Source organism: Cryptomeria japonica, chromosome 9, assembly GCF_030272615.1.
Source record: "Cryptomeria japonica chromosome 9, Sugi_1.0, whole genome shotgun sequence".
Classification (NCBI taxonomy): Eukaryota; Viridiplantae; Streptophyta; class Pinopsida; order Cupressales; family Cupressaceae; genus Cryptomeria; species Cryptomeria japonica.
In genome coordinates, this window is record NC_081413.1 from 163709655 (window position 1) to 163853833 (window position 144179).

Genomic DNA, 144179 nt, shown 5'->3' on the forward strand with positions numbered 1-144179 from the left:
CATTGACAAGTTGAATGCTCCTATCACAGTCACCCACTAGAGTTATTTCCTTAGAAATTCATCGGTTCACACCACAAACAATAAACAAATAGAAAGATAATGCCCATCATGGCTCCTGTAGTCACTTGTGGACATCCTTGAGTAGCATAGGAACACAATCTGTCACCAAATGATAAAAGATAAAGAGTAACCTAGATAAAAGGACCTAGCTAGTTAGGTTCAAACTTCACTGGCTTTTCTCGTTCCATTAGGTTCCTTTGGTTCTCGTTGATAACTAGATCTCCCACTTCAAAATTCCTTGGGTGTACTCATTTATTGTAATTCCTTCTCAATCTGTTCTGATAACCTTGGAAATGATTTAAAGAAGTTTGTCTCTTTTCATCAAGCATTTCAAGCTCTTTTAATCTTGCAACTTGATAGTCTTCCTCTGATATGATGTTTTCTAAGGAGACACCTAAAGATGGTAGTTCTATTTCAATAGGTAGTCTTGCTTCTATACCATAGACCAATGAATATGGTGTTTCTCCTGTAGGGGTGCGTACTCCTATTCTATAAGCCGAAAGAGTCGGATTTAACTAGAGATGCCAGTCTCATCCTGCATCAGTGACAACTTTATTTAGGATCTTTAATATTGTCTTGTTTGTTACCTCTTCTTGTCCATTGCTTTGCAGATAATATGGTGTTGAAAATCTATGTTGTATTTAAAATTTTGCACACAATTCTCTCATTTGTTGATTTTTGAATGAACATCCATTGTTTGTCACTATGTACATCGGAATCCCATCTTGGCAGATAATGTAATTAAGCACGAATTTTTCTATTTTCTTACCAGTGGTGTAGGTAAGGGGGATTGCCTCTACCCATTTAGTAAAATATTCAGTAGTTGTTAAGATGAATTTGTGCCCATTGGAAGAAGTAGGATTTACTTTACCAACTAGATCTAACCCCCATTGTGAAAATGGCCATGGTGATGTAATAGGTTGAAGATCCTGTGCTGGTGCATGAATGAGATCTCCATGCATTTGACATTGTTTACATTTTTATACATATTTATTGGCATCCTTTTCCATAGTTGGCCAATAGTATCCAGTTCTTAATAACTTCTTCAATAGTGGTGGGCCACTTTGATGTGCCCCACAAATTCCATAATGCACCTCCTTTAGGGAAAGTTGTGCTTCTTCTTCATCAAGACATCAGAGAAGGGTTCCATCAAATCCCTTTCTATACAATGTGTCAGCAATAATAGTATGTTTGAACACCTAACGAATAAGAGTTTTCTTTTGATTTCTAGACAAATCAAGAGACATATACTAAGTATGTAAGTATGCATATATCTCATTATACCATGGGGATTCATGACCCACAATTACACATACATATTCTGATGAGAGAATCTCATATGTCGGTATCATCAATTATTCTATGATAAACTCAAATTGAGTTTCATTATTAGGCATATTTAGTAGAGACCCTACTATAGCCATGGCGTTGGATGTCTTGTTCTATATCCTTAGAATCTATTCTAAAGTGATGTTACTAAAATGTTCTTTGTAATCTTCTACCATTTATTTGTAAGGCAACAATTTATCATCTTCTGTGTTAAAGTCATCATTGACTTGATTTACAATCAGTTGTGAGTCACTATAGACTTATTATTATTTTATCCTCTATTATACAACGGTATGAAGTCCTATGATGAGAGCTTCATACTCAACAATATTGTTCATACAAGGAAAATTTATTTAGAATGACTTAGAGATATAATCACCTTGAGGGGCGATGAAAAGAATTCCAGCTCCAACTCAATGATTTGTATAGGACCCATCAAAGTATAATTTACACATGGTAGATGTTGTCAATGTAAACACAGATTCATCAGGAAAGTCTATTAGTAGCAGGTGACTATCTTGCAAGGGAGCCTCTGCTAACTAATCTGCTATAATCTGCCCTTTGATTGCATTTTTGTCCACATACTCTATTTCAAACTCACTTAAAATCATGACCCACTTAGCCAATCTTCTAATCAATGTTTCTTTGCTTAACAAATATTTGAGTGGATCAAAATGTGTGATGAGTTAGACTTTGTGACTCAACATATAATGTCTAAGTTTATGAGATGCGGAGATCACTAGTAGACATGCTCGTTCTATAGGAGTGTAATTAAGCTCATATCCAATTAGGGTTCTACTTGTTAGAATCAATGATAGTCTCAAAGAAACTGAGAGGGGGGGGGGGTGAATCAGTGTCTAACCGGTTATCGAAATATTTGAACTTATTTATAACTTTGTAATCCAAATTAGTATACTGGTACACAAGAAATAACGCAGTAAAGAGAAATAATAGAGACAACATAAATGCACATCATAACACAAAATATTTTGGCGAGGAAAAAACCTCGGTGGGATTTGTGACCCATAATATTTACTCACTGGCCAATATGAATAAATATTACTTACAATATGGGCTTGCACATGTAGGAAGGCCAACAACCTAGAGCTCACTACTCAATAGAAGAGTCACACTGACTACAAAATGGATAATTAAATCCAATACAATGTATTGCTCAAAATAGCATCTCTAATGCCTGTTCAGTACCAGTTTAAGCTCAGTCAGATACCCTAACCAAAAACCTTTCATTGTTTAACAATAATAATCACCTATCCTTCTCTCATTTTAAAAATGATCTATAAGATCTCATACATATATGTCTTTTACAATATACCAAGTCAGCTTACAAATAATTAATTACATTTACAAAACAATTCATATAAACAAAACTATGTCTCATTTCGGCCTGAGTGCCGATATACTTCATTTCCTGTGTAATCTGGATGCCAATGGATGTGCCTGTCGATGTCGGTGTTTTCCGGTGTATGATGTCTACAATGCTAGTGCCTGTGTAGAAATCCATTACCGGTTGGTTGCCATCAATGAAAACATCAACCATATTCTCATAGAGTGTAGAATGCCAACAATCTCCCCCTTTGGCATTGATGGCAACACTCATGAGAAAAATCCAAAATTGTTATCCAAAAATGAAGTCCAAAATTTGATCCCAAAAGGAGTGTGCTCCTTGTGAGCAAGTGATCTTCTCACATCCTCTGTGCATATATTTTTCCCCATACTACTCCCCCTTTGACATTAATGGCAAAGGATGTAAAAAAGAATCAAAGAATACAAAAATGCTACATCATAGCCTGTAACCGGTTCTGTACAAGTTGAAAAATGTCTGCTAATATTAGATTCAAGCTCTGCTTGAATTTGTTATTGTTAGAAAGAATGGTCTCTGTTTGCTAGGTCAAGCCGGTGAGATAGTGCAACTACTGCTTCGGTGATCGTTCTTCTTGAATTGATTCCTTTGATAGCTCAACCCGCTAAGTGATAAGACTGTCCAATCTTGGACCAAGTTCACTTTTCAGTTCATGAGCCTTTAACCTTATTCTTGCTTTCCCTTTCTCCAGTTTGTCCAACTTCTCATCAAAAAGTGTGAGATAAGTCCTGAAGAACCTATCATATTATCCATAATATCATCTATCTCTTTCCTTGTCTTCTTAATCTCCTCATCAATATCTTTAGTTAGGTGGTGAGGCTTGCAAGCTTCTCTATACAATTCCTTATATTCCAAAATTGTTGAGTTTAGTACCGGTAATAGTGAATCCATATGCTCAGTACAATTTTTGATGGTTTTCTTAAAGAATTCACCTTTCTCTTTATCAACTCTTTCCTTTATAGTATCCTCATTCACCTTATCTATAGTTAGAAAATTTTCAACAATAAATTTGGACAATGTGCCCAATTTACCTAATGAATCCTTAATGTGATCTATCTTACATGTTGGTGTAATCATCCTCAAGATAGGTAGTGTGTCATCAATAGCCTTAAATGCTAAGGCATTGCAATTTGTTATTCTCTTAATAGAATCCAATAGAATATTTGTTACATTGGTGGGTCTGAATTCTCCAGTAGATGTGCTTGGTTTTTCAATAGATTTCCTTTCAACAAATACTTGCCTAATTACCTTCACTATTTCTTCCTTAATTTTGTTGATTGCCTCCTCTTTATTTACATTTTCAACTAGTTTCTCTGTCTCTATAATTACCTCTGCTTCTTTTGGCTTTTCAGTCTATATAAGAACCTCTTCAACTGTCAGTTTCTATGACTCCAGTTTCTCTATGTTAGTTACCTTATTCTCTGTTGGTTTCTCAGTCTCTGGTTGCTTAGCTTGTGTTGGTATCTCATTATTTTGAGAGTCAATAGTGTGTGCTAGTGACTCGGAGATCTTACTATCTTAACCATCATCTACCTTAACCTCTATAGTTTCTTTATCCACAACAATGTTAATATCTTGTGTATCTACATTCATGGTGAAAAGAATTTCAGAATCAAGGTTAGTGTCATCATGAGTAGCTTCTTTAGTTGTCCTATCCGGTTGATTATTTGTATGTACCAGTGTCTTAAAAGTTATTAGTGGAGTATCCTGTGCTAGTGGAGGAATATTATCTGTTACCTTTATAACAGGTATACTACCAATTTTTCTTTTCCCTTTGTCCTTCTGGTATACCTTAGCAAAAGATTTATCTATTTTTTGTCTTTTCCTTTCCTCTTTCTTTTCTTTTTCCACAAAGAATATGTCCCATTTGTCTACAATTTCATCAATGATCTCTTTCACTCTCCCAACCATTAGGCTCACTTGCTGGTTTCCACTGACAAAAACTAACTAGTTTTCTTCAGCAATTAGTTCATCGATTTCCTCTTTAGAATTCACAGGATGTACATCCAATAATGCTTCAACCTTTAACTTTTTTTCTAGTTCCATCACTGACATTCTTTTAGCTTCTAATCTTAAATACAAGTCATTCAGAAGATCATCTACAACTTCAATTAGAACCTTCTTATAGATATCTAAATGCAAAATTATACTAGCCTCTATAGTGTCCTTGTCAGAATCTTTTAATGAATGATAATATTTATTTACATTGCAGAGATTACCATCTTGTGTTATTTCATGTACCAGTTCCTCTGATGTAAGGGTATTCAGTGTCTATTTCTTCTTCAGTGTAAGCTTCTTCTTAGTTCCCTAACTGCCTGCTACTTCTTCCTTAGTGTTTTGGTTCTTTTGGGAGAAGGAGAAAGTACTAGTGAGGGTTTTGTCTTCTTCCTCTCTACTCTCTTGAATTCAGTTGTCTTTCCACTGTTAGTATCAAAAGAAGTGACAACCAGTGAAACATGTGCTTCCGGTTTTAGTCCTTCTAGTTCATTAGAAGATATACCACTTAAGTTCATTACATTTTCTTTAACCTCCTTTGCCATCTTGGATGCATCTCTAATAAAATTTTCTCTCCTTTTTCTCTGCTTTTGCATCAAAACAACACTCTCAATGGTCTCAGCATTACCCAAAATTTCTTCAGATGGTTCTTTAAGTGCATCAAGGAGTGTCTTAGCATGTGCTTCAAGAATGTTTAGATCAACCTCATAACCCATTTCTGTTATCCAAATAGTTCTAAGAGTAACAACTTCCATCCATGTTTCATCACGTTTACTAACAAAGCAGATTTGCTTATCATACTTATCTACTATGCTTTGTGGTAACCTTTCTCTAGCTCTCATCTTAGTTTGGAAGTTTTTGAAGTAGTCAGCTATAATGTTGTCACTATTAGAGCCCATGCTAGTGATAGCTTCCATGATTTGTTTTCCTACATGGATTTCATATCCAAATTCCTTATGACCAATGTTGGGTATCTCTTTGGTGAAGTAGATCGTCAAACACACAAGTAAGTTGCCAAAATGAAATATCCCCTTCTTGTCACCTTTAATCTTTTTCAGGTTATTAATTAGTTCATCCTTAAGCCATTCACAAATATCAATCCTAGCATTGTTCTTAACCATCTCATATGCACTATGAATACATAAGCTGGAAACAAAGTTTAATCTAATTGTATGAGTTACTCTATAGCCAAGTACCATACTCAAATATCTCACATTTGCATCAATAATGTCATTAACCCTAAGAGATCTATTGTGGGATGTTGCTCCAGTTAAATCCATAAAACCCTTTCTAGTTATCTTCTTAGTTTTGCCAGGCCTATATCGGTTGAGGGTAAATTAGTAACTGCCTTAATTGCTTCCTTGGCTATTTTGCAAACTGACTCTAACGACATAAATTTTCCATGGACTCTGCTCAACACAAGACAAACTACCTCCTTTGAAAATTTAGGTATGTTCAGTATTTCAACAAATCCTAAGTCTCCTACAATCTTGTGCTCCAGTTTAACCAAAACTTGCTCATCAATAATAACATCATTGTACATGTTTTTCAAATCATCAGTCCCTAAATTTTCTATGTTGCAGTGAATGTAGATTCTAGGGTCTTTGACAAAAGCGACTTCCTTCAGAATTTTCAAAAAAGCTCTGATCAAATCATCTTGCTTGGCAATTTTAGGGATGATATTAAACATAGGCCTAGGGAGCTTAATGTTTTCTACCACAGTAGGGTTTGTAATAAACTCAGGTGCAGAAGACAAAGATTCCATTTTGAAAGATAAATACCTCTTGCTTGAAATCTTGAATGCCTAAAAATGCTTTTGTTGCTTCACCTTTAGAATGCCCTTGCTCAATTTCGGGCTCTCTAAATTCTTGAATGATTGGTGGATTGAAATGAGGGTTTTATGGTGCTTTATAACCAAAAAGTTCTTCAAAAACCACATTTAATGCTTGTCGATTAATTGAAATCTTAACATATCTATCGGTAAAGAAGAAATGTGTCTTCTTACCATCAACTGAGGGTAGAATGCATAATTTTCAACTTGCTGCCATACCTCCTAAGGATTATTCCTTAGTTAGATGAAGAATCTCCTACCGATAGAGGGTTACTCCATCGTACCGATGTAGAGATAGATTCATCAACTCTTTGATCTCTCTTCTTAATCCATTATTTTGAAAATTCTTGCTTTATTTCATTTACCTTTTCTGTTCCCTTTTCATTAGATCCATTATTGTTCACCGGTATAGTCTTGCTTCTATAGAATTTTGCAATATGCCCAATCTTGTTACATGCATAATGAGTTACATTATTCCTCTGAATAGCTTTTCCATATCCTTGACCAGTTTGTGTTCTACATTGATTAGATAAATTTCCAAATCTACCACAAACATAGTATTTCACATTCATTCTACAATTTTCTGAATTGTGTCCAACTTTGTTGCATTTGGAACATTGACTAGTGGGTAAGTTTGTATTCTGATTATTTCTAAATTTGCACTAATTTTCTCTATGACCAAACTTGTTGCAATTGAAACATTTCCCATTAAATTTATAAGCATTAGGTTGTCTTACTGGTTTACTATGATCTTGATTATTTGTAGTCCTGGAACTTTCTCCATGTTCAAATCCAAGTTGAATTGTATCTCCATGAGGTTTTTTTCTTTTTCAGCATGTCATCAAGTCTTTCTGAACTTTTCTTGAATATGTCTTTATGTTCATTTATAGTGATCAACTCATTTTCCAGAATGCCAATTTGTCTCATAAGCTCATCTTTATCATGTTGCATGTGAACCCGATCTGTCTTTAGCATATCATTCTCATGACAAAGTCTCAGATTTTCATTTGCTCCATCATTAAGTCTTCTAGTCAAGTCTTCTTCATTCTTTTTTCTATCTTCAAGATCCTTACATAGCCTCATGGTTAAATCTTGTATTTTATTTCTCATGTTAGTGTTCTCTTGTCTCAACTTGTCTGCAATATCACTAAGAGTTTCCTTTTCATCATCATGTTTTTGCATTTTCTCATGAAGTTCTTTCCTCTTATTTTGTACTATAACTAGGTTCTCTTGAAGTCCTTTAACGAATTCCTTAGCAGTCCTCAAATCATCTTCAAGTTTGATATTCTTCAATTTTTCTGCATCAAAATCTTCAAGAGCTCTTTCCAACTGTTTTCTCAAACTCTCCATCTCTACCGGTTTCAGAATCTTCCTCAAGCTGTTAAGCTTTTGCAAATAGAGGACTAAGCTCTGATACCAATTGTTAGATTCAATGATAGTCCCAAAGACATTGTGAGGGGGGGGGGGTGAATCAGTGTCTAACCGGTTAGTGGAATATTTAAACTTATTTATAACTTTGCAATCCAAATTAGTGTATCGATAAACAAGAAATAATGCAGTAAATAGAAATAATAGAGACATCATAAATGCAAACCATAACACAAAATATTTTGGTGAGGAAACCTGGTGTGGGAAAAACCTCAGTGGGATTTGTGACCGATAATACTTACTCACTGGCCAATATGAATAAATATCACTTACAATATGGACCTGCACATGCAGGAAGGCCAACAACCTAGAGCTCACTGCTCAATAGAAGAGTCACACTAACTACAAAATGGATAATTAAATCCAATACAATGTACTACTCAAAATAATCACCTATCCTTCTCTCATTTCAAAAATGATCTATAAGATCTCATACATATATGAGTCTTTTACAATATAACAAGTCGGCTTACAAATAATTAATTACATTTACAAAATAATTCATATAAACAAAACTATGTCTCATGTCGGCTTGAGTGTCGACATACTTCATTGCCGGTGTAATCTGGATGCCGATGAATGTGCCTGCCAGTGTCGGTGCCTATCGATGTATGATGTCTGTGATGCCGGTGCCTATGTAAAAATCTGTTATTGGTTGGTTGCCATAAATGACAACATCAACCATATTCTCATAGAGTGTAGAATGCCAACACTACTTATATAGTAGATTGCTCTGTCTTTTCTTTGATCATTATGATATGCCAACAAGGCTCCTAAAGATGAGTTTGTTATTAATATATATAGTAATAGGGGCTTTCCTTGAGTAGGTGAAACTAATACTAGAGTATTCATAAGATAATCTTGTAAAGCTTGAAAAGCTTCTTGGCACTGTTCTATCCATTTGAAGGTAACTCCTTTTTTGAGTAAATACTAAAATGGATGAAATTTATCAGTTAGCTATGCTATGAACCTTCTTATAGACTATATTCTTCCTTGTAACCCTCTTAGCTACTTAAGTGTTGATGGAGGTTGCATATCCATGATTTCTTTGACCTTTGCAGGATCTACTTCAATTCCTCTATTAGACACAGTAAATCCTAAAAGTTTGCTTGCTCTTACACCAAACACACTTTTTTGGGTTTAACTTGACATTGTACCAACTTCAAATATCTTTACAAGGACTTCAAGGTGACCTTCTCTTGTCCGTGATTTATCTAGTAGATCATCCACATAGTCTTCCATGATATTGTGGATCATGTCATGAAATAGTGTCATCATAGCGCTTTGATATGTTGCTCCTTCATTCTTAAGACCAAACGACATGATGTTCTAGCAGTATGTTCCCCATGGATAGGTAAATATCATCTTGTGTTGATCTTTTGGTGAAATCCTGATCTGGTTATATCCTGAGAAACCATCCATTAATGAAAGCATTTCATTCCCAGTAGTCAAGTCAACTATCATGTCTATATTGGGTAATGGGAAATCATCCTTAGGATATGATTTGTTTGGATCTCAGAAGTTGGTACAGATTATTATGCCCCTAGTGGGCTTAGTCATAGGTATTAGGTTTGATATCCATTCTGCATAATCAATAGGTCGAATGAAGCCCACATCCAGAAGCTTTTGGAGTTCTATTTTGACCAGTAATGCAATATGTGGATGCATATTTCTTAGATTTTGTTTGTACGGTTTAATTCTTTGTAGTAATGGTAAATGATGTAACACCAATTATGGATCTAGGCCTAGTATATCCTCATAGGACCAAGTGAAATTGAGTGAACGTTGTTTGAAAAACTATATGAATTTGTCCTTTTCTTCCTAGTTTAATGATTTTGCTAAGTGGAAATTATGTACAACTTCTCCTTCTGCTATATTGACTTCTTCAGTTTCTTCCATGAGTAATGTTGAATTCTCTTTTTCAATAGGGAGATTGTCTAACTCACTCTTGCCATTGTGATCACTTGGATCCATATCTTTTGTCAAGAAGGCAATTACCTCTCCAAAGTATGTTGTTCTATCCAGGTCTACAACAAATCCTACCTTGTGATCACCCTATGGAAACCCTTCTCTGACACCAAGGAATTCTATAATAGCTTCATCATTCTCAAACCAATCTAGAGTTGGTTTTCCTTCTCATCCCCAATCAATCAAATGTGAGTGTACAAGGGGTAATCATTGCTCCCTTCTATTGTAACAAATTCTGATAGCATGCATACCTGGTTATTTGAGTGACCTAATATATTTTCATCATCGATAGGTGATTTGTGGTCCTCTATCGTGTCTATTGTTCGTGGGCTAGAATCATGATCAGATAGGAATTCATAATCATGAGAATATGTCTCACTTTCTATGTATGTTTCATCTTCTAAGGTTGTATCACTTATCTCCTCTTATTCTTGCATCTGATTTTGTTGTAGATTTGTAGGCCTCCTTTGTATGGGGGTCACCCTTCTTAAGCCTGGTATAAGTCATTGTAGTCTTTCTTCGTCTGATTCATTGGGTGTAGCTTGAGTTGTTTCTTTTGGCAAAAGTATTGACAACAACCAAGGATTAGGCTCATTTACTGGTGCTAAGCCCATGTCTATTACCATATTTGCTTGTGTGTATGTTTTAGATATTGTATTGCTGGGTGACTCAGTGCTAGGTTCTTGTAGAAGTTGTCTCATATCTTCACCATCTGATTCCGTACTAGGAGATGTTGGTACTTTCTTGCTTGTCTGATATGAAGAAGAAAATGCTCATGTTGACAACTAACTTTGAGATATATACTTTGATGGTAGCCTTGGTTTGTTCAATATATCTAGTGTACGTTGTCTTGCTTCTATTATATTTGGTACATGTTTATATCCTAACCCTTGATTCTTTAGATTTTTGTTTGGTACAATGGGTTCTAATCTTCTTTGCTTTTGTAATCCCAAGCATGTGGTACCTTCATACCCATGTTTTTGTAGCATCTTGAATTCGTTGCCATATTGATCTAAAGGTAACCTGGGTATTGTCATGTCATCTTCTTCTTTGTATATCTAGTGATTAACATCTTCATTTAGAGATTCATTTTGTAAATCTCCCCACCTAAGGAAATAGCATGAGCCTGAGTATCTTACTATTTCTTTTCCTTTGTCTTGTTTCATTACTATGTTTTGAGGCTTCCCAAAAGACCTAGGAGAAAGAGATAACTATTTTCCATTTGAGGTATTTGAAATAGAGTATTTCCCACAAACAACATCCTTAATCTACAAAGAAAATGTTGTAGGTGCATTCTTCTTTATTTCTGTGATTGTTATTGACTCCATTTGTGTAGTGAGGGGTGTTGCTTGATTAATGGGTACCTAGTTATCTACACTTGCCTTTAAGTGATTGCAGTGTTGGAATGGATTTGGATCACCCTTTATGGTGATTTCAATGCTATTGTATAAGAATTTAACACATCGGTGAAATGTTGATGGTACAACTTGCATGGTATGAATCCATGGGTGGTCGAATAACATGTTGTACCCTAGTTCTTTGTCCAAAACTTGGAAAGTAACATCTATTGTTATAGGTCCTATTTGCACTAGTAGTGTAACTATACCTTTTGAATGATTCTATTCATCATCATATGCTTTGATGTTTATTATTTTTGAAGGATCAATGTGAAGCTTAGAATATCCCAATGCCTTAACCAACTTTAATGTATAGATGTTGAGACCAGCTCCTGCATCTATAAGTACTCTTCTAACTCCTCTTACATATGTAATCTTCTAGATGTAGAGGGTCATTATGGAGAATTCTATCACTGGGAATATCCTATTGTGTGAATGCAATACGGGTACCATTTTCCAAATTCCACACCATGGATTAAAAGGCATTTTCATTTATATCTCTGTCAACTACTGAATCTTGAAGTGTTTTTTTCCAGGATAGCTTTATGAGTCAGTGATATATGCAATAGTTCAAAGAGTGATATCTGCGCTGGGGTTTTGTTGAGCTGCTCCACAACATTATAGGTCTCGACTGCTAGTGGTGGATTTGATGGTACCCCTTTTAAAGTTACTTTATATCTGCGAGTAACTACTGCACAGTCTCTGTCTTTGGGAGTTATCATGTTTGTGCGACTGTATCATCTCTTGTGAGGGAACTGTCTGCAATATATGTTGTGTTATCAAGGTTCATTTCACATCCCTTCCTATAGTCATTATGTGCAAGTCTAACATCCATGATATGTGCTATAAATTCATCTGCAAACCATCTCGAATGAAACGGTTCTTCATGCCCCCATTCCATAAGACAAAGATTCTTGTATTCATCATATTTTTGTTCTTCTAACAACATGCAGATTTGGTTATCATAGTTGTAAGTCTCTTGATATTGCTCATCATTATCAAGTGCTTCTTGTGAATCATCATTTACTACATCCCCTGAGCTAATGGTATGAATAGTATAGTCATATGAGACTTTTGTGTCATTAGTTGTGTTGTCTTGTGTTCTCGGTGTAGATGCCTTCCCTTTATCATGTTTGACAAATGGATCCTTAAAGATGGTATTATTCATGTTTGCTGAATTTTTGTTGGTGTCAATTGTGATGTCACCTTGATCGATCATGTCTTGGATTAAGTTTTTCAATTTATAGCAACTTGCAGTTTTGTGACCTTTAGTATGATGATATTCATATAAATCACTATCAATCCACCATGTAGGTTTGAAAGGACCTGGTTCATATACTCTTACTTCTAGCAGAGTGATCATGTTTGTCTGTATCAACTTTTTTAACACTGATTCAATAGGTTCCCCTAGAGGTGTGTAATTACTTTTTGGAGCATTTACCCTTGGTAATTTTGTGTTCATAGTTTGTGCAATGTTTACATTGGTCGATACAATGTTATTCTGTATATGTGGACTAAATGATTGATCTGGGCCTTGTAAAGACAAAATCGGTTGAGTTTTGTTCACTGTACAAGCATCTACAACAATATCATTGGTGACATTTTTGTTTGTTGACCAAAATTTGGATTTATCATTGTTGTTGTTATTGCCATATTTTATGAGACCTTGTTCGACTAGTCCTTTTTCACACTTTAAGGCTTTTTTAGAGATTTGTTTAAATATGGTCAAACATTGCATTTGTATTGGGTACTTGATTTTAGGGATTAAGTTTTATGTGAACATGTCAACTTGCTCTGTTTCAGGAATAATAGTCTTGCATTTCCTATAGAGATCTCTCCATCTTTGTATGAAGGATGCGAATGTTTCATTTGCATATTGTTTTGCAACACAAAAGTCCATCAAAGTGACTGGGGTTTCAATGATATGCAAGAATTAACAATGAAATGTTCAGCTAATTCACCCCATGATGTGGTAGTTGTTGGTAGATGTGAAAACCACTCCAAGGTTGAGCCTCCTAGACTTTTAGGAAACAATCTCATTAGATAAGTGTCTTCAGTTGCAACCTTTATACATGCCATAAAAAATTCTTTAATGTGGTCTCTAGGATCACCTTTCCCTCGGTATCTGTCAAATTTTGGTGTTTCAAAATATGGCGATAAAGGCAGCATGTATAATGTGTGATCAAAAGGATAAGGATGTAAGTCCTACATTGTGTATCTCTTTTTATCATTACTAGTTTGCATAGTTGCCATTTTTTGTTGCAGATTCTGTACTTGTTGGGACAAAATATCTTTTTGAGTTAGGGGTACACTTTGCACATGTATATTTCTCACAAAAGGATTCGTGCTAGTATAACTAAGAGGTTATTGAAAGGTACTATAATTATAATTCTGTGTTATGGGTTCTGCTAGGTACTATGAAATAAGCGACACGTGAACCCATGTTTGATTGGGTTGTACTCATTGTATTAGTGGAACCTGGATTTGTATTTTGATGACTGTATGTAGATCCTATGGAATAGGAAACCGAAGGTTGAGCCACACTTTTTGTATGAGGAACTTGTATTTGAATAGGTACTGAGACACTTGACATTATCAATATTGTGTGAGAGGCTAGGATAGCTCGCGTTGGTGCACTAACATTTATTGTTGAGAATGATGCACTTGATTGAGAAGTCATGTTTGAAATGACATTTGTTTGTATAGATGATGTTGGTGCATTCTAAGGAAAAGTTGAGGTCATCGCTCGTGTTTGTGTCATATGTGGTATTTGACTGCTATTTGGACCTAAAGTATTTCCTAGTGGTAAGATTATTGTGATATCAAAATCTTTAGGTAATTTGGCCCCATTTTGTAATAACAACAAGAGATATTTGTCCCTATCATTATGTATAAGAGCATCTAAGATCATAAGGACACACGGTTCCTGTTGAGCGGACTCAATCTCTTCACGTGTTAAATTTTATTGTAGTTCATGTATTGTGGACATTTCCCAAGGATTTGACTATTGACTACTTGATATGTCCATGTTCTAAATTGGATTTATTGACAAGTCACTGTTTGGGTCCATCTTAGTTTTTGCCTTTTGTAACCTTGTGATGGGCATTTAAGACTTCTACATGAGGATGGTTTAGAACCTAATGCAAGATGACAATAATATAAGAATCTAGACCTAAATATGGAATATGCAACACTAGACCAAACTCTCTATTGAGGATTTTGACATGAGACTTGTTGAGTATTTCAAGATTTTTGCAATGCAAGTTTTTCAAGCTCTTCTCTTCGAAGTTCTGCAACAATTTCTCTATCAATTCTACGAGAAATTTTATACTCTCTATTTAGGTCATACTTGACTCCTATATAATGAGATACATTTCTCTTTAATCGCCAGGCTAAGTTACCTAAACCATCAATGATTTTTCGTTGACCATCATTTGACACTAGATTAGGTTGCTCAAAGGGGAGCAAACCATCACCTGAGAGACCCATTAAGATGCATGCTATTACTTTCTAGGATAATTATGCAAATGATGATGGATTAAGACAAATGTATATGAAATCTAATAAGGACCAAATCTAAGGATGTATATGAGGATGATAATAAGGACATAAATGAGGACTATGCAAGTTCTAAGGGCGATAATAAGGATGTAAATGAGGACTTATGAGGAATTCTAAGGATGATAATAAGGATGTAAATGAGGATTATGCAACTTCTTAGGATGATAATAAGGACATAAATGAGGACTATGCAAGTTCTAAGGATGATAATAAGGATGTAAATGAGGACTTATGAAGACTTCTAAGGATGATAATAAGGACGTAAATGAGGACTATGCAACTTCTAAGGATGATAATAAGGACGTAAATGAGGACTATGGAACTTCTAAGGACAATAATAAGGATGTAAATGAGGACTATGCAACTTCTAAGGATGATAATAAGGACGTAAATGAGGACTGCCTATGGTCACAAGTATGTAAAATTTTGAGTTTGAAGAATTGTTTGATGTTTCAAGATGAACTTTGTTTCCAATAATTTTTTTTGTAGGACAAGTTTGTTGTTTTCCAAATATGAGAATGGTTGTTTGAAGGTAGGTATAGTTGATTGAACTGTGTTTTGACCAACTCTGAGAATTCAGAGATACACAAGATAGGGCCTAAAATAGCCTAAATACTAACTCAATACTGGTCTGGTACAATGATACATATAAAAACATATAATACAATCTTAGGCTAGAAAGTAGACACCATTCAATGAGGCCCCCGCAACAAAATATCAAAACAAGATGAATAGATAGAGAGTCTGGTAGCATTGGCTCCACATCATGACACACACTTCTCGGGCATGCTAGTCTCTCTTACCCCAAAGATCCAAAGATCTTATCACTAAAGGATTTCTATCTCATAATGCAAGGTACATTAGGGGTATCTATGGGGTACGATCCGCACTCCCAAAATCACTGAATGTAGAATTTGGGCTACTAAGTTGATTCTTATTGTAAGATTTTGAGGGGTCTCGATCCAACGATGGATTCTCAAAGAAAGGCACTTAAGAATTTAGTTGAGCTTATCGGTATAGGGAAGGCTCCCACATATGTTGAATTCACTCAACATTCTAGCCGCTTGACTAGTATATTTATATAGCGGCTTGAAAACACGCTTGAGTGTATGTTGGTAGATATGATATCCCCAATGCATCCCAATTGAAAGTACCTGTATGGGGTGATCAAATCCCTAGACAAAGATACCCCTCACTACTAAAATAAAAAATTTGGGTGTTGTTATCACCTTCTCCCTTTCTCCCAAGACCCCGAAGGCTGGTGGAAAGGTATTTGATGCAACAATAAGTCCACCCCAAACACAATAAAAAATAATTTCCCTTAAATAAAATGAAGTGTGAGTTATGCTATTGATAAGCTTGATTCACGTTCATTTTAAAACCCAAATTTAGGTGTGAGATACGCATGTGCATGTCAATTTTAAAACACCAAATTGAAGTGTGATAACATGCATGCCAATTTTAACCAGGTTTATTTTAAGCCCAAAACTGAAGTGTGATAACATGCATGCCCATTTTAAATAGGTTTATTTTAAGCCCAAAATGGAAGTGTGATATCATGAGTGTTTATGATTCAGTAATAATCTGATCCTCTCTGTAAATTCGCCACATGTTGCAGACAGGTAATTAGTAACCCAAGAAAATCTACAGAAAACAAAAGCTTAGCAATAAAAAAAATGAATGCATAATCATACCTGAGCAATTGCACGATTCTATATAACTGATTGCATAATTCTAATAGAGTGATTGCGTAATTTTGACAAAGTGAATGTGTGATACTGACAGAATGATTGCGTTATTTTATCTAGGTGAATGAGTGATACATAGACATACCAAACAACAATAAAAAAAGGAAGCTAATTCTGATCTAGAACCTACAAAATAAATTGTGATTCCCTAGCAAGATCTCTCATCATCCACTCTATGCTAAGAAAATTGTATTTTACTCTATACAAGAGAACTAGGTTGTTTTATTTGTCAATGGCTGGTTGGTCATCTAGATCTCATACCTTCTTTTATGCCTTTAGGATTCGCTGATAGCATCTAGCTTGTCTTCTTTGTTTGTTCATCCTCCTTACACCTGAAATCCTGAATTGTACCTTATCTTCCATAAGATGTCATAATTAAAGCATGTAATTAGTGTAAACCATAGTCAGATTTACCCAATTTCATATAGAATTTAACAAAACAAAAATAAGGAAACAAGTGATTACAGATAAATAAACACCAAAACAACTCTGACAAATGCATGACAATATATGAGCGAATGCGTGACAAAGTAAAGGGTTTTGTGTGATGGGGTCCGCACTCATGCGTGACCCTATATGCTTGATTGTGTGAGAATGTCAATGTGAATGTGTGATTTTTTAAATGTGATTTCATGATTTCAAATCTGTTGAGCAATCCATACAAACCTGCAAAAAAAACAAAACCGTACGATCTGCAAAATCATAGAGAAAACATAGAAGGTTAAATTGTTGTTAGTTCACGTCGGTTTCACCAAAATGTCATATGTAAAATTCATCATTAAACTCAATAAAAAATAAAGGGAAATCAAAAATCCCTAACTAATCAAAGAATTCTAAATAAACCAATCAATCAATAGGAATGTAAAATCGTAATAATTAACCCTTTTCTCGCTCTGTTGGTGGTGATGGATAACAAGAAGCGAAATTTGGTAGAAAAAAAATATGGCAAAACCCTTTGCTGAGCTCTCCTACTTACAGGTTTCAAGAGAACAAATTTTAAAGTTTGGGTCATCTTCCTCCCCCTGCTATAGGTAGAGAACTTGTTGCTTACCCTACTTTGGTTTACCATGGGAGGGAGCGGTGGCCTTAGAAACAATACCTAGAAAAAATATCCAATGGTAACAATGCAAATGAGTGGAATGATGGCTTAAGTAGGATATCTCGTAGGCAAATGTAGGACCGAATTGATGAGACCTAGGGCATGTCCTCTGGTAATTTTAATCACAAAAGTCTTGGAGAAAAGGTGTGGATTGCCCTCATATCCTCATTCATATCGAGTTTTTCTACATGATCCAATGTGATTCCCCTGGGTGGGAGAAGAACCCCTATCCTTGATGCTTCATCTCCCCCGTTTCATTTACCTCTGTAGGATTTTGCCAAGATCAAGGGCACAATGAAAAGCATAAAAAGAGAGATAATAGAATGACAAGAACAAATTGTATTCTCATCAATATGCAAATGATCAATTGGATTAACCAATACAATGAATATAGGCCTGCTTATATAGGCAAGTCCATATGGATGTACGAGCACACAATCATGACATGTCGCTCAATGAGAAACAAGGGTAGGTAAGAAATACTAGGGGTAGGTAGGAGAAATAATATAATATTCCACAAGAGGTGGATGACCCACCGAATGTGGAGTGTAACAACAAAACAAGACCACAAAAGGTGGAATTTCTCCTACAAGCTCTATCCCTATGTGTACACTTCCCTAAGTGTCTCAAATCCAAACTACGAAGAGATGCATTATCCTAGGTTAACTTAAGTAAAGTGTAATAATATCCATAATGAATATTTATTTACACCAACACTCCCCCTTAAGTGCAACTTAGGGGAATGAAGACTCAAGTCAATAATGCAAGACGAGTCTCGGCTACTAGGCCATGATAGGTACCCATGTACAATATGCAAATACAAGCAAAACTATGCAATGCAATCTCTCACAAACAGAGAAAGGGAGAAAACCTAGTGGGAAAAAACTCCCCCTAAAAGAGAGATGAAAGTACAAAAGACTCTCAAAGAAGAAGGACAAAAACTCAAAGAGGAAAAAGTCCCTCCCATAAGAGAGGAAGGAGAAGTCAGCTGACCCCCCCTAATGACACATCCCGCACCCCCAAGAGAGCTCACAATTGCTGGAACTTACTTTCAGTGAAAGGTTTGGTGAATATGTGAGCAACCTGCTCTGTTGTAGGACAATACTACAAATCAATGACCTGCTCCTAAATAAGCTCTCAGATATAGTACATATGTATCTCGATGTGTTTGGTTTGCTGGTGTTGGACTGGGTTCTTCGAGATTGTAATAGCACTCTGATTGTCACAATGTAGAATTGTCAGCCGTGGAGTGGTGAACCCAAACTCTGTGAGAATCTGCTGGAGCCAAATGGTCTTAGTTGATGCATTAACAACACCTTGATACTTAGCCTTAGTTGAAGAGAGAGCAATAGCATGTTGCTTCTTGCTCTACCAACAAATGGGGCCTAAACCAACGTGAAAATTGTAACCAGAAGTAGACTTACAATCATCAAGATTGCCAGCCCAATTGGAGTCTGTGTAACCAACCAAGTGAAGGCCTGTGCCTGCTACATAGTGAATCCCATACTGATGTGTACCCTGGATGTAATGAAGGATGCATTTGGTGGCTTTCCAATGAAGCTCATGTGGTTCCTGCATGAAGCGGGAAACCATTCCAATTGCAAATGAAATATCAGGGCGTGTATGGGTCAAGTAGATGAGACTACCCACAAGCTGACAATACAAAGTGGCATCAACTGGTGGAGAAGAACACTGAGCCTCAAGCTTGACTCCTGAAAGAAAGGGAGTCGGTGTAGGTTAACAATCAGCCATATGAAATTGTGCAAGTAGATCAAGACCATACTTGGGCTGTTATAGTGTAATCTTGGAAGGTGACTGTGAAATCTCTATCCCGAGAAAGTAGTGCAAAAGACCCAAGTCAATCATAGAAAATTTGTCATGCAAAGCAGATTTGACCCTACTAATGATGGATGTGGTACTCCCTGTAATGATCAAATCATCAACATAGAGCACAAGTATGTCATGCAAAGAGAAGAAAGGAATCCATCTTGCAATACCAAGCCCTCGGGGCCTGCTTAAGGCCATAGAGAGATTTCCTTAGTCTGTAAACCAAGGAAGTATCCTAGATGAAACCCTGTGGCTGCTCCATATAAATCTCCTCATCAAGGTCACCATGAAGAAAATCACTCTTCACATCCATTTGATGTACAACCCAACCATGAGTTGCAGCAATAGCAAGTGTTAAGCGAATGGAGTTCATCTTGGCTACAGGCGCAAAGGTCTCAGTATAGTCAACACTTGCTACCTGGGGGAAACCTTTCACAACAAGTTGAGCCTTGTACTTATCCACACTACCATCGGCTACAAACTTGGTCCAATAGATCCACTTACATCAAACCATCTTTCTCCCCTTAGGAAGATGGACTAAATCCCAAGTGTTGTTCCTCATCAAGGAACTATACTCTTCCTCCATAGCTTGGTCCCACTCAAGAACCCCTGATGCTTCCCAAAATATCTGTGGATCGGAAGCGGTAGAAATGAATGCATGTGGAAGATCCTGAAGTTGTGATCAAGTTCTCCATGTATCTAAAGTATCCCCAACAAGAGAACCTGCGGACTCAAGTGTCTATCAAGCCCAATGAGGTCTAGGTGGAGGTGGAGAACAAGGCTCCTCAACTACAAGTGGACCCTGTGGAGGTGTAACCCTGCGAGTTGGAGTTGAAGGAGTCTCATCATCTGAATCACTAACATCACTATCCATAATGGAGTAAGGTGGAGGAGGTAGAGAGGATAAGCTAGGAGGGCTTTCCTCAAAGTGAACACTCCTCTCAATGAACACCTCATGTGTCTCAGTATCCATCAATCTATATGCCTTAACACCCTCAAGATATCCGACAAATATGCAAGGTCGACTCTATGGTTCCAATGCCTTGCGTTTCTGTAGAGGTATGTGAGCCGATGTTGGACACCCAAAGACTCTCAAATGTCTCACAATCGGTTTCCTACCAGCCCAAGCTTCAAAAGGAGTAATACCTTGCAAAGCTTTGTGAGGAACCCAATTCTAGATGTGTGTGGCACAACTGATAGCCTCTGCCCAAAAGGCGGGATCAAGAGAACGAGCATGAATCATACAGCTAGCCATCTCTTTGAGAGTTCTATTCTTGCAATCTACACCTTCGTTCTACTGTATAGTGTATGCAACAGAATGCTAAAGATCAATTTCCTCAAGTATACAAAAATCCTCAAGTCTTTTGTTTACATATTCCTTTCCATTATCTGTGTGAAGAATCTTGACCACTTTCTCAGATTGCTTCTCCACATGAGTCTTGAAGTCCTGAAACCTATCAAATACTTCACTCTTACGAATGAGAAAGTAGACCCAAGTGAAGCAAGAGTAGTCATCAATGAAGGTGAGGACATAGCGGGCCTTGCTAAATGAAGGTGCTAGAAATGGACCTGCTACATCGCTGTGAACAAGTTGAGGAACTTCCAAAGCTCTCCAAGCTTTCCCTTTATCAAACTTCTCCTCGGGATGCTTACCCATGGAACGACTTGAACATATACCCTCTGAAAAACTGATTTGAGGAAGACCTGTAAACATGTCTTTAGTGCTTAGCTGCTGAAGATAGCGGTAGTTGAGGTGACCAAACTGCTCATGCCATAGCTTACTTATGGAATTTGAATGACTAAGCAAGGCCCTAGAAGGTGAACTTGGCACAAAGTGGGAGAATGAATAAATCCTTGAGTTGTCATTGACTTGTCCCACTGCTACCAAGGCATCATCATCAAGTTCCTTTACCACAATTGAATCAGGTGTAAACTCAACCTTTTTCCCATTCCCATAGTGAGTGATTTGGTAGATAGAGAGAAGGTTGGTAGACAAGTTAGGAACATATAGAACATTCTCAAATGTTCCATCATCCATGTCAACTGAACCTTTCCCTTTAACCTCTACTTGTGTATCATCACCTATGTAAATGTGAGGTACCTTAGATGGCTCCAATGAAGAAAATTGCTCCTTTGTAGAACCCTTGTGATATGAGGCACTTGAGTCAAGTATCCACTATTGTGAAGAACTTGTTGTAGCCACAAATGCTTTGCTTTTTCCCTTTGAATGTGAGGAAGAGGAAGGAGATGAATCCTTCTTTGTGTAGGCGGATGGCAAGTTGATGTTGTTTTTCTTAAGAAGTTTAGTTAACTCATCAACTTGCTTTGTATGGCATCAATGCTCATCATGACCATACTTCTTGCAATATGCACAAGTTGGCTTATCCTTCTTAGGTGGTGTCCCCTTCTTGGAAGAGGATGAAAAATTGCCTTGTGATGGAGAGGATGATTGTCCTTTTTCCTGTTGTGGCTGTGACTTAGATTGCTCCTTCTTCTTGTTGGAATCTTTGCCTTGACTTCCTTGATTCCCTTGATTAGCCACCAAAGTCTTGGACTTTGAAGACTTGAGAAGTCCCATGTTCAACAACTTAGATTGTTCCAATATAAACATTTTAGTGAAAGCATCAAATGAAGGCAAAACATAGGAACTCCCCACTGTCAAACGATGAGTTTGGAAGCTAGACACAAATGCTGCATATTTTGGTGCAAGCTTGTCCAACAAGTTGAATATCAACTGAGCATCCTTTTTATCAATTCCACAATCCTTAAGCTTTGCTCTTAGCTCATTTGCTTTTGTGACATAATCTTGGATTGTATCAAAACTCTTGGGATCCAAGTTGGTGAACTCATTGTCAATTTTGTAACCTCTGATTTCATCAACTTGACCATACAATTTCTGAAACATAACCCAAGCCTTTTTGATTGTTGTACACTTCTCAATGTGAAAAATGAGGTCATCTAATACATACTTGCACAAAGTTCCAAGAGCCATGCAATTATTAGTGAGCCATTCTAACTGAGCATTAGGACCAGCCTTAGGATCAGGTGGTGCTACTATTGTTCCATCTATGTAATGAGTGAGACCTTTTTCCATTAATTTGCTCCATACTTTAATTTTCCATGATGCATAATTATGTGGAGTTAAAGGTGGAAATTTATGAGTACTCATTGCAATCAAAATGAAAGAGCACAAGGAAAGAGAGGCACAATCACACAAGACACCCCCCCAAATTCACTCAATCAAAGAACCACCCCAAAAGTGATGATTTGATACTTTATACTTAGTGTGTATACAATGGGCCACTTGCAAAAAATGGCAAACTGGGCTTCTGATTTCAATTTGACAACTGTCTCAATGAGGCAAAAAGAGACTCAAACTAATAATGCAAGAGATCTAAACTAAGATCCAAGCACTTTACAAGTACCTAATAGGCCAAATAAGACCAATATCTGAAAGTAAAACTTCCACTCAAAATATCTGAAATCTGATCATAGCTTATGAAAGTAGATGAAAAAAATGCACTTTCAAAAAAAATGGCACCTGAAAAGGAGGTTGTATGAGCTCAAACGAGGCCTTTGAAGTCATAGAATTGAGGATTGGATAGGTACAACTGAGAGAATCCAAAAATTCTATAAAACCTATGCACCAATACTAGAAAATAACCATACCACTACGAAGAGCACAAAAAATTAGCCCAAATAAAACAAAATTGCACCCAAAAAGGGGCAAAATTGAGCAAGTTATGAGCCTCCAAAGTTGGCCCAAAAAACCAAACAGCTCAATGGAGAGGGGTCTGTGAATTTCCACAAAATTGACTGGGCACTGACGGGGCACTGACTATGCAAAAAAACCAGGTGGTGCTGAGTGGGTGCTGACTGTGCAAAAAAATAGGTGGTGCTGACTGTTGGTGGTCGCCGAAAATCTGCCAGTTTGTTTTTGGAAAAGTTTTACGGTGGCTGGTAAATTTTGGTAGCAGTTGGAAAAGATTGGTGGTGACAAGAATGAGGTGGCTGGAAGGACTGCTTGAGGCTCAGCGGTGGCTGCCAGAGGCCTGGCGGGAGGCGTCGGCTGCTAGGTTGGTGGTTGCCGGAAGGCGACGTGCGACGACCAGTGGACTACGCGGGCGGCTAGCGAAGCTAGGCCTGTGCGGGTGGCGGCGGAGCTGGGTTTGCGCGGGCGGCAAAGCTGGGTTTGTGCGGGCGGTGCTCTGTCTATGTGGGCGGCGGCGGAGTTGGGTCTGCATGGGCGGCACTCGGTCTACGCGGGCGACGGCGGTGCAGAGCCTACAGACTGCGGAGCTGGTGGCCAGGACTGCCAAAGCCTGTAGACCCTGCAGGGTTGTACGGAGGTGCATGGGGGGGTCTACAGACCCCCCCAAATTTTCTTTTTTTTTCTTTTGAAAAAAAAATCCCCTTCGTCTTTTTTGAAATATTTTTTTTTAATTTTTTTTTTCAAAAAGAACTTTTCAAAAACTGGAAAAATTTTCAGAGAAAAAAATATATATATTTTTTTTAGATCCGAAAATTCCGTACCATACTGCCCAAATTGGGTAAAAGATTCCTCCACCCCCAAAAATTGATTTTCGCCAAAAATGGTTGAATTTATACTCAATTTTTATGGAAATGGCCTCTTGGAAGCGATGGTGAGGTTGAAAATGCTCCAAGATGCTTCCAAAAAGTGTAGTTCCTCAGATCCAAAAATAGAAGCCTTCCACGATGTCTCCAAAAGCCAATCAATGTAGCCTCAATGGCTCTGATACCATGTAGGATTTTGCCAAGATCAAGGGCAGAATGAAAAACATAAAAAGAGAGATAACAGAATGACAAGAACAAACTGTATTCTCATCAATATGCAAATGATCAACTGGATTAACCAATATAATGAATATAGGCCTGCTTAAATAGGCAAGACCATCTGGATGTACGAGCACACAATCATGACATGTGGCTCAATGAGAAACAAGGGTAGGTAAGAATTACTAGGGGTAGGTAGGAGAAATAATATAATATTCCACAAGAGGTGGATGACGCACCGAATGTGGAGTGTAACTGCAAAACAAGACCACAAAAGGTGAAATTTCTCCTACAAGCTCTATCCCTATGTGCACACTTCCCTAAGTGTCTCAAATCCAAACTACGAAGAGATGCATTATCCTAAGTTAACTTAAGTAAAGTGTAGTAATATCCATAATGAATATTTATTTACACCAACAACCTCAAACAAGATCAAGGAATGGTGTCGTTATTCATAAAAAGATAAACAAACCAGAAACTGCAAACCCCAGACTGCAGGATGATTTGCTATATGTCTCTGAAGAAAAATTCGTAAAAGGTTTGAGGGAACATTGCAGAATTATGGTTTGTTTTCTAAATGGTGTGGGAAAGGGGAATCGGTGGAATTTATTGCCCATTTGTTGGAAGATACTTATGCGGGTCAGGTAAGTATTACTATCCTCCCTAATGACTTTCTATTTATCGATTGTACAAGGAAATCTTTGAAATGGAGTTGTTAATTGGTAAATTTGTATTTTATCATAGCTATAATTTTAATTTCATAGATTGGTAGTTGAACTTCTGCCCTAGCACATATAAGTTACAGAAAATTTCAAAATGGGTTAGATTTAAATACATCCCAATAGAACTTATGCATGCACAAATCTTGTTTAATATTGGGGATAGCCTTGTAGGTTTTATTGGCCTTGAAAGGAACTGGTGTCATTGTTTGGATATCAAAATGCCTATCAATTTGGAGTCTTGCTCACCTCAGCTTAAAACAATTATCTTCACTACTGCTAACTGTAAATACCATTTAGAAGTTGAACTTTATGAAGGTCCAGTAATGAACCACTTAGCCTTTAAGTTATCACCCTCCTCTCTTGTGATTAAAAATCCCAAAACCTCGCTATAAAGCTCCTGAATTTAGCTAATTTAAATCTAATGCAAGAGGGCTCTAAGGGCATTAGGTGTCTATCCAGGCTGAATAAGGTGGCCTCTGTGCCAAACCCTCCCTCCGAAATTGAATAAGGAGAATTAGTGTCAAATAAGGAACTTCTCTTTTCTTCCCCACTAGCACTTGATAAGCCCCTAGAAAATAACGAGTCTGTAATTTTTTATGGGAATTGTCTTTTGTCAAGAAATGCCCAGCCAGGTTTGGTAAATCCTTCGCATGATAGTATATCAACACCATCATCTCATAAGGGAAATCATAATCATGAGTTGGGAAGAACTGAGGGGGAGATTATGAGTGGTCTCAGTAAAGGATTAGAAACCAAGAAAGGGGTAGGTGGGAGTCATGTGCCCTTTTCTGAGAACCCACGAGGGTTGTAGAGATAATCAATATCACTGAAAGCGTGTCTTGTGCTGACAAGTTGGTAAATGGGTACCCTAAGATGCTGGAGGGTGGGGATAATATGTCACCAAGTGACAAGGATGTATCAGTTGAAGAGAGGAAGGAGGAATCAATAAACCAAGCCTGTAATGAAGTCATTAATGATCTTATGGATATATTTATAGAGGAAATTGTAGACAAAGATGAACTAGCTCTCCAAAAACAAGCCTTAATTGCAGAGATTATGGAGTTAGAAGATGTGGCAAGGGAGGAAAGAAATTTGAATTAGATGGGGGGAGGGTTGGGCAGTGAAGATGAAGAGGTAAGGTAATTCTAGATGGAAGTTTTGGGGATTGATCAGAATAAGTGGGGCATGGTAACCCCAGATTGTGCAAAACAATGTAAAAGAAGGGGTAGGAAATATCTATTAGAACTGAGAAATCTGGATGGGTCTGCAGAAGGCTAGGTAAAACTAACTTCTATGTTTGATATAGGGAAGGGGAAGTACCTTCCTAAGGAGCTATGAAACTCATCTCATGGAATGTTAGGGGCGTGAAGAAGTAGATCATAAAATGTTGCATTACATCCACTAGTTATGAGATAGTTATGTAATAGTAAACTAAGCTTAACTCAGATGATATTGGGACCTTTAAAAAAAAAAAGGCATTAGGGAAGTGGTAGGACATCTGTCTACTGGAGCCTCGGGTGGCCTGGTGATAATCTGGGATCCTATAATGGTCTCCTTGGAGATGGTTAATAGCCAGACACATTAGATGAGTGGTTGGGTTAAAAGTATCAAAAACAACTTTCATTTCATGCTTATAAATGTACATGGTCCAACACAAAATGAGGATAAGAGAAGGATGTGGAGGGACGTAGATCTATTCCTAAAAAATATCCTTAACTAGACTTGTATCATTGGGGGAGACTTCAATGTCATCTTGGACCCAAAAGAAAAATGGGGTGGGATTGGAACAAGATCACAATTAGAGAAGAATTTTAATGATTGGGTACAGAGAACCAATCTTATGGAGATTAAGAAAGCGAAGGAAACTTATAATTGGAACAATATAAGGTTAGGCTTTAGCTTCATAGTGGAAAAATTGGATAGGTTTTTTATCTGGGGAAGTTTGATTGACTTCCTAATTCACTTAATGTAGAAGTCCTTCTCATCTCTGGCTTTGATCATTACCCCATTTAGTTATCAATTACAGAGGAATGCAAACCTAGAAGGTGCCCTTTTAAATTTGAATTAATGTGGTTGAAAGATGACAAGATCTTGGGACTGATTGAGCAAGGGTGGAAAGAGTCAGAGACCATAGGGTCTAGACTTTTTAATGTTGTTAGTAGGATGAAGGTGGTTAAGACTAACTTGTTGAGGTGGAATAAAAAGCACTTTTGTAATATTTTTGAAACAAAGGCCAAAATAAAGGGTGAGATCAGTGCAATCCATAGGATAGTTATGGATAATGGTATGGATCAGACTCTTTTCATGGAAGAAAAAGGGTTACTAGTGAATTATGAGGATATATTGGCTAAGGAGGAAGTCTTCTGGTGCCAAAAGTTGAGAGAGTTATGGTTAAGTTATGGAGATAGGAATATCGTGCCCAAACTTTAGGGCACAAAAACAGAACAACAAAATTTTTTTTTGACATCAAGAATTCGCAACCTATCCTACAATATAATGACTTTATTTGAGTTTTGTCTTATCTAGGATGTAAATAAATTCACTTACTAAGGTTAAGTTAATTAACCAACTCGATCGAGCAACTTAATGGGTGGAGATTAATTAGTGCCACGGATTAGTTAGCTAGCTCAATTTCCTTAACTAAGTTGTCGCTAATTAAAACAAGGGTTAATCGGATAATTTGACGTATTAAATCATTCTCAATCATATAATGATAATGTTATTAATTAATTGATGCACATGCAAATTTATTATTTACATCCCACCGTTATGGTTTAAATTTTTATAACACCATTTGCCCACTAAAGCCGATATTAGGCTAAAGCCAATTCTAATTTTTCTAACCCCTTAATTATGATGATTTAATTAAATTCGGCCCAAACTGGTCACCAAGGGCTTATGGTCCATAAAATTAGTTCTACAATTTCTCCTTTTAAATTTTCCTAACGTCCAAAAATATTGGGAAAAATCTATTGATTAATTAAATAATTTAATCAATTTAATGTATGGTGTATCCAACTATAATAATCCTTTATTGTTAATCCCCTTGAATTAACTATATTAAAATTTAAATTTTCTAAAGAATAAAAATATATAAAAATTCAATTATAAAAATAACCCTATTTATTAATTAAAACTAAACTCTAAAACTCCCAAATTAAATTTCCCAACTCTAATTTAAAATTCTTTTAATTAAAGAATTCCTTTATTCCTAAAATGCTAACCCTAACCCGAAATTGGGTTAGGGTTGCATTTCTATATATTTCCACTTTGTTTCATTTTTTTATCATTTTATGCCCTAACCCGAAATGGGTTAGGGTTTATTAAACCATTTCTTTTATATATTTTTTTTGTTAGGACTGTGATTGCAGGTACAGCGGAAGGACGGTGAATAGGGTTTTCAACGAGGCGGAGGGTTTCTGGGCGCCGCTGTGCTTACACACAGTGGCGGCAGCGCCGCCCACTATGTGTACACACAGTGGCGGACGGCATAGCCGCCGCCCACTGTGTATACAAACAGTGGCGGACACCGCTCACTGTGCGTAGCACAGTGGGGGCCGCGACCGCTCCACTGTGTTACACACAGTGCGGCACCCTTCGGCGCCGCCCACTGTGTGTAGCACAGTGGCTCGGCCGTGGCCGTCCACTGTGTTACACACAGTGGCCTGCGTTTTCCCATCTCCTTTTTTTTTAAAAAACATTTTAATATGTTTCGTGGTTTATATGATGCATTTTTTTTTTTTTTTTAAATCGAATATGTATTTATATATATGTATATATATATATATAAATATATATGGAGCACAATATCTTATATGAATATGTAAATATATATATATATATATATATATATATATATATATTTGTATATATATATTTATATATACATATAACATTGCTATGATCAGACATACATATATGTCTATATTTCTTTTTTTTTTTACAAGCATCCACAGAGTATGTTTTCAGATGCAGAAGTATATATATATATATATATATATATATATATATATATATATATATATATAAAGAAGTTTATTCTGCAATACATATCTTTTTTTTTCTTTAACACAGCAGCATGCAATACTTTTATATATTCTGTAACAGGGATACACTGGGGCAAAATATGTCTCCCTTTTTTTGTTGTTGCAGGAATAAACACATAAAGGAATTTATATATATATATATATATATAAGTGTATATATATTTTCAATATATATATATATACCTATATATTTACAGATGTATTCAATGAATGATAAGACAATAGGGCTGAATACCCTTATATTGTTTGAGATTTTAACATCTAAACATTCTGATTTTTGTCTTTTAACAGCATTATGAATAACTTATTTTTCTTCTTTTTTTTTTTTTTTTATAGTCATACGTCATACTTTCTACAGCAATGTAAATATACTAGTTCTTTTTCAACTATGTCTAAACAGAGTAAAAAGTCACAATTTAATAGTAAATAAAGATTTGCAAGAAACTACTCAACATAATGCATGCTCTTTTTTTTTTTTTTTTTCCTTAACTTACATTTACAGAAATAAACATGACAACAGAATCCTTTTCTTTTTGAGACAGAATTTGATACAATTTACAACAATCTAATAAATGCTCAGAATTTAAATAAAAGGTATTTTGCATACAAAATATTTGAATACTAGGGTACACATTTACAATGGGTGAAAGCAACCCCAACTAGTCACTTATTCTTAGTGATGAGGACTTGAATAAAAGAATACATTTCTTAAAACAGAAATAAAAGAATCAACTTAAGCCCAATTTTTACATATACATTTTCCTTTTCTTTTTGCTACAGATCATAAAATTACATTTCCTTTCTTTGCTTTTATGCATTTAAATAAAAATCTGAGTCTAAAACAATTGCAACCAAACAAACTGCAACTCTTAGTCTTTTTCCCAAGCCACCTGCATGTAAGATTTAGGACTGTGACCATGGGATGCCCACCTCCCAGCCTAGGCTTACCAGAAGCCACCCTCGAGCTAGGAGAATCAAGTTCTAGGCAGGTTACAAACAAGCATACAACACAAAATAGGGCAAATACTCAAACATACACCTTCCCATCCCAAGCTACACTTTCACCACATTTTGTGATGATCAATCTACGGGTGGAAGTGGACCAAGTACCATTGGGGAGACTACAGCCAAAATACAACCCAAGCCACCTCATGGCAACACAAAATACACAACAGATTCATCCCACACACCTTATGCCCCACAAAGGCTCAAAGCCATATTCTCTCCCCTTATGAACCCCAAATGCATACACAAGGCTATGCAGCAAGGGTCACAAAGGACACCCTTGAGATCACTCTCCTTAAGGAGAGCCTCTCACCCAAGGCTGTCATGCTTCTTCCACCCCAAGATCATCCTACTCTCCCAAGAGTAGGAGATCTTGGACACTCCCAAAAAACAAGGACACAAACAAAAAACATAGAAATGAAACTTCACATTCTTTTCTTCAACAACAATTTACATAACACTTTCTTTACAAGCATTTCTTTCCTTCAACAAAACAGCATAAACTAACATAAACAACATAAACAAGAGGAGATAAAAACCAACCTTATTCTGCCAATAGGTATGCTAAATTTAGTTGGAGATGAGCTGCCCAATCCACACAACTTTCTGCAATCTCTTGGCCCCCCAAATTCCTCTATCCTAAAATTGGTTTTTTTTTTTTTTCTTCCAACTTTTTCCAACAATCTCCAAGGATGGAGAATGGGTGATTAGCTCACTAAGCTTCCATTCTTAGCCTAAGAAGGCCTCTCTCACTCCTTCCAACCTCTTGGATAGAGTGAGGGATCCCCCATTGGGTTGGTCTTCCCTAGGTCTTACACACTCCCTAACCTAGGTGTCTAGAGAAGGGAAATGGAATGGGGAAGAGGGATTACTATCTCCAAGAAGGTTATCCTACCAAGGATGGCACTCCTATAGATGGAATTCGTCCATCTTGGGAAACCCACTTTTTTGGGTGGTTAAACAAGTCCTAAGGGAAAGACACATGGCCAATTTTCGCCTTCACCCATAGGTACCCCATGAGGCCTAATAGAAAAGCTCTAAAATTGACTCTAGGAGTTCATTTGACCCTCAGAAAGTCCACCTGAAGTTAACCTACGGGTCAACTCTGAGTTGACCTTCCTTGTGGCTCTCTAACCTAGATTTCTTGGTTCCTTCAAGGATAATTAGGAGAAATAACAATTAACAAAAAATAAAACTCTCAAAAAGGTGACATGACAATTGCCAACACAACATACTACATAGGTGTCAAGTGACACTACAAAATAATTCCACATCACAATATACACATGGCAGTTGTCCCTTAAACAATTTAAACAATCCAATATATACAAATTACACTCATGCAACATTTTACATTTACGAATAAAATACAGTACATACGGGGTGTTGTCTCTCCAAATAGACAACCCCTGGTTTTACTAATGCACATTGGCCTAGGCTTGATTCTCCATAATATTTCCATGGTCACATGGATAATTTCCTGCACATCTCAATAAAAGCATTAGTACTTCCCAAATAACCTGATATAATATATAACACATAATCAGAATACAATACATTCATTCTGCAAAGGCTCGTCATTATAAAATACGATTTATCACAAATCAAAGCAATTTATTATAATCCTCAAATTTTGATCCATCTACAAGATATGCAAACATTTTTCTAACATTATAACAAATTCTGAAATTCAAGTAATAACCTGCATCATCACAATATTACCCTAATCTAGAATCATATAATATTCTATAATCCACAAGGCATAGAAATGAAGCATCCATATATATCAATGTTGCCAAAATCATGGGACCATGTAAAGTTCTCTATCCATAGTGTGTCAAAACTAGCATCTAAAATAGTTCCAAAATGAAAATAGCTGAAGAGATAGGATGGATCGGGGTAGGGCCTCACAAGGAATTCGATTTTTTTTTACAATAGAACTAAATAGAGGAGATCAATTAACAGAATAACCAAAATTAGATTGAGGGGTGGCCATTATACTGAGGACCCTAACCTAATTGTAGTAGAGGTAGTCAAGTATTTTGCGAATATCATAAATAACTGGGAAGGTTCTAACCTTAGCTCCCGAGATACTATCCTGGCCAACATCCCAAAAATTATTACTGATGCGCAAAACAAGAGTCTAGGTGCTAGTTTTACGGAAGAAGTGGAAGTAGCCCTTAGATAGATGAACCCTGACAAGGCTCCAGGGCTTGATGGCTACCCAACGACCTTTTTTCAGAAGTGTTGGCATTTTATTGGGGATGATGTAACGAGGGCACTGGAGAGCCAAAAACTCGAGTGAGGTGCTCAAGGAAATCAATAACACTTTTATTACCCTTATTCCTAAAAAGGAAAAGGTAGACAACTTTGATGATTTGAGACCAATATCTCTTTGCAATACTATTTACAAACTTCTCTCCAAAACTATCACCAACAACCTGTAGAAATTGCTCCCTCTCCTTATAAGTGAAGATCAAATGATTTTTATCCCAGGTAGGTCTATTTTTTATGGTACTATCACTACCCAAGAGGCCATTTATTCCATCCAACAAAACAAGGTATCGAGTATGCTTATCAAGCTAGATATTAAGAAAGCTTATGATAAAGTTGACTGGCATTTCCTTTGTAAATGTCTAGAGGCCTTCAGTTTTTCTAAATCATGGATAAACCTTATTTATGAATGCATCTCCTCTCCTAGAGTGTCCATCCTAGTAAACGGATCCCCTGAGGGATTCTTTGGCACTTCTAGGGGATTAAGGCAAGGGAGTCCTATTTCTCCCTTCCTCTTTATCATTATGGCTAAATCTTTGGGTAGGTCAATTTCAAGAGCTAGAGAGAGGGAGTCCCTAGTAGGCATTAGAATAACCAGGAGGGTATCTTCCATCACTCATCATCAATTTTTTGATGATACTATGCTATATGGCCTAGGCAAGAGACATGAGGCATGCTCATTCAAGGTAATTGTTGATTCCTATGCCAAGGATTTAGGGCATGAAATTAACACTGACAAATCTGAAATCTTGTTTTCTAACAGTGATAAGAACAAGGAATATGCAATCTATAATATTATAAATTTTAGGGTAGGGAAATTACCATGCAATTATATTGGCTTACCCTTAGCAAAAGGTTGCAGATCTTCTAAACTCTGGGATCATATTGTCAACAAAATAAATTCCAAAGCGGAATCCTAGAGAGGGAAATGGCTCTCCTCAGCGGGCAAAGCTAGCATGATAAAATTAGTCCTCTCTTTCATGCCAATTTATTGACTATCTGTATTTACCTCCTAATAGTCAAAAAGGAGCTAAACAAGATCCTAAGAAATTTCTTCTGGCAAGGGTCAGGAGATAAAAATAAATATGCATTACTGGCTTGGGATAAAGTTTGCAAGCCTAAGGAGATTGGTGGGGTTGGAGTTAAGAACATGAAGGATCAGAGTAAGGCCTTAGGTGTGAAATTAGTGTGGAGTATGCATTAATTCCCTCACCTTAAATGTGCTAGAATCCTTTATCATAAATATTTGAATAGCATCAACCTTCAGAGGGTCTTTAGAACTGCTAACCTCCCAAGAGGGTCATGCATTTGGAACTTCATGCTTGATTGCAAAAGCATTATGTTGGAAAAACTCACATGGAACATAGGAGAGGGTAGCTAGGCTTTGTTCTAGTTGAACTCATGGGGTGGCTATCCGATAATCAACAAATTTGCTAATTTCAAAAATGCGCAAACCCTCTTGGAAGATAGATGGGGAAAATATGTCAAAAATTATATTAAAATGGAAGATGGAAGCATAACCAAGAAGTGGAGATGGAAATATTTGGATAATATAGGTATTCCGATTGGAGAGAAAGAGGGATTGATTCAAATCCTAGAATCAAGATTCATATCCTTCCAGCTTAGCCATGATAAACTAGTGTGGGATAGATCCAAATCTAGAAGCTATAACACCAAGGAAGGCTCTAAAATTTTGGTTGGAAAATAACTAAGACCAAAATGTGAAATTCCATTAAAGTTTTGTTGGGATAAAAATTGCCTCCCAAAGACAGGAATGTTCTCATGGTTAGCCCTACAGAATAGGATCCTTACTGTCGACCTATTTAAGAAATGGGGTTATGAAAGCCCAAGCAAATGCCCACTTTACAAGAAGGATGAGGAAAATGTGGATCACCTATTATTATCCTACAATTTCTCACTTCAATGTTGGAACTGGCTTCATAATAAAGTAGGATGGAGTTCAGCAATACCGAGCTTTATTCTGAACGTGTTTCAAGCTTGGCCTATAAGAAATATGAAGTGTTTGTATGGAGGTTTGTGCATCATTTCTCCATCTATTGTTATCTGGGAACTTTGGAAAGAAAGAAATAGGAGACTCTTCAAAGGACACAAGCTAGGTTGGGAAAAAATAACTAACAAAATAGAAGCTGTTATTATTGAAATTTTGAATAACAGAGTAATGAAAGGACAATATGGGGATGCAAATATGTCCTTTTGGGATGAAAAGAAGAGGGAGTGTTGGAATGTCTTGAAAATTCCCTCTTACATTAGACTAGGGCTTGAGCTAGTTAAAGGAAAAAGGGAAACTTGTGTTTGGAAACTAACTAAGAATGGTTGGTTTAAGCTAAACTTTGATGGAGCATCCAGAGGCAATCCAAGATAGGCTGGTATTGGTTGTTGTCTTCACAACTCAAATGGGACCGAGGTGGTGCAGAGAGCTAAACCATTAGGAATTGAAACTAACAATAGGGTGAAATTCATGGCACTAGTGAAAAGGCTCAATATGTGCATGGCATTAGGAGTGGAGAAAATAGTTGTCAAAGGGGACTCAACCATTGTAATCAATGCTATGAGAAAATGATCCATTCTAAACTAGAGGTTAGATGTGTAGCTCAACATAGCTTTAAACCTGAGCAAGGCTTTCAAGAAGAACATATGTAATCACATCTTCCACGAGGGAAATTTTAAGGCAAATGAATTAGCTAATATGGGGGCAGATGGGATCTACATAGACTAACAGTAACATCATATTTGTAGCCTCAGAAATTGTAGGCTCATACCGTCCCCTTCACTCCTTGATCTATAAGGGGACAATAGATAAGGGGCATGGAGGGTTGACAGAGATTATATTTCTCATCACCTCACGCTAATGACATATTTACATTACTGCCAATTTTTTCTAAAGAGAAAATACTCATTATGCAGATATATTAAAATATAAATATAAACATATTCATATATATATATATGTATATATAAAAATATATATATAAAAATATATACAGAGATATATACATATATATATATACATATATATATATATATACATATATATATACACACACATATATATATATATATGGATACATATACCTGTATATGTATCCCTATATATAAGTGTCTTTATATATATAAATATATACACTTATATATATATATATATATATATATATATATATATATATATATATATATATAAAGATGTATATATATGGGTGCATATATATACGAATATATACATATAATTATATATATATATTAAATGATACATATGTAGACATATATTTGTCTATATATATAGGTGTATATATATATTGATATATATGAGCATACACATTTATTTATATAATATATTGACACATACACACACAATATATATATATATATAAACAAATATATACATATACACTCATAAATATATATATATATATATATATATATTTGTATACATATAAAACTATATATATAGATATATAATCATAGAGATATATGTTTATGGGTATGTATATTATCATCGATTTGGCTGCGCATCTGTATTTTCAATCATACATATATATATATATATATATGTTGTCTTGCATAACCTTCTCTTCTACTCGAATTAAAACCTTTATACTGGCGGCACATAAAGAGACGTTAATTTGAACTTCCTTGTCGCGCATGCTACCTGTGACTTGTACGTAGATTGATCAATTAATGTCGTTGGTATTAATTACCTTGATCTTGGAGATCCTCTTTCACCAGTTTCTGGGCATCGTGACCCTTCATTCCTCCGTCTGACACTCTTAAGCGATCAATTTGGTCCTTTTCGAGATAGTTGAGCTATATTTTATGATGCCTTTCAAAGAACAATTACTATTGTAGTGGCTTAGTTTATCCTCTTCTATAAGAGCAATCGGTTATCCCAGTGTAATTTGGGCTGTCTGCTGATTTGAGTGAGTTGATCTCATTATGGATACACCACTAAGGCTAGTTGGGCTTAAGCGACAAATGACATTTTCAGGAGACATCAAAGAAGATAGATTGAAAGGCATTCTTGTCTTTCCTAATGTCCTGGTTGTTTGGGCAGTCAAGAAAATATTAGGGGAAGAGTATATTAAGAATGATGACCACACTAGGGTCAACTCTGATATAGCTGCAATGTTTTTAGTGGTGGCCATGCACTTTGAGAGGGATAGGGAGGTGGTTGTGAAATTATGCAGAAGTGTCTTCAAGAAGGAACTGTTGGGTGAATTGGATAGGGATGTCATCAATGTGGATGAGGATTTAACTGCTCCTAAGCCTCAAAACTATGATAGATTCATATGGAAAAATAAACCGATGCCAAGATTTCCAATCTTGGAAATAGAAGATGAGTCTGCCTTTGCGGGCTATAATCTGATAAGGCAAAGGAATTTCTTCTTTCTTATGTGGCTTCTACATATTAATCGCCTTGTAATAGATGGCTAGAAAACTATCTTGAGGTAGAAGACATTGAAGTAGTCCCTGATGATGTGGAGATCCCCTTCATCCCTACCTCCAGACTAGGAGAATCCCCTGTTAGTTTAGGGCCATTGGCAAGCAAGGTTTGGTTGAGTAGGAGTCGGGCTTCTCTCGAGTCCTAGGACTTGATCTCTTTCTGCAGGATAGTTTTTTAATTTATCTTTTGGTTTACTATATCGTCTCTCTTGGCTCCAATTGGAATCCTTTGATGCTTAAACACTGCTTTTACTTTAAGGTTGGATATAAGTAATACAAACATATGGATGTTCAGATTAATATTATATTCAGCTTAGCTATGTTATTAATGTGTTCTATATCCAGCTTTGTGTTCTCACATCAAATTTATTTAAATATCTGCTATGATTTGGGTGCATTCTCAAAATTTTTGCATGGATATAGATAAGGGTGAGTTAGCAGGTCACGCTTTTGGGTTTAAGTGGATAATTTTGTGAATATATAGATCCATACAAATATTATCAAAATGCAGTTTATCCATCCTCTCGGTGCTTACTCTAGTGCGATCCCCTGCATGCCTATCCCTCCTCCATGTTAGAGTTCTTTATCCCTTTACACACACACACACACACACACACACACACACACACACACACATATAGGTAGAGATAGGAGGGGATTTTCACTACTTTTACTAATTTTCTGAGACTAGTTTGAGAGAGGTGGGTCTGAGATTCATTTTAAGATCTATCAAACATTTTTAGTTTGTTGATAAGCCTTATGAAGGTAGCCCTCAGGTTTATAATCAGACATCTCTATCTGTCCTTTAGCATTTTTCATCTCATGGTGTATTTTTGGCTAATTTTGAAAAACAAATAATATAATTATCGAACTTACTTACGGTTTATGACTTGGTTCTCTTAAGGAACCATGGTAATCCTGATATAAGGATAAATAGTTGTTTTAAACTTTCTTGATGATTCACACATGCTGGTACTTTGGGAATTAGACCCTTCATACAGTACAATATATATAAGAATATATATATATATACATATATTAAGATATATATTTGTATATATATATATATATATATATCTTCACATACATAGTCTCTAGAAAGGATCCGAAGGTCATTCTTTGTGGAAAGAAAATAGGATCAAAACTTTTTGAGGATTGAGTGGTATGAAATTTCAGTTCTTTAGGGAGGATAGTTTATCCTTTCTTTTCAGGTCCTTGGCTATGTGAATATTCCATTTGGCTTAATGATATAAAAGTTGTTATCCTAGAACTAATGATATGCAAGGCTTTGTTAATGATCTATCTGACAATCACTATAGGGTTACTTCTAACAATGCTATTGTAACCTGGGTAATCTTTCATCTTGCAATCAACATTAAAAGGATTTCTTTGTTGTCTCAATATAGAAGATTCCATGGTTGTAATAGCATTAGTGGAAAGTGTTTTGCAAGCCATGCTATATAAAAAATGTCTTACACAATTGGGCTAACAAATCATGAAGTGGTATGCTGTAGGGCTATATTGAGATTTATTTTGTAGGTGACAATACTAGTAGGAAGTCTGTGAGTCAAGATAAATGAGGAAAGATACTAGAGAAATTGAAGGCATAATTCTGAGAGGAGCATCTCATGATGGGATACTTACACTACAACAATTAGAAGAGAACTACAAAAATTAGAAGAGAACAACACTTGGACCTATATGAGTATGCTTAATCCAGAAAGAAAGAGTCAAAAAGGATATGATGTGATTACAATTGTTGTTGAGTTTTAGTCCTTTATTTAACTAGACTTAATATCTTGGGTAAGGCCCAAGGTTTTCTTCTCTCCTCTCTTTCCTACCAACACCTGCATTGAGTGGAGAATGTAATCTTGTTTATAATTTAATAAAATATGTTAGCTTTGACCTTTTATCGATTAAAAAAAATCAATAGGAATGTAAAAAAATCAATTAAATCTCCCTATTCCATGATCACATATTGCTTCCATTGTTCTTCTCTTCTTTGTGGTATGATGGCTCTCAGATATCACATTGGCAACCTACAAATGACACAAAGATTTGAAGTTTGTGATTCATCGTGATTGTTGAAAATGGAGATTGAATGCTCAATTTATAGATTATTGGAAAAAATTGATTGAAAGGTGGAACAAATTGATCAAGAGGTGGAACTCAGGTGATCTCACATTAAATTGATATTTGAACTGCTAATTTGGAGGTGAAACTGAATAAATTGGATAGATTAATAGAGTTAACTGATTGAGAAAAAGTTGATTGGAAGATGAAAAAAGGGGGATTGGAGGAAATAAAGAGGAGGAGATAGTTAACTGATTGAAAGCTTATTGAGAGCTTTATTTAGAAAAAAGATAACTAAAAGATAGAAATAGGAATTGAAAAGATAATTGAACTAATTAATTAATTGATTGAATTAATTAATTTAGCACGTGCTTGCACTTTGACTTTTATTTTCAATTTAATCTTTGCATGATAATTAATTCAAATATTTAATTTATTTTAAATTCAATTTATTATATGAATATATTTAGAACTTGATTTTGATTTCCAATTTGATTTTTGAAATCATGCACATGTATTTGAAATTAGAAGAAATTAGAATAATAAATTAGTTAATTAAATAATTTACAGAGACTATTTAATTATTTATAAATTGAAATTAATTAAATAATAAAGATTATATAATTAAAGGATTAAATCATAATTAATTAAATTGTAAATATCTAATTAATATTAAGAAAAGGGTTAAATATTGTGTGTGGGAAAAGCGGGTCAATGAAACTTAAAATGTGAAAAATGTGTTCAAAGAGACTTGTTCACACACCCATGGACTTCTTGGTGCAAGTTATGGAGTCATGAAGAATGACTCAACTTCCCAAGGTAGGTTCCATGGTTCTCTATCTCACAAGGTCCCTCAAGCCAATGCCTTTGCTCTCAGATCACTTAGCAAAGTGGCTTAGGGTGATGAATGCAAGAACGAGAGATGATTTAGATTTATTTTAGCATGAAATGCATCATATCTGTGCATGATTTTATAAATGAAGTAAACTAGATTATAAGATGACAAGATTAGTAGCAATACTATCCTAACATGATATACTAGTTAATGATTTAAGCTAATGATAAAGGAAATAGTCCAAAATGCTTATTAGATTAATTCCTTTTACAAAGAGAAGCTAGATGTATTGATAAATTTGAGCATAAATGAGATACTAAATGCTTGTATGGATCCTTAAAATGGAGGAATGAGAGCTCTACTTATAGTGAAAATAGAGCAATGGATGGTCAAGATTGAAGGAGTTAATCAAGGGTCGGGATTGAAAGTTATCAATCCATGTTTACAATTTTCACCAATGAAATGGTGACAATTGTCAACATAAGACTGCTTGAGAGGAGATGAAAGAAGCATTAAATGCTTGAGAAGACCTCATTGTTATCTTAGGAGGTAAGGGTTAAGGTTAGGTTAGGGTTATCCAATGGATAAACCTTTTACCCAAGGGCTAAACACTTGTGCAAAGGTTAAAGGGATAACCATGGTCAAAGAAATGAATGCTTGATGAGACCCTTGGGTTAGATGAGGGTAAAGTTAGTCAAAAAGTCTCTAAACATGCCATTAAGGGTTAGTTAACCATTAATGGTTCGAAGACTTTGGGGATAAATTTGTAAGAGTCCTTCCAAATTTGGGGGTATTCAACAAGTTAGCTTGTTGAAGGCATAAAGGCTTTAATGCCTTTTGAAGACTTTACTCCAAATTTGAGAATTGACCTCCTGAAATTTAGGGAAAAGGGATAATGGATGGGTTTAGGTTAATTTATTAGGATTAGATGGATTCTAGAAGAAATTAGGAACAGGGTTAGGATGCAAGTGGGAGATGTAGGAAAATGCAAGTGGATGAGAGATAATAAGATTAAAATAAATTGCTTTATTTCAATTTGGTTGCAAGTTGGGAAATTAAATAAATTAGATTTATTCAATTTGGGGTAAACTATTAATTAAATGTAAATTTAATTAAAAGTAAGAAGAAGGGATTTAATTAAATAAAATGATTTATTCAATTAAATGATGTAAAGGGGGGAAGTGAATTTAAATAAATAAATTGAATAATTTATTTAATTAAACTAGAAGAATGTGGGTGTTTTAATTAAATTAGATTTAATTAAATAGAGGTATGGGAATAAAATGAACATTAGATATTCATTTAGGAATATGGTCATTTTTATACATCTACATTTTGTCCCTCTTTGAAGTGACGTGTGGGCACATGTTGATTCAAAGAAAATGATGTGTCTTCATGATTTGGTTATGATCAGTATGATGTTATGTCGAGATGTTCATGTCGTGCCCCAGATTTGATAAACGATATTGATAATGCCCCCTCGAGAGATGAATCAAAATTTTTGAACATTTGATTTGTTTTAGATAAATTGGATAAATTTTATTGCATTGTAAAATTTTTGGCTATGTTGAATAGGGTGATTTGATTCATCTCCCGATAATGATTTTTGGTAGGGTTGTATGAGACACCACGATAAATTTACGCATTCCTCCACGTAACCCTAATTTTGATTTACACTTTAAAAGGGAAAAAGTGATTTCTTTTTGTCTCATTTGTGCTTGTTGATCTTGGAGAAAGTGACACTTGGAGAAAAGTCAACATGTTAGTTTCTTATGCTTCTCATCGATTGGAGCACATTCAGAGGTATCGGGGGCCCGTCACGTATGGAACACCGGTAAGTTCAACTTTTTGACCCCTTTTAGATTTTTATTTTTTCGTTTTTTATCATGTTTTCAATTTTGTCATGTGGATTTGTCAGTTTAGCGCGTCTGGGCAAAGCGTGGTGCATACGATAGGTTTCGTAGCTCATAGGGTTCAATAAAATAGGGTAGCATCCGAGAAGATTAGGATTGCGCAGTGGTAAGTTAGGGTAGCGCTTTGGGTTAGGTTAGTGCACCAGAATCACAAGGTAGCGCATAGGGAAAAATGGGTAGTGCATAGGAGATACCTAGCGCATAAGGTTTTTTAGGGGGTTGCATAGGTAGGCATAGGTAGTGCGTAGGTGTGACCTAGTGCAGCGGGGAAGGGCTACAACACAGGAATCAAGTAGAATATTGCATTAGGGGTTTCAACATTTCAGGTAGGTTAGGTGGCACGTTGGAGAAAAGGGATAGCACGTAGGTGCAGGCTAGCACATAGGGTGAATGGTGTAGCGTGTTGAGAGAATAGGGTAGTGCATAACAAGTAGTTTAGTGTGTAGATAAGAGTGTTTAGCGCATAGGAGAAATTTTTTGGTAAAGTGTAATTTTTGGATGAAGAAAATTGGTAGGTTGATGCTAGTTTTTGCTGAGATGGGTGCGAATTGTTAGTCTGTGTGTCTATTGTCATTGTTTTGATAAGTTGTCCAATAGGAGTTCCAATATAACTTGATTTGATGTGTAATGTTTCAAGTTGATTTTTGATTTGATGTGCATTTGATATGGATGGTGGATATGAACTTGATTTGATATGAATTGTTTCAAGTTGATATATATGTTGAACTTGAGTTGGTTTACAAGCTACAATGGTTGTGGAACTTGAGTTGTTTTACAAGCTGACATGAATGTGAAACTTGAGTTGTGTTACAATTTGATTTGATTGTGGAACTTTAGTTCTGTTACAAGTTGATATGAATGTGAAACTTGAGTTGTGTTACAAGTTGATATGAATGTGAAACTTGAGTTGTGTTACAAGCTTATATGATTTGATATGAAAATGGATTGATATGATGTGGAACTTGATTAGATTTTCAAAGTTTCAAGTTGATATGAATTGTATTTTGATATGACTGTTTTGATGAGGAAACTGATATTGGACTTGTTTTTCTTTGTGATAGGAGCACCTTGGAGTGGTTCAGTCGCGATAGTGATTTCTGAGACCGTGGTCATTGATACCACAATTGACACGAGCTGACAGGGATATTATTGAGAGGTGTGGCCTATCCTGTTTGTTAGAGATGCCTCAGTTTATTGTTAACCAGGGTTTGTTGACAGCATTGGTTGAGATGTGGCATAGTGATACAAACACCTTTCATTTGGCGACAGGTGAGATCATAGTGAAGCTTGATGATTGCTACCAAATTCTATGGATTCCTATGGTAGGTGCATTGTTACCCTATGAGCAGACTGAGGAGGGTGGGACAGAGGCACTTCACTAGATTCTTTAGGATGATACAGTTTGTGGATATGAGATCCGCTGGCAAGAGTTCTTAGATTTGGATTACGCTCCCCTACCATCAGTGTTAGCAGGTTTCATAGGTGTTTTCTTATGTCCCGACAGTAGTTCGAAGGGACTGCCAGTAGGATGGGGGTTGGTGTTGGAGGACATGGTGACACAGGTTCATCGCTTTGCATGGGGGTCGGCTATGCTGGCCCACTTATATAGGGATCTGCATCAGGTGGTGTACTTGGGTTATATCATCTTATCTGCTGGAGTGACACTGCTATAGGTATGGGTATGGGAGAATATTCTCATAGCCAGGCCACTGGTGGACAAAGATAGACCTATTGGGTGTGCTTATGCATATGAATACCGAGGGATAGTTGTCCAATGCAAGCTAGGAAAACTAGAGCAATGGAGGGGAGTTTTGGATGATATTGATACGGTCGACTAGCGACCATATACAGGTTGTAAGGTATGGGTAGAGGATGGGATGGAGATGCCCTATGTATACATGTCTAGGTATTTGATAGGGCAGATTCCCTTTGTTATTGAGAGATTTCTGCATAGTCAGGTGTTGCGGCAGTATGGTCGACAATAGGGGATACCACAGGGAGCATATTTTTATGCTCGACAGAGACATGATGTTCTAGAGTGGGGTCCCACTATTGATAGCACAATGACAGTTGAGGAGTTCTTTCACTTAGCTGACCAGATATGGGACTATGCCCCTGAGATAGTGGATGTAGGGATGACTGATGAGTTTGCAACACTCTTTGCAGTGCGTGCAGTGGCCAGGATATTTGATCTAGTGGAGATGATTCCCACTTTTGATGATGATGATGGCGATCAGCCCGAGAGGATAGGGAGATGGGGAGAGGCTGGTGAGGAGGTGTATGAGGGAGGAGGTGATGGAGGAGGAGACAATGGTGGAGATGGTGGAGGAGGTGGACAAGGTCGGCGAGGGGATAGGGGGAGATTGGATTAGGGGAGGAGAGGAGATAGGGGTAGAGATGGTGGTGACAGAGGGAGACGGGTTGAGAGAGTAGTGTGGCGGGCTGTAGTGGATAGAGGGAGAGAAGGTTTGGCTATTGGAGCTAGGGGTGAGGAGAGGGTTGGAGAGGTGATAGTGGCAACAAGAGGACATGATGATTTTAGATGATTGGTCCACAGAAGGAGGTCAGATGTTTTACCTCCACCAGCATCAAGGACAGGTAGAGAGATAGGGGGTACCCCTTCATAGGTACCCTTGCAGATGTGGATTCTTACGCATCTGGAGGACACATAGATTAGATCTCCATTGTTGCTAGTGCAGTAGTTGCAAACACAGTTGTTGGTGCATCAACGTCAAATTATTCAGCTGACCACAGAGCGGGATAAAGAGATAGAGCATCGAGGTCGAGTAGAGGAGCTCGCAATGAGTTTGTAGAGAGTGTCAATAGGTGGCCCGATGAGAGACACCTTGAGAGAGCTGACTTTGTGAGCCAAGGAGGCAGAGTACTACCAGAGACATTATGAGGATGCAGTGCCCAGGGAGCGTCGAGTGTCGAGTTTCAAAGCATTGAGATCTAGTCAAAATCAAGAGACTGGGTCAAGGATAGAGAGAAGAGGCGTGACAGGGCCTCCTAGACATGATCCACCTAGAGATCCAAGTGTTGGGACACCTACAGCGAGATCATATCCTTTAGGAGGTAGTCATACCTGAGAGACACTATCTCTATTGTATTTTGATCATTTTGTTGTATTGGCACAAACATGACATATGTTGTACATTGATCATTTTTGAGATATATATGACACCATTTTCTTTGATCCTGATGTGATGTGTTATGGATTATTCTTTCTATATGATTTTGTTGTTTCTATGATGATGCAATGCTTAGATAGATGCATGTGATTTGATATGTGATGAATATGATGTGTTTAATACATGATGTTGTGAGATGTATCTTGAAAATGAGATGTATTGTATGATATGCTATGAGATGTATCTTGAAAATGTGATGTATGATAATGATATGTTGTGAGATGTACTTGAAAATGAGATGTATGATATGATATGCTGTGAGATGTATCTTGAAAATGAGATGTATGATAATGATATGAAACTAATTGTGAAATGATATGCAACTAAATGTAAAATGATATGCAACTAATTGATTTGAGTATCCTCATTCTGCATTGGTCTGATGAATACTAAGAGCGGGGGGTGAATTAGTATGCCAAAAATTATTGTACTTAAACACTTTACTATTCTAACAATAAGCCAGTAAAGCAATTTAGCAAACAAACTAGTTAGCACACACGCAAACCAAATAATAAATAATGCATTCACCCATAGAAGTACAAACACCATAACACAAGATATTTTGACGTGGAAACCTAAATGGGAAAAACCATGGTGAGATGAAACTCACAAGTAACTATCTGCAGGATAGGAACTAGACCAGTTAAGGTCAGACCGGTTAAGGTTATACAATGTTCTTTACTAGAACAGATCCTGTTAGGAATCTCAATCTCTATTAGGAGATAAGTCTGATTAAGGATTACCTTACTAAAGGATTTTAGATCCATAGATATGAACCACCTTGTTAGAGGATTTACAAAAGGCTTTTTGGGCCTACCCGATTAAGGGCTTCAGACTTGTTGAAGATGTGAGTAATCAACAAGTGAGTGGTCTAGAAAATAGTACAGATTGCTTGGTTAGATCCTTGATAGCTCCTTCCTAATGCATTCCAGCATTACTTCAATCTTCAACACATTCACACTCTACTTTTTCTGATAGACCTAAACTTCTCTTCTATAATCACAATTACAGAAATTCATCAACCACCTTAAACCCTAGCAACAACCTAAAACCCTAGACATGATGTCCTTAAAAAGGAATTTGATTTCATGTCAGTCCAATAGGATTATAATACAATTTCCTAGGTTCAATGCATCTAGTCATATTTGGTAACACGACACAAAAAGAACCCCCAAACAATTGGTGGATGGTAGCTCATCACAAAATATCGGTTGGTAACTCATCATAGAGTATTACCAGTTCAAGGAAAATACTAGTTTAAGAAAAATACCGGTTGCCAATTTGACAAAAATGAAGACTGCGAAATATGAGTTGTGCCGCTTCGTTCCTTCGTACCGCTTGAGATCCTCAAACCACTTGGGATCTTCATACCGCTTCATATTGTTAAACACTTTCTGCAAAACACCGATAGTTTAAAGACTATAATACATCATACTGGTTGGAACAAATGTCAGTTGAGCTTTAACTCATACATACAAAAGTGATCTCAAATCAAGTGTGTGTCCATCAATGACAATCATAGCATCAATCATCAAAAATGCCAACAATCTCCCCCTTTGGCATTGATGGCAACACTTAGGAAAATTTTGACATCTAAGTTATTTACAATAAAGAATATGCCATAATCAAAATTACTTCCCCTAAGCACATACACTATCCCTTTTGTAGAAAATGCAATGTATACTACTCCTTAACAGAAATAACATGAAAGTATAAATCAAAATTTATATACTTCTCCCCCTTCCCCAACAATGACAAAAATATTGCAGACTAACCCCTGTTTCATTATTATTAAAATAATAAGTGTTTATGATAGTAAAGAGTAAAATTTCTCAAAAAGTGATTTAAAGTCCTACAAAAATTGCTTCATGGATAAGGACCATGACTCAAGTAGGGATGTAGCCACCTCTTTCTCTATCTGCATCTGGGAGACCCATTCTTCCATGGCATCTATCATGCTCATTTCTTGAGTGACCATTAGGGCATCAAGATTTAGATAGCATTTCTGGAGAATTTTTAGTCTTGGCAGTAGGACTAGTTGAAGTTCCTACAAATTTCATGTCCGGTTGTTTATCTTTGCCTCTAGTCTTGCAGACTGAAGTTGAAGCTGGTGAACAGTTTGTCCATAGGTGGAGAAGGAGTCATAGGGCATCTTGAAGGTGCTAATAAATTACTACATATCAATTTTTAGTTTGTCCTTCTGAGTGAGCACATAATCACAGAATAAATGAGGTTGACAAATCTTGCTAAGTAGTAGATTGCCCTCATTCATTGCATCTCTAATGTCCTTCTGTGCCTTCTGGAGATCAAACTGGATCTCTGTTAATTTTCTCACCAAGGCAGTGTCCAGAGCCTTTTGACATTCCTTCTTGGCATTTGCTTCTGCGACCTCTTCAAGGCTTTGCACTTGGTCTTCTACAATTGTACATAGGAGCTTCAATTATGCAAGTGAGGAATCGGTACTAGGATGGTTCGTATCGGGCATCAAATTGGTAAGTGTTTCCACTGTAATTTGGATAACATCTTCTTGCTTTTTCCTCCTTAGAGCATTTAATCACTCTTGAGAAAGCTTAATGCTCTACAACAACTCCAATTTATTTGTAGACTAGAGGTCAATAGGACTGGTAATGTCAACCAGTTTAGCCTGACTATCGGTTGCCATTGGGGTCTCCACCTGTGTGCTATTTTTTGCTGCATCCTTGTCCTTGGCTTTTTGCTTCTTTTCTTGAGCCTTCCTTTGCTCCTCTTCTTCTTTCTTTCTTTTCTCTTCTTTTTGTCTCTTCTCTTCATCTTTTCACTTCTTCTCTTCTTCATCCTTCTTCTCCTCTTCCTTATTTCTCTTCTCTTCATCCTATTTCTTCTCTTCCTCTTTTCGCTTCTCCTCTTCTTTCTTGTCCTCTTCCTTCTTCTTCTTCTCTTCCTCTTGTTTCTTGTTTTCCTCTTATATTCTCTTCTCCTCCTCCTCTTTTCTCTTATCCTATTCCTCTTTCTTCTTTTCCTCTTCTTTTCTCTTATCCTCTTCATCTTTCCTCTTTTCCTCCTCTTTTCTCTTATCCTCTTCCTCTTTCTTCTTTTTCTCCTCTTTTCTCTTATCTTTTTCATCTGCCTGTTTCTTCTTTTCTGCTTCCTGTTGCTTCTTTTCTTCTTTTGCCTGCTTCTCCTATCGTATTCCTTCTGATGGTGTACTATGAGTAACATTTTCACAATCTAAAGTGTCAACATCAATGGGGTCCATTTGTTCTATGACCGGTTCTCCTTCACTGTTATACACCTCATCCGGTTTGCCAGTTTCTGGTTCTTGCTCAGCTTTCCTGTTGGCTTCAGCCACTTGGTGCATCTTTAGAGCTTCTTGAGCATGAGTATGTGTATCTTTTATCACTTCATGAACCTTTCCTTCCAATAATAGGAGTCTTCTTCTTCTCATGAAGAAGAGGCCTTTGTATTTATTCGTAAATTTGAAAAGTTCTGAATTTGTTACATCAGGAAAATATTGAGCAAATATTTCCTCCCTCATTTCTTGTTCCTTTTCTATGGCAATGCGCCATTTTTTGTCTAAAGAATTATATGAAGAATCCGGTCTCTCAGATCTAATTTCTAAAGGTGATTGGTCATTTACACATAAATACTTAATGATTTCCTATTCAACTTCTTCCTTTTCATTATCATTGAAGTCATCAAAACAATCAATTAAATCATTCAACAATTTTCTCCTCTATTCTTTATAGTTCTTTGACAATGTGTCAAAGGTTTGTAAGAAGAAATATCAATATTTACTGGTGTAGATGTTGTCGGTTCATTCTTTGTCTTTTTCTTCGTTTGCCTAGTCATCTTCTTAGGCAGTTCTTCTGACACAGTTTCTTCTAAGTCCGGTGTACTACTTTTTGTCTTCTGCTTCCTTTCAAAGACTTTGGTAGGTGCAGCTTCCAGTTTCTTCTTAGCTGGTGACTGCTTGGTCACTTTAGGACTGGTTATAGTAACCGGTGCCGATGCTGAAGGCACTATCTTTCCTTTCTTTTCTGAGGGTTATTCAACCAGTGTAACCCTTTCCACATAGGTGTCAGTTCTCTTTGCCTTAGGATCAAGGGGTGAGGCGATTAGGGTAGAGGCATACCTGTCTAGCATATCATATATTACCTCATATACCATAGGCTCCACTTCTTCCTGCCTAGGCTCAACAACCTTCATTATGTATTCATCCACTTTGATGGTGAAGTAGATGTCTTCCTCATACTTTTTGACTATGTCACTGGATATCCTTATCGTTTGGCTCATCTTGCATCTGAACTCATCAAAGTATTTGTTTAGTGGTTCCGGAGAGCCGGTTCCAACTGCTTGTATAATTTCCTTGATTTGTTTTGTCACCGGTTGGTCGACAGATCATTGAATGTTACCTACTCCTGGAAAGTAGCCTTGGAAGTAAAAGAACAAACCAACCCGTAGTTGTCTGAACTTAAATCTTAGTGCATTGTCTTGTTTGATCGACTTAAGATTCAACATAAGTTATCTTTGCATACAAGTGCACAAATCAAATGATGCATCTTCCTTGATCATCCTGTAAGTGGCATTTACCGCTGCAGCAGAGACAGAATTAATTATGCTAGTAGAGAATGTTCGGTAACCTACATTCAGATGCTCTATGCCCAAACTTGTTGCATGCATAACAATTACCATTGAACTTATTGGATCTAGGTACATTGTTTATAAAGTAAGGAAAATTATTGTAGGCTTTTCTCCTACACACATTAGCTGTATGTCCTTCTTTAAGAAAGTTAAAGCAAATGGGTTTGAACTTTTGCTTACCTTTACCTTTGAATGCTAGTTGCTTCTTCAATGCTTTAGCATTTGCACTAGAGGTCTCATCTTCTTCATGACTGGAATAACCAAGTCCATTAGTATTCCTGACAGGTTTGGCCGATTCAAGTTTTTGCTCTAGCTTAATAGTACTCTTGTTGAACTTAGCAAGTATTTCCTTTGACTCGGAGAGTTCTTTGGAAATAGCAGCATTTGTTTCCATCAAGTTTGCATTCTTAGAGATGGCTATGTTTAGTTCTCCTTGCATGTCTTCCTATTCCACCTTGCTCACATGGAGTTGAGTGGTTAGGGAACTAATTTCTTGTTTTAACTTGGAGATCTCATGATCTTTGTCTTTTACCAGGTCTTCAGCTTTCCTCCGGTTCTCAAGCTCTTGACACATTCGGATAGTTAGTCCTTCCAACTCCTTTCTTAGGTTGGAATTGGATTCATTCAGCTTTTCTCCTTCTTGAATTAGGGCTTCCATGTCCGCTTCATCAGAGGAACTATTTTTAGTTAGCTCCATTAGTTTTTCAGCATGTTCTCTCCTTTTTGCCTTAGAGGCCTTATATTTGACCATAAGTTCATCATAGGCTTGCTTAGATTGAGTGAGCCGATGAGTAAGTTCCCTCACAGTGTATTCCCCCATATCTCTTTCCAAGTGGTTAAACTTATAGAAAGGTTGGCTCTGATACCAATTGATGAATACTAAGAGGGGAGGTGAATTAGTATGCCAAAAATTACTGTACTTAAACACTTTACTATTCTAACAATAAACTGGTAAAGTAGTTTAGCAAACAAACCGGTTAGCACACATGCAAACCAAATAGAAAATAATGCATTCACCCATAGAAGAATAAACACCATAACACAAGATATTTTGATGTGGAAACCCAAATGGGAAAAACCACAGTGAGATGAAACTCACAAGTAACTATCTACAGAATAGGAACCAGACCGGTTAAGGTCATACAATGTTCTTTACCAGAACAGATCTTGTTAAGAATCTCAATCTCTATTAGGAGATAATTCCGATTAAGGACTACCTTGCTAGAGGATTTTAGATGCATAGACATGAACGACCTTGTTAGGGGATTTACAAAAGGCTTTTTGGGCCTACCCGGTTAAGGGCATCAGACTTGTCGAAGATGTGAGTAATCAACAAGTGAGTGATCTAGCAAATAGCACAGATTGCTTGGTTAGATCCTTGATAACTCATTCCTAATGCATTCCAACATTACTTCAGCATTCAACACATTCACACTCTTCTTTTTCTCACAGACCTGAACTTCTCTTCTATAATCACACTTACAAAAATTCATCAACCACCTTAAACCCTAGCAACAAACTAAAACCCTAGTCATGATGTCCTTAAAAAGGAGTCTAATTTCATGTCGGTCCAATAGGATTATAATAAAATTTCCTAGGTTTAATGCATCTAGTCATATTTGGTAACACGACACAAAAAGCATCGCCAGAATGTCAGCACCGCCAAAAAATTAGTGGATGGTAGCTCATCACAAAATGTCGGTTGGTAACTCATCACAGAGTATTACCGGTTCAAACAAAATACTGGTGTAAGAAAAATACCGGTTGCCGGTTTGACAAAAAAGAAGATTGGGAAATATGAGTTGTGCTGCTTCATTCCCTTGTACCACTTGAGATCCTCAAACCACTTGGGGTCTTCATACTGCTTCAGATTAGTAAACACTTTCTACAAAACACCAATTTTCTAAAGACTATAATACATCATACTGGTTGGAACAAATGTCGGTTGAGCTTTAACTCATACATACAAAAGTGATCTCAAATCAAGTGTGTGTTCATCAATGACAATCACAACATCAATCATCAAAAATGCCAACATGGTCATCCTTGTATAGCTACATTTTGTTTGCTTTCTTTGTAGGTATCATCATTGAGCATTGATTTGCTTGGGATATGTTGAAAATTTATACAAGCCTAATGTTATAATTGAACCATAATGACCTGAGAAAAATTTACATGATTTTTTATTTTGCAAGATAGCACAAGCGTCAAGGTATAATTGAACCAAGACGACCTGAGTGTGGATTGTGTATAAATAGACAAGATTAAACCATTTATATGCACAATGTGGGATCATGTCTTTAGTGATATGCTTGGAATCACATCTCAAGACAAGTATCTGCATAGTACAAATGATCGCCTCACAGACAGAAAACTAAAAAGTATTGCATTCCCCATGACTTTCTCTAGCATGAAGCATTGTTGAGAAAATGTAGATGGATCCAATAATTAAAAAATTTCAAGTGCAAAAATAGTCAAAACTTTATCCAAGATGCAACATTTGTTGCTTCAGAAAATCATCCATCATATTTTGTGAATCCCGTTAAGTGATCAATGTGTGGTTTTGTGATTGTTTGAGTTTTGTTTGTTGGATATGATGTTCTAAGTTTGCTATAAGTTTTGACGTCTTGAACTTGCTGTAAGTTCTGATTGATACTATCCCTAGCTGGGTGTTCCTCTGAATGTGGATATGTACAGTGATCACCAAGCCAAGGTGAGATGCGGCGAAAGGATATGATGATAAACCAGGATAGTGACTATGCTAAGTATGTTCTGGATGGATATTGTGATAAAAATGTCGGGTGATGGCCGATAGTGTTTAACTATGAATATAATGGTATGGTAGTAAAAGATAGATCGAGGAGTTGTCCTCTCACAATAGCACCTATTGCCAGGTTTTCACCAGTTGCTTTTATTGTACCTTTTTATTTTCTTTTTCTTGATTTTAATTTTTTTTATTTTTCATTTTTTGACTTTTCCATGCATTAGACTGCTCAAGTGTAGTATTTCTTTAGATGGATGTTGTTTGTTGGTTCGTCGAGCACATCTCCTTATGAAGTTGTTAGCTAATAAGCACCTGATCCATAGGCTAATATGATGACATAGGGACCTAACTAGTTAGGTTAAAATTTCCCTTTCTTTTCTCGATCTTGCTGATTTCTAGGATTTTCCTTGAGTACTAGGTCACTAATTTTTTAAAATTCTAGGAATGACCTTGTGGTTGTAGCTTCTACACATGCATTTCTGATATGCTTTGAGATGAGTGTAGGCATGTTGGCATCTTTCATCTAGAAGTTTGAGCTCCTGTAGTTGATTAACTCGATACTCTTCATCTAGAATTAGGCCTTTCAAAGAGACTCTGAGAGATGGAATTTCTACCTCTAATGGTAAAATTGCTTCTGATCCATATACCAATGAATATGGTGTAGCTCCTATAGGTGTGCGGATACTAGTTCTATATGCCCAAAGTGCTAAATTGAGTTGTACATGCCAATCTTTGCCTACATCATTCACTGGTTTCTTTAGGATTTTCAATATTGTCTTGTTGGATGCTTTTGCCTGACCATTCCCTTGTGGGTAGTAAGGTGTAGAAAAACGATGTTGGATTTTGAATTTTTCACATAGTTCTCATACATCTTGGTTTTTGAAAGGTTGCCCATTATCTTTGATGATGGAACTTGGAATGCCATATCTGCAGATTAGATAATTAAGGATAAAAGAGGTTATCTATTTTCTAGTTACTGTGGTCATGGGGACCGCTTCAATCCACTTGGTAAGTATTATGTTGCAGTTATAATGAACTTGTGTCCATTTGAAGATGAAGGATGAATTTTGCCGACTAAGTCTAGTCCCCACTTGCAAAAGGGCCAGGATGTTGTGAATGGTTGCAGTTCCTGTGCTGGTGCATGTATAAGATTGTCATGGATTTGGCATTTAGGACACTTCTTTGCAAAGTGATAAGAGTCTTTTTCCATTGTTGGCTAGTAATATCCCATTCTTAGAAGCTTTTTAGCAAAAGTAGGACCACTTGAATGTGTGCCACAGATACCTTCATGAAACTCTTGTAAAGTGGAGTCAGATTCATTACGATCAAGGCAACGAAGAAGAGTACCATCTAGACCTAGTCGGTACAAAGTATCAGCAGTTAGAGGATAACGGGAAACTTGTCAGATAAAGTTGTGTTTTTGGTTTTGGGATAGGTCAATGGGTAGAATATTTCTCTTAAGATAGTCATATATCGGTCCATATAATGGAGAGTCAGAACCAGTCAAGGCATAGATAACATGGGATTCAGAATGGTCATAGGCTAGGGAGAACAGTTGTTCTACCAAAAACTCATAACGATTATGTTGCTCTAGAATTTGCAGTAGTGAAGTGATAGTAGCCATTGCATTGGCTGCTATGTTGTCCAACCTTGGTATTTGCTTGAAGGTGATGTGTACAAAATATTGTTTAAAATCATCCACCATTCTCTTGTATGGTAGCATCTTATTGTCCTTTGTTTGATAGTCATTGTTGATTTGATTTTATGACTAGTTGTGAATCTCCGTAGACTTTTAATTTTGTGATTCTCCATTCCACAACCACCTTGATGCCTATAACCAATGCCTCATATTTAGCAATGTTATTTGTGCATGGAAACATAAGCCTATATGATCTTGGTATGGTGTGCCCTTCAGGAGTGATGAACAAAATGCCAACACCTGAGCCATGTTGAGTATAGGATCCATCAAAGTATAAGATCCATTGTTTGGTGGAAATAGAAAGAACATCCTTGTCTAGAAATTCGATCTCTATAGGTTATTTTCCAAGTAGTGGTACTTCAGCCAGTTGATCTGCAATCACTTGTCCTTTGATAGCTCGTCGCTGTGTGTAGTGGATATCAAATTCACTAAGAATCATGACCCATTTAGCCAATATGCCTGTAAGAGCTACCTTACTGAGTAAATATTTGAGAGGATCAATTTTTGCTATGAGCTTGATTGTATGCACTAGCATGTAATGCTAGAACTTTTGAGAGGCAAATAGCATTGTTAGACAAGCCTTCTCAATGAATGTATAGTATAGTTCATATCCGTTCAATGTCCCGTTGATGTAATATATAGCTCATTCCTTGCCCTGTTGATCCTCTTGTGCTAACAATGCCCCTAGTGATATATTTGTTGTTGAAAAGTAGAGAATGAGTGGCTTCCCTACTATTGGTGGTACTAGAACTGGTGGGTTCATTAGATATTGCTTGATTTGATAAAATGATTCTGCACATTTGGCCTCCCATCTAAACGGTACATTTTTATGTAGCAAATGATTGAATGGTAGACTTTTATCTGCTAGTTGAGCGATGAATCACCTGATTGATTATAGTCATCCATGTAGAGATCAGAGCTGGTTGATATTCTTTGGTGGTGGCATCTCCAAGATGGCTTGTACCTTTGCTGGATCCACTTCAATACCCTTAACGGAAACTATGTAGCCTAGTAACTTTCCTGATGTAACCCCAAAGACACACTTCTTAGGGTTGAGCCTGACTTGGAACTTTTCCAATCTATCAAATTTTTTTCTAAGATGCTTAAATGTTCTACCCTGGCGAATGATTTGGCTAGTAAATCATGCACATAGTCCTCCATGAAGGTATGGATCATGTCATGAAAGATTGTTGTTATTACTCATTGATAAGTGGCTCCTACATTCTTTAAGCTAAAAGGCATGACATTCCAATAGAATGCTCCCTAGGGACAGGTAAATGTTGTTCTATCTTGATCATCGAGGGCTATCTTGATTTGATTATATCTAGAAAAACCATCCATTAGTGATAGTATTGCATGGCTTGTTGTGAGGTCTACAATTATGTCGATACTAGGTAAAGGAAAGTCATCCTTGGGACAAGCTTTGTTGGCATCTCTAGAATCAATGCATATTCTGATACTGCCATCTAGTTTTGATACTAGTACAATGTTGGAAATCCATTCAGCATAGTCGATAGGTTGAATGAATCCAACATCTAATAGTTTCTTTAGCCCAACTTTAACCATGAGTGCCACGTGTGGATTCATCTTTCGTAGTTTTTGCTTGATTGGCTTAGCTCCTGGAGTAATGGTAAGTGATGCATGATTAATTATGGATCAATCCTGGGCATATCTACATATGACCAAGCAAATTTGATTTGCTTTTCTTTAATAAATTTGATAAAATGTGATCTTTCTTCCTCTGTCAAAGATTCTGCAAGTTGTATATTTTTCACTGCTTCTATAGTACCAATGTTGATTGACTAAGTGGGCTCAATCAATATGGGTGATCACTCACGATAATGCTCAGGAAGAATGTCAAGTCTCCCATCTTTAGGTGCCTTTAAAAGGTTTTCACCCTTAGATGCATCCTTTATTTTTACTTTTTTGTGATCTATTGCTGCCATTGACTGGTTTTCAGCAATAGATCTTTTATGTTGTTCATTTTTGCGACTGAGAGACTTGGCACTCCCCTGATTGTAGATGTCATTACTTTGTTCATTGGTAGAGTTTGTTTCTAGGTTAACAGTACACAAGTAATGGATAATGGATTCATCATTTGGGTAAATTGGTATATCATGAGTTTCAGGTTCGTCCCAATCTATGAGGTCAGGAAAGATAAGTGGTAAGGAGCCATTAGGTGGATCAAGTTTAGTTGTTGTAAGTGTCAGGATGGAGGTATCATTGTGGTTGGCCTTAGTGTTAAAGAAGTTAAGGATTTCATTGAGGTCTTCAATGGTATCATCTTCCATATAGACTTGCTCATAATGTTGCTGCTCATTTTCCTTGGAGTCATAGATATTTTGTGGACCAAATTCAAGTGGTCTAGATTTTGTGCCGCATTCTTCTTGAGAGATGGGTGTATGACTGTCATTTGCACAAATATCTTTAGTAATATTAGAATAACTGCCTTATTCATAGTCACTGGAATCAGTCTCAGACATAGTATCCCAGATTCTAGCAGTGCTGTGGACTGGTATGTTGTAGGGTGAGAACAGGTCTTTGATGATCGATACAAGTTTGATAGTTTTCTCTAATTCTGTGTCAGATCTTGCTTCTACTCTTTGCACTTGTTCATATATTGTCTCTCCTTGGGGAGGAATGATGTTATCAAGAGGTGATTCCTCTTTTTTGGATATTGGTTCTTGAATATGATGTGCTTTTGCAGTAGATGTTTCCTTCTTTTGTTTGATGGGCTTCTCTTGATGTTGCTTTTGTTCTTGATTTTCACGTTCTTTGCATATTGTCTCAGCTGACTCAAATAGTGCTTCCTGCCAGGAGTCCTTGTATTTCTTCTTTGCCTTCCACTAAGGTTTTTGGTATTTTCTTGGTGTCTTCCTGGGTGGTAGAGTATATTCATAGCCCAATCCTTTTTTGTCTTTACTGAATTGTGAAGGAGGATCTAATGGTTCTGTGATGCCTTCTTGATGCTTGCCGATAGGTCCTTTGCCATGGTATCCTATTCGTTGCATGATTAGGTAACCTTTTCCATATAGGTGTGTTGGTATAGCTACCTCCATAGTAGCTACTCTATCTTCTTCCTCATCTTTATACAACCAACTAAGGATGTCCTTTTCCTCTAATTCATGTGCTAGAGTGCCTAGTTGAATAAATTTGGCATCAAACTTGGTGATGGGCTGCGTCGCTTGATGTATTGATGCTGAAGGTATCCCATCAGATTTAGGTGATATTGGTAAGTTGGCTAAACATAATGGCTCCAAAGAGTATTCTCCCATGCCCCACTCTTTGATTTTCATCTTCTGTTTGAAATCCATAGATAGTGATGTAGACTTTTCTTGTTGAAGATCAGTTGTTGAAGCTACATGAGCTATGCTAATAGAAGGAGGTGTAGTGAAGACTTTTTGGAGAGAAGTTGTCAGTAGAACTATCTTTACAATGAACCATATATTGGTTAAAATAGATAAGGATAAAACTCATTATGAATACTAGTATGGTAGATCACCTAATGTCATTTACTTTAAGATTTTTGGTAGTAAATGTTTTATCAAGAGAGGTGACTATGTTGGTAAGTTTGATGCTAAGAGTGATGAAGGCATATTTCTTGGTTACTCCACCAAGAGAAAAGCCTACAAATGTTACAACAACCAAAGAAAGAAGATCATTGAAAGTGCTAATGTCCGAGTGGATGAGTGTCCTGAAGATACAGGAGAAACCGGTGAGGAGAAGAAAGAAGATGAACCTTACATTTTGATTTTGGAGCTAGAACCAGTGAAGCCAAAAGTTGGTGAAATGAATGCTAGAGGAGCACCAGTTCAATAGGAGTAGGTAGATTTTGCTGAAGATGAAGATAGTGATGAAGAAGAACCTAAAGATAATGATCATGTTATTCCAAAGTATGTAAGACTCAATCATAATCCTAATCATATTATTGGAGATAAAGATGTCAGAGTGTTAACTAGAAGAAGAATTAGAGAGAATTATTGTATGATCTCCATTATTGAGCCTAGAACAACAAATGAAGCTTTTGGAGATGATCACTAGATCAAGGCTATGGAAGAAGAGCTTGACCAAATTGAGAAGAACAATACATGGACCCTCGTACCTAGACCAATGAACAAAAATGTAATAGTTACTAAATGGGTATTCAAAAATAAACTAAATGAAGATGGAGTAGTGGTTAGAAATAAAGCTAGATTGGTATGCAAAGGTTATGCATAGGAAGAAGGAGAATACTATGGTGAGAAATTTTCACTAGTTGCTAGATTGGAAGGTGTTAGGACTCTACTTGCATTTGCAACATATAGAGGATTCAAAGTCTTTCAGATGGATGTGAAGTCAACATTTCTAAATGGAATACTAGAAGAGGAAGTCTACATTAAACAACCAGATGGTTATGTTTTGACTGAAGTAAAGGATATGGTGTGCAAACTACACAAGGCACTATACGGTCTAAAGAAAGCACCAAGGGCATGGTATGAAAGACTACATTCACACTTGGTGAAGACAGGTTTTCAGAGAACCAATGAAGACAACAATATATATCTCTAGACTGAAGAAGATAAGATATTGGTTAGTGAGGTATTTGTGGATGATATCATTTTTGGAGGCAATGATGACATGAGTGATGACTTTGAAAATGATATGAAAAGTGAATTTGAGATGTCTCTAGTAGGAGAGATAAAATTCTTCATAGGTTTGCAAATTCAACAGACAAAGAATAGTATTTTTATCACATAGTTGAAATATGTGGAAGAGGTATTGAAGACTTTTGGAATGGGAGACTGTAAACCAATTGGGACACCAATGGTTACAGGCTATAAACTATCTAAGGAGGATGATGCCACATCTATTGATGAAAACAAGTAAAGTTATATGATAGGGAAAGTGCATTATGTTGCTCACAGTAGACTAGATATTTCTCATGCAGTTGGATTAGTTACTAGATTTCAGAATAACACGAAGGAGACACACATGGTAGCAAATAAAAGGATATTCAGATATCTTAAAGGTACTATTGATTATGGATTATGGTATCCATATGCAAGTAACTTTGATTTGAAAGTTTATACAAATGCAGATTGGGTAGGAAATGTTGATGACAGGAAGAGCACAACTGAAGGTACATTCTTTCTTGGAGGAAGGCTTGTATCTTGGACAAGTAAGAAGCAAAGTTGTATATCATAGTCAACTACTAAAGCTGAATATGTTGCAGCATATATGAATTGTACCCAGGCAATCTGGATGAAACACATTTCAGAGGATTTTAAGTTGAAGATTATAGAATCGGTAAGGATTTTCTATGATAACACCAGTGCAATAAATATTTCAAAGAACCTGATGTTGCATGCTAGAACCAAGCATATTGAGCTGAAATATCATTTCTTGAGAGAGAAAGTGCAGAGTAAAGATGTGTTACTGGAGCATGTATCTACTAAGGAACAAATCATGGATATCTTTACTAAACCTCTTCCTAAGGCTACTTTTAAGTATCTTAGAGGTCAGCTAGGGGTTTTGCCCCTACATGAGATCAATTAAGCTGATGTGGAAGACATCAGTCCCAAAGCTTATTGATGGTCTTGAAGCAGGATTGGTGTAGAGTGGTGCTACTCCACAAGGGGAGCAACTTGTTGCATAACAATGAAGTATAACACTGTATGTTTTACTTTCACTTTGGCATTGTTGTCAAAGGGGGAGAAGAACTGTATGATTGATAGGGAGAAGAACTATACCCAGTTACTAGTTGAAGACATGGAGACTCAGTTGAAGGAGAGTACATGGAAAAATGTAAACCAAGATTCCTATACCTGTGTATGTGCATTACTCTCAATCATCACAATGAAAGGGTATTGATATTTGTATTGCCATCAATGCCAATGGGGGAGATTGTTGGCATTTGCATGAAGATTGCATTGATGAACTATAGTATTGTCATTGATGTCAATTGTAACCGGTAGTGAAGTTGTATTGCAACGGGTAGTTGACCAGGGAAGGAAACTGGTATTACTATTGAAGGAGTGAGATCAACCGGTAACGCTTACCTATTGATATGTCAAACCCTAACCAATGGAGCTTGGTGAATCGGTTGTGTTGATTTATGATCGAATGGTGATCGAAGATGGTTATGCCACATATGCATGATGTATGTGATGAGTTTCAAAGTGGGTTTTGTGTGTAGAGATAATATTTTATCTTGGGAATGAGTGAGTACATTGCATGTAGTGGAAACCGCATGATGAGTTACAGGATCCAATGTGCGGTGATCTAGAAGCGGTTGAGGTTGTCTTGAACAATGTGTAGATGATTGCTATGTAATTCAATGGTCATGTATGAACCAATTTGTTTGTAATCTCTATGAGATCTTAGCTTTTGTGATGTCTTACCAACCTATTGTTTTGCTTATAAGGTCGATGAGTTGTTTTGTAATAGTGTTGGCAATTTTGGTTAAGTGTCAGTGTGATTGATTGCCAAACCAAAAGGAGTATCTACAGAATGAGTAAAGGCAGATAGAAGCATAAAAAGGATCTGATCAAGAAGAGTAGTGTCATTTACCAAATCAGCAAAAACCCCATTTTTCTCTAACAATTACAACAATTAAATCCCTTAACTGAGTAAGCTTTAACAAGATTGGTGTTTTCTAAATCCTCTAACCAGGTCATCCATTATCTTGGATTTGAAATCCTCTATTGAGGTTACTCTTAACAAGGTATTGCCTTTAACAGGACATTGTAGTCAATCCCTTAATCAGGTGGTCTTTAACTAGATCTATTCCTAAGAGGACATATTTGTAAAGCTTCTAACAAGGCTTGGCTCCTAACAGGGAGAAATTTAGAAGAGTTCATAATACTTGTGGGTATTCATTTTTTTTTCCCATTTGGGCTTCTACGGAAAAAATTATTATGTCTTTTGTGGTTATGTTTTGATATGGTTAATCTGTTTAACTATTAAAGCCACTTAGATGTGTTAAGATGATCAGAAGTGATCTAAAAATGTGCTATTACTAACGTTAATAAAGTGGTTTTATGTTTTGGTTAAATAATATATGAGGTTCAGATCTGTTACACTGTTATATTGGTATTCCAGTCAACTGGTAAACTTGACAGTGTTGTTGCAGTTTATAGTACATTGTTTAAACCAATTAGTTTAGTGAAAGTTTAGTCTATTTTCTATCTACTAATTCACACCCCCTCTCAGTAGTTGACCGGATCATTATTGATTCACCATATCATCAAATTTTTCAACAATCTCAGATGTCTGATGTAGGAGCATCCCTAGTTCTTGACAATCTTGCATCAACCAAAAACATTTCTTCCTACATTTTCTTGCATTTTCTTACCAAACCATGTGGAGATGGATTTTGTTTGTGAACATGATTAACTTACTTATTCCTGAGTCGCAAGATGTTTGGATCATTTTTCAGCAAGTTATCACTTCCGGCTTCTGAGATAGTTTTCTAGCGTAGAACACCGGAGCCACTTGGACCTATTTTCTATTGGCGAATCTTGCAAATACTTTTCATAGCTTGCGGAGCCCTAGTTCATTTATTACAATTTTCTTTAGCATGTGACTGACCTTCCCTTTGATTCACACTTTATTCTTTGGATTTTTGGGATGATTTTCTTTACTAGAGGCTGACCTAGTGGTTTTACACATTTGATCATGTTCATCATTTGTTTGATTCTTCTTGGGCCAACAGGATCCCTCTAGACCATATAAATCAATGTAATTAAGCATCATAAATCATCAAGGAGAACATAGAAGATATATCTTAAGATTCAGAGGTCCAAAGTTAACCAATTCTGTAATTGAGCATGTATGTAGTAGGACAGTGAGTCGAATCTTATAGCTCAGATGTTACCGACTGTTTGTAATCAGTTTTCATGATTTAATTCATTCACTTATGTTTTGCCTCCATCATCTTATCTTTCTTTCATTGTGTTTAATCTTGTTGCATGGGACCTCAATGAGATCTATCTAGACCATGAAATAAAAGTAAAGACAATGAAAGAAAGATAAGATGATGGAGGCAATGGAAAACTGAATGAATTAAATCATGAAAACTGATTACAAACAACTAGTAACATTTGGGCTACAAGATTCAACTCACTAGCATGATACATACATGCTCAATTAAAAAATCGGTCAACTCCAGACCTCTAAATCTTAAGATATATATTTTATGTTCTCCTTGACGATTTATGATGCTTAATTACATTGGTTTATATGGTCTAGAGGGACCCAGTCGGCCAAAGAAGAATCAAACAATGATGAACATGATCAAATGTGTAAAACCACCATGTCAGCCTCCGCCAAAGATAATCCTCCAAAAAATCCAAAGAATGAAGTGTGGATCAAAGGGAAGGTCAGCCACATGCCAAGGAACATTGGAATCAATGAACTAGGGCTACACAAGATACAAAAAGGATCCGTAAGATTTGCCAATAGCAAATAGGTCCAAGCAACTTCGATGTTCTAAGCTAGAAAAATGTCTTGAAACTTGGAAGGGATAACTTGCCAGAAAATGTTGCAAATGTCCCATGGCTTAGGAATAAGGAAGATAATCATGTTCACAAGCAAAATCCATCTCTGCATGGTCTAGTGAGTAAATGCAAGAAAATGCAAGAAGAAATGTTGAAATTGCAAAACATAAACAAACTAAAAAGAAATGTTTTTGGTTGATGCAATATTGTCAAGAACCGGGGATTCTCCTGCATCAACAAATCAGATCTAAAATAATTAATCCAAATTAAACAACTCACAAGCTTAATTTCAAAATTAAAAATTAGGGTTTTTATGAATTTAATGTCTAAATTTATGAAATTCAATTGGAAATTAAACTTGTGAATGTAAATTTGAATTTTAAATTGCATAAACACAAAACCGAGAACATAAATCACAAATAAGGGTACAAGTAGTAGAGTTCACCAAAATGTAAAGATGTGAAAAACTAGGGTTTCCACCATTAAAGTAAAAAATTCCTATTTTTTGCTTGGGGACCACTTACATTAAAGAGGGGTGAACCTAATAGATCTAGCCTTGAATCAGAAAAGATAGGGCTAAGAATTCTTATAGGATTCATTGGATCAAGATTTGGTACCCTCTTTTAAGTTGAAAATTGTGAAAGTGCTAAAACTAGGGTAAATATGATAAAATTGAAGTAAATATGCATGAATGGCGAGCTATGATCATCAAACAGAGCCACAAACCTGGATTTGTCTAATATATGAGTATTCTGATTTGTTTCAAAAAGTTTAACGTGAATTGTTGGGATGAAAATGCTCATCACTCCGATTCTCCACACTTTTCATTGTCCAAAGGGTTATTATTCGTCTTTGTGAATTATGTCAATCCTGAATGCTATAGCTTCACAATTGTTCCTGCACATAGTAGAGAAGGGAAAAGGGTTGGGAATAGAGGTTTGCCTATTTCAAAACCCAATTTAGGAATTAATCTTGAATGAATAATTGCAAATACTAAAATAAATAATGAAAATGGAAAGGTATAGCTCAAATCTACAATTGTTGATAATGATGTTGCTTCTTGAATGTAATCTCATATGTTGTATGATATAGAATGAACATGAAAAAACACTAATCACACATACATTCTTGCATATGAATGATGTAATTTTACTCCACAACGGTTGAATAAAGGTTACGCAACCTTGAAGATCTCTGAAAATGCTTGATGAACACTTCACAGATGCACGAATACTTGATTGTAAGGAGATGGAGACTTATGTTGGAATAGATTTATCAAATGTCTTTATATAGGGGTATTTAGGTCATTTACCAATTAGGCTAACCTCCATTGGTCATGTGGAGCCACAAAGTTAATTTCCTGTCAGAGAGATAGGGCCCAACTAAAAGGGACTAGGGTGCTAGGTCCTTTGGTCATACAACTAGGGAACTAGTGCCCTGGTGCTTCTCAGTAAAGGACCTTGATTTAGCCCCAGGAAGAAGGAAAACACTCTAGGAAATCAATTGGTGGGTGCACATGGTTTCAAAATTGGAGGTAAGATACTGAGTGGACCTGCATAGGAGATAAGGAGGGGACACACTAAAGTAGGGGCACAAACATGAGGTATAAATTGACCTGATGAAAATTTACGACACTACACCCACCTTCAACACCAAAGAGATATAATTCAGGCAACAATGTTCATAAATCTAAGATAAAGAGGAAATACTCGTACAAGCAAGAATATGATAGTTGAAAAAGAGATATCTTGTAACAAGTGTAAAGCATACTTGGAGAAGAGATATTTTCTCAAAATACACATTCTTGCAAGAGGAGTTTCTTGTATAAACATAACATCTTCTATGAAAATAAGGAAAGGAGAACAATAATGCCTACCTTCCTCCTGTTTTTGGGTGAAAGGGATTCTTGATGAAGGATGACACACTCTTGACCCAAAGTGAAGGGTTTGTTTATGATAGATATACATTTCCAAGTGTAAAAGAGGTTGTAGTCAATGATACACACCTCTTGCGTAAGAGAGAATCCTTGAGAAATCAACAACTTCACACAAGGAATGACATCAAATCATAAGAAAACTCTATTCAAGAAAGGAAAAGTGGATCCTTATAAAGGATAAGAAAGATAAATGCCCCCAAGTGTAGGGACAATGAGAAGAATTACAAAATCTCTAAGGAGAGATTATACATAACGAAATGCACAATGTACTGACGTGAAGAAATATTTGATGCAATAAAGGACATTAATATATGTAAAATGAAACTCTAAAGAAGAGGTCATTTTCAAAGAGAGGAATAGAGAATTAAAATGAAGGATAACAAAATCCCATAAGGAGAGATTAATCATAAAAGACATACCATTCCATGCAAGAAAGTAGATCAAAGTGTGAAAAATGGAACCCCTAAAGGGAATAGTGGAACCATAGATAGAGGGAAGAGATAGGATAAGATTATTTCCCCTCAATTACAGAGGCAATAATGAATTATGTTTCTGTCCTAAGATGATTGTAATTGAAAAATCATCACCTCTTATGAAAAAGAGCCCCCAATTAAGTTAACTACTAGTGTCATAGGGTGAGGAGCAACACTATGGGTGAATGGAGTGATAAGGCACTACCTCTTCACCAAGGAAGAGTTCATGACCCGTTGTAAGAGCTATACCAGATCTATGATTTTGGACTTGAAAAAATGTTTTAAATGCCTTAAAATTTCCAAGAGAATGAGAATAACTGCGATGAAAAAGACAATGTGCATCACCTTCCTTTTGCTTAGAATTGTGATTAATTTTAATAAAATGAAAAACAACATTATTATCATACTTCAATCTCCAAATTATTCTAGTGGCTAATTTCTCTTGGTCATCAATGGGATTAGGTCTTGTCTCTTGTGATGTAGGACAAGGGTTGTTAGAATAAGATGGATTTTCATCTATGAATTTAATAGTTCAATTATCAACTAGTTCTTGCATACTTTTTTGAAACTCCAGACAATCATTATCATGATGGTCATGAATTTGATGATATGAACAAAAAGGAGTGATTGAGGAAGAAAAGCCCTTAGATGGATGATAGGTTCTATGTCTTTCAAGATACTGCTTAAAAATTTGAATTATAAGGAGATCATCGATAGGTAAATCATCATAATGTCCTATCCCTTTGGTACTAGTTTGTGTAGGAGGGTTTATAGGGACTCTAATTCCTTGTTTAAATTTTCCAAGTCCTTGTCCTCTAAAACCTTGTTTTGATATTATTTTATAGCCACTCCTATGACAATGTTTTAATTGAGAAGAAGGGGAACTATTATAATGAATATCTTTAAAATTTGTAGTGTAAGTGTATTAGAACAAAAAAACGGTAAAGTAGATGAAGATGGAATTGTTGGCATATGGACACTCCAGTGAGACATTGTGTGTGATTGAAGGTTTTGTCATTGATGGCAACCTTGCAATCCTATGACACCGACAAAGACATTATACCGGCAAAGCATTACACAGGCAACCTTGCAATCCTATGGCATCGACAAAGACACTATACCGGCAAAGCATTACACAAGCAACCTTGCAATCCTATGGCATCGGCAAAGACATTATACCAGCAAAGCATTACATAGGCAACCTTACAATCCTATGGCACCAGCAAAGACATTATACTGGCTAAGCATTACTCAAATAGAACAATGCACTGACATCAACAAAATCAATGTACACCAGCACCGACACAGAAGATGTACACCAGCATAGAAGGAAATATGTATACCGGCACAGAGGCCAAAAGGATTTTTGATATGTAATATTTTGTTTATCATTGTAAGCCGACTTGGCAAATTGTAAAATGACTCTTGTATATAAAAGAGATCACTGTAGGCATTTGTAGGATATATATAGAGTATGTAATAAAAAATATAAGGCAGACCTAATGTGCGAATTGTAGGTCAAGGGTATATGTAAAGAACAGAGCAATAACCGGTACTGAATCTGGAATTGAAGATGCTATTGTAAAGCAGTAGAGAATATTGGATTTGTGTAAATCCTCTTTGTAAGTCAGTGTGACTTCTTGTTGAGCAGTGAGCTCTAGGTAGTTGGCCTTCCTGCATGTGTAGGCCCCTATTGTAAGTAATATTCTCTTATTGGCTAGTAAGTGAATATTGTGGGTCACAAATCCCACAGAGGTTTTTCCCACACTGGGTTTCCTCGTTAAACATATTGTGTTATGGTGTTCTTTTCATGTGGATGCTTTTGATTTTGTTATTTACATTAATTCTTACATACCGGTATACTGTTACTTCATATTCTGCATATTCAGTTTCAAGAAAATCTCAAAACCGGTCAGATACTGATTCACCCCCCCCTCTCAGTATATGTGGGAACCCTAACAATTGGTATCTGAGCCTGGTCCTCTACTTTTAGAAGCCTAATAGCTTGAGGAAGATATTGACACCGGTAAAGATGGAAAATCTGATGAAGCAACTTGAAGGAGCTCTTACTGACTATGATGTAGAGAAGTTGAAAAATATCAAATTAGAAGATGATTTAAAAGCAGCTCAAGACATTATTCAAGTACTTCAAGAAAATCTTACTGTTACAAGAAACAAGAGAAGAGAACTTTGTGAAAAGTTACAAAATGAAAATGATGAAAAGGAATCATTAAATGATATGATGAGAAAATTGAAACAAGAGATCATGACAACAAAAAATGAAATGCAGGATATGACTATGAGATTCTGCAAAGAGATTGAGGACAGAAAGAGGAATGAAGAAGTATTGACCAGAAGACTAAGTGATGCAGCAAATGAGAACACAAGACTTAGCTATGAAAATGATATGTTGAAGACAGATCTAATGCATACTCAAAATGACTCGAATGAACTAATGAGACAAAAAGAGATCTTAGAAAGGGAATTGGAAACTGCAAATCAACACAAAGAGAAATTCAAGAAAAGCTCAGAAGAACTTGGTACCTTATTGAAGAACCAAAAACCCAAAGGTGACACTTCTAGAGTTGGATTTGAAGTTGGAGAAATTTCTGGTATTGCAAATACCTAGGATCAGAGCAAACCGATAAGACCCTCTATTACTTACAAATTCAATGGAAAATGCTTTAACTGTAATAAATATGGTCATAGGGCAAATGAATGTAGATCTAGAAATTATCAAAACATCAATCCTCCCACTGGTCAATGCACCAAATGCAACAAAATTGGTCATAACTCTGAAAATTGTAGAATGAATGTAAGATGTTATGTTTGTGGAAGATTTGGTCATTTATCAAATAAATGCAGAATGCAAACCGGTATAGGTTATGGGAAAGCTATTCAGAAAAATAGTGTAACTTGCTATGCATGTAACAAAATTGGTCATATTGCAAAATTATATAGAAGCAAAGGTACACCGGTAGGTAAACAAAGTACCAGCTTGAAAGGTAAAGAAAAGGTTGAAGAGGTTAAGCAAGAATTTTCAAAGCAATGGATTAGAAAAGGTAATCTAAATATTGGGGTTACTCCTCCATTGGTAGAACTAACAAATGCTTCACCGGCAGGACAATATGATGCTCCATCGGCAGGATGTTCTTCATCAAATTGAGGAAAATTATCTTGAGGGTTTGGAAATTTAATGACACATGTGCTATTATTCCCTTGGTTAGAGAAAAGAAGTTGAAAATCCTTCATTACCGGCAAATAAAGTTGAGTTAATACATCAATGGCAGACAATTAATGTGGTAGGTGGCAGAAAAGGCTTTATAAATTAAATTTTTGGCTCCATTTCATTTCACCATGAATTCAAACTTTCAAAGAGCGTGAAGATTCCCGAGCTAAGGCATTCCAAACAAAGAGGCAAAGCACTTCAGCAATCAGTCCATCCAAAGGCAGAAAAAGGTATTTATCATCATGGCATCCTCCTTTGCACCTAAATTCATAGCAAACCCTATAGTAGTCGAGGTTATAAAATGACCTAGGCCCATATTTGAGCTAGTTCCCGAGGTAGTTAAGAAAGATGACAACATAGGTGCTTTTTCCCAAATTCCAAAAGGTGTTGTTTATGTAGGGTACATTCATTGCAACATAGAGGAATTAGGTGATGAAGAAATCAAAGACATGTACAAATCTGTTATATGTGACAGTGCCAGAAATGTGAAACCTGAACACCAAATTGTTGAAACCCTAGGATTCAATAAAATCCTCTACATTCCTGAATTTCCCAAGGAAGTGGTTAGGATAGTTCTCAGCAGGGTACATGGCTCATTCTTTTGGCTTGACTCAGTACATAAAATTACAAAGGTAGCTATGAAAGTAGTAACCAGGTTACCTTCCACCAATACCAGACCTGACAAAACCAAGAAGGTCTCCAATGACCTAGTAACGAAACTAACTGGTGCAACATCAGACAAAAGATCATTGAGGGTTAATGATGTAACCGATACAAATGTAAGATTCATTAGCATGATTCTAGGTTACAAAGCTACTCATGCAAATAGGCTTAATTCTGTTTCTAGTTTATGCATAAAAAGTGCTTATGACATGGCTAAGAACAATGTAAAAATTGACATCTATGAATGGTTAAAAGATGAGTTAATTGATAACTTAGCAAAAATCAAGAAGGATAAGAAAGGAACCTTTAGATTTGGAAATTTGCTTGTATGCTTAATGCTACATATAACCAAATAGGCTCCCGGTATAGGCAACAAGGATTTTGGATTTGACATACCGATAGGAAAACAATTGTCTGACTTATTCAACAACATGGGTGAAAACAAAGAAAAGAATATCCATGAGTATTTTCAAGCACTAAAGGTCAAAATGAATAAGAGGATCAGACTATCGCAGGAAATTGTCAACAAATACAAGGATGACATTTGTTTTGTAATAAAAAAGGATGAGATCTGGATGGAAGTAGTCATCCCAAGAACAATCTGGGTTACAAAAATGGGGTATGAAACAAATGACCACATAGTGGAAACTTATGGCAAAGCACTTCTAGAAGCCCCCCATGAAGGAAAGGAAGAAGTATTTGGTAGTGCTGAGTACATTCAAAGTCAAATACAATCCAAAAAGAGAGTAAAGAAAGTTGAGGCATCTATGAGGAAAGGAAGTAGGCAAGAAAAAGCCTTAAAAGATGATGTACTAAAGAAAACCGGCATAATAGAAGATGAGTTGGCAGCCCAATAGCTTGAAACTCATCTATCACCGGTAGATACCTCCTCAAAAGGAGATATGCCAGCAAATTTCAAAAGAGTTGTGAGGAAAAGAGATCCCTCACCGGTATCCACTCCTTCACCTAGAAGGACAAGACATAAGCAACAAGCTGTGAGGTCTCCAGTCAAGAAAGCCACACCTAAGAAAAAGCTAAACCCCAAAAGGAAGAAGAAGATAGACACTGACTTGGCCCCTTTTGACATATTACTGGATGAAATCACAATGGAAGGAAAATTGAAAAACATAGGGAAAATCTATGACACCCTATCAGAAGATGAGAAAGGACAAATTGAGGAAAGTGGTATACTACACATGGACATGTATAAAAAGTTTTTGATGCAAGTCCTAAATGAAATTCTTGATGAATTATATAAGAGACTTGAGGCCAGAAGGCAAGGAATAATTGAGTTGGATAAGAAAATAAAAATAGAAAAATTACTTGCAGTATACTCGGCCAACTCACCTAAGGAAATTGATGATTTGATAGATCAGGCCAACTGGACAGTTTTTTCCACTGCACACCAACAAATATCATTAATGGCGGGCAGAGTTACTGAAGTCTCAACTGAAACAGAGGATGGTTGGGATAGATTCTTGGTTGAAAAAGAAAAACAAGAAGAATATATGAATCCCAAACCCATTTTGGTATATCAAAAGGACAAAAGGAAAGGTAAAGTTGGTACACCACCAAGTATCAAGATTAGAGACAACTTACCCCCACCTCCTTTAAATACTCCACCAGTAAAAACAACTGTAGAAGATCAATCGGCAACTGAGGGCATGGACACAAAGGATAAAAATCCTAATCCTGAAGTCCTATATACTGTGAATGTTGACACTCAAGAAATCAACATAGTGGTAGATAAGGATACCACAGAGAAATCTGATAATAAGGAGCCATCGGCAATAGGAAACCAGGAGCAACCGACAAGAGATTCAAAGAAAAAGAAGGAATCTGGAACACAAACAGAGCAACCAATAGAGCTAAAGGCTCAAGAACAGATGCCACCGGTAAGAAATGATGCAAGAAAAACTGTGGAAACACAAATAGACCTACCAAAGGTCAATACCAGCATGGTCCCTTCCACCGGCACTCAGTTTACTGGGTCATCATCAAATGTAACAGAGGTATTGCTCGATTCTATCAAGAAAATAACTGATTATATCTCACAAGCATATAAAGCAATAGATGATTCAATTCCACTTTTGAAATTAATAGCTCCAAACTGTAATATAGCCAACAAAGATTCTTTAGGCCAGTTGGATACACTTTGTAAATATATTTCTGGAAATTTTGAGCAATCAAAGGTAGAAATTGTAAAAGAAAGTGTAGAAAAAGAAAAACATAAATTCTTTGAGGAAGGAATAATGAAGTGTAACAGGGAATTTGACACACTTCTACTAGAACTGTGCAATATATTGAAAGAGTACAAAACTTTGTATAAAGACACTTGTAAGATAAACTTTTTAACCACAGATGTAGATAAAAAGATAAGCAAGGTACAGGAAGAGATCAATAACCTTGCTGATAATTTTGTTAACTCATCTGATACATTATCAATTTTTGAGGAAAAGATAACAAATTTTGAGGAAGAACTGCTTAAATTAGAAAGAGAAAAAGAAAAAATAATAAACAAGGCAAAATTTTTGAGATCTAAACTAAGTCCAAGATTGGACTATTTAGCATCTCTGCATAAGGAAATCTCAGAGGCACTAAAACAGGGTAGCAAAACACCAGCAGAGCACTTACAGCATCTCACCGGTATAGTACACAAAATTGAGATAGCAATAAAGGAGAGCAATAAGTTTATGGATGGGATAAACTTAATTTTGGGAGATATTCTTCAGCTAATAACTACCCAACTACAAGGTTGAGGTTATGTTTTGGTACAACTACAAATCTACTAACCTTTGTCATTGATGCCAAAGGGGGAGTAGTAGATGAGAAAATTCAAAACACATGGATCACATGCTTAGGGGGAGCCCTCATATTTTTGGTAACATTTTTTTTGGTATACACATTTTTGGATATCTTTTTGAAATTTCTCATGAGTGTTGCCATCAATGCCAAAGGGGGAGATTGTTGGCATATGGACACTCCAATGAGATATTGTGTGTGAATGAAGGTTTTGTCATTGATGGCAACCTTGCAATCCTATGGCACCGACAAAGACAATATACCGACAAAGCAGTACACAGGCAACCTTGCAATCCTATGGCACCGACAAAGACACTATACCGGCAAAGCATTACACAGGCAACCTTGCAATCCTATGGCACCGGCAAAGACATTATATCGGCAAAGCATTACATAGGCAACCTTACAATCCTATGGCACTGGAAAAGACATTATACCGGCTAAGCATTACTCAAACAGAACAATGCACCGACATCAACAATATCAATGTACACCAGCACTGACACAAAAGATGTACACCGGCATAGAAGGAAATATGTATACCAGCACAGAGGTCGACAAGATTTTTGATATGTAATATTTTGTTTATCATTGTAAGCCGACTTGGCAAATTGTAAAATGACTCTTGTATATAAAAGAGATCATTGTAGGCATTTGTAGGATATATATAGAGTATGTAATAAAAAATATAAGGCAGACCTAATGTGCGAATTGTAGGTCAAGGGTATATGTAAAGAACAGAGCAATAACCGATACTGAATCTAGCATTGAAGATGCTATTGTAAAGCAGTAGAGAATATTGGATTTGTGTAAATCCTCTTTGTATGTCAGTGTGGCTTCTTGTTGAGCAGTGAGCTCTAGGTAGTTGGCCTTCCTGCATGTGCAAGCCTCTATTGTAAGTAATATTCTGTTATTGGCCAGTAAGTGAATATTGTGGGTCACAAATCCCATCGAGGTTTTTCCCACACCAGGTTTCCTGCTTAAACATATTGTGTTATGGTGTTCTTTTCATGTGGATGCTTTTGATTTTGTTATTTACATTAATTCTTGCATACCGGTATACTGTTACTTCATATTCTACATATTCAGTTTCAAGAAAATCTCAAAACTGGTCAGATATTGATTCACCCCCCCCTCTCAGTATCTATGGGAACCCTAACAGGAATATCTTGTGTAGATAGATTCTCCTTTCTATCATCATGCATATCCTCTTTGATGGGTTGGGAAGGAAGATCCTTATCATATAAGACCTCATCTTTACTTAATGTTATGTGCGGATATAGATCATGAATAAAATGCATAACATCATCTTTTCTAAAAATGTTTTGATTCTTAAGATAGGCTCTAGGAAACTAAGGGGGATCTAGAGAGATTGAAACACCAATATTTTGATATTGCCCCCCTTGTGCTAGGGTATGTGTATGAGGAGAAGATGGTGCTATGTTTCTCTTTAATGCTTGCTCTCTATTGGAGAGATCATTGATATGAGTGTTAGCTTTTTATTCATTCACATTAGATACCCTAGGAGAGGCACAAGTTTTAGGTTTTCATTAGCATCTTTAGGATTGGGATCTACAAAAGATTTTATGTGATCTACATATGTAATGCATTTTCCTAAAAATATCACCATAAAACAACATGCCTCATGGATAAAAGCCTTGATATTTAATTTATTAATAGGAAGCAACTTGGAAATTCTAAAAATGCAATATGGCAAAGTGTTATGAATGAAAAGAAGCAATGTGAAGTGAAGGAAACCATTATCCAAAACATGATTATGACAAGTATAAGTGAAAAACAATGTAATCATATGCGAAATAGAAAATAAACTAGATCTATTATGTGTCATTATGAATGTCAAAAATCATATTTGAAAACAAAAGTTACAAATTATGCAACCCACAAACCAAATTAACCAAAATAAATTTGGGTTTTTAATAATTTAACCTCTAAATTTATTTAATTTGATTAAAAATAAGATCTGTGAATGAAAAATTGAAAATTATAATGCTCCCAAATTTGATTTGAGATAGTTAATCTAAATTAGGCAACCCACAAGTTCAATTTTAGAATTATAAATTAGGGTTTGTTGAATTTAACATTTGAATGGCAATGTAATTATTTATTCTTATAAGATATTGTTAGATTTTGCCAAGATCAAGGGCACAATGAAAAGTATAAAAATAGAGACAAGAATGACAAGAACAAACTGTATTCTCATCAATATGAAAATGATCAACTGGATTCACCAATATAATGAATATAGGCCTTCTTATATAGGCAAGGCCATATGGATGTACGAGGAAACAATCATGACATGTGGCTCAATGAGAAACAAGGGTAGGTAAGAAGTACTAGGGGTAGGTAGGAGAAATAATATAATATTCCACAAGAGGTGGATGACCCACCGAATGTGGAGCGTAACAACAAAACAAGACCACAAAAGGTGGAATTTCTCCTACAAGCTCTATCCCTATGTGCACACTTCCCTAAGTGTCTCAAATCCAAACTCTGAAGAGATGCATTATCCTAAGTTAACTTAAGAAAAGTGTAATAATATCCATAATGAATATTTATTTACACCAACACCCCCCCTTAAGTGCAACTTAGGGGAATGAAGACTTAAGTCAGCAATGCAAGATGGGTCCCGGCTACTAGGCCATGATAGGTACCCATGTACAATATGCAAATGCAAGAAAAACTATGCAATGCAATCTCTCACAAACGGAGAAAGGGAGAAAACCCAGTGGGAAAAAACTCCTCCCCAAAAGAGAGATGAATGTACAAAAGACTCTCAAAGAAGATGGACAAAACCTCAAAGAGGAAAAATTCCCCCCCATAAGAGAGGAAGGAGAAGTTAGCTGACCCCCCCTAATGACACATCCCGCACCCCCAAGAGAGCTTGCAACTACTGGAACTTACTCTCAGTGAAAGGTTTGGTGAATATGTTTGCAACCTGCTCCGCTGTAAGACAATATTGCAAATCAATGGCCTGCTCCTGGAAGAGCTCTCAAATATAGTGCATATGAATCTCGATGTGTTTGGTCTGCTGGTGCCGGACCGAGTTCTTTGAGATTGCAATAGCACTCTGATTGTTGCAATGTAGAACTGTTAGTCATGGAGTGGTGAACCCAAACTCTATGAGAATCTGCTGGAGCCAAATGGCCTCAGTCACTGCGTTAACAACACCTTGATACTCAGCCTCAGTCGAAGAAAGAGCAATAGCATGTTGCTTCTTGCCCTACCAATAAATGGGGCCTGAACCAAGGTGAAAAATGTAACCGAAAGTAGACTTACGATCATCAAGATTGCCAGCCCAATCGGAGTCTGTGTAACCAACTAGGCAAAGTCTTGTGCCTACTGCATAGTGAATCCCATAGTGATGTGTACCCTGGATGTAATGAAGGATGTGTTTGGCGACTTTCCGATGAAGCTCATGTGGTTCCTACATGAAGCAGGAAAGCATGCCAACTGCAAATGAAATATCAGGGCGTGTATGGGTCAAGTAGATGAGACTACCCATACGATGATGATACAAAGTGGCATCAACTAGTGGAGAAGAACACTGAGCCTCAAACTTGACTCTAGAAAGAAAGGGAGTTGGTGCAGGCTTACAATCAGCCATATGAAAGCGTCCAAGTAGATCAAGAGCATACTTGGGCTGTGATAGTGTAATCCCAAAAGGTGACTATGAAATCTCTATCCCGAGAAAGTAGTGCAAAAGACCCAAGTCAGTCATAGCATATCTGTCATGCAAAGCAGATTTGAACCTTCTAATGATGGATGCAGTACTACCTGTAATGATCAAGTCATCAACATAGAGCACAAGTATCAAGTGAGAGTCATCCTGTCAGAAAATGTAGACATTCGAATTGGAATGACACCTGGTGAACCCTACAGAGAGAAGAAAGGAATTCATCTTGGCATACCAAGCTCTGGGGGCCTACTTAAGGCCATAGAGAGATTTCCTTAGTCTGCAAACCAAGGAAGTATCCTAGATGAAACCCTGTGGCTACTCCATATAAATCTCCTCATCAAGATCACCATGAAGAAAAGCACTCTTCACATCCATCTGATGTACAACCCAACCATGAGTTGCAACAATAGCAAGTGTCAAGTGAATGGAGTTCATCTTGGCTATGGGCGCAAAGGTCTTAGTAAAGTCAACACCTGCTACCTAGGAGAAACCTTTCACAACAAGCCGAGCCTTGTACTTATCCACACTACCATCCGTTGCATACTTGGTCCGATAGGTCCACTTACATTCAACCATCTTTCTCCCCTTAGGGAGATGGATTAAATCCCATGTGTTGTTCCTCATCAAGGAACTATACTCTTCCTCCATAGCTTGGTCCCAATAAGGAACCCCTGATGTTTCCTGAAATGTCTATGGATCAAAAGTAGTAGCAATGAATACATGTGGAAGATCCTGATGTTGTGATCGAGTTCTCTATGTATCTAAAGTTTCCCCAACAAGACAACCCATGGACGCAAGTGTCTGTCGAGCCCAACGAGGTCTAGGTGGAGGTGTAGAACAAGGCTCCTCAATTGCCAGTGGACCCCACAGAGGTGTAACCCTACGAGTCAAAGTTGAAGGAGTCTAATCATTTGAATCACTAGCATCACTATCCACAATGGAGGAAGGTGGAGGTGGTAGAGAGGCTAAGCTAGGAGAGATTTCCTCAAAGTGAGCACTCCTCTCAATGAACACCTCATGTGTCTTAGGATCCATCAATCTATATGCCTTAACACCCTCAGGATATCCAACAAATATGCAAGGCCGACTCTGAGGTTCCAATGCCTTGTGTTTCTGTGGAGGTATATGAGCCCATTGTGGACACCCAAAGACTTTGAAATGTCTCAGAATCAGTTTCCTACCAACCCAAGCCTCAAAAGGAGTAATACCTTGTAAAGCTTTGTGAGGAACCCGATTCTGGATGTGTGTGGCACAACTGATAGCCTTTGCCCAAAAGGGAGGATCTAGAGAACGTGCATGTATCATACAACTAGCCATTTCTTTGAGAGTTCTATTCTTGCATTTTGCAACTCCATTCTGTTGTGGAGTGTATGTGATAGAATGTTGAAGATCAATCCCCTCAAATGTACAAAAATCCTCAAGTCTTCTGTTCACATTTTCCCTTCCATTGTTTGTGTGAAGAATCTTCACCACTTTCCCGGATTGCTTCTCCACACATCTTGAAGTCCTGAAACCTATCAAATACTTCACTCTTATGAATGAGAAAGTAGACCCAAGTGAAGCGGGAGTAGTCATCAATGAAGGTGAGGACATAGCTGGCCTTGCTAAATGAAGGTGCTGGAAATGGACCTGCTACATTGCTGTGAACAAGTTGAAGAACTTCCAAAGCTCTCCAAGCTTTCGCCTTATCAAACTTCTCCTCAGGATGCTTGCCCACGGAACAACCTAAACATACACCCTCTAAAAAACTGATTCAAGGTAGACTTGTTGTAGACACTAATTTTAATTATTTTTAATTCCTCACATAATTAATTAATTAATTATGTTGATTCAAATTCCTCTCAATATTAATTAAATATAATTAATATTATCACTATAGCATATGATTGATTTATTTGATAAATCAATCCCTTTCTTTATTCTTCTAAAAAAATCAAATCCTCACAAATCTTCCTCTTAGCTAATTAATTCCAATTAATTAGTTAACCTACATGATTCCTACAAATCATCTTTTTAATTCATTCTTCTAGAAACTCCCTAAACTCACTCAACATTATTCTTCTAATTTTTTATTCCCTCCACTCATTCTCTCTCCTAGTCAAATTCTCCTATAAATATTAATCCCACCTAAGATTTCCTCTAATCCCCCTCCTAATGAGTCATTAATGGCTAATCATCATGATTAGCCACAAAGTCAACTCTTTGTCCTTTTCATCCAGCCACTAGCTTTAAATGCTCTTTTCCTAGGTGAATGTAAGATTTTTGAAATCACACATTCGTCTAGGCATCCCCCTCCCAAGGACTTTTTAATTCCTTTGTATTCCTCCAATCCCCATGATATCCTTTTTTGGAGAATTTTTAATTCCTCCAATGCATCTTGTGGAGTGTGGAGATACGAAATGCCTTTAAGGCATATTTCTTGGTCTCCACACCCTCTCTTGGAACTTGTGTAAGCTCACAAGTAAATCTTAGCCCTTCATCTTGAATTCATCCTAGCCATCCATTTTCCTCTCTTCTTATAAAATAGGGCTCCATCCCTTCATTGAAAACATCTTGAAATCTAGTAAGTTTATGCTGCCCTTTTGAGCCCAGGAAATCATCTTGGCAACTTGATCATTTCATCCTTATCATTTTTCAAATCCATTCCATTTGTGCACAACATTGGAAAGCCATCCACATCCAACAATCAAAGGAGCACATCAAGTGGAGCATTATCAAGGGGCGCCTTCACTTCATCAATCTCAATCCAAAGGAGAAGGTAAAATAGCAAAGTGAAATGGTCTTTTAATGATATTTTAGCATTCTGCATGTTTATTTCATTATGTTTTGATCATTTGACCTTCAAATCTATTTTCCCCTCTTCACCTCTGACCATGTCTTTAGTGCTAAGCTGCCGAAGATTAGTTAACTCATCAACTTGCTTTGTGTAGGCGGATGGTAAGTTGATGTTGTTTTTCTTAAGAAGATTAGTTAACTCATCAACTTGCTTTGTGTGGCATCGATGCTCATCATAACCATACTTCTTGCAATATGCACAAGTTGGCTTATCCTTCTTAGTAGGTGTCCCCTTCTTGGAAGAGGATGAAAAATCGCCTTGTGATGGAGAGGATGATTGTCATTTTTCCTGTTGTGGCTTAGACTTGGAGTGCTTCTTCTTCTTGTTGGAATCTTTGCCTTGACTTCCTTGATTCCCTTGATTAGCCACCAAGCCTAGGACTTTAAAGACTTGAGAAGCCCCATGTTCAACAACTTAGATTGTTCCAATATCAACATTTTTGTGAAAGCATCAAATGAAGGCATAACATAGGAACTCCCCACTATCAAACGATGAGTTTGGAAGCTAAACACAAATGCTACATATTTTGGTGCAAGCTTGTCAAACAAGTTGAATATCAACTAAGCATCCTTTTTGTCAATTCCACAATCCTTAAGCTTTGCTCTTAGCTCATTTGCTTTGGTGACATAATCTTGGATTGTATCAAAACTCTTGGGATCCAAGTTGGTGAGCTCATTTTCAATCTTATAACTTCTGATTTCATCAACTTGACCATACAATTTCTGAAACATATCCCAAGCATCTTTGATTGTAGTATCTGATACATACTTGCACAAAGTTCCAAGAGCCATGCAATTCTTAGTGAGACATTCTAATTGAGCATTAGGATCAGCTTTAGGATCAGGTGGTGCTGCTATTGTTCCATCTATGTAATGCGTGAGACCTTTTTCCATTAATTTGCTCCATACTTTAATTTTCCATGATGGATAATTATGTGGAGTTAAAGGTGGAAATTTATGAGGACTCATTGCAACAAAAATGAAAGAGCACAAGGAAAGATAGGCACAATCAAACAAGACACCCCCTCAAATTCACTCAATCAAAGAACCCCCCCAAAAGTGATGATTTGACACTTTATACTTAGTGCATGTACAATGGGCCACTTGCAAAAAATGGCAAAGTGGACTTCTAATTTCAATTTTAAAACTGCCTCAATAAGGCCAAAAGAGACTCAAACTAATAATTCAAGAGATCTAAACTAAGATCCAAGCAATTTACAAGTACCAAATAGGCCAAATAAGACCAATATTTGAAAGTACAATTTATACTTAAAATCTCTAAAATATGATCATATATTATGAAAGTAGATGAAAAAACATGCACTTTCAAAAAAAAAAACACTTGGAAAGGAGGTCATATGAGCTCAAACAAGGCCTTTGAAGTTGTAGAATTGAGGATTGGATAGGTACAGCTGAGAGAATCTGAAAATTCTGAAAACCCTATGCACCAAAACTAGAAAATAACCACATCAGTATGAAGAGCATGAAAAATTAGCCCAAATAAAAAAAAATTGCACCCAAAAAGGAGTAAAATTGAGCAAGTTATGGGCCTCCAAAGTTGACCCAAAAATCCAAACCGCTCAACGGAGAGGGGTCTAAAATTTCCAAAGAAAATGCTGACTGGGTGCTGATTGGGCATTGACTAGGTGTTGTTGACTAGGTGCTGACTGTGCGGTGCTGACTGGGCAGAAGGTACAAATTCCAAAAATAATTTTCAATTTTTTTTTTCAAACTGGAAAATAATTTTTTTTTTTTGAAATAAATCTGAAAATTCTGTACCATATCGCCCGAATTGGGCAAAAAATTTCCTCCACACCCAAAAATCGATTTTCGCCAAAATAGGTCAAATTTATTCTCGATTTTTATGGAAACGGCCTCTGAGATGCAATGGTGAGGTCAAAAACACTCCAAGATGCCTCCAAAAAGAATAGTTCCTCAGATATGAAAATAGAAGCCTTCCAGGACGTCTCCAAAAACCAATCAATGAAGCCCCGATGGCTCTGATACCATGTGAGATTTTTCTAAGATCAAGGGCACAATGAAAAGTATAAAAATAGAGACAAAAGAATGACAAGAACAAACTGTATTCTCATCAATATGAAAATGATCAACTAGATTTACCAATACAATGAATATAGGCCTTCTTATATAGGCAAGGCCATATGAATGTACGAGCACACAATCATGACATGTGGCTCAATGAGAAACAAGGGTAGGTAAGAATTAGTAGGGTTAAGTAGGAGAAATAATATAATATTCCGCAAGAGGTGGATGACCCACCAAATGTGGAGTGTAACAACAAAACAAGACCACAAAAGGTGGAATTTCTCCTACAAGCTCTATCCCTATGTGCACACTTCCCTAAGTGTCTCAAATCCAAACTACGAAGAGATGCATTATCCTAAGTTAACTTAAGTAAAGTGTAATAATATCCATAATGAATATTTATTTACACCAATAGATATAATTACACTTTACTTAAGTTAACTTAAGATAATGCATCTCATCGTAGTTTGGATATGAGACACTTCGGGAAGTGTGCACATAGGGATGTAGCTTGTAGGAGAAATTCCACCTTTTGTAGTCTTATCTTGTTGTTACATTCCACATTTGCTGGGTGATCCACCTCATGTGGAATATTATATTATTTCTCCTACCTACCCCTACTTTTACTTACCTACCCTTGTTTCTCATTGAGCCACATGTCATTATTTTGTGCTCACATATCTATTTGGACTTGCCTATATATACAAGGCTATATTCATAGCATTGGTTAATCCAGTTGATCATTTGTATATTGATGAGAATATCTTTTGTTCTTGTCATACTATTATATCTCTTTTATGTGCTTTTCATTGTGCCCTTGATTTTGGAAAAATCTCACATGGTATTAGAGCCATTGGGGCTTCATTGATTGGTTTTGGGAGACATCTTGGAAGGTTTCTAATTTTGGATTTGAGCTACTACGCATTTTGGAGGCATCCTAGAGTGTTTTCGACCTCACCATTGCATCTAGGAGGCCGTTTCCATAAAAATTGAGTATAAACTTGACCTATTTTGGTGAAAGTTGAATTTTGGGTGTTGGAGGAATTTTTTACCCAATTTGGGTAGTACGGTACAAATTATTAAAAAAAATAAAATTATTCTAAGAAATTTTTTATTTGATTAATTTAAAAACAAAATTCCTAGATTTTTTAAACAAAAAAAAAGGGTTGTAAAGTTTTATATATATATATATATATATATATATATATATATATATAAGGGGGTACGTTGATCCCACCCCCCATACCTTGCACAATCATATTTTGTAGACCTTACCTATAGACTGTACTTTTCATCGGCTCTGGCCCCCTGCTGCCCTACCAGCCTTGACACCGTCCTCCGCCGTCGGCACTGTTCTCTGCCACCAACCCAGCAACCCATAACACTGTTGGCCTATGCTTCTATCACTGGCACCGATCACCGCTTGACCTCTCGCTAGCCCGACCACCACCTGTCGGCTCTAGTGACCTCCTGCCTGTCGACCCTCGTCGTCGCTTCCTCTGGGCTTCGCCTCTGGCCAGCCAGTCAACGGTTCCGACCAACAACCAGCCAGCTTTGGCTACCAACTTTCCACACACCATACCTCCCTCCAAAGGGACCACATCCGCCATGTGGTAGGAGGCCACTAGCCCATGGGAAAGACATTGTGACACGTCACCTACCAGTTAGCCACCATGTCAGCATATCCATATAGTCAGCTAGGGGGTGCGACAACCTTTTTGACAGTCATACGACCATCAAATTTAACATAGTGAATTTCTAACGTCAGCCTGTGTCAACATTTTTTTGAAAATTTTAGACCCCTCTCTATTGAGTAGTATGATTTTTTGGGTCAACTTTGGAGGCCCATAAATTGCTCAATTTGTCTCCTTTTTGTGTGCAATTTTTCTTTATTTGGGCTAATTTTTGGTGCTCTTTGAAATGGTGTGGTTATTTTCTGATTTTGGAGAACAATTTTTTTAGAATTTTCATATTATCTCAGTAGTACTTGTCCAATCCTCAATTTTGCATCTTCAAAGGCTTTGTTTGGGCTCATACGAACTCCTTTTTAGGTGCTACTTTTTAAAAAGTACATAGTTTTTCATCTACTTTCATTATCTGTCATCAGGTTGCAAAAAATTTAAGTAGATATTGTACTTTCAGAAATTGGTTTTTTTTGGCCTTCTTGGTACTTGTAATTTGTTGGGATCTTAGTTTAGATCTCTTGCATTTTTAGTTTGAGTCTCCTTTGGCCACTTTGAGGTAGTTGTAAAGTTAAAATCAGAAGTCTAGTTTGCCATTTTTTGCAAGTGGCCATTATACACGCACTAAGTATAAAGTGCCAAATCATCACTTTTTTTCGGGGGGGGGGGGGGGGGGTTCTTTGATTGAGTAAATTTGGGGGGTGTCTTGTTTGATTGTGCCTCTCTTTCCTTGTTCTTTTTCATTTTTTTTGCTAGGTGTCCTCATAAATTTCCACCTTTAACTCCTCATAACTATGCATCTTGGAAAATTAAAGCATGGAGCAAACTAATGGAAAAAAGACTCACGCATTACATAGATGGAACAATAGCAGCAGCACCAGATCCTAAGGTTGATCCTAATGCTCAATTAGAATGGCTCACTAAGAATTGCATGGCTCTTGGAACTTTGCGTAAGTATGTATCAGATGACACCATTTTTCACATTGAGATGTGTTTTACAATCAAAGAGGCTTGGGAAATATTTCAGAAATTGTATGGTCAAGTTGATGAAATCAGAGGCTACAAGATTGGCAATGAGCTCACCAACTTGGATCCCAAGAGTTTTGATACTGTAGACGTATAAAAATGACCATATTCCTAAATGAATATTTTATGTTCATTTCTCTATTTGATTAAATCCAATTTAATTAAATTATCCACATTCCTCTATTTAATTAAATAAATTCACTATACCCATTTAATGAATAAATCATTTTATTCAATTAAACCCCCCCTATCCACTTTTAATTAAATTCAAATTTAATTAAATAGTTATCCTAAATTGAATAAATCTAATTTATTTAATTTCCCCAAATGGCAACCAAATTGAATTACTTTATTTCAATTAAATCCTATTATCCCTCCATCCACTTGCAAAATCCCAAACCCCTTTCTAATCCCTTCTAGAATCTTCTAATTACTTCTAATTAACCTAACCCTCCTCTAAACTTTGTCACATCCCTAAGCAAAGGGAAGTCACTTCTCAAAATGGCTCAAAGTCTTTGATAACCATTAAAGGCTTTCAACCTTCAACCACTAAATGGCTCAAAGTCTTTGATAACCATTGAAGGCTTCCAACCTACAACCACTTAATCCCCAAAGTCTCCAATAACCATTAATGGTTGACTCAAACCCTCCTACATGGTTAAAACATTTGTTTTGACTCAACCTCTACCCAACCCAAAGGTCTCATCAGGCCATTAATGCTTTGACCATGATTATCTCTTAATCATTTGCACAAAGGTTTATCCTTGGATTAACTCTTAATCCAGTGGGTAAGCCTAATTTAGACCTGACCCTTAGCCTTTAGATAACCATGAGGTCTTCTCAGGCCTTTAATGCCTCCAACCTCTTCTCTCAACCCAATCCTATGTTGACACTTGTCACCATTTCATTGGTGCCAATTGTGCACATGGATCCCCAACTTTCAAACTTGGCCCTTGATTAAACCATTCAATCCTGACCATCCATTGCCCTATTTTTGCTATAAATAGAGCTCTCATTCCTCCATTCTTAACAATCATCTTTCAAATTTGAAGCATTACACTTATGCTCAAATTCTTTCAAGCTCTCATTTCATATATGCTCCTCATTTAGCCTCTTTTAGATCAGAAATTAGACTAATATGCAATTTTGAATAATTTCTTTATCATTTTAGCTCAATCATAGACTAAATATAGTATGCTAGGATAGTATTCATACTAATCTTGTCATCTTATCATCTAGTTTATTGCATTTCTAAGATTATACATAGCTTAACATCCATTTCATACTAAAATATATCAAAAGCATCCCTCGTTCTTGCATTTGCCATCCCTAAACCATTTTGCTCAGTGATCTGAGAGAAAAAACATTGGTTTGAGGGACATTGTGAGATAGAGAACCATGGGACCCTCCTTGGGAAGCTGAGTAATATGTTATTACTCCATAGCTTGCATCAAGAAGTCCTGTGTGTGTGTGTGGACAAGTCATTTTTATATATTTTCACATATTAAATTTTATTAGCCCACTTTTCCCGCATACAGATACAATCCAAGATTATTTCGCCAAAGCAAATGAGCTAAGAGAAAAGCTTAAGGATTGTGGTGTTGACAAAAAAGATGCTCAGTTGATATTCAACTTGTTGGACAAGTTTTCACCTGAATATGCAACATTTGTTTCTAGCTTCCAAACTCATCGTTTGATAGTGGGGAGTTCCTACACTATGCCTACATTTGATGCTTTCACAAAAATGTTGATGTTGGAACAATCTAAGTTGTTGAACATGGGGATTCTCAAGTCTTCAAAGTCCAAGGCTTTGGTGGCTAATAAAGGGAGTCAAGGGAGTCAAGGCAAAGATTCCAAGAAGAAGAAGAAGCAATCTAAGTCAAAGCCACAATAGGAAAAAGGACAATCATCCTCTCCATCACAAGGCGATTTTTCATTCTCTTCCAAGAAGGGTAATACACCTAAGAAGGATAAACCAGCTTGTGCTTTTTGCAAAAAGTATGGTCATGATGAGCATTGATGCCACACCAAGCAAGTTGATGAGTTGACACATCTCCTTAAGAAGACCAACATCAATTTTCCATTCACCTACAACAAGAAGGAATCATCTCCTTCTACTTCCTCACAGTCTAAAAGAAAAGGGCAAGCATTTGTGGCTAAAGCAAGTTCTTCACAACAGTGGATACTTAACTCAGGTGCCTCTTATCACATGGGTTCTAGAAAGGAGAAGTTTTCTTCATTGGAGCCATCAAAGGTACCTCACATTTACATCGGTGATGATACCCAAGTTGAGGTTGAAGTGAAAGGTTCAGTTGACATGGATGATGGAACATTTGAGAATTTTTTTTATGTTCCTAACTTGTTTACCAACCTTCTCTCTATCTACCAAATCACTCACTATGGGAATGGGAAAAAGTTTGAGTTTACACTTGATTTAGTTGTGGTAAAGAAACTTGATAATGATGCCTTGGTAGTAGTGGAACAAGTCAATGACAACTCAAGGCTTTATTCATTCTCCCACTTTGTGCCAAGTTCTCCTTCTAGGGCCTTGCTTACTCATTCAAATTTAGAAAGTAAGCTATGGCATGAGCAGTTTGGTCACCTCAACTATTGCTATCTTCAGTAGTTCAGCACTAAAGACATGGTCATAGGTCTACCTTGAATCATTTTTTTAAAGGGTGTATGTTTAGGATGTTCCATGGGAAAGCATCCCAAGGAGAAGTTTGATAAAAGGAAAGCTTGGAGATCTTTGGAAGTTCTTCAACTTGTTCACAATGATGTAGCAGGTCCATTTCTATCACCTTCATTTAGTAAGGCCCGCTATGTCCTCACCTTCATTGATGACTACTCCCGCTTCACTTGGGTCTATTTTCTTATTCATAAGAGTGAAGTGTTTGAAAAATTTCTATACTTGAAGGCTCATGTGGAGAAGCAATCAAAGAAAGTGGTCAATATTCTTCACATAGATAATGAAAGGGAGTATGTGAACAAAAGACTTGAGAATTTTTGTACATTTAAGGAGATTGATCTTCAACATTCAGTTGCTTACACTCCACAGTAGAATGGAGTTGCAAAACGCAAGAATAGAACTCTCAAGGAAATGGCTAGTTGTATGATACTTGCACGTTCTTTTGATGTTGCCTTTTGGATAGAGGCTATCAACTGTGCTACACACATAAAAAATTGGGTTCCTCACAAAGATTTTACATGTATTACTCCTTTTGAGGCTTGGGTTGGTAGGAAACTGATTGTGAGACATTTTAGAGTCTTTGGGTGTCCAGCATGGGCTTGCATTCCTCCACAGAAATACAAGGCATTGGAACATCAAAGTAGGCCTTCTATTTTTGTTGGATATCCCAAGGGTGTTAACGTATATCGATTGATGGATCAAAAAACACATGAGGTGTTTATTGAGAGGAGTGTTCATTTTGAGGAAATCTCTCCTAGCTTAGCCTCCCTTCCTCCTCTAACTTCCTCCATTGTGGATAGTGATGAGAGTGATTCAAATGATGAGACTCCTTCAAATCCAATTCATAGGGTTACACCTCAATGGTGTCCATGTAATGCTCCGCCAGGAAACCCCAAAGGGTTTAAGTTAAAAACACTCAAATGGAGTGTAAATATATATATATATTTATAATAATAGGATTTAATAATAATAATAAGAGTGTTAATAATAGGACACAACATTAAGATACATTGGAGTTACCTAACGCTTAGATAACACAGCGGAAGACTAAACGAATCCAAGGAGATTCCCAACATGATTACGTAACCTTACACCTAACTTGACTTGCGACATTTGATCCATTTAAGCTGGATATCTTAATTACAAGTTAATACTTAAGACATGGATATGATATGTTCGATGAATTGACATTTTAGAATTTAGGAAGCGTTCATCTATTATGATTGGAGATGAGGCTAACATGAGGATATTTACTCAATGTATTTTAAACGTAGGCAACTTAAGAATTCACCCATTAAGGTTTAAGTATGGTTAACTTGGTGAGTCCATCCATTTTTGATACAATGAAACTAATATAACAAAGTTCGTTCATTTAGGTTTAAAAGTAACCAACCAAATGAGATCATCCTTTATAGTTAAAATATGGCTATTAAGTTGAAATTTATTCATTAGGGATTAAAATGTAAACAATAAAATGAGGTTCCTTCATTTGGGTTTAAACATAACCAACTAATAAGTCGTAGTTCATTTATAGAGGATAAAATGTAAATAGTCTATGAAGATCATCCATTAGGGTTAAGATATAGGTAACTTAATGAGTTCACTCATTTTAGTTAAAATAAAGTTAATATGAAGAAATACATTTGCTATGATTAAGATATAAACAACTGAATGAGTTCTCCTGTTTTAGTTCAAATATAGCTATTATGATGATGTTCATTTATTATGGTTAACATGTGGATAACCAATTGAGTTCATACAATTATAAGACTAATTTGGTGAGGATTATTTGTTTAGAATAAAACGTAAATAACTAAATGAATTCCTCCAATTTAGTGAAATATAGCCAACATGACGATGTTCATTTACTAAGATAAAAAGGTAAATACCCAAATGAGGTTCTTCCATTAGATTTCAATTTAGGTATTATGATAGTTAATCCAATATTTGTTATCCATTCATTACATTCAAATTATAAGCTTTATGACAAGTTAATCCATTAATTGTACCTAGCAAGTTTCTTTGCATGCTTACTTCCTTTCATTAACATTAACAAATTACTTTCCATAATCATATTTACAATCTTTTATGACCCTAAATACTACAATTTACAAGATGATTATATTCATGCATTTGAAAATTAACTTCATTAAATCTCCATTATACAATTACAAAATGCATCCATACATGCTAGCACTACGAATAAAACGAGTGGAACAAAAGCATCGCATAACACATATATGATGTTGGAGTTCACCCCTAAAGGGATACATCTCTGGGTTTGCTCAACTGCAAGACCCCTCTAGCATTTAATATAGTTACGATTACATAAGGTTAATGTTATTTACATCTCTGCTATTTAGGCGAACACAACCACTATGCAATGACCACTTTGGTCAATAAATACATAAATTTGATCTTGCCATATTTCCTTTTGTCTATGTCACAAAACCGAAGGAGGGCGTAACTAAACCATTTATTTTTTTCTAATGAGGTTATCATTAACTTATCCATGTTCAAATCGATGCATTATTAATTTTCTGATATTTCAATAGCATATCATTTGAGTTTTCAGAATGACCAATGTTAAATATCCCATTTTCCATTTACTCCTATACTTCAGTAATCCCTTTCTAAATTTCCCATATGTCCTATAACATCTAAATCCAAAAATAATATGCACTTTGGATAATATATAAATTTAAACATCTTCAAATAATCAATATGATTTATTTCATAAATCTCTGATAAAATCGAGTTATTCTATCTATTCCTAAAAGAGTCTTCCCTCATTTAAACAGGTTCCCAACTTCAATATTAATCATTATATAATTATTAGCCCCTGGATAATAAAATATAATCAATTAATAATTTGACAATACACGATTTTCATTTAATTATATATATATATATAAACGAAATGAATAAAATCATAGATTTCAAAACTTAATATTAAATAGTATATGTTTATTAACCCTTGTTAATAAACTATATAATAATAATATTTAATCACTAAAAAAAATATGAACTTTTTTTTTTAAACAAAAATTACTTTATGCAAAAATGTTTGTTTTAATTTCAAAAAAAAAAATTAAAAACTTTTTAATAAAAGAAAACACGGGGGATTCATTGCGGGGCCCACCTCCCTTCACGGGAGAGGCCCGTAACTCCCCCCTACGGCCATCGTGGTGCTGTTCACTGCGGCCACCGCGGGCGGCCACTGCGGCGTAGCTCCCTGTGGTCGCAGGCCCTTGCAGCCCCTTGTAGGCATAGGCCCTTGCGGCCCGTTGCGGGCGTAGGTCGCTGTGTACCTACGGGGAAGGAGGGGAAGGGGGTGGTGGCACGAGCCGAGCTTTGGCTCCTCCGTCGTCAAACCCTAACCCAATAAATATATATTTTTCTTTTAATTTCATTTCCCCCCATTTTTTTTATAAAATAAACCCTTAGATTTTATTTAAAATCAAAACCTAAAATATAAACTAAAATAAACTCCAACAAAAAAAATCCAAATCTCATTCACAACCACAGTCATATTTTTTTTTGTTTTTTTCCAGAATGTTAAAACAATAAAATGGGGAAAATTTTCTCAACAAGCTCATGATTCTCCAATACACATATGGATAAAATTCCATCTGTCTATATTTTTTGTTAAACAATCTTGATCCAAGAAACAAATCAATATACTCAAACTAAAAAATTAAATCTTAAGAGCATTCATGGATATTTTAAAACCAACATTTCATGAAGAACAACCAAATACCATTTTTTCGATTTAGCAAAGAACAAAAGAGAAAACCGGAATCCTACCTTTTTAGCATTCCTGGTAAGATTCGAAGAAGAGCCCCCAATCCTGCAGCTGTAGAAATCCATCCTTCCAAAATTCCCCCAATCTCCATCCCCATATTTTTCTTTTTTTCAAAAATTCAACCACACCTGACAATATTTTTCAACCTAGGTTAAATGGGAACCAATTTTGACCTAATTTCTAATTTTGAAATTTAGGCCCTTTTAAAATAAAAAGAAACAATAATTCTTTTCAACTATTAAATTAATTTAACTTTATTTTCTAATTAATATACTTCTCTCTTATTTAATCTTAATTTTAATTTCTCAATATTAATTAAGCCTACATTTATATTTCGAACTATTGACAAGGGTAAAGTATTTAAATTAAATTAATTTCCAAAATCAATCTTTTACACTATATCAAACTTTACAAATTAAAAATGATTTTCTTTAAATAATAAAATTTACCCTTTCTTTTTCCAAAATGCAAAAGTGGTTAAATTAATTATATTTCAAATAACTTTAAATATTTCCCTTTTTTTTTAAAAATGCATAAACTAATTAAATTCATTATTTAAAACTAACAATTAAATTAAATTCGCTATAACATAAATAAAGCGATTCTTTTAATTAATGATTAATCACCTAAAAGAAACCTATTTATTTTGATTTCTCAACTACTAATGCGTAAATGAACACATTAATTCAAATTACATACTTAAGCTTGCTACAAATATAAATAAAGTGATCTCTTAAATTAACGATTAATCATATTAAAGAAAACTATCTATTTTAAATTTCTCAATTACTAATGCGTACATCCACACATTAATTGGAATTCAATACTTAGGATAACATACTCCATTTACCACATGCAAGGCACACAAACCAAGAAAGTCCACCAATCACATGACATGCAACCCAAATGACAAAGGAACCCTACGGACCACACACGACGCTCACCTGATAATGGCTAAGGCAAGACAAGAGTTTTATGACCTCCTAATCCAAATCCTAAGGTTGAAGGAGGTATACTCAACCCTGCGAATCCCAATGGAGATGAACCTCACACCTAGGCGGTATAGTACCTGCAATCTCCTACACCCATGAGTTACACAAGCATACATATCTATACATATTCAATGAAGGCGTTAGCTCGAGATTTATAACAAGAATTAGGGAACAATTACATTTATAATAGGTATGAACAATATTCATATAGTGTAATCTACAACATTACATAATGGTAAATCCACCATTCAAGAATGCCACATAGCAAGTCAACCAAGGTCAAACGGGTTTTACAAGGCTGAGTAGGGTAGGGCATTAGAGTCCACTTGCAGTTGATGAGCCTCATTCTCCACCTCTACCTAGACCTTGTTGGGCTCGATAGACACTTGAGTTAGCAGGTTCTCTTGTTGGGGATCCTTCATATACACGGAGGACTCAACCACAACATTATGACCTTCCACATGCATACATTGCTATCGCTTCCAATCTACAGACATTTCAGGAAGCATCAGGGGTTCCTAAGTGGGACCAAGCTACGGAGGAAGAGTATAGTTCCTTGATGAGGAACAACATGTATGGAAGTTAGCCCCTCTCCCTAAGGCAAGAAAGATAGTTTCATGTAAGTAGATATATCAAACCAAGTTTTCAATGGATGGTAGTGTGGATAAGTATAAGGCTCAACTTGTTGCAAAAGGTTTCTCACAAGTTACAGGTGTTGACTATACTAAGACCTTTGCACCCATAGCCAAGATGAACTCCATTCACTTGACACTTGCTATTGTTGTAGCTCATGGTTGGGTTGTACATCAGATGGATGTGAAGAGTGCCTTTCTTCATGGGGATCTTGATGAAGAGATATATGGAGCAGCCATAGGTTTTCATCCAAGATTCTTCATTGGTTTGCAGACTAAGGAAATCTCTCTATGATCTTAAGCAGTCCCCTAGGGCTTGGTACACCAAGATGGATTCCGTTCTTCTCTCAATAGGGTTCACTAGGTGTCATTCTGATCTGAATGTCTATATTTTATGATAGGATGACTCACACTTGATACTTTTGCTCTATGTTGATGATTTTATCATTATAGGGAGCACCACATCCATCATTAGCAGTGTCAAATCTGCTTTGCATGACAGATTTATTGTGACTAACTTGGGTCATTTGCACTACTTTCTTAGGATAGAGATTTCACAGTCACCTTCGGGGATTACACTTTCTCAGCCCAAGTATGCTCTTGATCTACTTGCATGCTTTCATATGGCTGATTGTAAACCTACATCGACTCCCTTTCTTTCAAGAGTCAAGCTTGAGGCTAAGTGCTCTTCTCCACTAGTTGATGCCACGTTGTATCATTAGCTTGTGGGAAGTCTCATTTAATTGACTCACACACAAGAACCACATGAGCTTTATTGGAAAGCCACCAAATGCATCCTACACTACATCCAAGGTACATATCATTATGGGATTCACTATGTAGTAGGCACATGACTTCGCTTGGTTGGATACACAGACTCCGATTGGACTGGCAATCTTGATGATCATAAGTCTATTTCTGGTTACAGCTTCCACCTTGGTTTGGGCCCCATTTGTTGGTAGAGAAAGAAGAAGCATGCTATTGCTCCCTCTTTGATTGAGTCTAAGTATCAAGGGGCTATTAACACAATGACTAAGACTATCTAGCTTCAACATATTCTCACATAGTTTGGGTTCTCCACTCCACGACCAACAATTCTACATTGTGACAATCAGAGTGCTATTTTAATCTCAGAGAGCCCAATTCAACATCAATAGACCAAACACATTGAGATTCATATGCACTACATCCGAGAGTTGATTCAAGAGCAGGTCACTGATTTATAGTATTGTCCTACAGTGGAGCAGGTTGCAGACATATTCACCAAACCCATCACTGAGAGTAAGTTCCAGTAGTTGTAAGATCTCTTGGGGGTGCGGGATGTTTCATTAGGGGGGGTCAGCTAACTTCTCCTTCCTCTCTTATGGGGGGGAATGTTTCCTCTTTGAGGTTTTGTCCTTCTTCTTTGAGAGTCTTTTGTACATTTATCTCTCTTTTGGGGAGGGGAGTTTTTTCCCACTGGGGTTTCTCCCTTTCTCCATTTGTGAGATATTGCATTGCATAGGTTTTCTTGCATTTGCATAATATACATGAGTACCTATCATGGTCTAGTATCCAGGACCCATCTTGCATTGTTGACTTGAGTCTTTATTCCCCTAAGTTGCACTTAAGGGGGGGTGTTGGTGTAATTATTTATTCGTATAAGATATAATTACACTTTACTTAAGTTAACTTAGGATAATGCATATTATCATAGTTTGGATATGATTCACTTAGAGAAGTGTACACATAGGGATGTATCTTGTAAGAGAAATTCCACCTTTTGTGGTCTATCATGCTATTACATTCTACATTTGGTGGGTGATCCACCTCATGTGGAATATTATATTATTTCTCCTACCTACCTCTTCTTTTTCTTACCTACTCTTGTTTCTCATTGAACCACATGTCATGATTGTGTGCTCACATATCCATTTGGCCTTGCCTATATATGCGGTCCTATATTCATTGTATTCGTTAATCTAGTTGATCATTTGTATATTGATGAGAATATAGTTTGTTCTTGTCATAATATTGTCTCTCTTTTATGTGCTTTTCATTGTGCCCTTGATCTTGGCAAAATCTCACAGTAAATTTATGTAAGTAAATTGAAAATTAAAATTGTAAATGGAAATTTAAATTTGAAAATGGATAAATAATTATATCTAAGAACACAAATCAGAAATAAGGGTGTAAGGAGCCAAGTTCACCAATACATAATGATGAAAATTAGGGTTTCCACCATTAGATATAGTAAAACCATTAATTTTACTTAATACACCATTACATTAAGGAGGAGAGGAATTTAATTGATATAACCTCTCTAGGATAATGATTTTGTTCAAATTCCAAGCCTCTTGAATGAGGCTCTTTCCTCCTTGGATTTTAATTGAATTGAATTTGTTGAAAATGCTGAAATTAGGGTAAATGTATGGATATTGAAGAGATTGGGCATGAACAGTGAGCTAAAATTGTTGCATAGTGCCAAAAACCTAGATTTGGTCAAAGAAATATGATTTAGATATGCTCTTTGAAATTTGGCCTAAATTGTTGGGATCGTGGTGGTGGTCGCCATGGCCCTGCTAATTTTTTGTCATCCAAATGGGAACCTATTCATCTCTGTGAATCATGTCTTTCCTCTAAAACATAGCTTTGTACTTGTTCCTACACACAATAAAAGAGTGGAAATTTGTTGGTAATAGAGGTTTTCCTAAGTCAAACCCCAGTTTAGGAATTAACCTTGAATGAATAAATGTAAATACTAAAATAAATAATGGAAAGGTATACCTCATATTTGTAATTGTTTGTGATGATTATTTTCTTCTCTGAATGTAATCACATATGTTGTATGAAATGGCATGGATATGAAAAAACCCTAATCACACACACATGCTTGCATATGAATGACTTGATTTTTGCTCCATAATAGTTGAATGAAGAATATGCAGCCTTGAAGATCTCTAAAAATACTTGATGATGAATGATTCACAAATGGAAGGAATTGATTTCTTGGAGTCTTAGATTAGATAGAATGGATAGATTATATTAGGTTGATCAAATATTTTTATATAGGGGTATCTAGCTCAATTACTGATTAGGCCGACCTCTAACGATCATGTAGAGCCATGGAGATGAATTCCCACCAGAGAGATAGAACCCCTGCCCTATTTCAAAATTGGACCCTACTAAGAGGGACCATGGTATCATGTGCCATGGTCCTTCTCAGAAAGGGACCAAAATGAAGCCCCAAGGATAAGGGTACACCATTAGGGAATCCATTTGTGGGTGTTCATGACATAGTAACTAGAGATTGGGCACAAAACAGAAAACCGTTATTCCCGATCAATTTCCCCCTTTTCACTGTGTGCATTAATAGGTACAGGGTTATGTTTCAGAGGAGCAATGAGATTTGTAGAGACAAATAAATTCCCTTTTGGACAACAAAAATTTCAGAGCACCAAGGTGACCACCACCACAGTCTTGACAATTTAGGCCAAATTTCTGGGAATAGATCCAAACCTTCATCTACTACTCAGATCTAGGTTTTTGTCTCCAATTGATGACTATGGATTACTATTTATGCATAATTGCTTCAATAATCTGCCATTTACCCTAATTTCAGCATCTTCAATTAATTCAATTTAAAGGGAAATAAGAACTCCATCTAGGAAGCTGAGAATCTGATCACAATCTAGATCTTGTTGGGAATATGCTCGATTTGGTTAAGTGTTGTCATCGATGTCAAAACTATATCCCAGTTGGTGACTATCTCGGTTGGACCTATCTTGGTTAGTCTTGGTGATCATCTTGGTTTTGGCTATGATCCTAATCTGGTATGATCAGATTTCTGGAACCAGTTTTGGATCCTTACTTTGGATGGTTATATGTTTTCTATATTTTGTTGGTTCATGATTTGGTGCTTTAGCTGTTATCGCTTTTGGTATTTACCAGTATTGGCTAGCTTCTAGCTTTCCCAGTTAACTTTACCAGTAAGAGATATTTGGTGTTTTGGTTAGACAATCTTGGTCCGGCTTATGGAATCGGTTTGGATCATGTTGAAGGTGCTTCTTGATCATATTTTGAGTGTTTAGTGACTTTGTATTGGTTGGTGTGCTATTCTGGTGGTCCTATTTGGATCCAGTTAGACTTTTTCTGCTACTTCACTAAGGGTTTCTATTGGATGGTGAAGCGTGTTGGATTTTGGTCTTAGCGAAATTTATGATGGATGGAATTGTTTTGTTACTTTATTTGGGTCCATGCTATCTAATGTAAATCATAATATTGGTCCAGTGATACCGTGTAATGTAATTTTTGTTATTATGGGTTTATGGGTTTAGAGTTTAGCTGACCTTGTCAATAAGGTTGATGATCTGTATTTATAGGTGACTTATTCATGTAATTTGGATATCTATGGGATGGATGGTTATGTCTACATTATCAGAGGAAGGTTTATGCATGAACAAGTGATATATCATTTGGTGAAGGTTTTTGTATTGTAGGGAAGACATTTGTGCTTAACCGAAACTGTATCAAGCATTAGGAGATGCTACTTTCACAATCCATTCTTTCTAGATTGTAGTTTGATGTTTTGTAAGTCAGTGAGACTTATTTTTGTGATGAATAGTGTGCTCTAGGTTATTGGCCTTTCTGCAAGTACAAACCCCATTTTAATTGTTGGCAATACTACTACAGAGTATACATCTTATTGTGGGTAGGATTTCCCATTGTGGTTTTTCCCTTTATCAGGTTTTCCACATCAAATATTGGTGTTGTGTGTACTGAGCTTTCATGTTCTATTATTCATTGTGTTGGTTCCTTTGTCCTCTGGTTTAATGGTTTTGATATGAATTAAGTTCTGATTTCTAATGGTAAACTAATTCACCCCCCCTCTCAGTTTACTCCTAGTATTAGATCCTCTAACAATTGGTATCAGAGTGAGGTCCTCTCTGTAGAAGCTTAACCCATTGAAGAGATTCGATGTCAACTGCATCTAATTCTACATTCAATCCCTATTGTAAGGAGAGTCCTAGATTTGATAGTACGAATTACAAAATATGGAAGGAGTAAATGAAGATTCATCTTAGATGTCTTGGAGATGAAGTTTGGAAGATAGTGGAGAAAGGGTATATATCTCATGATCCTAATTCTAGAACATAGGCACCTACTGATGAACATAAGAAGCCTGAAAATGATGTTAGAGCTAAAGAAGCATTGTTAATCGCCCTATCTAATGAAAATCTATTGAATGTCATAAAGTTGAAGAATGCAAAGATGATCTAGACAAAGCTTGAAACTCTTTATGAAGGTGACCAGGCTGTGAAAATTGTAAAACTTGAAGGTTTTCGGGTAAGGTATGAAACTTTGAAGATGGAAGAAGATGAGAAGATAAGTTCTTTCATGGAAAGAGTAAATGAGACTATTATGAGAATCAAATGTTGTAATAGATTAGTTAGTGAGGATAAGATAGTGTCAAAGGTTCTGAGAGTTCTACTTTCGACCTATAAGATGAAGGCTACTGCAATCAATGAAATTCTGATAATGTAAAGTACCCTTGTTACTAGAGATACGCTGCTTGGGAAATTGACTGCTTTAGAGCTTGAGGAACTTGGAGATCAGAGTGCTACTAAAACTAAGACTACATTTAAAGCATTTGCCTCTGGTTAGCAAAAGATAGATTGGAAAGAGATGTATGCCAAAGATATGGAGGACATTAAAAGAGAAGAAAGAAAACTTGAAGAGAGGGAAGCCTTGATTTCTAGAAGAATTCCTAAAGGACCAGCTGGAAGTAAGTATGAAGGAAAAGTCCCTTTTAAATGTTTTTCATGTAATAAGATTGATCATTTTGCTTCTAGATGCCTTGAAAGACCTACTAGGAATCATGAAATATTTGTGAAGAGTTATAAGCCTAACCTAGAATATCAGAATAGACGTAGATTCAAAAGGAATAAGGATAAATCAGGCTATTATGTTGGTGATGATGATTTTGGTATTATTGATGATGATGATGATGAACTTGTGAGTGAAACTAGTTATGGAGCTGCCTTCGGTAAGGGCTAGGTTTTTATTTCTATCAAGTATGATTCTCCAGAACCTATCATTGAAGAAACTCATACTGAGGAAAAGGCTTTAGATGCTAAAATTGAAGAAAAGGATGAATGGGTTATATACAGTGGATTGTCACATCACATGACTAGTGACAAGAGAAAATTTCTATCACTACAAGAATTTGATGGTGGATTAGTCAGATTTGGAGAGAACAAGGCATTTAGGATCAAAGGCAAGGGAAAAATATCATTGGATGGTAATACTAACATTGATAATGTTTATTATTTTTAAGGATTAAAGCATAATCTTTTAAGTGTAGGTTAGATGGTGGATAAAGGATTTCATTTACAATTCAAGGATGGAAAATGTAAGATCATCAATAGATCTGGATTGGAAATAGCTTCCAGAACTCAGACCAATGGAAATATCTTTCATTTGAACTTCGGTGAGAAAGCTTGCTTGATTTCTTAGATTGATGAAAGCTAGTTATGACATAAGAGGATGTGTCATGTAAATTTTGATTGCATAATAAAGATCAGTTCAACACAGGCTATTAGAGATTTGCCCAAAATTGTCAAACCTCATAATCCGGTATGTAGAGAATGTCAAATGGGTAAGAAAGTCAAAACTTCTTTGAGAAGCATACATGATAAATCTAATGAAATTCTTGATCTTATTCATACTGATCTGTATGGACCGACAAGGACTAAATTTTTTCAAGATGACAGATACTTTATGTTACTTATTGATGATTATTCTAGAATGATGTGGGTCACATTTTTGAAAGAAAAATTTGAAGCTTTTGAGAAATTCAAAATCTTTAAAGCTATGGTTGAGACTAAGATAGGACTGAAGATAAAGTGTTTGAGATAAGATCAAGGCGGTGAGTTTACATGCAGTGAATTCAACAACTTTTGTGAGAAGAATAGAATCAAAAGACAACTTTTTACACCTAAGATTCCATAGCAGAATGGATTGGTGGAAAGGAAGAAAAAAAACATATTGGATGCAGCAAGGACTATGATGACATAAGCTAAATTGTCTAATATTTATTGGAGGGAAGCTGTCAATACAGCTGCATACACCTTTGACATAGTACACATAAATGGTGATACCGATAAGACTCCTTATGAATTATGGTTTGGTCATACTCTTACTGTCAAATATTTCATAATTTTTGGATGTAAATGTTACATTAGAAGAGATGATGCATTGGGAAAATTTGATCCTAAAAGTGATGAAGGAATATTTTTGGGTTATTCTACTAAGAGCAAAGCATATAGATGTTATAACAAAAGATTGAATAGGATTATAGAGAGCATAAATGTCAAGGTGGATGAACATGACAACAATCAGATCAGATCATATGACTGTGGACCAGAAGATGAATTTATCAGACGCATGAAGTTGCTTTGAATAGTGAACCCGTCACTTTGGTAACATCAAAAAACTCAACTGTGATAGAGGAACAACAAAAAGAGTGAGTAAATCAAGAAAATTCAAATACTCCTAGGTATGTGAAACTAAATCATTCTAAAGAACAAATCATTGGGGATTGTTGTAAGGTGTGCGCCTTTGATTTCCTTGTGTTGTGCACTGCAGTGCTTGGGTTTGTGTCATGTCTTAACTACCTCATATAGATTATATTGGTTTCATGGCTTAGCAAGAAACAATCATGTACTTCATTATCTATTGCTGAAGTGGAATATGTAGTTGCTGCTACCAACTTTACTCAGATTTTATGGATGAAACAAATGTTAAAAGATATAAGGGTAAGTTATGATTAGCCTATTGTTATTCACTGTGATAATACTAGTGCTATTGATATGTCAAAGAATACAATATTTCATTCCAAGTCAAAGACATTTCTATAAGGTACAATCTCTTGAAGGAAAAGGTTGTAGCAAAGGAAGTTAGATTGGTTTATGTACCTACTAAGGAGTAGATTGAAGATATTCTAACTAAACCATTGCCTAAAGATATTTTTGAATATCTTAGAGATCAGTTGGGGATTACCAACCCTTCAAAAGAGACTTAGAGATGCAGGAATGCATCAATCTGGTAATCTTATTAGATATTTTCTTTGATCCGGGTTGATGAGATGATGATACTACTTAGGGGGAGTAGTCAGCTATTTAGTTCAATATTTTTGATCTGGTATCCATCCTTTTAAATTGATGTCAAAGTGGGAGAGGTGGTATTCATGTGAAAATCAGTCATATCTTTGAGGGAGATTATTGGCAATCCTTGGCACTTGGATGTTTTTCACATTCATTATTTCCATCAATACCAAAGGGGGAGATTGTTGGCAACATGATATATTTGGTTAAGTGTTTTCATTGATGTCAACATTGTATCTCAGTTGGAGACTATCCTGGTTGGAGCTATCCTAGTTAGTCATGGTGGTCATCTTGGTTTTGGCTATGATTCTGATCTGGTATGATCAGATCTCTGGAATCGGTTTTGGATCCTTAATCTGGATGGTTATATGCTTGCTATATTATATTGGTTCATGATTTAGTGCTCTGGCTATTATCACTTTTTGTATTTATCAGTATAGGCTAGATTCTAGCATTCCCAGTTAGCTTTACGGGTAAGAGATATTTGGTGTTTTGGTCAGATGGTCTTGGTTTTCCTTATCGAATCGGTTTCTATCATGTTGAAGGTGCTTCTTGATCATATTCCTAGTGTTTTGTGACATTTCATTGGTTGGCATGCTATTATGGTGGTGCTATTTGGATCTAATTAGACTTTCTATGTTACTTTACTAAGGGTTTCTACCAGTTGGTGAAGCGTGTTGGATTTTGGTCTTAGCGGAATTTTTGGCAGATGAAATTGTTTGGTTACTTGATTTAGGTCCATGTTATGTAATGTAAATCATAATATTAGTCCCATGATACCATGTGATGTAATTTTTGTTCTTATGGGTTTATGGATTTAGGGTTTAGCGGACCTTGTCAATAAGGTTGATGATTTGTATTTATAGGTGACTTATTTATGTAATTTGGATATCGATGGGATGGATGATTATGTCTGTATTATCAGAGGAAGTTTTATGTGTGAACAAGTGATATATCATTAAGTGAAGATTTTTGTATTGTAGGGGAGACATCTATGCTTAACTGGAACTGTATCAAGTATTAGGAGATGCTACTTTCATAGTTCATTCTTTCTGGATTATAGTCTGATGTTTTGTAAGTCATTGATACTTCTTTTTGTGATGAGTTGTACGCTCTAGGCTGTTGGCCTTTTCGCAAGTGCAGACCTCATTGTAATTGTTCACAATACTACTACAGAGTATTCATCTGCTCATGGGTAGGGTTTCACACCATGGTTTTTCCCTTTACCAGGTTTTCCACCTCAAAATATTAGTGTTGTGTGTACTGAGCTTTCATGTTGTATTCTTCATTGTGTTGGTTCATTTGTACTCTGCTTTAATGGTTTTGATATGCATTAAGTTCTGATTTTTGATGGTAAACTAATTCACCCCCCCTCTCATTTTACTCTTAGTATCAGATCTAATAGATCTTTCAAGGCTAGATATATAAAATTCCATATTTCCCTAATGTGGTGGTCCCTAAGAAAAAAATAGTGATTTTAATACATTTAATACTAGAAACTCTAATTTTTCACCATGCACACTTGCTCAAAATTTACTTACCATTAGAGGGTTCAAATCTTGGGCTCTTTTAGTAGGAATAGGGTCATAGGCACCCTAGTGCAGTCCTTCTGGGATACAATAGAGTAACAAATCATGAACAAGGCACTAAGACCTTAGAATTAGGCATTCTTTAAGAAAAATTAGGCAATCTCGAGGGTAAGGAAGGAGAAACACTAAAGTGGGCCCCAAATGAGAATGAAATTGTATTGAGAATATAATTGTAATGTCACCAACATGCATTGGTGGGTGAAAAATGTGTGAATGAGAGATCAAGAGGAAAACTACCCTTTCCCTCCAACGAGAGATAAGAGTTTCACTACACATTTCCCTTCAAACACTTTTCACCTAATTACATTGGAAGAGGATAGGAAAATTCACTAGATTAAATCTCCAAAGAAGAAGATAGAATTCTGAGTGAAATGGGAATGATAAGTTAATCCCCTCTTTCTATTTGAAATGGAAAGGAATTTATTGAATTATGTAGTGCAAAAGTGCCAAAGAACTGATTATAACTTGAGATCGGAGTATGGGATGAAGTTGTGCACCTAGATCTAGTAGTAATATGTTGAGATGAAGCTTCCCAATGAATTTGATGAAAATTTGCCTGAACCGTGGCGGGAATGTACATGGTCCTCCAAAAAATCTGCAAAACGAAAAGGGTTCTTTTGCCTTTGCAAATGGATCTCGAATCTGAAACTTCCCTCTCATTTGAATTTTCCAACTTACCAAAATAAGAGGGAAAATACAACTTAAATACATGTCAATTAGGGTTAATGAAATTGATTTTCATCATAGGCCGATATCGGGGAAGTTTTCCACTCAGTGCACAACCTACAATGCATGCCTAAGAAAGGGTCCTGCCCCAAAATGGGGGAGGGACAGGGGCACCACGCCCCTATCCTAGGAGGTCAAGGGTACCACACCCCTATCCTCCTCATGTGGTAAGTCATTTTTTTATATTCTAGGAGCTAGGATTAGGGTTTGTGAAAATTCAGTTGATAAATGCTTGTCCACATCAGCATATTCATACTCACTATCAGAAGCATTACGAGTTGCATTTCCATCATGAATTACATTTTCACCCATTTATTCATCAAAGTTTAGAGAAAGAGGAGCAAGAACATGAATAGTAGCTAAACCATCACATGTTTTGTGCAACTTATGATTCAGAGATGTAGGTTGAACATCTTTCTTGAGAGAAAAGGGAATCATGTCAACTGTCAAAGTCTAAGGAGATTGAGTATTTGAGGCATACTTCATGAGCTCGAACATGGCATCTTCGTCAACACTCTCTTGCACAATGATTTCATCGAGTCTTAGTGGAAGGCTAAGAAGTAGGAGGAACACTTTAAAAAGTAGGAATGTTTATCTCCTTGATAGTTGAAGGTTTAGGTTAAGGTCTTTTGGGTTGAACAAGAGGAGAAGTGGGCCTCTTCTCTTAGTAAGAGGAATGAGGTGGAACTACACCAAACGAAGGAGGAATATTAGGTGTAGGAAGGAGACTAGGTCCATCATGAAGAGGAGGTACAAGTCTAACCTTAAGAAGAATATTGTTGTTCTTCTTAGGAGAAGGTATAGTCACATCCATAGGAATAGGTTGACCTTCTTCCTTAGGAGGGAGATTAGTTCTATCTGTGAGGGGAAGAATCTTATCTTGAAGAATAATAGGAATGTCAAGTGTTGGGGATATAGGTTGAATATGTTGGTAGTGGGCCAATGTCCCAAGCATGGATTTGCAACATGGTTTAACAACCTCCTATGGATTCTATAAGTCTAGTGGTTGTATCGAGCATTGTCAGGTCGATCTTTTGGTGCAATGGAAACCACACTTTTAAAAAGTGGTATCAGAGCTTGGTCACAGGTTTGAATCACACAGGCCATAGTCAGTGATGCTGGGAGGGGGATTGTTGGTAGTGGGCCACCTACTAGATTGTTGGTAGTGGGCCAGTGTCCCTCGTGTGGATTTGCAACATGGTTTAACAGCCTCTTGTGGATTCTATAAGTCTAGTGGTTGTATCGGGCATTGACAGGTCTATCTTTTGGTGCAACGACAACCACACTTGTAACAGAATTAAGGATAAGATCATATCTTTCTTCCATTGTTAATAAGATTGGAAAAGAGTATCACTCCTTGATAGAAGAGATTGAAATTGTTTAGGCCAAAAGAAATCAATAGGAACACCAGGGCTTCTTTCAGATGGACAAAATAAGTTATGGTTCATGGTTATGATTTCTTGATTGTTGGAAATTTTAGATACTTGTGGATTGGTATGATAATAGAGTTAACATCCATGGATTTAGTATGAAATTCAATAGGAAGGGTGATAGAGCCAATGGTAGGACAAGATAATCCATCAAATAACTTTATAACCATATTAGAAGCATCATATATTGGTTTATGTAATTGTAAAATAAAAAGATACTCCTTAGTAATGACATTAACCATGCAAGAGGGATCAATAAGGGCACCATGGTAAGGTATATCCTTAATCTTCATAACTATTTATAAAGGGCCATCGGGTGCTCTAATGGTCTCACTAGGGTCAAATGTAATACAAGGATCCTTAGGAATATCTTGTTTTTCTACCATATTTATCAAGTTCAGAGCCAAAGAGGTGAATTCCTCAGAAGAGAAAGAATTGGGCGCAATCTCAATAACGTTAGAGGTATGAGAAGGCAAGGGATTATTGAAAATCTTAAGATTTTGATGAGGAGGAGCTACTGATTTATTCCCTTTATCATTCACACCTACCACATATATAGTATTATTTTAAATTAAATCTTGAATCTTATTTTTCAAATGCGAAATATTTCTCAGTATCATGACCAGGCTGATGATGAAATTGATAAAATGACTTGTTATCAAAATAAGGGAATGCAAGTTTTGAAGGATCAACTGGTTTTATAGAAGGAAGTTTGATAACAATTCTTTGTAGCAATTGAGACATAATATTCTGTAAAGATTCATTCAAAGAAGTAAATTGTCTTTCTCTTTGGAAAAATTTAGAAATAGAAGGCACACCTATTGTAGCATTCACATTGTTGTTGTTGATTGTATCATTGAACTTGATGAATCTTTTTGTTTGTTTGAACTTCACAAATAGTTGTTGAACACTCTCCCCCTTATCACTCAGAGCCATAGGAGTGAATTGCTCCATTTGACTCACATCCAGTTAATAATTGTGGAGTGTTGTGCACAACTACGGAAAGGAAGTAAACTCAGGAAAAACAAATCTTTTCCCTGATATCTTTTTGCAAATTAGAAATAAAAATTCTTTGAATATCATTATCTGGTATAGGAAAAGAAATTTGAGCACACATTGATGGTATGATAAAAGAATAAGTATCCCATAGATTACTGAGAGGGGGGGGTGAATCAACAAACTAAAAAACTGATACAAACTTCCCAAACTCAAATTCAATCACACAATGTAAACTTTCACTATCAAGTTCAATACTCATAAGAATACTCAACATCAACTGGTTAACTATTATATCAACTTAACACTAAACATCATTCAACTTGTAAATATCAACATACTTCATCTCTCAATAATTCAAGTTATCATGTCTTGTCTGAATTTAATCAAATCATCAAATAAGATCATAACCTCAAAAACATTCACCACATGACACAAATGTTTATAGGTGAAAAACCCAAATATGTAAAAACGGCAGTGAGATGAGACTCACAAGATAGCTATCTGAACTCTTCTAAAGTTCACCCTGTTAGGAGCCAAGCCTGTTAAGGATTTTACAATAAGTCATGTTAAGAACTGATTCTATTAAGAATCACCCGGTTAAGGGATTTTACAAAATGCCTTGATAAAAATAAAATACCCTGTTAGGAGTAACCTCGGTAGAGGGTTTGAGAATCCAAGCTAGTGGACCACCTTTTTAGAGGATTTAAGAAGTAACCAAGCTTTTTAGAGCTTACCCGATTAGGGGATTTCAATTGTATTGTAATTGTTAGAAAACAATAGGTTTTCTTGATCTATCAGAATAGCACTACATTTGCTTGATCAAATCCTTTTAAGCTTCAATCTGCCTTTACTCAAACTGCAGATTCATTCTTCGGTCAAAAAGCCACACACTCAACTAATTTCTGCCAACTTTGCCAACACCTTTCACAAACAACTTCATCAACCTTAAATACAAATCAATTAGGTCAATAACACAACAAAAACTTAATTCTCTCATAGAGATTACAAACAAGTCGGTACAAGTGTGACCATTGGATTTACATAGCAATCTGTACACATTCTTCAAGAAAATTCCAACCACTCCATGATCACTGCTTCATTGGACTTATAACTCATCACACACTTTGCATTAGATGAAATCCACTTTGCTCATTCCCTAGACAATCAATCAATCAAAAAAACAAACACGCCAAAACAATCTGAACTTATCTTCATACAATGACCACACGTGTCACCATCATTACTGCTTATCATTAGATATTAAACCAACATACTTGATCAGTTAGGGTTTAACAAAACAACAACTGGTAGGGTTTACCAGTTACACTACATAGAAAGGTTTTAACCTTATACACCGGTTTACCGATTCAACTCACATACTTACATACCAGTTTACAACATCTTCCTCAAATCTCTTCCTACCAGTTACAAGACAATATCAATAACAACAATATCAACAATATTATAAGTACCATTACTAGTTCAATCGACATCAATGACAACATAACATATCATTAATGCAATCTTCATGCAAATGCCAACAATCTCCCCCTTTGGCATTGATGGCAATACAAATATCAACACCTCTCATTGCTTCTATGATTGGTGAATAGGAATCCTGGTTTACATTACCAAGTATTCACCATACTTTGTCTGTCTTCAGTCTGTTGCTAGTTTCCCTTTCCAATCACATGATTCTTCTCCTCAATCACATAATTCTTCTCCCCCTTTGACAACAATGCCAAATTAAAAGTAAAACATGTAATTAACATTGTGCATCAACAACATACTACAACTGGATGCTCCCCCTGTGGAATACATCCACTCCTAAATCAATCCTTCTAAGAATTTTCAAGTGATTTAGGGACTGATGCAATCAGCATCATACTCAACCAACTTCATGAAGGGGTACAACCCTAGTTGACTTCTAAGACACTCAAATGTTGTCTTAGGCAAAGGTTTGGTAAAGATATCTGGAAGTTGCTCATTGGTAGAAACATGCTCTAAGATAACATCTTTACTTTGAAAATTTTCCCTCAAAAAGTGATACTTCAAATTAATGTGCTTGGTCCGAGCGTGCAAAATAGGTTTCTTAGAAATATTTATGGCACTTGTATTATCAGATAAAATCTTTATAGGTTTTGAGATTTTCATCTTAAAACCTTCCAAAATGTGCCTCATCCAAATGGCCTGTGTGCAATTCATATAAGTCGTAACATACTTAGCTTCAGTAGTAGATTGTGAAATACAACTCTGCTTCTTACTACTCCATGAAACAAGCCCTCCTCCAAGAAAAAATGCTCCATTGGTAGTGCTTTTCTGGTCATCAACATTTTCTGCCCAATCAACATGTGTGTACAATTTCAAATCAAAGTTTCCTCCATATGAATACCATAATCCATAGTCAACTGTACATTTCAAATATCTAAAAATTCTCTTGGTTGCTATTAGATGTGCTTCCTTTGGATTCTTCTGAAATCTAGCAACTATACCAATCGCATGGCCAATATCCAGTCTGTTGTGAACAACATAGTGTAATTTGCCAATCATTGACCTGTATTCATTTTCAACAAAAAAATTAGATTCATCTTCCTTGGAAAACTTACAACCTATAACCATTGGAGTTCCAACCAGTTTATAGTCTCTCATGCCAAAATTCTTCAAAACCTCTTTCACATATTTAGATTATGTAATGAAAATACCATTCTTCATTTGTTGTATTTGCAAGCCTATGAAATTTTTTATTTCCCCTACTAAAGATATTTCAAATTCATTTCTCATTTCATCTGCAAAACTGTTGCTCATGACATCATTACCTCCAAAAATAATATCATCAACAAATACTTCACTGACCAGTATTTCATCTCCTCCAGTCTTGAGATAAATATTACTATCATCAGACATGTATGAAGCCTTTCATACAATTCTCTCAGTGTCTGCTTTAATCCATACAAAGATTTATGCAATCTGCATACCATGTCTTTCTCATCTGTCAAAGCATAGCCATCTGGTTGTTCTATGTATACCTCTTCTTCCAATATCCCATTCAAAATTGCAAACTTAACATCCATTTGGTATACCTTGAACTTCTTATGGGCTGCAAATGCAAGTAAAGTTCTGACACCTTCCAGTCTTGCTACCGGTGCAAAAGTTTTTCCATAATCTTCTCCTTCTTCTTGCGCATAACCTTTGCAGACTAATCTTGCCTTTTTGTGAACTACAACACCATCTTCATTTAACTTGTTTCTGAACACCCATTTAGTACCTATAACATTCTTATTTACCAGTCAGGGTACCAAGGTCCAAGTGTTGTCCTTCTCAATTTGATCCAATTCTTCCTCCATAGCTTTAACCCAATGATCATCACCGAATGCCTCCTTAGAACTTCTTGGTTCAATGGTGGAGATCATGCAAGAGTTATCTCTTATTCTCCTTCTAGTTAGTACTTCAACATCTTTATCCCTAATAATCTTCTTAGGATTGTGATTCAGTCTCACATATCTAGGAATAACATGATCATATTATTCTAAATTTATTTGTTCTGGTTGAACAAGTGCATCAGAATTTGCTTTACTGGTTTCTGATTTAATAGTTTCAGGTTCCAAAAGCAAAATGCAAGGATATTCATCCTTTTTCTCTAAATTGGTTTCCTCCGAGACTTGAGGACATTCATCTACATGAACATCAACACTCTCAACAATTCTCTATGTTCGGTTGTTGAAGCATTTGTAGGCCTTACTCTTGGTGGAAAAGCCAAGAAATATGCCTTCATCACTCTTAGCTTCAAACTTGCTTATGTAATCACCTCTCTTAATAAAACATTTTCTACCAAATTTCTTAAAATAGCTAACATCAGGTGATCTCCCATACTAATATTCATCAGGGGTCTCGTCCTTACCTCTTTTCATGAGAACTGAGTTCATTGTGTAGACAATTATACTTACAACTTCTTTCAAAAAAAAATTCACTACACCTCCTTGTATCAATATTGTCCTAGTATCTTCAACCACTGATCAATTGTTTCTCTCTGCTATACCATTCTAATGTGGTGTCCTTGGTGCATAAAGTTGCTACTTGATACCATTCTCATCACAGTACTTAGTGAATTCAACAGAAGTAAATTCACTACCTTGATCTATTCTCAGACATTTTATCTTTTTGCCACTCTCTTTCTTAGTTAAGGCCCTAAATGCCTTGAACTTACCAAAAGATTCATTCTAATCTTTCAAGAATGTGACCCACATCATCCTTGAACAATCATTAGTGAAGATCATGAAATATCTGTCATGATGAATGCTTCTTGTTCTTATTGGTCCACATAGATATGTATGAACCAAATGTAAGAAGTGCTCTGCTGAGAAGGACTTTCTCTTGAAAGTTGAAGAAGTCATCTTTCCTAACTGACATTATTTACAAAGAGCATTAACTAATTTGTCTAGCTGAGGTAGAGCTCTTATTGTCTTGGACTTTCTCACTTTAACAATGTTATCAAAGTTTATATGAAAAAATTTCTTATGCCAAAGCCAACAATCATCTATTTTTGCAATCAAATAGTTGCTAACTTTAGGATTAAGATAAAACAAATTACCTCTAGTTTGTTTCCTGGTTACAATCAATTCACCTTTGTTGTCAAAGATTTTGCACATACCATTTCTAAACTCCAGTGGGTATCCTTTGTCATTAAGTTGTGCCACACTTAGAAGATTATGCTTTAGATCTTCAACCCAATAGACATCGTTAGCACTTCTCTTCCCATTAAGAGAAATAACTCCCTTACCTTTAACCATACAGGGTGAGTCATTGCCAAATTTGACACCACCACCATCAAATTCCTTCAAGGAAATAAATTTGCTCTGATCACTAGTCATATGATGTGAACAACCACTATCGATGATCCAATCATCAGAGTTATCCATCCTAGACACTAATGCCTTCTGATATGATATATCTTCCTTAATTGCTACAAACACAATATCTTCACTAGCATCATCATCAGATTCTTCATTAGTGATACCACTGTCAATCACTATAAGACAATCTCTCTTGCCTTTACCATTATACTTCTTGAATTTGTCTCTCTTGTGTTCATTTTCACCATTAGGACAATTAGCTGCTATATGACCAATCTTGTTGCATGCAAAACATTTTAAAGGTAGTTTACCTTTGTATTTCCAGTGCCTCTAAGTAGTCATTTTGTCAACAATGCTTCAAGCTCCACTAAATTTTCTTCATCATCAGCATCTCTACTGGATGTACATTCATAGCCATGACAAGTATCTCTACTTTTTATCATAGATGGGTTAGAGACAAAAGCTTTGAATGTAGATTCTAATTTCTGTACACTACCATCATAACCATTTAATTCAAAAGTAGTAAGTTTGCCAATGATAGAGTCAAGAGTTACCTTAGTTTTGTCAATGGACTTCAACCCCTAAATAGCTACAACTCAGATAGCATAGACCGATAGTAGGGTTCTCAGTACCTTACTGATTATTGTGGCATCTTCCACTTTCCCTCCTGTACTCTTTATTTCACCAACTATCTCTTTTATCCTTTGACCTTACTACTGGATATTTTCACCTTTGGACATTCTCATGTCATCCAAATTTCCTCTTAGGCTCTCTTCTTTAGCAATCTTAACATGTTCATCACCGCTATAAATCTCTTTAAGTTTTTTCCATACTTCATATGTAGTTTCAAGACCATGAACATCTACATATTCAACATTAGACAGGGAACATGTAATAGCCTCCAGTGCTTGATGATTTTCTTGTTGTTCTTTCTTTCGATCATCAGCCAGAGTTCTAGTAGGTGCAACATACTAAGTTTCTACATGATCCCAATACTAGCTTCCCCAAATCTTGATGTGAATCTTCATTTTGTCACTCCATATCCTATAGTTATCTTTGTTGATCTTTGGACCTTCTTCGAACCTTCCTTCTTTCATCTACAAGATCTTTTCCTCAAGATTTTTGGCTTTTAGATTTAAGAGGACTTGAGATGCTTTGATACTAATTGATGGTATGATGAAAGAATAAGTATCGAGTAGATTACTGAGAGCGGGGGGGGGGGGTGAATCAGTAAACTGAAAAATTGATACAAACTTCCCAAAATCAAACTCAATCACAAAAAGTAAACTTTCACTGTCAAGATCAATACTCATAAGAATACTCAACATCAATTGGTTACCTATTATATCAACTTAATAGTAAACATCATTCAACTTGTAAATATCAACATACTTCATCTCTCAATGATTCAAGTTATCATGTCTTATCTAAAGTTAATCAAATCACCAAATAAGATCATAACCACAAAAACATTCACCACATGACACAAATGTTTATACGTGGAAAACCCAAATAGGTAAAAACCACTGTGAGATGAGACTCACAAGAGAGCTATTTGAACTCTTCTAAAGTTTGCCCTATTAGGAGCCAAGCCTGTTAAAGCTTTTACAATAAGTCCTATTAAGAACTGATTCTATTAGGAACCACACGGTTAAGGGATTTTACAAAATGCATTGGTAAAAAGAAAATACCCTATTAGGAGTAACCTCGGTATAGGGTTTGAGAATCCAAGCTTATGGACCACCTTGTTAGAGGATTTAAGAAGTAACCAATCTTATTAGAGCTTACCCAGTTAGGGGATTTCAATTCTATTGTAATTGTTAGAAAACAATAGGTTTTCTTGATCTGTCCAAATAGCACTACATTTGCTTGATTATATCCTTTTAAGCTTCAATCTACCTTTACTCAAACTGCAGATTCATTCTCCAATTTGGTAACCACACACTCAACTAATTTCTACAACTTTGTCAACACCTTTTACAAACCACTTTAGTGATCTTAAATACAAATCAATTAGGCCAGTAACACAACAAAAATGTAATGATCTCATAGAGATTATAAACAAAACGGTATAAGTGTGACCATTGGATTTACATAGCAATCTATACACATTCTTCAAGAAAATTCCAACCACTCCATGATCACCACTTCATCGGACTTGTAACTCATCACGCATTGTGTATTAGATTCAATCCACTTGCTCATTCCCTATACAATCAATCAAACAAACAAACAAATGCACCAAAACAATCTAAACTTATCTTCATACAATGACCACACGTGTCACCATCATTACCGCTCATTATTAGATCTTAAAACAACATACTTGATTGATTAGGGTTTAAAAAAACAACAACTGGTGGGTTTTATCCGCTACACTACATAGAAAGGTTTTACACTGGTTTACTGGTTCAACTCACATACTTATATACCAGTTTACAACATCTTCCTCAAAGCTCTTCCTACCGATTACAAGACAATATCAATAACAACAATATCGACAATATTATAAGTACCATTACCAGTTCAATTGACATCAATGACAACATAAAATATCATTAATGCAATCATCATACAAATTCCAACAAACAAATGCTTATATCTACCACTGAAATCAATCACTTTACCTTTAACACCTTATTTACAATGCATTAAATCAGTTAAAGTGATTTTAGGAGAAATATTGTTTTTAAATTGCTGGATGAAAGCATTTTCCAGTTGTTGAAAGGAAGTGATAGAATAAAAAGGCAAAGAGAAATACCATTGTAAAGCCTTATCTCTTAGTGTTCTTGTAAACAATTTTGCAACCAATATTTGATCATAAGAAAAATTGGTACACAAGGTTTGAAATGTTTTGACATGCGTAAGAGGATCACCTTTTCCATGATAGAGTTCTAATTGAGGGACCTCAACATGTTTAGGTGGTATGACTTTAATAATATAAAGAGAAAGTGGGCTCACAACATCAAAGGTGGGCACACTAAACTTGGATTTACTCATAGAAGCAATTTGTTGTTGTAAGGAAGACACAGTTTGAGCGATATTGTTAATTGTTGCCTCAATAAATGAATGGATGTTAGACATAGTTGATTGAGAAGGTGGTGTGATGTTATTGAAAGAAGGCATGGATTGAGAATAAGGGGGTGGGACATTATGACAAGTAGGCATAGGTAATGATTGGGTAGGAAAAGGGACACTTAAAGGAGGAACAAAGTTGTTGAAGGAATTTCCCCCTTGTGTCACATTGATTGGTTGAGGAAAAATAGAAATGCTTATGGAAGACATAGGTAAAGATGCATAATTAAATGAAGAAGAGGGATTATCCCCATGACCAACGGTTGTAGGAATGACATTTTGAGTTGATATAGCCATGATGTTGGAGGTAAAAGTAGGAATACTAGTCATAAGAGTAGTCAAAAGAATTTAAGGATTGACTTGTGTTGAAGGTTGTGAATAACTTAGGGTTTCAGAACAACTCTTGATAGGCATGACATTATAATCAACAATATGTGCAATGCCATGCAATATATCAATTTCATTCTTATCACTTTGAATCATGCGTTTAAGGCCTTAAATTAATAGAAGAGCTTCACTATTAGGGTATTCTTGGGACATCCATTGTTGAAAGTTATCAAATTGATTGTCCAATGTGGAAATTTGATCTATAGAGACCCTAGTTAGAGTTTCTTCTTCATCATGGGATTCATCAATGGGGTTAATAGGCTCATGATTAGGATGGGAAGAATTAGCATGATCCTCATTAAAGAAGTCACCCAAATTAGGCTCCATCTCCTCTTTAATTAAACCTTTGGAGGCCTTAATTCTAATGCTTCATCTAACGGGGATAGTGTAGGTAGGACTAATAGTGGTGAAACTCATGCACTAGAGGGAAATTTTGAATTTTGAAGTATAGGAACAAAGCTTACAAAATTAAGTAATGCAAAATTTAAGAAAATAATGATCACGCAATTTTAACTTTTTTGGAGGAAGAGGATGACACAATTTAAAAAAAAAATGAAAGGAAATTGGAATTTTAAAATTAGGGCCAAGGGAATACCACTAAATTTTAAAATCAGAATTTTTAAAATCAGGGTAGATTATAATTAACCTCTTATTTTTTAAAATTTCTTGAAATTTGAAATGTTGAATTTTGGAGGTATTTCGATTCTAGAGGAATCAAAAATAGACAAAATCAGCCAACCTTCTGGATTTAGGCTATTAAATACAATCATATAGTCTCCCAAAATTTTGGGAAAAAGCCGTGGACCGTGGCAGGAATGCACATGGTCCGACCAACATTTTTCAAAATTTTTAGGGATGAATATTATGATGATTTCAAAGCTAACCCCCCAAAATTGGTGAATTTTACGATTTCTAGATGGGCGAAATTAAGGTTCAAATGTAAAATAGGACCGTATTAGGGTTTTGAAGAAAAAGAGCAATTGAATTGAAAATTTGAAAAATGTCAAACCTAATGGATAGGGACACCTTGGAAAATGTTTAGAAAGCTAAATGAAATTGAGTGAAATTTGCACAAAATCCAATTAAATTTGAAAATTAGGGTTTTAACAAGTAACCGCTTAATTTTATAAATTTGATTTGCAAATTGAAAAAGACAACAAGAAAATTGAATTTGACAAACAAAACAATTTTCAGATCTAAGATAACCACAAGCAATTTTTACAAATCATGAGTTCAATTTTAATTTTAAAAACTAGAGTTTTTAATGATTTAACCACTAAGTTTGTAGAAAATTTAAAACTTGCAAATGAAAAATATGCAATTTTGTTCGAAGGAAAGCATGCAAGATAGCAGGTTCACCAAAATGTATTGGTGGGTGAAAAATGTGTGAATGAGAGATCAAGAGGAAAACTACCCTTTCCCTCCAAGGAGAGATGAGAGTTTCACTACGAATTTGCCTTCAAACATTATTCACCTAATTATATTGGAAGAGGAGAGGAAAATTCACTAGATTCAATCTCCAAAGAAGAAGAGAGAATTTTGAGTGAAATGGGAATGATAAGTTAATCCCCTCTTCCTATTTGAAATGGAAAGGAATTGATTGAATTATGTAATGCAAAAGTGCCAAAGAACTGATTATAACTTGAGATCAAAGTATGGGATGAAGTTGTGCACCTGGATTTGGTAGTAATATGTTGAGACGAAGTTGCCCTATGAATTTGAGGAAAATTTGCTTGGACTGTGGTAGGAATGTACACAGTCCTCCAAAAAATCCGCAAAATGAAAAGAGTTTTTTTGCTTCTGCAAATGGAGCTTGAATATGAAAGTACAGTTGTGCACCTACAACCTACACACGGAAAAGAGAGGAAAATGGGTTGGGATTGGGGGTTTGCCTTCAGGTCAAACCCCAATTTTGGAATTAGTTAAGTAATGAAAGAAAGTACTTGCAAGTAAATGTAAATGAAAGACTGAAATGTAAATCACCTCAAGGGAGGTTGTGATAGCAATGTTGATAGAAATGCTTGTGTGGACTTGAATGTTGTAATTAATCTCCTCTTCAATGGTTGAATCCTTGACTTGAATGCAACACCTAGCCTTGAAGGGAGGCTTGAGAATTCTCAATGCTTAAATGCTCTTGAATGCTTGATCTCATGTAAACTTCCCGCTTATCCGAATTATCCAACTTACCAAAATGAGAGGGAAAATGCAACTTAAATACATGTCAATTAGGGTTAATTAAATTGATTTTCATCATAGACTTACATCAGGGAAGTTTTCCCGCTCACTGCACAACCTACAATGTGTGCCTAAGAAAGGGTCCTACTCCAAAATAGGGCAGGGACAAGGGTACCACGCCCCTATCCTAGGAGGACAAGGGTGCCATGCCCTTGTCCTGCCCCTTTCTTCAAGGAAGATTGCAAACAGGGTGGTACAAAGGCCAATGGAGAAGTAGATTCTGAGGGTTGAGTGGTCTCTAGTCTTTGATTAGGCTAGGGGATTCAATCTCACGTGTGTGAGGACCCTAATATGGTCAAAAATTGATAGGGTCGCAATTTTATGAAACTACAATAGTTTCCAACACTACTAAATTAAAATAAGAGGAAAATAAGGAATAAGTTAATTTGAAATTGGGTGAAGAGGTGAGGCCATTAACTAATCAAGTATCATTTACAAACAAAAGGATGAAGAGATTCCATGAGGATTCATAACCCCTAGACCAAGACCCATCCCTTCTAAGGTCTAAAAGTGGGAGATTTCATGCAAAGGTGTCATAAAATAAAAATCAAGGGAAGAGAGAAGAGAAGCAAGAGAAAAGAGAAGATAACAAATATAATGATACCCGTTGGAGTGAGATATTAGGGGAAGAGTACTTTGATATTAGACTTGAGAGAGATAAAGAAAGAGAAACAAAACCCAAAAAAATCATAAAGAAGGAAACTAAAGACGCTACACCAAAATCAGAATAAAAGACTAAGATTACATAAAATATAAAAATGATACAAACATCACACACCATGGACATAACAATTAAGATTCTAGCTTTTGAAACAAACAACATTGAGGCTTTAGAGCATGTGCTACTTTTGTAATATGTATGGAAGAGATTAAGAAAATATGCATATAAGGATAGATTATTTGATTTTGTTGGATCCTTAAGGAAAGAAGAATTGGAGTGGTATATGAAAATCTATCCCTAGCATGAAGCCACATGGGATGAAGTAAAGGTAGAATTTTTGGCTAATTTTGGCACCCCAAATATCCCACATAAAAGTTTTAGCTGGGAGAAAAACTTGGTACTAGTAGTCTTGGATGGAAGAGTATTTGATAAACATGGTGATTTAGTTATCATGGCATATCAAATAGAATAAAAATGATCGATAAGAATAGAGAAACATGGAAATATTGAGGTACTGAAGGATTTACTATTGAAAGTATAGAAAATAGTGGTACAATAGGAGATTAGTGCCCCGATAAGCCTAACAAGCCTACAAGGATTTGGTGAACTTATTGCAATCACTACATAAACTTTTTAAATTTTAACACGTATTCATGATTTAGAGCCATAACATAATGTCATAGTAGAATGAAGAACCAAGACTGGGAACACAACACAACATAACAAAAGAGGAATATCACACATAAAATTACCTAGATTTTCTAGAGTAGGTGATGATGAATAATGATGAACAACTAATACCCTAATCAGTACTGAGAGGGGGGGTGAATCAGTACAGAAAAAAAACTTGCTTCAATATTTTGACACTCTCTTAACATAGATAACCGGTTGTCTATACCATTGTACTTAACCATAGAAATACCGGTTAAACAGATATGCTTCAGACAACTAAACTAGTTAACCAAAAGTACTTAAAATAACATTCAACAGATCTCAGGTCTTGATTGCTACTTTACCAGTTTAGTCATGCATGAGTTGTATCAATAATACCACAATCATTTAGCATTGCATGCATATTCAACTTTAATAAAAAAACTACTCAATCATCACATGAAAAATTACAACCCATAACACACATATTTTTCATGTGGAAACCCAAATGGGAAAAACCACGATGGGGATGAATACCCACAAGCTTGTTTTGGACTCTTTTGAAGTCTGCTCCGTTAGGATCCTAGTCCGGTTAAATACTTTACAATAAGATTCTATTAGGAACCAATCCTATTACTAATTGCACGGTTAAGGGATGGCTATAAACCTTGTTAAAGGTTACCTCGCTAGAGGATTTAAAGAATTCAATGAACTTGAGTCACCTAGTTAGAGGATTTGCAACAAGCTTGTTAAAGCTACCTAGTCAAGGGATTTTCCTTCTATTGAAATAGTTAGAAGTCAAAAGGTAAAGCTCTAATCTGATAACAACACTACTTGCTAAGGAAGATCCTTTTCAGCTCCTCTCCTCTACAATCACACTCTATAGATTCCACACTCTAGTTTGGCAAGTATCTCAACATGTAGACACAAAAACATCTTTTGCCAACACAAACAATAACAAACATCATCGACCTTATAGACAACAATCAGGTCAGTAGCATAAACCCTAAACCCTAAACAATTTAGGTTTACAATTACAAGCGGTCAAATCATGACCGTCCAAACATATTGCATAGAGTTAAATGATCTAAAATAGATCTCAAGTCATTTTGCATCATCCAATCTTCATTGCATCTAGAAATTAGTAACCCATCATGCGCACTTCACACACCGCTTAGAACATCACACATTCTCAAGGTAGGCATTCAATGCATTTGATCTTCACGTGCAAGATCCTCAAAGAAATCCTTCACATGCACATAACTGACATGGTATCCTGATCCTTATCCTTATTGTTCACAAAACACCATTAGTTGCACTGCATAAGCCAAACCGAAAACCCTTGAGCTGAACATAGACTACCAACTGGTAGTCACACTTAGTGAGCCCCAACACCGGTCCACTCCATCCCGGTTGACTATAGCTACTTCCAGTCTTCACACTGGTTCAAACTGGTTCACCTACTTGAGCATCATATACTGGTTCACTTATTAACATCAATGATGACATACACTATCACCGCTTCATCATATGCCAAAAATCTCCCCCTTTGGCATTGATGGCAATACTTAATGTATCATTGCTCAGTAACATATACCAGTTCAATTTCAAACAATCACCACCACCATCTAGACTAGTTAGTGTGCACTCTACCATATATCTTCTCCCCCATATATCTATGTCATCAAATATCTTCTCCTCCTTTGACAACAATGCCAAAGTGGAGGCACAAGCTTCCAAGCTCCACTATGTTGCCCCCCTATGGAGTAGCATCCTTCAATATATCAATCCTCTAATAGTTGTCATTGTAGTACTTGACTGATGTGGAACACACATTTTTAATTTACTTCATCAAGGGGTAGAACCCATAATTCACCTCTCAAAAAGGTAAATGTAGTCTTCAGTAAGGGTTTAGTGAATATGTCTGCTAATTGTTCCTTACTAGAAACATGTTCTAATACAACCTCTTTATTCTGAACCTTTTCTCTGAAGAAATGATACTTGAGCTCAATGTGCTTTGTCCTAGCATGCAATACCATATTTTTGGAAATATTGATTGCACTAGGATTATCACAGAAAATACTCACTGGGTTCAGATATAGGCACTTTGAAGCCATTCAGTACATGCTTCATCCAGATTGCCTGAGTGTAGTTCATAAATGTTGCCACATACTCTACTTCAGCTATAGATTGGGAAATACAGCTCTGCATCTTTCTTGTCCATGAGACTGGTTGTGCTCTTTCAGTCATCCACATTACCTGCCCAATCTACATCAGTAAATACTTTGAGACCAAAGTCACCATTATATGGATACCACAATCCATATTCAACTGTCCCTTTCAGGTATCTAAGAATCCTTTTTATGACTACCAAGTGGGATTCTCTTGGACTCTTCTGAAAACGGGCTACTATGCCCACTCCATGAGCAATATCTGATCTATTGTGCACCACATAGTGTAGCTTACTAATCATTGACCGTTATTCCTTCTCATCCACCAACACTGTATCATCCTCCTTTATTAGTTTGCAACTAGTCACCATTAGTGTTCCAACCAGTTTGCTCTCCTCCATGCCAAAGGTCTTCAAGACCTCTTTGATATACTTGGACTGGGTAATAAAGATACCCTCCTTCATCTGTTGAATCTGTAGACCAATGAAGAACTTTATCTCTCCAATTAGAGACATCTCAAACTCTTTCTTCATTTCATCTAGAAATGCATGGCTCATTTCATCATCTTCTCCAAAGATTATGTCATCTATAAATACTTCACAGATCGGAATCTTATCACCTTCATATTTCAGGTAGATGTTGTTGTTCTCACTTGTTCTTTGAAATCCTATCTTCACAAGATGAGAGTGTGACCATTAATACCATGCCCTTGGTGCTTGTTTCAATCTATATAGGGCCTTGTGTAATCTACACACCATTTTACTATCTTCTGACAAAGCAAACCCATTCGGTTGCTCAATATACACTTCTTCTAGGATTCCATTTAGGAATGCAAACTTCTCATCTATCTAGTATACCTTGAATCCCTCGAAAGATGCAAATGCAAATAGAATTTGGACACCTTCTAGCCTAGCCACTGGGGCAAAGGTTTGTCCATTTTCTTCTCCCTCTTCCTGAGCATATCCCTTGCATACAAGTCTTGCCTTGTTCCTTACCACTGTGCCTTCTTCATTTATCTTATTCTTGAAGAACCATTTGGTACCTATTACATTCTTTTGTTTTGGTTTGGGTTCCAAGGACCATGTTGCATCCTTTTCTATCTAGTCTAGCTCCTCTTCGATTGCCTTTATCCAGTTCATCAGTAAGTGCCTATCTAGTGGTCTTAGGTTCAAATTTTGAAATTATGCAAGAGTTTTCTTTCACCTTTCTCCTTGTGAGTATCCTTTCATCTTTGTCTCCTATGATTTGCGTCAGATCATGATGTAGTTTCACATACCTAGGAATGACCCTAGCTGGTTCTTCTTGCTTTTCCTCTTCTTCTTCCACTTCATCTTCTTCTTCACCTACTACAGCTTTGATCGGTATAGGAACACTAAGGTCTTTCTAGTATTTGCAACTTGTTTCCTTCTTAACCGGTTCCTAGAAGGCTACACCTGGTTCATCTTCCACTTTCTTGTTGTAGGTTTCCTTAGGATCCTTAAGGGATTCATCAACCTTGACATTGATACTCTCAACAATTTTCTGAGTCCTATTGTTGTAGCATTTGAGAGCTTTTCTTTTAGTGGAATATCCCAAAAATATTCCTTCATCACATTTAGCATCAAACTTGCTTAGATGCTTACCTCTCTTGATATAGCACTTACTGCCAAACACTTGAAAATAACTCACATTAGGAGTTCTCCCATTCCAATATCATAGGAGGTTTTTTCTTTACCTTTCTTGATGAGTACCTAGTTCATAGTATAGACTGCAATTCTTACCACTTCTCTCCAAAAAGTGTGAGCAACCTTTCCTTGGATCCACATAGTTTTGGCTGCTTCAACTACAGTCCTGTTATTCCTTTTTGATGTGGTGTCCTTGGGGAAAACAACTGCTTCTTGATGTCATTCTCTTCACAGTAGTTGTTGAATTCATTAGAAGTAAATTCACCTCCCTAGTCGGTTCTTAGGCATTTTATTCTTCTACCACTCTCCTTCTCCACCAATGCTTTAAAGGCTTTGAACTTTCCAAACACCTCTGACTTGTCTTTCAAGAATGTGAGCCACATCATTGTTGATCATTCATTGGTAAGAATCATGAAATACTGATCTCCCCAAATACTTCTAGTTTTCATCGAACCAAACAGATCGGTGTGCACTAGATCAAGTAAGTTCTCTGCTGAAAAAGACACCTTTGAATGTTGAGGAAGACATCTTCCCAAGTTGATATTCTCCGCATAAACCATTCTCCAATTTGTTCAGCAAAGGCAATCCTCTTACTTCCTTGATCTTAGTAGCCTTTACAATATTATCAAAATTCATATGACAAAGTCTCCTACGCCATATCCAACTGTCATCAAACTTTGCCATCAAGTACTGACTAATCTTGGCATTCAGCTAAAATAGGTTTTCTCTGGTCTTCTTACTGGTGACAATAACTTCACCACTCTTTCCAATTATTCTACAGGCTCCAACTTTTGAACTTTGGAATGAATCCTTTATACACTCAAAAGGTTGTGCTTAAGGCCTTCCACCCAGTAGACATTATCTGCACTGCTCTTTCCATTCAGTGAGATGGATCCTTTTCCTTTTACCATGCAAGGTGCATCATTGCCAAACCAGAAAATGCCTCCATCATATTCTTCCAGAGACAAAAACTTTCTCCGGTCACTGGTCATGTGGTGAGAACACCCACTATCAATGATCCATGCATTAGAGTTGTCAATGCGAGAGACGAGGGCTTTCTGATTAGACACCTCTTCCTTTACAACTACAAACACTATGTCCTCATTCTCTTCATCCTCAAATTCTTCATTGGTAACACCTTCATCCACTACAACAAGACAATTTCTCCTACCTCCTCCTTTATACTTTCTAAACCTTTCCAGTTTATCCTTATTGTCATTGTTAGGATAGTTAACAACTATATGTCCTATCTTATTTTAGGAAAAAACATTTTAGAGGAATCTTACCTCTATATTTTCTGGTGCCTTTTGGAAGTCTCTTGGCAAGAAGAGATTCAAACTCCATCAGAATCTCTTCATCATCCATATCTTTGCTTGGCTTGGATTTACAACTCGTGTTGACTTCTTTTCCTTTTCTTCTTGGTGCGGAGGAAACAAACACTCTAAAGGCCGACTCTATCTTTTGAACACTACCATCATAGCTATTCAATTCATATGCAGTCAACTTTGCAATGATAGAGTCTAGAGATACCTTTGTCTTGTCGATAGACCTTAACTCCTAAATAGTGGCAACCCTGACTGCATAGAACGATAACAATGATCTCAGAGCTTTACTAACAATGGTGGCATCATCAATTGTTCCACCAATGCTCTTGATATCTCCAACCACAGTCTTGATCCTTATGCCATATTGCTGAATGGTCTCACCTTCAACCATCCTCATGTCTTCAAATTTTCCTTTTGAGTCTTTCTTCCTTAGCCTACTTGACATGCTCATCACCACCATAAATTTTTTCCAATGTGTCCCATACATCCTTAGGATTGTCCTTATCTTGTACATCAATGAACTCAATATTGGACAAGCTGCTAATAAGGGCTTCCATGACTTACCCATTTTCTTGAATCTCTCTTTTTTGATCATCGGTCAGAGTGCTAGTGGGGATTACGTAGGCATTCTCAACATAGCTCCAGTGTTGAGCACCCAAACTCTTGATATAAATCTTCATCCTGTCCTTCCATATTTTGAAGTTATCCCTATTGAACTTACGACCTTCCCTCTTCATCATTAAAGAAAGATATTTTGCTTCAAGCGGTTAAGCTTATATCACCGAGGACCTAGAGTTTCTCTAATACCAATTGATGAATAATGATGAACAACTAATACCCTAATCGGTACTGAGAGGGGGGGGGTGAATCAGTATAGACAAAAACTTGCTTCAATATTTTGACACTCTCTTAACACAGATAAACGGTTATCTATACCATTGTACTTAACCATAGCAATACCGATTAAATAGAAATACTTCAGACATCTAAACCAATTAACTAAAAGTACTTAAAACAACATTTAATAAATCTCAGGTCTTGATAGCTACTTTACTAGTTTAGTCATGCATGAGTTGCATCATTAATACCACAATCATTTAGCACTGCATACATATTCAACTTTAATAAAAAACTACTCAATCATCACATGAAAACTCACAACCCATAACATACAGATTTTCATGTGGAAACACAAATGGGAAAAACCATGGCGGGGATGAATACCCACAAGCTTGTTTTGAACTCTTTTGAAGTCCTCTCTATTAGGAGCCTAGTCCAGCTAAAGACTTTACAATAAGGTTCTGTTAGGAACCGATCCTGTTAGGGATCACCCAGTTAAGGGATGGCTATAAACATGCATTCAAGCACACTACCTAGAGATCATTGCTCAGAATAAGATGACCCAGAAGGCTCCAACCCTTAGGGAAGGTTGACTACCTTCCAATAAGATTCAGACTATAATCCAGATTACATGAACTACAAATATATCATCTCCTTATGCCTGATGACAATTCTGGTTAAGCATATTTGTCTGCCCTGCAACAATCTCTTCTCAATACACCATACTAAAGGATACATTTTCTTATGCAACATACACCACTCTCTAATAATGTTGACAAAACATCAACCCAAAAAGTTCTTGACTATACCAACTATTTATATAATTCATCAACCTTGATTACAAGGTAGGCCAAACCCTCAACCCTCAATTACAAAATTACATCACACGATACATAAATCAACCACCAGAACAATAGAGGGTCATAGATGACATAAAATGGACCTAAATCAAATCTCCAAACACACATCAACACCAAAACTCTTGCCAAGATCAACCACAACACGTTACACCACCAAGAATACTGCATAACATGAAGAATATCACCGGATCAACAAAAACACCATTACCGCACACAAGGATCAATGTGGACCACCAAAAAAAATAATACAGAGTCAAGAAACACCAACAATCACATTATAACCAGCCACAATAGCTGGACCAACACCACTTATTCAAATCTTCATCAATCAACATGCTAACTCAAAAGAACACTCAAATAGAAACAATTCGAACTAGAAAGATAGCTTGCGAAGCACCAAATCATGAACCATTTGAACTGAAGATATACATGAACATCCAAAACATTCTCCCAAAACTGAAACCAAAGATATAATCATACTGGAGCTCACTGGATCAAATACCAAACACTACCAACCATTGAACAGAAAAACTAAACTACAAACCAGATCAAATAATATGATTAACTAAACTTCTGGATCACTAAAACCAATACTGGATGGAGTATTCTAGTATGTGAAATAGATAAACCAACCATATCAACTCAATGCAACCACCAAAACACAAAACAACTCTCTACAACACCAAAACATAGGAATATGTTGACATCAATGACAACAACATATCCTAGCAGCAACAATATCCAACAATGGGATCATGCCCATACATTATTGAATATATTGCTAATATGTAGAAAAAATTTAAGGAATAACACACAAGGATGACTGCATTATAATATACATTAGTTTGCAATGTTAGATACTAGTGGAACACACAAAAATACTATTATGGATTGGCCTACCATCAATATTTTTAACAAAGCATGGTATATACAGATGGAAGGAGAATATCCCACCATTCCTATCAAGGAGCACTAACTCCAAAGGACCATATTCACACTTGTGTATCTACACAAACAAGATACAAGAAAACCAATTGTTGTCTCTACATATGATTTTTTTATTAGACATCAACACTGCTTGTATAAACATGGTATATAATCAAGTGATGAGAGTAGAAACTAATGAATGGGAAGACCTCCAACATGATTTCAATTAGACATTTTCATCTTGGGATGAAAAATTACAAATTCATAATACACTAAAGAAAATAAAGGATATTCTATTCAGACTTGTACCAAAGAATGTATACTTAGAACCCAATCCTCCATCCTTGAGTCAGGGATTATGGAATTTAGTTGAGTGGCTAGATAAACATACAAAACTAGTAGAAAATATATGTTACAAGGTACACAAATATGAAGAAGAGGTAGACCCAAAGATAGATATTAAGGTGGAAGGAGAATGGGAGTTAGAACTAAAGAAGGATTCTAGAAAACACTTTAATAATAAACCATTTAATCTCCTAGAAGAAAACACAGTTTTTTCAGATAGCCTAGAAATGTTGAAGATATAAGACTACTAGTAAGAACTAGTTGTGGCATAAGTAATTGAATTATTTATGGACTATGAGTAGCTCTTTCCCTAAAATTTCATAAATATGAAGTGAATTAAGGAAGTAGGCACAATGAAAATACAAATAAAAGAGGACACTAAATAACATAGGAAAAGACCATACCACTTGAACCCTAACATGAAGAAAAGGGTAAAAATATAAGTAGAGGAAATATTGGTCATTAGGATAATCAAACCTATAGAAGAATAGGGGTGAATAAGCCTTGTGGTTATACAAATAAAAAATACAAGAGAAATTCGAGTGTGCGTAGATTTTTGGGATTCTAACAAGGCATGTATGTACATGATCCATTCCTTACCCCTTTTATAGAAGAAATCCTAGAATCGATTATCAGAAGGGAGATCTATTCTTTCACTAATAGATTTTCTAGATATCATCAAGTACAAAGAAGAGAGTAAGACCAACCTATACTACCCCAAAAATGGTCATCTAAACCATGAGCCCTTGATCTTGACAATGTCACCAAGGTCCTAACCAAAGGCAATTAAATAAATCTTGAGCACACAATTAATTCTTTAATCATCAAATGTCACATGGCAAATTAACCAACCAATATTCATTAAATATTTATTTAATTAATTTATCATTCCAAGTAAATCATTTTAAAACAATTACCTTATTTATTTTAATTGAATATCTTTGCATATTTAATTAAATAAATCAATTTGCCATCAAATCTTCAAAAAAGGAAATAAATCAAAAAATGAATTAATTGACAAAAAAGAATTAAAAATTGAGAAAAGAAATCAATTGGAGATAATCTTGAAAAAAAAACAAAAAAAACTGATAGATAATCTCAAAGAAAGCAATTAAAACAATTAAATATTCAAATTGAATGAAATAGAGAATAAATCAGTTTTTTCTGATTTTATCTTAATTTTAGTTCAATTTCCTTTAAAACTGAGAAAAGAATCCAGTCACATCAATTCACCTGGATTGTGCTTCCTCTTGGAAAATATTGACTGCTCATCATCATTTGATCTTAGCCATTGGTTCCTTTTTGAATTTTCTATAAATTTAGGCTTATCTCTCATTCAAAGGAGGCAGGAGAATACATTGTTATTATACTATTTTTTCTCTAGGATTCATTGATATATTGCATATTAATTATTTCACATTGATTAAATCATTTAGCTTAATATTGCAAAAATCTTGTTAGATTAATATTGCATCCATCTAGCATTCATCATGTTCATATAGATAAAATCCTTTGTCTTGATGTTGTCTAGTCACTAGTATTGCTTATAATCTGAGAGTAATCATATACTCACATCTTTTAGAAAGAAATGGGTCAATTTGTTATGGTTTACTATTCATTGATTATACTTGATTAACCATGCATGTAATGACTTGATTGAAGTGTTGTGTCTTGTAGATACAGGTTCTTATTCCACTTTTCACACACACATTTCTGGCACCCATTATGGGGCCGAAAACATCTTTTTTGGGCCTCAAAATCATTTTTGTTTATCTGCAGGTTTCATCTGTACAGCCTCTGTGAAATATCGTACGAGCAGTTTCACTGCATCGTATGGCATTATATTGATGCCTGCAGTTTCTCATACGAAACAAGATCATATCCTTTACATTGTCGTACGAATTATAATATCCACTCGTACAACATACTAATTCTCTTATACTCTATCGTTCTATGTTGATTTCTAACTCATACAACACACTACTTATGCTATCTTTTATCATTCTGTATTGATTTCTAACTCGTATGATAAAAGCATTCTGTCGTTCTACTTTATGAAGATTGTTGTACGATTATGTGTTCTGATAGATTAAAAATAGATTACCTTTCAAGATTTTTTGCTTAAATTTTGATTATGCTAACACTGACCCTGAATTGTCTTTTGTCTGCCTTAGATTTTTATAGTCTAACCAATTTCTTGCAGGACGCTTGTCAAAGAATTTATCAATCAAACATACGCCTGTCAAAAATGAAAACAACATGACTATTGATACGTTGTTTTGCAGGTTGCGTAAAGAGAATCAACCAAATATCGTGTATTCTTTAAATTAATTTTTAGGAACTTAAATTGCTATCTGGTTAATGCACAAACTTGTCTTTCATGTTTTCAGAAAAATCTAAGAGGTAGGAGAGTATGCTATTGTCTTTTACAGACAATCAGAAATCTAGACCCTTGAAGCTTTTTCTAAGTTTTGAGATTTGTGTACCTTTAGCAGGTCTATCACAGTGGGAAAAAGTAATCACCCTATGACAATGACTCAAGTGAGTACAGGTGGACCTGAGCATTCCAACTCACTATAATAAATAGGTCTCTAGTGATTAAAGTCTCAGAGGATGGGATTATTTGAGTTTTCTCTTTGAGATCTCTCATATCGAGCATTTTGTAAGGCCTCACGGTCTCAATCACGTTTATGTGACTACAACTTGTTTTAGTACCTTGTTGGGTTATAGATCTCAATCATGCTTGCGTGAATTCAAGGGGTAATTTCAAATGGAATTCCTGACTAAGAACTATAAGATAGAAGCTACCTGATTCACCTCTGAAAGGTTGATAATCTTTGTGCAAGAGAGATAGTAACTCTCCCAAGACACTTGCCATATCGTGCCCCCATTAGCATTTGGAGTTAGCTAATATGGCATTGAAAATCCATTGTGTGAGACTCAATGACCATATTCTAATTAGCTATTGTGTGTTTACCTAAGTCAGCAAGCAAAGGTTTTCTTCTCTAAGCCAACTTCCATAGGGTTTGTATGTTGTGATTGGAGTTACTATTTATACTGCATGTTTTCTGTGTTTTCATCCTTGAAACTGAAACTGAAATACTGAAACTGAAGAAAACAAGATCAAACAAACTCAGTGATAAACTCTATCTATGTCAAAACTAGTCTATCCTGGTCAAGAATCAGTCCATCTCAGAATTGGTTATACTCAGTTGTCATACTCAGCCATTGGAAAACTCAGAATTTTTTAGTCTCTGCTCTATGAACAGTCATACAAGTCTGTTGAATTGTCATCTTGCACCATATCCTGTGTTGTACAAGTCTACTGAATTTTCATCCTACACCATATCCTGTGTCATTTGAATCTACTAGATTGTCATCATAAGGTCAATCCTATGTCGTATGAGACAAAAGTGAACAAGATCATTTGTTGTCCAAGACCTACCCATTTGTCGTACGGTACTAGGCAACAACTCATATGAAACATAACTGTTGTCATCCTAAAATTGTTATACTATCATACAGTCTCAGAAATACAGTCATACGAGTCTCTAATTTTGCCAAGTCTAGAGCAGTCAAACCTATCCAAAACAGTTTATAGTGAGCCTAAAACTAGTTATCACCCTCCTGAGCATAAATAACCTTGATAGTGTACCTCTGTTGTTGTGTTGCGTGATTTTGTCGATCATCTTTTAAGCTAGTCCAAACAAACATCTTATCAAACCTAAGTTAACTTAGATAACGTCTTACATAGGATAGATCATTCCTAAAACCAGACTAGATCTTAGTTACTTCTCTCAATCACTACGTTAAACGAACTGCTAGCTACAATTTGATCTTGACTTCTGCAAAACATTTGGCTCTCGGTCCTATCGGTTACAAATTCCTATTCAAACTAGAAATTATCATAGCAAAAGAGACAAAGAAAAAGAAATACCTTTTTTTTCAAACGATAATCCATTCTTCAAAGAAAACCCCTTTTACAATAAATCGTCCTTATCACAGATACCAATTTATGATATACCAATCTTTGGTCAGCCCTTATCTCCCACCATGTCCAGAGAAAGAAAAAAAAGAGAAGCTAGTAAATGAAACACTCATGAAGATTTCAGCAATCATGCCACTAACAACGATTCCTCATCAACTGAATCTGAGCTTCCTAAACCTCTTGAAGATGAAGTACATAGATGTTAGAATGATAAAGAATTCTGAAAAATTATGAAGGTCATCATGGCTAGGGGAAAAGAAGACTATTTCCTAGAATTAGCAAAACAAGGTGCCAAACTCCCTACTAGTTATAATGTGGAGGTCCTCGTTGCTAAAGAGGAAGAGACACCATGGGAAAAAATGAGCTAACAAATGCAAGCATTACAAACTGCAGTCACAAGAATAGAAAAAAAAGATAAAACACCAAAACAATATTCTCTGGACACAATATGCCCATTCCCATTTGACAAAAATCTTTACATGTCTCCATTTCCTTCACGAGTTGAGATCCCAAAATTTGACAAATATGATGGTCCCTTAGATCCTCAAGATCATGTCAGAGAGTTTTGTGCCGCTTGTATGGAGTTCATGCACAATCAAATGTATCTCATGCACCTTTTCCCAAGGAGTTTAGGGGGTCAAGCAATGGAATGGTTCGCAAGCCTACCTAGAGGGATAAAAACATTTGAAGAACTAATCCAACTATTTTTACAACAATGCTCATACAACATTCATCACCCAGTCACTGCGATAGAGCTTTGCAATACTAGACAAAAGATAGGAGAACCCTTTCTCACCTTCCTCCAATGATGGAGAAAGATGTTCTCTAGATATTCATGGACTATCCCAGATCTTGAGAAAATGGATATCTTTGTCAACAACTTAGTCCTTGAATTGAAGTACAGTGTCTAGATACTAGTACACCCTTCATTCAATAAAATGGTAGATAACGCCCTTAGAATGAAAGATGTGCTTATCAAAAAGGGAGATATATCACTTTGGAAAGAAACATCATAAGGTTCTAACTCTAAAGAAAAGAGCAAATACTAGAAATATGGCAAAGATAGCAACAAGAACATCATTAGTGATGGAGTGGTAGAAATTGTCCAAGATAAAACAAAATCCACAATATTTAACTTGGCCAATGACACACAAGCACTCAAGGAAACTGAAACTACAATGGAAAATCCTCCAAAGAAAACAAGAGAGTGGTTTAAAGACAAGCCTTGGGTCTCAAAACCTAAGCATGATTTTACTCCTCTAGATGAATCATATGAATCAACTTTTAAAAATTTATTGGCAAATAATCTGATAACATTACTAGACAATTCTAGACCATATGACCCAAAAATTAGACCCAAATGGTGGAGAGAAAATGAATACTATGACTCCCATCAGAACAGGGGACATAACATAAACCACTGCATGAAACTCTGACATGAAATCCAAGATCTCATTGACGCAAGCAAGATCATTGTTGGAAGTCACACAGCTAATGCTGATCATAAGGCTTTTAAAGATCCCTTACCCAATTATGAACAAGGAGAATCCTCAAAATCCAAGGGAGGAGCTAGAGTCAATTATACTTGCACTAATCATGATAATGTGATCAACATGATTGAATCTATTCAACCTAAATATTGCAATGTGATCATAGTCCAGGATCATCAAAGTCAAACACAGACTACTAATGTTGTGACTCATGCTCAAAGGAAGATTTCTCTCCCAGGAACTAGTCCCCCAGCTTCTGATCAAACGACATCAAAACTGTCAAATAGACAAACAGACACAATCATGGCTAAATCAGAACAACCAACTTCATCGTCTTCTCCTGGTTATAGTATTATCAAACAATTGAAGAGAACCAATGCTCAAATCTCCATTTTAGAACTGCTTAAGATCTCTTCTGCTCATAAAGAGGTCTTGGACAAGGCTCTACTTACCACTAGTGTCCTTGAAGATTTAGACATAGATCGGTTTCAATCTATGGTAGGTCACTTGACCTCACCTCATTACCTCACATTCTTTGAAGAAGATGATAATTCATTGAGTCACCCACATAACCAGCCATTACACATTGAAGCCATGATTCATAAACATCGCGTTAAATGTGTTTTGATAGATGGAGGCATTGAGTTGAATATTTGTACCTACAATCTATTGACACAACTGGGATTTTCTAAGAATGTCATTGATCCAACAAAGAAGATAACAATCAAGGCTTATGATGAAGAGGAAAGAACTTCTAAGGGACTAGTATCATTACCAATCAGATTAGGACCTATGGAAAGAGATGTCATTTTTCAAGTCCTGGATCTTCATCTTTATACAACATCTTACTAGGTAGGTCATGGATTCATGAAATGAAAGAAGTACCATCTACGTATCATCAATGCCTGAAATTTCCTTATAATGGAGTTGAAGTCAGTATTCCCACCAATACAAGTTATACCTATAATGCATTAACATAGGGTGCTAATTCTTTTGTTCCTAATAATAGAGCAACTTCTGCAACTAAAAGTTTGGAATCTTTGCTGAAAGATTTGGAAAAGAAACTAGGGATCACAAACACTAGCATGGATGGTTACAAGATAGAGCCTATACTCTCACTAACGTCTCTTCCTGCATCACCAAGATAGTCAGGAAAACCATTAGAGGGTATGAGGCCACAAACTTCAACTCCAAAAGTCATTTATGATGGCACCTTTATACAGTCCTCTACTTCTCTGGTAGGTGAAATAGAAGGGGATGATGTCCTTAAATCGCTCTTCAAAGAAGATAGTGCAGATAAAGAAATACGACATTGTGAGATTTCTTTGACACAATATGGTCCATGCTATAAGATGCTTCAATGCATGGGATATTCAGGTACTGGCCCCCTTGGCAAATGTCAAAAAGGTATTGTTGAGCCTATTCAGTTACAAACTAAGTCTACCAATGATAAAGCTGGACTGGGATATGATCCAAGAAAGTCATTAGATCAGAAGCACACATCTCACCATCAACGTAAGTGGAAGAAAAAGGTACTACCATAAACAACACAAGAACTTAATACTCAACAAACTTAGGAAGAGTGTGACGATGAACAAAAAGAATTGCCCACCGAGAGAGAGGAAAAAAATGGTAACCAAGTTCCAGTTATATCAGCTATAATACCACAAGAAGTATAAGTTCCAGAGGATATGAGAGATGAAGTATACAAGATTGAGAATTGTTTGCACCACTCAATGTTCCAGTCACATATACTGATAGACAATAAGTAGATGACTCAGAAACTAATTCAAATGAGTATAAATGGGGTCCAGATCACATCTTAGATATAGAAACCCTTGAATAGTCTAGGGATATTACAGATGATTCACAAGAGTTGATACACCTAAGAATGCAAAAGGAAATAGAAGAAATCAGACTAAAAAGACAAGAAGACTATGAACGACAGCTGAAGAATGAAAGAACACAAGCAATTCCTTCACCTACCAACCCTCCTAATGAGATAGGACAAATGAAGTATGGAACTACACAAGAAGAACTAGAAGCTCCAGAAAAAGAACCAGTCATCAGTCTAGAAGAAGCTGAATGGAACGGATGACAGGGATTAATAGAACTATCAAAGACATGTCCACAAGTGTGTCAAGTACAAGCAGTTAATGAACCAAATCACAAAGGAACTTGCAGCATCAAAGGTGTGGGTGTTGATACTATATATACCTTTACTAAGCCCTTTGAAGATGAGTCAACAACTTCATCCTATGACTCTGATGACTCAGACATGAGCTCTATTTATAACAACAACTATTCAACAACACATTATGACTACTCTGTCATGAATGATGAGATACTGTCTACTATCACACCACGGTATGTAGTCCAGTCTAAAGTAGGTGACGATGCTAGAAGTAGGTCGGTTGGGTTAGGTCCAATAAACACTAACATAAATTTTGATAATCATGTCGTAACTCTTCCTAGTATCGAGACACATACACAAGGTAGTCTTTTGGAACTCTACTGGTCAATCTGAAGCCATGGTGATAGTGCCGTGAACTCCCTTGAGCCTGTTCCAGCCTTATCCTTAATGCATCTAGAACTGATTGATAATACTCTTTATAACCAACCCTTGAATGTACCTACCTTTTCCAATGACTATACACTAGCCTACTACCTCAATGTAGTTGAACCCATGTACTCTTCCACCAGTGAACAAAATGAAAACATGACTGAAGTAGATATCAGGTATCTTAGTCATAAAAACAAGAAAAATAAGAATAAAAGATATGATGGCAAAAACCACATTGTGGCAGTGTCAGACTCTAAAAAAGAGAAAATAAAGGATGTACCTAAAGGTGAAAACCTCTCTGAGGTGCTTGAAGGTGAGATACTTGATATACTACCAAGTCACTTCTAGGAGAGATCTTCCATATTGATCGAGCCAACTCAGCCAATAAATATTGGGATTCAAGAGACACCACACATCATTCATTTAGCTCAATCACTTTCAGCAGAAGAGTTAAAGGATTTTAGCAATCTTTTTCTAGAAAAGAAGATCAACTTTGCATGGACATACTCAGATATGCCAAGACTAGATCTTGATCTCATCATGCATCATCTCTATATTATACCAGAAGTAAAAACAATCAAACAAAAACTTTGATAGATGCATCCTCATGTGGCACTGCTAGTCAAGGCTGAACTAGAGAAATTGCTAAAAGTTGGATTTATCAGAGCTATAGACTACATAGAATGGATATCAAATATAGTACATGTATCAAAGGAAGACAAATCTATTATAGTTTGCACAAACTTCAGGGATCTCGACAAAGCATGTCCAAAAGACAATTTTCAATTGCCCAACATTGACATGATAGTAGATATGACTACTGGATATGAGATGTATTCATTAATGGATGGATTCTCTAGTTACAATCAAATTAAGATAGCACCTGAAGATCAAGAGAAGACAACTTTCACATATGCATGGGGAACCTTCTATTGGAATGTTATGTCGTTTGGTCTAAAGAACGTAGGAGCAACTTACCAAAGAGCAATAACCACTATCTTCCATGATATGATGTATTAAAACATGGAAGATTATGTGGATGACACCCTAGTAAAAACTATGAAGAGATCTATGCATATTCAAGAGCTAGGCCTCATACTAGATAGAATGGAAAGATTCAAGCTCCGCTTAAATCCAAAAAAATGTGCATTTGGAGTAACATCAGGAAAATTGCTTGGGTATATAATATCAAGAAAAGGAATTGAGGTTGACCTTGAAAAGGTCCAAGCTATAATGGAAATGCCTCCACCCAAGAATATCAGTAGGATGAGAAGTTTACAAGGTCATCTTCAATCAATAAGGTGTTTCATATCTCAGCAAGCAGATAAAGCTCAACCCTTCACAAAGGTATTAAGGAAAGGGATTCAATACAATTGGGATAAAGATTGTGAGTGAAATTTACAACAAATCAAAGAATATCTTTCTAATCCACCCATATTAATGCCACCGATTCAAGGTAAGCCATTGATCCTATACATATCAACTACAAATACTTCACTAGGGACACTTCTGGCACAACAGGATGACAATAAAAAAGAATGAGCTATTTATTACATCAATAGAGCATTGGTGTCAAATGAAATGAACTATACTATAATAGATAAGGCATGCTTAGTATTGTTCTTTGCATCACAAAAATTAAGACACTATATGTTGGCACACTCTATTAAGCTGGTAGCTAAGATTGATCCACTCAAATATCTTCTCAGTAAAGCTATGCTTACAGGAAGACTGGCCACATGGGTCATGGTCCTTACAAAATTTGACATTGAATATGTGGAACATACAACCATCAAAGGACAGGTTATTGCAGACCAACTTGCCGAAGCTCCAGTAGAAGATGATCAACCTCTGCATATAGAATTATCAAATGAATCAATCATGGAAGATGTTCTTTGATGGGTCTTTCACTCAACATGGTTCTAGTGTCAGGATACTATTTATTACTCCCCAGAAATAATCAATTCCAAAAGCTTACAAGATTCTCTTCCCTTTCACAAACAACATTGCAGAATATAAAGCTTTGGTAAATGGGATCAAGTTGGCCATTGAGTGGAAGATCGTGGAATTACACATCTATGGAGATTGTCAACTCATTATCAACCAAATCAATGATCTATATCAGACAAGAGATGAGAAACTGATGCCTTACAAAAGAATGGTGGATGATCTCAAGCAATATTTTACCTCTGTATCATTTTAGCAGATCCCTAGAATAGCAAATAGAGTAGCAGATGCAATGGCCACTTTGGCATCTATACCATAGCTATAGGAGTCTAATTTTCACTTTGAATTCCTGGTGGAAGAGTTACATTACCTTGCCTATGATTCTCTCAAGTCCCAGGTAGTCTATTTTATTAGGACATGACTCATCTCATTATAGCCACATTTACTCTTACCTGCGTGACCAAGTTGTCCCTGCCAAACTTCCCTGAAATGAAAAAAGGAACCTAATCCGAAATGCATCATGGTCCATCATCATTGCTAACGACCTATTCAGGTGAGGTTTAGATAATACTTTTCTTAGATGTCTAGAAACTGAGGAGTCCCAACGTGCATTATCCAAAGTTCATGAAGGTGTTTGTGGATCTCATTCGAATGGTCTGACTTTAGGATGCAAACTACTAAGGGTTGGCTACTACTGGCCAGACATGGAGAAAGAAGCTATAAAATTTGCTAAAACCTATGAAAAGTGTCAGTTGCATGGGCACCTTACACATGCTCCAGCAAGGGATCTCATACCCTTTGTGACACACTGGCCCTTTCAACAGTGGGCATTTGATCTAATTGGCCAAATATATCCTACATCATCTAATGGACACAAATTTATTATCATTGCCACTGAGTACTTCACTAAATGGGTAGAAGTGGTTCCACTCATCAAGGCAACAGGCAAACAAGTATATCTCTTTATTCTTACCTTCATCCATTATAACTGATAATGGAGGACAATTCAAGAACAAAGATCTAGACGAACTCTGTGAGAAGTTTAAAATTAAACAACACTGGTCCTCAATATATTACCCTCAAGGTAATGGACAAGCAGAGGCATCTAACACAAACCTACTGACTATCTTACAGAGAACAATGAACAAATCTAGGAAGGATTGGCATCTGTAGCTCAATCCTACACTATGGGCTTATAGAACAAGTATCAAAACACCTATTGGGGCTACACCTTTCTCTTTGGTGTATGGGTCTGAAGCAGTATTACCTATTGAAGTAGAAATACCATCTCTAAGAGTTTCCTTGCAAGGCCTTGTTACTGATGAAGACTATAGAATATCTAGATTGCAAGACCTCAAATTGCTGGATGAGTGTCGGCAAGTGGCATTTGATCATCTCTAAGTGTATCAAAAGAGAATGTCCAGAGGATATAACAAGAAGGTTTGACATCAAGAATTTTAGGTTGGTGACCTAGTTTTAAGAGAAAATATTTAAAATCAACAATTTTGAGACAACAAAGGGAAGTTTGAATCCAACTGGTTGGGTCCCTATATCATTACTGTAGCTTTTGGCTCTCGTGCCTATCAACTCTCAACACCGGAAGGAGAACAGCTCTATGAACCAATCAACACCATCCATCTAAAGAAATTCTTCACTTGAATATTTTCTGCTCCAGCAGTCTATATAGTGAAAATGTCCTGAAAAAATCCTAAAAATCAGAAAATGTCTTAAAGAAATTCAAAAAAAAAAAAAAAGGAAAAAAAAAAAAGAGAGAGAAAATGCCTTGGTGAAAACCTGGTAAATAGGCACCTCGGTAAAAAAAAAAGAATCTCTACCAAGCAGGTGAAAACCTGGTAAACAAGCGCCTCTTGTACTCAAGCGCTCCATCTATCAATGCAATGTTGGCATTCTTGCTTTCCTGCATATTTTCTTTCGCTTGTACATATTTTAGTCACTTTTGTGACATCCTGGTTTGTTGGAACCCGCACCGCTTGAAATTGATCAATGTCCTAGTCTTAGGTAATCGACAAGAGCACATTACATATCCTAAGCAGTGTTAAACAAGTCATCTTTACGTTAGTGAAACCTGGTCGTCCACTCTGAGTCAAGTCACTTGTCTCCTAACTATTGAAGAGTTTTATCACTGAGTAACAAGCAAAACAACATAATGGAAAACAACCACTAAACAGTTTGAGCTATGCATGGAAATTTTCTTTGTGTGTTGTCTTTTATATTGGTTTTCGATTATTATCCCTCTGAGTAACTCGAGGAAGTCTATTGTGACTAAGAGGAGCAAGGATTGGGGGCATAATATTTTCTTGTTTTATACTTGTAGGAATGATCCCAATGATCTGGAAACATCTAAATTAGCTGGGTGTCTATGATAAGAGCCTTCACATCAAGGTGGAATTGCCTCACATACCTTGACTCCGCTTATTTGAATGCTACAGGGAGGTCCATATCATTTCTTTGTCTATTTTGAGGGAATTTCTTTATGATGTAATCTACGTCCCTGCGAAATTTGTCCAAGGATATGAACAAAAAAAGGGTCATTGCGGACAAGATAATTAATATTGAACATGAAAAGAAATGAACTCTATTTTGCCTGCTATAATTTTAAAACGCTCAATGATGAAAATTAAGCTTTTCAAATCCAGTGACTAGGTTTTGGTTGAATCTCATTTTGCATCTCATTTTGCATTTCATTTTGCATTTCGTGAATTTGGAGTGATTTCGGTATGGTAACAATGATTTCTTTATCTTCTGAATGAGAGTTTGAAGTATCCTCATTTCTTCGCTAAGTAATCTCTTCCTCATCAATTCTTCGATCGAGTACTTGTGTATTGAGATGTGTAGCTGCATACATAAGCATTTTACATAGATTCATGCATTCACTATCATCCATTTGAATTCACCTTATTGCATTGCATTGAAAAAATGAGACAAATTTTGCATTACTAGTTACTCATTCTCATCACTCATTTGCATGAATCATTTATTTGCATATAAAATGAAACAAAAATAGACATCCATAATCATTTGCATTACATACTGAAAAAAAATGCATACATATAAGATAAAACATATAGAACAACATCTCATAATGCATCAACACAAGTATGATGAAATTAAATCACGAGCTTGTAAATTGGTTGTCCTGAGTCCATTTTCAAGATCGAAATCAAAATTTGATATCAACTCTCTCATCGAAATTTCACAAAATTTGGACCACTTAGCACTTTTCATCAAAAGCTCATTCTCTCTTCTAATTGCACTCGATTTCTCATTAATCAACGCTGAATCTCAATTTAATTTCTACAAATCAACTTTGTGCTCAATTTCTTATCAATCAACACAAATTTTTTAAAAATTCCTCTGAATCAATTTGTGCTCAAAACTACTTATCATCGCTAAAGAAATTGCCTATCATCATGTACCCTCGCTATTTTTCTATTTCGCTCCCTAGGGGGCATACTTGTGACCTTATGGCCTCACATTCTTCAATGTTGAGAAAATTTTCAAATCTTCATCGAAAGTCGAGCAAAAAAAGCTTTTTCAATTAAAGAAAATCAATCAAATAAGACCTCATCGCTAGGGGCATCTCAACTTCATCGCTTTATATCAAGTTGAGATTTCTCAATCATTTGAATCGAATCAATCTCTAGGGGCATATCAGTTTCATCGCTTCATATCAAGTTGATATTTGTCTTTATCTGAATCAATCTCTTAATGTTAATCAGTTTCATCACTTTTCATCAAGCTGATTATTCGTTTAAACTCAATCAAGGGTTTAAAGAGTTTCTCAATCTAAGCAGGTGTTTAGTATTCATTGCTTTGGATCAAGTTGGACAGTTTATCTTCATCGTATCTTGATCAATCAAGTTCAAGATCGATTTTTATCATCACTCATTGTGTCTAGTTCAATCAAGTTCTAGATTAGTAAGATCTTCTTCTTGATCAATCAAGTTCAAGTTTGATATCTTTTGTTTTCTATGGTTCGTAAGTTCAATCAAGTTTGAGAGTGATATCGCTTTAATCAGACTTCATTCAGCTTCATCACTTTGAATCAAGCTAAACACCTCGCTCTTCATCTGGTTTGTGATCAATCAAGTTCAGAACTAGTATCTCCTAGACATCAAATTTTCTTTGAACCAACGCGATGCTCGTACATTAATTCAAAGAAGGGAAAATGTAATACCCTAAAAATGGTCATCTAAACCATGAGCCCCTAATCTTGACAACATCACCAAAGTCCTAACCAAAGGCAATTAAATAAATCTTGAGCACATAATTAATCCTTTATTTATCAAATGTCACATGGCAAATTAATAACCCAATATTAATTAAATATTTATTTAATTAATGAAATCATTCCAAGTAAATCATTTTAAACAATTATCTTATTTATTTTAATTAAATATCTTTTTCATATTTAATTAAATAAATCAATTTGCCATAAATTTTCAAAAAAGGAAACAAATCAAGAAAGAAGAATTGGAAATTATGAGAACAAATCTTCAAAAAAGGAAATAAATCATCAAAAAAGAATTAATTGACCAAGAAAGAATTAAAAATTTGAGAAAAAGAAATCAATTGGAGATAATCTTGAAAAACAAATTAAAAATTAATAAATAATCTCAAAGAAAGCAATTAAAACAATTAAATATTAAAATTGAATGAAATATAGAATAAATCACTTTTTTCTTGATTTTATCTTGATTTTAGTTCAATTTCCTTTAAAACTAAGAAAAGCATCCAATCACATCAATTCACCTGGATTGTGCTTCCTCTTGGAAAATCTTGACTGCTCATCATCATTTGATCTCAGCCATTGGTTTCTTTCTGAATTTTCTATAAATTCAGGCTCTCATCTCTCATTCAAAAGATCTTGGAGAGTATATTGTTATCATGTTGTTTTTGCTCTAGATTCAATAATATTTGTGCATTTAGATATTCACATATTAGTTATTGCATACATATTTAGATCATTTATCTCATTTATTGCTTAAATCTTGTTAAATTAATCTTGCATCCATTTAACTTAATATCATGCTCATATAGATTAAATCCTTCGTCTTGGTGTAGTCTAGTCACTGGTATTACTTATACAAATATGAGAGGAATCTTATACTCACATCTTTTAGAAGGAAATGGGTCGCTTTGTAATGGTTTATTATTCATTGATTATCGATTTACTAACCATACATCTAATGACTTGATTGAAGTATTGTGTATTGCAGATATAGATACAGGTCCACTTTTCACACACACAGGGCCCACCTTGTCACCTAGTCGCGATGGATACTCTAATGAGCAGTTTCCCATTGTGACCTAGCGACCACCGTTAGATCACTGTGATCACCGTCTAAACACCTTGAACCTGCTTGGCCTTTAACTTCTTAGCCGCTCTCCTGCTGGGTCCCACCACTTGGTCGCCATGTCGCGAGGGTATTCATTTCGGGAACTTCACAACCATAGTACAACGACATCCATTGATAGTCCCAGAATTTTACTCCACCATTGGTCTTCCTCGGATCTGCCATTGGATCTTCTCGATTTGCATGACCCTTAACCTCTTCTCACTAGCTTGTCACAAAATTTGGGTTGCTTCGAGATGCGTGCATGTGTGTGGTCCATCGACGTTGAGCCTCCACTTTCCAAAATCCCTTAAGTTTTGACACTATATAAGTGTGAGGCTTTGTATTTAAATACAAAATATTTCCTTCCCACAACTAATGTGGGATAAATGTTCATGCCTGGCAGCATTTACATGGAAATTTCTCTGGCCTTTTAAAACTTTCTTTGGCGCCCAAGTAAAAATATTTTACACAGGTTGATTGCATTTGTTCCGAGCTTCTTTAACTTCCCATGTTTCATAGGCATACGATGGGAGGATTGTTGGGTCCATTCTTCATGCCCTCAAACCAGACAATTTAGGTTGATTCATCAAGAGGTCATTTGGAAGTGCAAAGCATAATTTAAAATGGGCCTCTCAAATTTTATAGGTCCCAACAGTGGCTCTGATTAGGGATGGTTGATTGCAAGACCAACACAAGAATTTAGAATATTAGGTAGAGAAGACTACCCAAAAAATAGGACACTTCTCTTCTTCTCAAAAAATAGGGGTTATTTATTGAAAGCCACACAACTGAAGACAAGAAAATGTACAATAGACCATTTATTACATATGGCCCCGGGCCATCAAAACTTAAATTAATTCTTACCTCTATCAAACACATGTTTCTCACTTACATGAACTAAAGGTAAGATGGAACTTTCACTATCATCTGCCTGATCATAAACTCTACAACTTCTCATTAGCTTATCACATAAAAGATACTCAGCATGCTGGTAATCACCAAACAGTTGGAAATCAAACAAATGCAGAGAGTGTCGATCACTATATGACATAGGAATGTCATACCCTTTACAATTATTTGCCTGCTGAAAATAAAAGTAATCAAACTCCCTCTGAAAGCTGGGAACATTAGGCACATGCCGATCACTGGTTTGCACAAAAGGGAAAAACTCATCCTTAATATTGTCTTGCAAACTAGAGAGGAATACTTCCTCATAAAATGACTGCAATTCAATATCTTGCTGATCACAATTCCTATCATCCTCTTGCAAATAAGAAAATGTATCATCACTTGTCAATGGTTCATTTACCACTTGCAAATCTGGGAAAATTACTTTAGATTTGTCATTCTTTTTAACAACAAAATCCACACAATGCATATAAAAATCTGAATTCATATCAACATATGAATGCACATTATCACATCTATCAACTTTATATGTATATTCACCTTGTCTTCTATTCAAATCAACTGTAGGGAGAGAATCAACAACATATGTATCATACTTCACACCCTCAAAAATATTATTAGTATCAAAATGTGTACTAGTTGGGTATGAGAGATTGGGGACACTTCTAGTTGTATACCTCTAAAGATCAACAACTAAGAGTTCTAAGATTTGTTCACTACTTAGTGAACCTTCTCCTTTATTTTCATTTTCCTTGGCTTTACCTTCTATGTTGTAAACATTGTCCCAATCTGATGCAGGCATTAAATCTTATGTTCTCATGTCTATATGTACATTTATTTCATCATTACAATAGCTAATACCTGCATCATAACCTTTATCATGCTTCTCATAAAGTGTTGCTATATGTTGCAACATTGTTTCATAACCTTGGTTGCAAACACTTTGTGGATTGAAACTGATAACAAGATGATCTATATTATTCAAATCTGAAACCTCAACGGGCTCATAATTATTTGAAAAACAACTTATGCTATCACAATTTTCTTCTTGCTCTGAATACACATCTACATTGTCATGCTGAGAATAAGAGTCATCTTCTGCATCATATGAGACATCTCCACTCATGGATTCATCTCCATCACTGTATTCAATATTATGTGCATTTTCATATTTATTCATTTCAATCTCATCTATCCACTCGTTAATATGTGCAACACTTTCTTCTCTCAAGGTTGTAGACCAATTAATTGAGTCAGGCTCATCAAGCTCCAAGAATAACTCAATCCAAATGGACTCATGGGGTCTAACATCAACTGGAAGCTCATTTAATGCAGCACTAAATATTTCATAAAAGACATATGATGACTCTTCATTCCTCTTCCCTACTTTCTTTCTTAGAAACAAAATGCACTTTTCTTGGATCTTTTGAAGATGTATTTCAATCTCCCTATCAATGTCTTTCAAATTTGACAAATAAATTTTAGATCTAGGAACCACATCTAGATCCATCAAATTTGAAACATCTACTGAACCATTACCATGAAAATACATCTTAATGTTTTACAAACCCTTTGCAAAACACATGCAATCATTAACTTCATAACCACATACTTCTCCCATCGTTTAACTGAAACTTTTCAAAACAGGAAGTATGTGAAGTGCAGATTTCTTTTCCTTTCTATAGTAACCTTTTCACCTAATAAGGAACAAATAATTATCTGAACAATACTTTGAGGAATACCTATTGAAGTAGAAATACCATCTCTAAGAGTTTCCTTGCAAGGTCTTGTTACTGATGAAGACTATAGAATATCTAGATTGCAAGAGCTCGAATTGCTGGATGAGCATCAGCAAGTGGCATTTGATAATCTCAAAGTGTATCAAAAGAGAATGTCCAGAGGATATAACAAGAAAGTTTGACACCGAGAATTTCAGGTGGGTGACTTAGTTCTAAGAGAGAATCCTAAAAATCAACAGTTTCGAGACAACAAAGGGAAGTTTGAGCCCAACTGCCTGGGTCCCTATATCATTATTGCAGCTTTTGGCTTTGGTGCTTATCAACTTTCAACATCGAAAGGCAAATAGCTCCGCAAACTGATTAACACCATCCATCTGAAGAAATTCTTCAACTAAATATTCTCTACTCCAGCAACTTTTACAGTGGAAAATGTCCCGAAGAAATCCTAAAAATCAGAAAATGTCCTAAAAAAATCATAAAAATCAGAAAATGTCTTGAAGAAATCCTAAAAATAAAAAAAAGTCTTGAAGAAATTCAAAACAAAAAAAAGAAAAAAAAAAAGGAGAGAAAATGCCCTGGTGAAAACCTGGTAAACAGGCACCTTGGTAAAAAATAAAAATATATATGAATCTCTGCCAAGCAGGTGAAAACTTGGTGAACACACGCCTCTTATACTCAAGCTCTCCATCTATCAATGCAATGTTGGCATTCCTATTTTTCTGCATATTTGCTTTCGCTTGTACATATCTTAGTCACTTTTGTGACATCTTGGTTCATTGGAACCCTCATGGCTTGAAACTGATCAATGTCCTAGTCTTAAGGTAATCAACTGAGCACATTACATGTCCTAAGTAGTATCAACCAAGTCAACCTTACGTCAATGAAACCTGGTCATCCATTCCGAGTCAGCTACCTGTCTCCTGACTACTGAAGAGTTTTATCACTGAGTAAACAAGCAAAACAACATAACGAAAAACAATCACTAAACGATTTGAGCTATGAATGAAAATTTTCTTTGTGTGTTGTCTTTTATATTGGTTTTCAATTATTAGAGGAAGTCTATCTTGACTAAGAGGAGCAAGGATTGGGGGCATAATATCTTCTTTGTTTTCTACTTGAAGGAATGAACCCAATGATCTGGAAACATCTAAATTAGTTGGGTGTCTGTGATAAGAGCCTTCACATCAAGGTGAAATCACCTCACATACCTTGACTCTGCTTATTTGAATGCTACAAGGAGGTTCACATGATTTCTTTGTCTATTTTGAGGGAATTTCTTTATTGTGCAATCCAGGTCCCTACGAAATCTGTCCAAGGATATGAACGAAAAAAGGGTCATTGCAGACAAGATAATTAATATTGCACATGAAAAGCAAGGAACTCTAATCTGCCTACTATAATTGTAAAATGCTAAATGATGAAAATTAAGCTTTTCACAATCTAGTGACTAGGCTTAGGTTGTATTTTGCATCTCATATTTCATTTCATTTTGTATTTTGTGCATTTAGAGTGATTTCAGCATAATAGCAATGATCTCTTTATCTTCTGAATGAGAGGTGGAGCTTCATCATTTCTTCGCTAAGTGGTCTATTTTCATCATTTCTCCAATTGAGTACTTGTGTTTTGAGATGTTAGCTGCATACATGAGCATCTTATGTAGATTCATACATTGACTATCATTCATTTGAATCCATCTTATTGTATTACTCATTCTAGTTACTCATACTCATTCATTTATTTGCATCTAAAAATAAACAAAAATAAACATTCATATTCCATTCGCATTCATACATTCAGGTTGAAAAGAAATGCATACATATAGAATAAAGCATATAAAAGACATCTCATAAGCAAATCAACACAAGTACGATGAAGTCAAATCGGATCTTGTATATATATATCATGTCAAGTAAGAGTACAAAATGATGTCAAATGACATATACAAACTCCCACCGACAGATGAAATGTATTATGCTCTAAATGAAACTGCTCTACCAATGTTGTGAGCATTCCGTGATTCACATAGATATCAGGTAATCCCAACAAATGAGTCAAGTCACACAAGTCAATATGAGCTTTCTCAACCTTAGATAAATGTCACACTAATGCCATGGTAGGAGGATATACACATCTGAACAACATAGGAGGTAATTGAACCTACAAAAAAACAAACAAACCCAGCAACGAAGCATCAGAAAACATTCCAAATGAGCCTACAAGAGAAGCAAAACATCATGCAAATCCAACTAAGTCAAATGCAAAATCAAAATTTCACATTTACACCCTCAAAAATGCTTACTGT